The following is a 143,176-nucleotide window of genomic DNA, read 5'->3' as shown; positions in this document are numbered from 1 at the left end:
ATCGGGCATGGCCATAGGCTGCCTTGGAGTGGGGGCGAGCACAGCAAAGGCTGCATCAGAGTGGCCGCATGGCCAGCGGGCTACCTCATATTGGTTGTGCGTCCAGCGGGGTTGTTCACTCGATGAGGTGCTCTGCAGTTATGGCCAAATGTTCCGCAATCCAAGCATTCGGCCAGCAACCATTCATATTCAATGCTTATTGACCTTGAGACCCCTTTCAAAACCACCTCCGCAATCCTACATCTCGGTTGGTTCGTCTTAATCTCCAAACAAATTCTCGCAAACGAAACTATCTTTGCTTGGTCTGTTCGTTGATCCATATAAAGCGGCTTCCCCACGACACTTGCAATTGCACTCATCACCGGCAGAGTCCAACAATCAAGCGGTAGGTTTCTCAAGCGAATCCAAACCGGGATGGAGGACTGGTTTTCCTTCCTGAGGTCCATGAGGGGCTGCCATTGGTGAAGGATGAGGGGAACTCTAGCCATCGTAGTCGGTCCATCCTCAAGAATCTTCCTCCTAAAGATTGGGTCTGGAATGTTGAGAAAGAAGAAGCCCTGATCATTTGCAATGATCTCCTCTAGCTTTGGAGCCCCAAGCATTCTTCTGAAGAATTGTTCAAAAGGCCAAATGGGACTTTTCTCCTCCCCACCAAGTAGCCTACTAAGCATTGATGCCACTTCGGGTCAACGGATCGAGAGCTTCATCCGGCAAATTGACCACAAACCTTCCCATCTACAAACGTTGGAGGAATGTAGGATAAATCGGATCCCTTCACCGCGAGCCTAGCCACATTTGCCTAGGAACGTGGCTGGAGCATTATGATGGCCAGGCGGGCGATGCATGGGACGTTTAGAAGCAGATCGTACGCTCCGGCCCTTGGACTGGTGCGGGCGAGCTTGGTTCGTGCGGGGCTTACTTTACTTATTTTCATTTCTTGAGGGCCGAAAGAGGACGCCACGCCGATGGTATCTTTGTTTCGACAGTGAGCCAAGGCCAGAGGAGGGGTTGGGATGTCCTATTGAGGCAGCAACCATAGGCCATCCTTCACCAGCATCGTTTCCATCCCCCACAGCAATTGCAGACATTTTCACAAACACCTTGTCTACACCTTACTCACAGCAAACGAAAACACCATTGAGGGGAGAGGACTTACCCGGAATAACTTCAGCAACATCCCTAGGCCTAGTAAAAGACCAATTTCGTATAGCAGAACTAGCAGAAGACCAAAAGAAATCGATTCCAAAGCTTGCGGCGAAGTTCGTAGAAACTTGACTCGCAAAAAGCAAGTGGAAACGATGAAATCTGAAGAAGTAGGCCACGGAAGGAGACGCCGTTTGGAGGGCCGAATAAGGAGGCCTATACGACTTCCTTGTCCAAAAATGGGGCCAATCCACCGACTAGAACTACCGTAACCCACAACAACCTTAGCGAATAGACCGGGCGTTCGACTTACGGAAAGAGCGAGATCTCAAAATGTAGGGCATCCCGGCACAAATCCTTCGGTGGGGAGTTAGATGATAGTGAGAGGAGTCTATCCTCCAAAAATCATGCCATTTCAACCGTAAGAACTCACTGGGAAAGAAGAAAACCAGTCGAAAGCGCACGCATCTATTCGCACAATTACAGATGAATAAAAGGAAAGGCTTTCAAGGATGATAGCCGATTTGAATAATTATTGATGGGAGAGTGACAATATAATTGATCACATTCTTAAGGTCAACAAAAAAATACAAGAAATCATTTGGAACGGTTATCCTATGCCAGATTCTCAGATGGTGCAATTCTTCATGAATACTCTTCCACCATAATGGCAAGGAGTGTTGAATCGTCTATGGGTGGTCAAAGGATTTACTAAGTATAAGGAAACCAAGTAATGGCCTTTGTTGACGAATATCATCAGGTTGGAGCCACAAAGACTGCAACCCTAGGAATGACTTCAATTAGGCGAGGGATGAATGTGCGAAGGAGAAATCCTAAGGGATATTCATCAATTTTTCCGTGGCTGTCAAGAATGCTTGAAATTTTTACAGAAGAAAAGAAGAAGAAATTGAACCAAGAAGAAGCTTTCCATGTTCATATAATGACTTGGTTTTAGATGTTTCGAGTTTTTTTTCATTTGGTAGGCTTTATGGACATATTATGTTAATATTTTTCTATCTCGTTGATGTCAGTGTAACAACTGATGTGTTTAGTTACATAATATGGAGATTTTTTTCTTAAATCATTAATGGATGTTTAATATCATTTGCTTCTGTTATTTATTGTTGTAAATTAGTATGTTAATTTACAATTCGTTGTGGGAAGTTCAAGAATGTTTTAGTGACTTTGCTAAACTTATTTTGCATAGAAAATTACATTAATGATAATTTCAAGTTAGGATTTTTGGATGATGATTGGAAACTTAGTAACCTCTTGATTCTGAAACCTAATTTGAAAATATTCATTAATATGATGGTTTTATACAAAATAGATGCATAAATGATAGGCATTAATAAATCGTGCAAATATGTCTGATATGTTCAGATCGATGGCTTCAACAACTAAGAACATGATTGTTGATTTGAACAAAGAAGACAAATTGAACGGCGAAAATAGTGAAATATTGAATATAAAAATTCAATATGTGCTTGATAAGCAAGAAGCACTAAAAGCTCTTGACCATGATATGAAAGATCTTGAGAATGTTGTGCGTCATCTTGAGCTAGCAAAGGACCGCCTCAAGGCATTTGAGCGAAATACAAATATTTGTTGTGTTGCTTTCAGCTCAGAAGGGGCTTCGAGCTCTAAGCACAAGCGCATTGATTCGTTTAATATGTAGAAATGCAAAGAATCAAGTCATTCTTGTAAGAAACCAAGAATTAACCAATATAAGAGAGAAAAACGTCATCATGTGAAGAGAGGAAAACATCCTTGTGTTAAGACTATGTCAAGAGTGAAGTGTTTCAACTGTGACCAGAAGGATCACTATGCTCATGACTGTCGTGAGCCAAAGAATGTAAACACCCCCTTGTACTTTTGAGAACTTTGCTTATGTGTCAAGTTCTGTATTCTTAACTGAATCTAATCATTTGTAGACTGTAGATTCGGGAGCAACAGACCATGTAGCGAAGGATAGAGAATCCTTCGTAGAATTTCAATGAGTTCCGACTGGAACTAAGTGAATCTATGTAGGAAATAACTCCAGAGCTGAAGTTAAAGTGATTGACACTTGCCAATTGAATATGCGTGGTGGACACACTTTGTTCCTACATGTTGTATTATATGCTCCGGAGATTCATTGAAATTTAGTGTCTGTTTTAGTGTTGGTTAAGCTTGATTTTAGTATAAGCTTCCATAATAGTGGCGTGGATTTGTATTTAGATACAAACTACTATGGTTGTGGTTATTTTCTGAATGGTTTTATTGTATTAAATGTTGACTGTGGTAATGTCAATATTTGTTATTCCCTTTTCATGTCTTCTACTTCATATGATAATGATGTGAATTTGTGGCATGCTAGACTTGGTCATATTGGCCAACAACGTATGAATAGACTAGCCAAAGATGGCTTGTTGGGCAATATTAAAAAAATAGATTTGCCCATATGTGAGCATTGTCTAGTAGGGAAAACAACAAGAAAACAACAAGAAAACCATTTAGAAAAGGTAAAAGAGCTGAATTTCATTTGCATTTAATCCATTCTAACGTCTGTGGTCCAATAAATGTGAGAGGAAGGCATGGGGCTGTTTACTTCATCACACTTTTATGATGATTATACTCGATTCGAATATGTCTATTTGATTTCTCATAAATCTAAAACATTGAGTTGTTTCAAAAAGTTTATGAACTTGGTAGAAAATCAATTAGACAAGAAAATAAAAGTTTTGAGATTCGATTGAAGTCGAGAATATTTATCTGATGAGTTCAAAAATTTATGTGATGAAAAAGAAATAGAAAGACAGTTGTCTATTCCTTATATTCCTCGACAAAATGGTGTTGCGGAAAGAAAAAGCAAAACCCTTCTGGAGATGGTTAGGTCCATGATGGCACATGCTAACTTACCTATCACTTTTTGAAGTGATGTTTTATTAACTGTTGCCTATATACTTAACCGTGTACCTTCCAAATTAGTTACTTCCACTCCATATGAATTATGGACAGGTAGAAAACCGGACTTAAGTTTTCTTAAGCCATGGGATTGTGCTGCCTATACTCATGAGCCCTCTCACAAGTTTGGGAAATTTGGTCCTAGAGGAAAGAAGAGTATTTTCATAAAATACTTTGAACACTTGAAAGGATATGTGTTTATAGGTGAGCAAGAAAGTGGGAGTATAACTGAGTTTGAATCACGGGATGTCACATTCTTAGAGAATGATTTTCCTAAGAATGGTGAAATAGCTGAAGACTACTCTTTATTTAAAACCTTGGATCCAGATAATGAATTTACTGGAGTTCATCCAAGTGGAAGTAACATGAGAAGTGATGAATTTAATTCAACTCACTCTCAATTACAACCACATGATGAGACGATATCATCATTATCTAATTCGAGTGGGAGCATAATGGAGAATAATGTGCAAAGTGTACCATCTCCCGTACGGCGAACAAGTCGCAAAAGTATTCCCGTCAACATTTTGACATTAAAGGGGAAATTTTTATGGTTGCTCTACAAGATGAAGATGAGCCAATGAATATAAATGAGACTCTAAATTGCCCTAATAAGGAAAAATGGATGCATGCAATGGAAGAAGAGATTGAGTCAATGAAGTCAAACCATGTTTGGAAACTGGTTGATATTCCAAAAGGACGCAAGGCCATTGGGAACAAGTGGGTTCTCAAAATTAAGCGTAAAGCTGATGGCTCAATAAAAAGACATAAAACTCGTCTTGTGACGAAGGGTATAATCAATAGGAAGGAATTGATTATGAGAAAACATTTTCTCCTATCGTGAGATTTACCTCAATTCACATTATTCTGACAATAGTGGAAAATATGGATCTTGAGTTACATCAAATGGATGTAAAGACTGCTTTTCTCAATGGAGAATTAGAGGAAGAAATATATATGGAACAACCTGCTAGTTTCATTATAAAAGACCAAAAATAAAAGGTATGTCGACTTTTGAAATCGATATATGGCCTTAAACAGTCGTGAAGATAATGGTATATACGTTTTCATAATGCCATAATGGCATATGATTTTACAATGATTGATGAGGATCATTGTGTATATATCAAAAGGTCCAAAGATCAATTTGTGATCATATCATTATATGTTGATGATATACTGATTGCCGGAAGCAATAAAAAGTTTGTTAATATTGTCAAAAGTTGGCTATCTTCCAACTTTGAGATAAAAGATATGGGTCAGGCTGCATACATTCTTGGAGTTAAGATTTCAAGAAATCGTTTGAAGAGATTATTGTCTCTTTCGCAAGAAACATACATAAATATGGTTCTTGAACACTTTCGTATGCAAGATTGTAAACCCATAAATACTCCTATTGCAAAAGGTGAAGGATTGAACCACAGACTGTGTCCAAGGACTCCACAAGAGAATGAACAAATGCAACATAATCCTTATGCTAGTGCTATTGGGAGCTTGATGTACGCTTTGATGTGTACAAGACCTGACATATGTTTTGCAGTTGGAATGGTGAGTAGATACTAATCTAATCCAGGTCAAGTACATTGGAAAGCCGTTAAGAGAATACCGAGGTATCTAAAGGGAACTGCTGATTATACGCTAAGTTACCAAGGAAAGGATCTGCGACTCGAAGGCTATTCAGATGCTGATTGGGGAGGAGATTTAGATGAAATGAAATCTACCTTTGGAACATCAGGGGTCTTGGTAACCCGATCAAACAGACTGAGGTCCGCACCTTTGTCACCTCGAATAGTCTTTACTCCGTTGGGCTTTTGGAAACTAGAGTCTCGGAATCTCTATTCTCTACCATTTCCAACGGATTATTGCGAGATTGGTGCTAGATAGCGAATTACAGTTGCTCCTCCAAAGGGAGGATTTGGATTGGTTGGAACTCTACTGTTGTTAGTTTTGAAGCTTCTTCAATTAACGCTCAAGTGATTCATGGGAATCTTAGATGGTTGTTGTCTAGCGATGACTGTTGTATTTCGGTAGTCTATGCTGAGCACACATTTCCCTCCTGAAGACCATTATGGGAGGACCTCATCCATTCAAGTGTAGCAATGCAGAACTCACATTGGCTTGTGGCGGGTGACTTTAATGCTATAAAGGATCCGTCTAACAGACTAGGTGGTACAGATGTTTGGATCCTTTACTTTGACGAATTTGGTCAGTGCTTAGCTCAGGTAGAGTTGGATGATCTGAGGTATGTCAGTTTTATATTCACTTGGTCAGCTTCCTCTGGCTCTAGGCAAAAATTAAGAAAGATTGATAGGGTCTTGGTGAATTTGAGATGGAGTTTCGTTTTCTCCTATTCGGAGGCTACCTTCCTTGCCCCATGTATCTTGGATCATTCGCCGATGATAGTTAAGGTGTTGAACCCCGTCATGCGGAGGACCCCCGTCAAGTTCTTCGATTTTTTGATGAAGCACCCTGATTTCCATTCAATTGTCTCTCGAGTTTGGGAGGATCATGGAGTAGGTGTTCCCATGTTTAGACTAGTGTCTAAATTAAAATCCCTAAAAGACCGCCTCAAGCAGCTTAATAGGGACTCTTTCTCCAATATTTCTTCTAGGATAGCTGAGGCGCGATTTGAGCTTCGGGCTACCCAAACTGCCCTTCAGCAAGACCCTACCAATGCTGCTCTTGCTGAGTTGGAGAAGACACAACGGATGATGTCCGTGGACCTTCGTGGAAAGGAAGAGTCATTCTTCAGGCAAAAGTCCAGGATCATATGGCTCTCTAAAGGAGACCGAAATACAAAATTTTTCCATCACTATGTGAAGAACAAACAAATGAGGAATAGGATACTCTCTATCATGGATAGCTCTGGTAGTCTTATCATGGATCCTGTGCTGGTACAGTAGACCTTCGTCTCTTACTTCCAAGACCTCTTGGCACCGAGGGATGTGCAAGGAAGACCCTAGGCTTCAAAAATTCGGGAGTATATTTGGCATCCTTTAATAGTTGACTAGGTGAGCTTCCTCTCTTGCCCTGTCATTGATCTTGAGATTCGAGATACCCTGTTTTCCTTAGCTCATGGGAAGGCTCCTAGACCCGATGGATTCACTGTCGAATTCTTCAAATATAACTGGGAGATTGTAGGTCAGTTGGTCACTCATGCGGTGAATGATTTCTTTGCCACAGGGAAGTTGCTAAGAGAGATTAACAACATTATCTTGGTTTTAGTACCAAAAGTGCCTAATGCCACTTTAGTGACAGATTACAGGCCCATTGCCTTTTGTAACACTATATACAAATGCATCACCAAATTGTTGGCCAACCGGATATTTGCGGTTCTTCAAGATGTTATAAGCCCCTTCTAGAGCACTTTTGTGAAAGGTCAGCAAATCAAAGATCATATTCTTCTAACCCAGGAACTCTTTACTAGATTCCACATGGAACCATATACTCTTAAGTGCCTAATTAAAATAGATTTCCAGAAAGCCTATGACACAGTCAACTGGGATTTCCTTGAGCTTGTTCTCCTTGGCTTTGGTTTTCCTAAGTTTTTGGTTCGTCTCATCCTGATATGTGTTCACACCCCTAAATTCTCTGTTGCTTTAAATGAGGAGTTACATGGTTTCTTTACTAGCGGTAGAGGACTTCGGCAAGGTGACCCTATCTCCCCTTACCTTTTCACCTTGGTAATAGGGGTTTTCTTCGGAATCCTCTATAGACGCTCTTTAAGACCGGATTTCAAATTTTTCTGGAGTTGCAAAGCAATAAGCTTGTCACATTTATTCTTCGCAGATGACGTTTTCTTGTTTTGTCAAGCTAACCTACCCTCTGTTTGCATCCTAAAAGAAGGCCTGAACTTATTTTCTTCTTGGAGTGGTCTTCTCCCTAACCCAACAAAGAGCGAGGTCTTTTAGTAAGAGGTTCGACGGCTTCAAGGAGTGAAATTCTGCACTCACTAGGGTTTCATGAAGGAAGCCTGCCGGTTCGCTACTTGGGGGTGCCAATCATTACCAAGAGGCTAAGCAAGGTGGACTACCGCGTGCTTGTTGACCGTATTACAGTGAGGGTACAGTCTTGGACCCACTGATTTCTATCTTTCGCAAGCTGGCTACAACTGATTAGGTTGGTCCTTCATGCGATTCAAGCTTTTTTGGGCTAGTGTCTTCATTATTCCCATAGTTGTATTGGACCAAATTGAGAGAACCCTTAGGCAATTCCTCTGGAAAGGCCCCGCCCTAGGTAAAGGGGGTGCGAAAGTTGCTTGGGAGGATATGTGCCTCCCAAAAGAGGAGGGAGGGCTTGGCATTAGAAGGCTTCAGGATTGTAATAAGGCGGCTATGCTCAAGTTTATATGGAACCTTTTCACCGATAAGGAGTCCTTATGATGCAGGTGGATCCACTCCACCTTTTTAAAAAGGAAAAATTTCTGAGCTACAAGCAAACCGACTCACTGCTCGTGGGCTTGGAAGAAGATCCTCCAACTTAGGAGGCTTTACCAAAATTATTTCTACTGGAGTATAGGGGATGGTCGCTCGGTTTCCCTTTGGTTAGACTACTGGCATCCTAGGGGGTTGTTAAATCTAATTTTTTCAAACTCTCTAATCCACAACTCCGAGATTCCTTGGCAGCAAATTGTGGATCTTTATTCCCCCACCAATCAACCTTTAAAGGATGTTCTGGATTCGTGGCAGCATGCTCTCCCCATCCTCTCTCAGAATGCGGATTGGTTTCGATGGAAAGAGTGTCCGACTGGGATTTTCACTGTCGCTTCAGCTTGGGAGGCCATTAGGCGAAAGAAGGATCGTGTCTCCTGGCACACCTTCAATTGGAATTCTTCCATCTCACCCTGCTACCAGTTAAATCTCTGGCTTATCACCAAGTATAGACTCCCTACCCAATCTACAATGGGCTATGTCTCTACTTTCAAGTAAAGAATTCTTTAAATTCATTGCCCGTTTCTCCCTTGGAGCCCTCTGTCACATTATATGGAAGAATATGAATGACATTTTGTTTAGAGAGCTAACTCCTACGATCCCGGCCATGAAGAACCATCTCCTTAAGGTTGTTCGAGATAAGGCTCTAACTTTCAGGAATTTCGACAATACCGCGAGGAACAGGAGACTCCAACGTGCCTAGGGCATCGATCCGATTGTTTTCTCTACAAAGGATTATTGACTGAAGCCATGAAGCTATTTTCCATGTAGCTGCTATTTTAGAGGCTTTGATCTTTGGGAACCAAACAAAAGGCATGCTTGAACTGTGCCTTTTGTTTTTTTTTTGTGCTTCGAGTGATCTGGCTACGTCCGTTTTGATCCCTCTTTTGATTTTTGTTTTTAGCTTGGGTTGGCCATCTTGTGTGGCCAATACCATTTGTTGCTTGCTTTCGTCTCGGCACCCTTCCACTCGCCTTGACGTCTTGTCACTTTGGGTGCAAGTTATGGTGCTGAGATTTCCTCTTGTAAAGATGGTAAAGCTCAATACAACTACTTACTTTCACCCAAAAAAAAAAAAAAAGAACTCTTTGTAGTTTCATTATAAATCTAATCGGGAATATGCAGTGAAATGTGGAAAAGAGAATTGGTTAAATTCAAGTATTTCATTTATGCAGGTTGCTTTGAAGAGTCAATTTTTTGAAAAATATAATTTAGGATTGCGCATGCTGCTTCATCGTCTAACATGATGTACGAATCAAGCTAGTCAAATAATTTGTTAGTTCCTCTCTCCTCCGAGCTTGTAATTTAATCTTCCTGAAGACTTTTTTTTTTCTTGACGTTGCTTTACACTACGTAACCATTTGATTTGTTAGCGTCTTCTCCCTGCTAAGTGTAGGAAACAAACAAACTTGATTTTCGTACATCAGAGAGGTGGCGCCCACCACCCGCCTTTGTCAGACCGCCCTTGCTAACGGCCAATGGAGGAGCTGGCCCCCCTCTTCAGCCTTCACCATTGTCCTCTCTCTCTCTCTCTCTCTCTCTCTCTCTCTCTCTCATTAATGCAATTAATTTCTTGATTATGAAACGCGCTTTTGACATGGACCATTCCCTGTGTTGGAAAAAATCTACCGACTAAAGTCGAAAATCTTGTAATGGTCTTCATCCTTCATTGTCCCCATCTACTTAAATCTCGATCAACCACTTTTTTTTTTCTCCAGGCATTACCAAAATCCAACCATGACCTCCACAGGGGACGACTCATAAATCAACTTTCAAGACTATTGTTTCCTTTCCTTTATTGTCCTCATCTACTCCAACCTCTTTCAGCGGTCCTAGGACGATATTGTATTATAGTGGACCGGCGTTAGGCAAAAAAAAAAAAAGGTCTTATCACTGAAGTCAAGATCAATGTTTAATGTACAAGACACCAGCCTTATGGACGTGGTTGTGATGATTAACGTAAACAAATCATTAACAATTTGAGAGGAATGGAGAAGTTGACATTCGGTACAACAGATCATGCACAAGGGAAAGAACACCACAAGCATTGTAGCTTTTATACAATGTTCACCTAAGCATCGTTACTTTTCAATCAATAGGTTAACTATTGTAAATTGTAAGAATCGTGCACTACAAGTGTGGGAAATCCAACATGGCATGACACTTGTGGTAAACATTCTTTGAAAGTTATCGTACTCAAATGATTGATTGAAAAGTTATGGTATTCAAATAAATAAATAAAATTAAAGCACATGCTAAACTATAAATCTTTTTTAAATAATAATATATGCTTAAACTCGTTCTCACGTAGATTAATACACTTGCCCGTAAAACTCTATGGAAATTCAAAAATGATATTTAGGCTACCTTGATGGATCAAGTGTATAATGAACTTATTTTAATAGTGAATGTTGTTAGTTGATGTTACTATTGAAAGTTGATCTTGACCAAAATCGATACTTCACTTTTGGAACACCGCTTTGATTCGTTCAAGCACAAGTTTTTCAACATTAAGACGATTACCAAACGAGAACGGAAAGGCTAATGATAACACCCGTAAAACGTTTTTCCAAATTGTTGACAGTTGATGAGTTGGAAGGTTCTCTAAACTCTAGTCAATCGTTAAGAAAGAATAATGCTAGATGTACTTAGCAATCCAATAAATATTAGTGCAACTATTTTTTTGTACATTAAATACATTCACTGAACTGCCACATAAAAAAATATATTTAGAGAGAGATAATCTAAAAATATGTAAGTCAACTATATGTGTAATTTATCATAACTTTGACTCTATATATTAATAGATTTATGATTGAATTAACATCTATATATTAAGTTCATCCCTAACACGATTGCCTTTCACAGTAAACCATGTAAAGTATGGTTAACACCACTAGTCTTTTATGTAATACTAGCACCATAGGTAATGCAAGGATGGTGCACAAACTCATGATATATCATCGCGTGTTAGACAGCTTGCGAAAAATATTAAGTTTTAAATAATTGTTATGGATGTATGTAGGGGCTTCTCCTTTCTCATTTGATATTGGAAATATAAACTTTGAAATTATATAAATATTAAGTTTCTTGCATATTCGTTTGGCTGGCTTAAAGCTAATACTTGTTCAATCAAACCAGTAATAAAACAAACCGATAGCAAATTATGATTTTTCATCAAACATTCATATTGTTAGAATTTGAGTTCAAAATAGGGGTATTATCATGAAAAACCCTAGACTAATATATTTGCAACAAATTTACCAACCAAAAACCCTAAACTTGTACATTTGTGACAAATTTACCAACCAAAAACTCCAAATTAGTACATTTATGACAAATTTACATTTCGTTAGTTTCAGTTAATTAGAATTTATATCATGAAAAACCACAAATTCGTACGCTCGTTGACTATCACGTATTATCCTACTTAACAATTTAATGGTAAAATTCAACAGAAACTAATGGAAATTAAATTTTTCATGAGTGTACCATTATGAGGTTTTTTGTGATAAAAAAAATTAGTTTCGTGTAGATCTGTTACAAGTGTATCAATTTAGGGTTTTTCGTGGTATTAACCTTAGAAAATATACTTATATAATAGAATATGTTCTCCGTATTTACTTCTACCAAGATCATGTACCAAAGTCCACTTTCTACTTTTCTTTTAAATATTGCATTTTATTTAACGGGCACAAATTCGAATCATATTCCAACCCTCCAATCATTCATCGTAAACCATTGGGGGGTTCGCGCTTAGTGGCCACCCTTCCAACTTGAAAGGGAGGTTGGAGGTTCAAATCCCCACATTCTCGGGGAGATTGGGGTGGGGATTTCATTTCGTGGGTTTCAACTCCCACGCCCGCAAGGAGGTAAGGGCAAAGTCCGAGAGTGAGTGTTAGAGTAGGATTAGAGTAGGACCGACCAAAAAAAAAAAAAAAAAATCGTTCATCGTAAATATAAATTGGAAATTAAATTTATTGCAGAGAAAATTTATTATGGGATTGTTTGAAAGGGTTTTAAGACCAACATCATAGGCCCTAGTACTCAATTTTTATTTTTATTTTTAAAATGGCAAGACAAGTACTCTACGTTACGGATCATGAGATTAAAAAAAAATACAATCCTTTGTTTAGTCTTCCATACGATCATTCCTCTGTAATCATTAAAGTTTGTTAGGAGAGATTAGGGAGGAAGATAAAGTATTTTAAAATTATATATAATCTTATTTTAATGGACGGAAAGAGACACTGAAATTATTATAAGAGGTTAGAAGGGATTGAAAATGCCAATTTTATGTACATTTTAAAATTCTTCAAATCTCTCCAAATACGAAAGAATTTGTATATTGTTAAACAAATTTATTTTTCTTTCTTATTTAAACCCTAGTTTTACATCTATTTCTAAAAACACGACAAAGATATTTGGTTCATAATACATTCTTTTCCTCTCGTTTCCCTCAATAACATCAAACACCATATTAACTCAATCCATGGACATGGTTTATGTTCTTTCCTCTCATAATTATTTAGATCTCTTATTTCCTTTTGAATTAGTCCTAACAAAGTGAGATTATTCTTTCTCAGAGATACTCTTCCCTTTGTAGTTCAAGATGAAATAAGTGAGTCGCATCAGGCGACATAAATTTTGGGGTAAATGCCGTTGCTGGGAACATACACCACACAATGAACCCTCGACGAGCAACTTCACTGCGGATGCAATTATCATACCAGTACGCCACCTGGAAGTAAAGTCAATGGGAAAAGGAACTGTTGTTAGTCGAGTCAGCGAACAGAGATGAAGAAAAATAAACAAAAGCGGAAGCGTTTTTCTTCCTAGTGCACTTAATTCGGAGACGCGTCCCCCATAAGACGACCAATGTGCCTCAGCTACTTTTAATAGCGTAGAAGACTTGTCAAGTGGGACATGGGAGGAAGCCTCCCAGATGGCCAAAGTCTTGCAGACTGCCGGTGTTTGGGTTTGGGGGAAAAAAACAAAAATGCAAAAGGATAGACATGCGGAAGGAATATATCCCTGCTAATTCGTCGCAAGAGAGAAACAGAGAAAAATGCAAAAGGATTAAGAATTAATTTGTCTGAAAAGAGGAATAAATTGAGAGGAAAGCAAATATTTATATTTAAATGATATATTTGCCCTTGAGTAAGAGAATGTAATAGTGCAGTAAATGTTCTGGAAAAGTGCACCAAAATTTGTTAAACATGTCGCGGAAGTGTTACAATGTCCTAAAACTTTCAGGTAATTCAATTGGCTCCTGTAACTTGTAAGACCGATGCAATTAAGTTCCTCCCTTAGTACCATCCCATTTGATGGACAGAAAAATATGACGTGGCTTTATTTATTTATTTTTCTCTCCTACGTGGCGTTTATTTAACCATGTCATCTATGATAGATTAAAATGACGTCATTTCTTAACCTTTAACATTTCAAAATGGGGCCGTGTTGTAATTACATCTCCGAATAGGATGCCCAGATCATCTTCTTTGCACGAACCCTAACTAGAGAGAATCAACGTTAAGAGCCAAAAAAAAAAAAAATTTGAGGGCATTAGAGGGAACGAAGTTTCATTCACATAATGCGCATCAAGCGTTCACTCCATTGTCAATGCTGCATTTGGCTTGGAATCCAAAGGTACTGCATTTATGATTTTTTGAAAATGGACTGCACTTTTTCCACTCCTCTTTTAACTTAAACACTCCCTTTCATATTATTTTGACAATATTACCCCTTTGAGGCCTACCGTTTAGCATTCTTCAATAGTCGAAGTCATGTCCCTCCCTTTTTTTTTTCTTTTTCTTAAGATCCTATCTTCTTCTCTCTTGCAGGAAATTCTTTTCTTTCCACACTTTTGTGTCTACCAACAACAATGCTCTTGATGTCCAACTTACTAAATCAAGAAAAACTTAAGACAATTCATAACCTATTCTTCTATCAAAACCACATATTGATACTGATGACTTTTCCTGCAGTGATGAGGCGGCTTTTTGCTCCAGTGTAAATTAAGGTGAGGCAACCACAACACTACAAATCAATAATAGCAGTGACTCAGATTTAAACAGCAAAATATGATAACTCGGCATGCTTATGGCTAACTAACCCATGAAACCAAAAAGGATAAAATGAGAGAAGAAAAATTCGATCAAATGAATAACTCCAAAAATCAATAAGAATAGAAACGACCTAGTGGTGGCACATGTGGATTGAAGTTGGTAATAGAAAAAAAAATATGGGCCAGTGTTGTCTAGTCATGAGTGTCTCTTGTGTGTTTGCCCATAATTTCTTTTCTAACCGATAATATGTACTCTTGGTGAATTCTCTCCGTCGTCCTCTTGTGTGGGTCCCCATTGATCAACCTCTGAGCATATTTTTTGTGGCTCGTCCTTTACTATAAACATCTGAATAATGGTTTCCTATATTGCGCTACAATTGCCTTGCATTCCTCACTCATGACACCACAGGCTCCGATAACTTGGTTAACTTCAGTGATGATAGTTGGATACTCCCTGTTGGGGCAATGCTTAGTGAGGTCCTTGTATCTGCAATTGCTGAGCAAACACTCGCACAATATCCACTTTCTTGTACCATCATGAGAATATTTCCCATATCGTACTTCCAATACCCTTTTCAGGTCAAAAGATCAAACGTGTGTTTCTCTACATGGTGATTAGGTTCCACCCACTAAACATAATTTTATTTCCCTCTTCTTCCTTAGCATCATGAACACACCAAAATGAGAAAACCTTTAATCATCCTTTGATTGAGAATGCTATACCAAAAAGCATTGTTGTTAGTAGACATCAAAGGCATGAAAAGAAGAGGATCACTTGTGAGAAGAGAAGTGAGTAAGAATAAGGAAAGTGAGACTTGCAAATAAACAAAAAAAAAAAAAAAAGGGGAACACTTTCTTTTCTTTGGTAGAGTTCAATTGAAACCTGTTAAATGGTGGTCATAGAAGGGGTAATTTTGTCAAAACACTTGTGAAAGGGAGTGTTTTAGCCAATTGAGAACTAGAAAAAGCACAACCCTTCAAAAATTGGTGTCTTTGTATGGTTAGAACCTTCCATTTGTTGGGACCACTTGCCTTGTTTATTGCACATATTAAAAAAGGAATTGTCCAAAAAGACTAACATATTATACTTTTGTCGAATTCGATAAACATTTCAATTTTACCAATTGAATTTTAAACATTTTCATGTTTACGCCAAATTAGTCCATCAAGCCAATTTCAACCGAAAATTGCTAATGTGAACGTCAAGCATCCTATGTGGCACGGCAACACTAATTTGGACTTTTTTTAATAATATTTTAATATATCTTATAATATTTTATAAAATTCTTTTTTTCTTCTTTTCATTCTTTTCTTAACTTTTTTTTTTTTTTTTTTTTTTTTTGGTAATTTGGATTGAGGTAGGTGAGGGCTTGGTGGCCCTTGCCAGCCCTTAGCAAGGACATCACAGCCCTCATCATGTCTTGGTGAGGGCTCGCATGCCCTTGCTTTGGCCGATGAGGTGTTACAGCCCTTGCCCAAGCCCTTAACGGCCATCACGAGGGTGTCGTGGCCCTCACTAAGACATGAGGGCTTCCAAGCCCTCACTAGCAACCACGAGGACTGTGAACCCTTCCCTAGTGGCCAACGAGGGTGTTGTAGCCCTTGCCCAAGGCCAGTGAGGGCCACAACACCCTCTCCTAATGCCAGCAAGGGTCAACCGCCCTCAATCTAGAAACAAAAAAATGAAAAAATATTAAAATATTATTAAAAAAATGTCAATATCAATCACTAGCTATGCCATGCAGGACAGCCAATATCTATGTTAATAATTTCCAACCAAAATTGGTCAAATGGATTCAATTGGCAAAACATGAAAAATGTTTAGAATTCAATTGGCAAATTGAAAGTCTATGATTGAATTAAAAAAAGTGCAATATGTTCATGACTTTTATAGACAATTCTCCTTATTAAAAAGAGGTGCCCATCACATAGTTTGGTCCCTTGCAGGTCCAATGGGCGACAACAATGTCTCTATTATAGTTTTCTTTGGTTGTGTTTCTCGAGTTGGACGATCCTTTGAATGGGTAAGTGAATGAGACGATGTTATTGAAACAGACCGATATAAAGATTCGCTCTCTCGTATAACTGACACTACTGTGACTGGTTTGGTGTAGAATAGACATATTCTATTAGAAAGTTCCGGGAAATAATACTCTCAAAGATGTTTTTAGTTTTTTGAGGGATGTCTTTGCAGTGATTGATCTAATATATCATCATCTAGATTGTAAAATCATTGACCTATGCAACAGTATGGGTAAGATGACGAATTGACAAGTGTGGAGATTGGGGGAACTCAAATGAAATTAAAGGTCCATATAATGTTGATTTGGAAAGGGTTGAATATGTGGCTATTAATGTTGTTGTAAATGTGGTTGGGAATGCTGATGATGAAGTAGTCGGGTTGAGGTTGGTAATGGAGATTTAGATCATCCTATAGGTAATTTGGTGGATGTGGAATATGTGAGTAATAATGATGATCTTGAATCGATTGAAGCAAGGAGAAAGATGAAGGAATATTCAACGATATATAGTCTCAACACTGGGCTAAAACAAGATCAAGTGGGATCTTCCTATTGGAGGGTAACTCCCAAAGAGAGTTAGAAACTAACCCTCAGCTTATGGATGCTTCTAGGTGCCAAACAAAAGATTATGACTCAGATGAGAACGAAAAGTTTTCATTTAGGTTTAGATAATGAGAGTTAAGAAGTGGAAGATGTTGTTCTTTCAATTGGGAGAGCTAAGTTACTAACCAATCCTTGGCCTGTGGATGCTTTTGCATACCAAACAAAGTACCATGATTCAAATGTGGAAGAAAGTCTTCGTTCAAATGTAGATTATATGAAAATGGTCCATAAACTTTAATTGAATATACAATGTGATACCTGAACTCTTAATTTGTTCAATATGATACCTAACTTTTAATTTAATGTTCAATGTGAGCTATGAATTGTTGGTACATATTCAATATAATCCATTAAGTATATGATAATGTTTAATGTATTCCTTTCATTAATTTAAAATTAAGGATAATATTGAACATTTTCATGTAGTTCAGGGACTAAATTGAACATGTACCAAAATTCCAGAGACTATGAATAATTTAAAAGTTTAATGGCCACATTATACGTTAAGTTAAAGTTTAGGGACCACATTGTTCATTAGCCAAAGTTAGGGACCATTTGTATTATTTTCTTTTTCTATGGCCGCTGTAATCGCATATAGCAATGGTGCAGGATTACAAAGCTGGGGGCTAAACTAGTGGCACTGGTACTGAAAGTTTATAGAAAGTCTATCTGGGGCGAGAGTTGCCACCGCCTGCAAATTAATACATATTCGAAGAATGAATTGCTATTGCTTCCTGTAATTAATGAAGTATCTAAATATGGTCATTCGAAATTGTAGCGGCATTAATTCTCATGTCAGGAACCCGCGAGGGCTTTGTTGACTAACCATGCTAGTGGCAAGATGCAACATTATGTTGTGTTATGATTCAAATATATGATATTTTCTATCGTATCGGTTTCGATGGGTTGTTCTAATTCATGCACTTAAAAAAGGATCATAATGACTGAAATCCTCTCCAATGAATTAATTATATGATCCCGAGAGCAATGTATTTGGAACTTGCGCATGTGTTTTTGTGAATTCAAATGCTGGTTCAAAAGTAACCAACATATAATTGTTAAAATGCACATGTGAGTTGTGTTGAGAAATATTGTGGCGTATAGCAGTTAACATATCTTAACTAGCCCATAATTCATTGGTTTAAATTTTTAAATAAAGATGGATTTCATGACATGTTGACAGGTTCAAATTTTGGCACATGTTTTTATCTCCCCAATTGACTTTAGTGGTAACTAACCTAACAATGAGTCTATACGTAAGGGGGAGATTGTTAAAATGCACTTATAAAAATGCTACTAAAAATGTTGATAAGATCGGACTTGAACTCTCTTTTAAAGATATGTCAAAATAAAGATATCGGACTTTTAGTATGCACTCACGCCATAGGATTGTGGAGTAATTTCTTATTATGTCCTTTTCCAAGCCAAACAAACTAGTTCACATCTTTCGACTCAATTGAGGCGGCAGGTATTTCCATGGCCATCTAGAGGGGACTATCCACACAAAGTATCTCCTAATTTTTCATATAAATTATTTAAATACACGTTAGTTACGTAATGTTGCAATGATGTGCATTGATATGAAGTTGTCACTATAGGCAACAGTAACATCCAAAGTATTACTGCACATTATTTTAGATGGTGGGAAATGTGATTTCAATATGTATTTCGCCCGATACGAAAGAATATACAGGTAATATGTCTTTTACAAGAGCCCGTGAAGAAGAAGGTGCGAAAAGATGTGAATTATGGAAGAGGTTGAGGGTATTATGGCGATTGACAGAAATGGCTTACCAGTTTTTAACCTTTCCTTAATTTTGGGGTTGAACGATATCAGTGGGCTCGATCGATTTCTTTTCCACACCCGAATCATTACTTTAATTTTTTTAGACCCCCACAAACAAGGTAGTTTGACATCAATTTGTGGGACCCATTATCACAAGCTGACTATGATTGTGAAGGTACAGTTATCTTAGTATGTGACAGCACCTGGCTTTGCCTTTGGGGACCTTCATTGCTAGCTTCCATTCAGAATAAATTCATGCGCGTGGAATTTGATGCGGATAAAACTCCCTCCGACTTTCAACCATGTCGCTAATTGGTGAGATGCAAATGTCTACCTAATTTTTGGCCTAGCGATTGAAGACAATGAATAGTACTACACGATACATTAAAGTCACTTGTCCTTAAAAGTACCACATTGAATCCATATCAGCTTTATGTGTTACATTAGATATAATTTGGGATTTTAAGTATTACAAAAAAAAAAATCAAGCTAAATATATCGCAATTGGGCATAATTTGAGGCTTTTAGTAATTTTTTCTCTTTCTTTTTTTGAACGAAAAAAAAATCATTTTGAGTCGAAGCTGTTCTAAACTTCTGTTTCATATGCACAAGCTGAATTCCAAAGCGCTAAGCCAACGTCGTAGAAAGCACTAAGCCAACGTCGTGGGGCTTTATATTAAGAAAGTACTACATTTATTAAGACCGATTCCTATAATTAGATTATCGGATAATATGTGGGGTTGTCATTAATTTTTTAGTATGACCCAACTATTTACAGGGTTATTTAGTGTCTGATGTATCTCTTAGTAAATCCTTTTTTTTTTAATGATAATTTTAGTAAATCGAACTCTCTAGTGTAAGGTATTGGCTTGTTTTTCTTTTTCTTTTTTTTTTGGTCGGTAAGGTATTGGCTTGTTGACATATATTGCCTCTCCCTCTCTCTCTCTCTCTCTCTCTCTCTCTCTCTCTCTCTCTCTCGTTCATCTTCTTAGCCACAAGTGAATTTTACAACATAAACGCAAACCATAACCTCTGCAATATTTAGCGAGATCCGACAGTGCATCGAGCAAAAACCATCCAAAGCACCAAAAACAGCAAACCCTAATCTGTCTCACTCATCGTCCACTCTGTCTTTCCTCATTTCGCTGGCTGTTCTGATCCAAACCTACTCATCCCAGGCACAATTCTGCCTCAACACCACCGGAAACTTCACGTCGAGCAGCACCTACGCAACGAACCGTGAGGCCGTTCTGAGCTCTCTCTCCTCCAACGTGGCTGCAAATGATGGGTTCTATGCCACGAGCAAGGGCGAGGATCCAAACACTGTCTATGCCATCACTTACTGCCGAGGCGATACGTCGGCAGATGCTTCTGCAATCTGTGTGAGGTCCGCAGTCAAAGATTTGGTCTCGAAATTAGTGTGTTACATGTGTATTAATTCTACTGCACACTCACAATAGTAACATCGTGTAGTAATTTCTTGTTACATCTTTTTTTAGCCGAACAAACTTATTCACATCCTTTAACTCAATTGACCTTGCAAGTATTTCCATTGACATCTGCAAAGACTATCTGTATGAATCATCCGACAAATTTTCATTTAAATTGCTTAAATACACGTAAACGCAGTACATAATGTCATAGTGATGCGCATGGACGTGACATTGTCACTCTAGGCAACAGTAACATTAAAACTATTACTGCACATTATTTTAGATGGTGGGAAATGCGATTTCATTATGTATTTCGCCCGAGACAAGAGAAAATATAGGCAATGTCTTTTCCAGTAGGCCGTGAAGAAGAAGGTACAAAAAAGATGTGAATTATGGAATGGGTTGGGGGCCCTACGGGATTTGACTGAAGTCGCCCACCAATTCTTTACCTTTTCCTATTTTTGGGGCTGAACGAAATCAGTGGACTCGATCGATTTCTCTTCCACAGCCTAATTATTGCTTTAATTTTTTCTTGACCCCTACAAAGAAGGTAACTGAGAATCGACCGTTCGCACTAGTCAAAATGGTAGATATACATCAATTTGTGGGACCCATTTTCACGAGTTTGACTGTGATTGTGAACATACAATTATTCGAGCACGTGACATCACCTCGATTTTGCTTTGTGAAATCATTGTGGCTTACGATTTGAGAAGAAATTCATATGTGTGGAATTTGATGTCAATATTTTTCTTTTGGCCATGTTAGAAGAAACTCCCACCGACTTTCAACCATATCTCAAATTAATGAGTTTATAAATGTGGACATCACATAAATTTAATTTTAAATAAATATTTATGAGTAACTTTCATAATTTATAATAGACATTGGCTGAAGAAATCTTACTAGGGTTAGATGAAAATACTGTCTTTTTTTTCTTTTTTTCATTTTACATGAAAGGACTTCATCCTTATTTACGTCAAAATTAAATTTTTGATGTTCATCTTCAAAAATTCAAAAACACTTTGACATCAATCTTTCCTCGGAGTTGCAACCGGCCGTGAAAATATATTTTTGTCTGGATCATATTTAACTCCAAATCATCATTGTAAAGAAGAATTTATATAACTTACGCCATCATCTAACTAAGTACGTGGGCGAGAAGGAAAGCTCTATGGCTCTGAGTTTATACTTGAGCTGGTAAGGGTTAGAGTTAATAAAATAAAATATTTTAAAAATCCATCAATTACTTAGGATGATGGTTTTCTTACTCTCTCTCTCTCTCTTTTTGTAAGAAACTGGCTCTAGCATGATTAAACCAAGAATTTTCGCACTTTAATTATTTTACAGAATTATTGAATCCATGTCATGGGCCTGATTCACATATGTGCCCACTCCTTAATTATTAAACAAAAATATACCCAATTAATTAGAAAATTGACATTAATTGACATTTTTTCAACTGAAGATAATAAATGGAATTCCATCTTCTAATAATTGATTTGGCAAGCAAGGTACCTGGTCCAACTCCACTACCTAGAAGTCTCCCCAAGATATTTTAGGACGATTTTTTATTTTTATGTTACAGCAACGCAATCACATCAACAGGACAGAATGTCTTATCCCAACTCAACGCTGCACCACTCCTTTGACGTGATATGGAAATCCAATTTTGAGAACCGATCCTCCTTATTCGATTCGCGGTTTCATTTTGAAACCGGATCGGATTAGGAATCGATCCTAATCCCCACTAATTGAGAGTTTTGACTAGTCCACATATAAAACTTCTTTCTCGTCCATGTATTTTTCACTTCACCTTATCTGGTGCAAGTGAATTCCACCTCGTAAAGACGAACCACAACCTCTGCGATACATAGCCTAAAATTCTACGACTCTGCATCGAGCAAAGCCATTCGAAGCACCTACAACACCAACTCCAACACCAAACCATACCATGACTCGCTCATCATCCACTCTCTATTTCCTTATTTCGCTGGCTGTTCTGATCCAAACCTACTCATCCCGAGCACAATTCTGCTTCGACGCCACCGGAAACTTCACGTCGAACAGCACCTACGCAAAGAACCGTGAGGCCGTTCTGAGCTCTCTCTCCTCTAACGTGACTGCACATGATGGGTTCTATGCCACGAGCGAGGGCGAGGATCCAAACACTGTCTATGCCATCACTTACTGCCGAGGCGATACGTCGGCAGATACCTGTGCAATCTGTGTGAGGTCCGCAGTCGAAGATTTGGTCGTGAAATGCCCTAACCAGAAGGCGGCTTTCTCCTGGGGAACCGCAGACCCGCCATGCTTTATCCGATACTCGGACACTCCGATCTTCGGCGTACTGCAAACGCAACCTACCCTTCGGGTCCACAACGGCGCCAACATCACCATGAACCAGGACCAGTTCGATGCGATATGGAGGAACTTGACGCGAAGGCTAGCGAGTGAAGCCGGAGAGGGCTCTTCGAAGCTAAAATTCGCGAAGGGGCAGGTCAACTTGCCGGACAACAATACGATCTACGCATTGTTTCAGTGTAGTCCCGACTTGTCGCCGTCCGATTGTGGGGGTTGCTTGTTCCAAACCATCGATGATTTTGATATGTGTTGCCACGGAAGTAAAGGCGGCGTTGTTTATAAACCGAGCTGTATTTTCCGATGGGATTTGTTCCAATTTTGGGAGTCAAGCCCCAGTCCGCCATCGTCTTCTCCGCCACCTTCAGCTGCCCTGCGGGCTCATGGTGGAAATATTGCCAAAGGTACGTTGCGTTTAAGCTCGTGAAAATGCAATATCATTTCGTATATTGATTAGTTTTTTTAAAAAATTCTAGAGTGCTAGCATTTTTAACTTAAATTCTTAAAATCGGAATACCTACTAACTCTGAGGTAGTTTCGCTAAGAACCCCTAATTGTGAGTAGCTTTGAATTTTATCGGCACAATTACCAAAAAAGTTCTTAATTGCCAATTTGGTCTTAAACGCTTTTTTTCGCCAATTTAGAAATAAAAAATTTGCATTTATCTTGCCAATTCGAGTCTATCTGGCCAATTTAGCCGACCAGAGACCGACGGGGCACTTTTTGTTGCCTTGGACTTTTTAATAATATTTTTAATTTTTTTATAATTTAGGGTCACCAACTGACCATCAACAATAACAAGCGAGGGCTTGGTCTAATTTGGGCAAGGTCCCCCTCACCCAAGGCCCTAAGCATGTGGACAATTTTTATAATTTTTTAGAAAAATTTAACATTGTAATTTTATTTATATTTTTTTTCATTTTGGCCAATGAGGGCAAGGAAAGCCCTCTCAGATCTAGGCAAGGTTCATCTTGCCCTCAGCCAATAGGGCTATGAAGACCTTCCTGATTGTCGGCAAGGCCGCCACCTTCGCCAGTGCCCAACAAGGGCTTTGCTAGCCCTTGCCAATCAAAAAGAAAGAAATAATAAAAAGAAAATAAAATATATATATAAAAAATAATATATTATTAAATTGTCTAATTTAGCATTAATCCTATCACATAGAATGACTAGCGTTCACATAAATGATTTCTGGTTAAAATTGGCTTGATTGACTCGATTGACAAAAAATGAAAATATTTGAAACTAAATTGATATAATTGAAAAGAAGTATTGAATCTACACAATTATAATTGATTTAGAACCATTTGAATACTTTTTCCATCAATTTCTCAACACTGGATGTACATGTAAAAGGGACAGTTTTAGTAAAAGATCATAACAAATTCACCATAAAACAAATCGACTTGTAATAATGAGAGAAGGAAAAAGAAAATGTAAAAAGTGAATTGGGTGAGGGCGGAGAAGAGAAAGGGGCGCAAGCGATGATGATTTGTCGCCTCTTGACCCAGGGGAAGACGAGGGCATATCCCTTGGATTACATACTGGCAAAAATTTAATTTGTCGTTTGGCTTTTGATGTCAATCACCATACCGGTAAAAAAACCACAAACTAAAACAATGGTTTGGAAATAAAGCAAAAGGATCGACTACCTGAAAGATACGAAATATTCTACAATTTCCGTAATCTAGTAAGCTCTTGGATAAAGCATATGCTCCAAACATAGAATAATTTGCAGTGGCTCCTATGGCAGTGGATCTTGGGCTCAAGCACATTCGAAGCAGCCATGGCTGCCTGACCAGGAACTTGCAGCCATGGCTGCCATATCTCGAGCTTGCATCCACGGCAGAAAGAGGTCTCGCGACCATGGATGATTAAGCTCAAGCTCGCAGCTATGGCCACTAGATCCAAAGTATCGGATGCTAGAATCCAAAGTCTCATAGCTGGTGTGAATGCCAGGCTAGAGGTGGCAAGTGAGACCACTTTGAGCGGTGCGTTGTTGTCGGCAAGGCCAGGAAATTTTATTTTATTTTTTTAATTTTTTTTTCCATCTTTGAATTGACGACCATGGCCGCTTGAGGCGGCGAGTGGGTTGGAGACGACCAGTGTCTTTGTGTCAACGGCGCCACAATTGTTTTTTTCTATTTTTCCTGTCATTTATGAATTTTTAATTTGTTTTGACTTTTTTGACGAAAAGTCTACTCATATAGTCTACATGAAGCTTTTCCATTGCTAACTCATCTTTTCCAGTGGGGAACTCAGCTTTCCGATGGTCCATGCTTGCAATAATCGGGCAGAAAAATTTGAGATTTACCCATGTCACTTTTCATATAGTATACGAACGGTTTTGAAACCAAAAAAAAAAAAAAAAAGTAGAGGGGAGAGTTATAAATATTGAGGCAAAAAGTAAATGGATCACCGTTGATATTATCCCTTATTTAAAACATGTACTAGAGATTAGTGATTTCTTTATAGTGTTCCACCAGATAATAGGCTAACTTCTGTTATCAAAATCAAATCGATCTAGGCAGTATGTGAGTCCTATGAAAGAACTAATATAATTAACAATTCAAATGAAAGCACTTCCCGCCTAAGCTCACCCTAGAAACAAAAATTCAAACCTTATCAGCTCAATGTTTCTCGTAGTTTCTATTTATTTATGACTCACAAGCTCTGCATCAATGGAATATTGCCAACATGGCAGCAAATAAGGTCAAATACAAATCAAAAGTAAACTGTAATCGTCCAAATGTAATATATTATGTTCAATGTCAATAATTCAAACAGGGACAAATGAAAAGACAGGAGGCCAAGAATACGGAAGCGAAATATGAGAAGACGCTATTGCATCAAAAGAATACTACCATTCTAATAGAGCGATTCATCAACTTCTCAAATTGAATAATTGATCTAGTTTTGAATTACCTACTCTATTTCAAATTGCTAACATTTACTTGTCATTTTAACTTGCTAATTTTATGTTATTTAGTTACCAAATATTGTTTTTCATTGGTTAGCAATCCCACACATTTATTAACTCTCTTGCCAACCTAAATTAACTTGAATTGCCAACTTTTCTCTCATTAAGTTACTTGATTACTAATTCTTATTTGAGTTATTTATTGATATTTATTTGTTCTTTTTATTTGTTGTTGACACCTAAATTTTGGTGACCCTTTTAATTATTAGTTGCATTAAAAAATTAGGGATTAATTTTAAGCCCTAAAAAAATATTAGTTAATTAATTAATTGCATAGCATATAGTTTTAGGTGCATCCATTTTAATTTGCATTTACATTGGGCCGGTGACAAATGTGTTCAAATTGATGGTTCAGAATATTAATTTGACAATTGGACTAAGCCCACGAAGGGAGTAAATAGGCCCAAGCCCGTATCCTCGGAAAGATTTTACGGATTGATTTGTGTGAAATTTCAAATTTTGGAAGAATCCTTTGCAATCCTAAATCGTATCAAAAGCAAATATTGCATTTGGAAAAAGGAATTTTCGTGGATACGGATTTGGAAAAATTAAAACCCTAACCGTGGCTTATAAATAAATGCGTAGGGTTGGAGGAGGCCACGCATTTGAGACATTCGGTCATATCGAAGGGAACAAATTCAGAGAGAAAAGCACGAGAGAAGGGGGTCCTTTCCGTCGGTAAAAAAAAAAGCAAAGGGTGAAAAAGTGAGTGGAGAGAGGAAAAGTAGAAAAAAAGAGAAAAAAGAAAGAAAAGCCCCCTTGCGCGACTGTTCATCTTCCCCGCGGGGGGGCCTTCGCCGCCCCTGTCGCCGTCGAACCCCGCCGTCGCCGTCGTCGATCTCCGTCCGCGAGCGCTCGAGCCGCGAGCCCCGACGACCTGCGCCGCCCGACGCCGAGCCCCGAGCCTCGACGACACGCCGCCGCCTCCGGCCCGCGACCCGCCGCCTCCGCCTCACCTCACTGCGCCGCAACAGAAGCCCCGGACGCCGCGCCGCCCCCCGTTGCAACCCTCCTCTGCAGATCTGTCTCCGCCGTCATATCCCAAGCCACCGGTGACCTAGAGCCGCAAATGCGAGCCGAGATCCGGCCCGCCGGAGTCCCTCCGCCTCGCAAATCCGAGGTCCCCGACGACGAAGGCCCGAACCCAGCTCGAGGCTTCCCTTTCACCGGTGCCGAGCCTCGTTGAAGACCCACATCCGACGCCGCCCTTGCTCCTCGCCGCGACGCTCGCCCGATCCGGTTCTCTCACCGGACGCCGCGCCCAACAGCCCGGCCGTCCGGGCGCCGAGCTCCTCATCGCAGCCACCGAGGCCTCCCGCCGTCCCCTGCGGCGCCCCGCCGGGCCGGCCCGTGATCCGAGCGCCCGACGCAGCCCCGCGACGCAGCCCGTGCCGCCCCGACGCGCCTCCGCTTCGCCTCCGGCCCGAGCGGGCCGCGACGCTCCTGTCGCCTCGCCGCCGACACGCCGCTCCGGAGCCTCGCCAACCCTAGCCGGTGATCCCCCCTCGCCGGACCGGCCACGCTTTGTTTTCTTTTTCTTTTTAGAAAAAAAAAAAAAGAAAAACAAAAGAAAATTTAGGTATTTTCTTTATCTTATTTTTGTTTTATTATTTTTGCTATTTTATTTTATCTTTTAGTGTAATTATTCCTTTAATGTGAAATTGAAATTCCATGATATGAAATTGCAACTAGTGATTGTCGATCCGATTTTCAAGCTCGAAATCCGACTCGCAATTACTTTAAAAAATTGCCAATCCGATCTCCCGCTCGAGATCCGATTCGTGATTTATGTGAAATTGGCCAACCCGATCTCATGCGCGAGATATGGTTCGTCGATTTGGAAATCAATATGGCTTGATTTGCTGTGGTGTTACTTAAATTAGTTTTCTTTAAAAAAAAATCAAAAAATGTAGTTTTAGGGTTTGCATGTTCATAATAGGAATTTTATTTCGAATTTTCAAAAATAAAAAAATCAAATCAATTAATTTAGGTTGCTAGTTCTTTTTTTTAATTTGGATTGCATGTTTAATTATTTGGCAATTGTTAATTTCGAAATTTAAAAAAAGGGGAAAAAAAGGAAAAACACAAAAAATGTCATTATGCATATGTCATGTAGGATTAGGGCATTCTTTGCACGTCATTGCATGCTAAGATTGCATATTATAGGTTTAGATAATTTCTCCTAAATAGATTGCATGCTTATTAGGAAAATAAAAATCATGTGCACGTCATATAGAATTAGTTTCATACAATGCACGTCATTTAGTGATTTTTGTTAGATGCATTTAATTAGAAATTGCCTGTCATTAGAATTAGGTCATTAGATTAATTTAGATTGCATATTTAAATGTTGCATTTCTTTAATTTCGAATCTCATAGAAAATACAAAAAAATTATTTAGAATAAATCATCTCATGCTTATGATAGACTACATGCTTAGTTATGTCATATTGTTTAGGTCATATAGCTAAGTCATGTTGCCATGTCATATCATTTCATGTTAAATTAGTGGCATGCATTGCATAAAGCATGATTCTCATTAATTAAGTGAAAACAAAACAAAAATTGCGTGTTAATTAGAAACCATATCTAGGGTTGTTGATGTGGATTTTAATTTAACATTGCAGATGCTTTCGTTGCTTTGAGGTAAGTCCTGCAATTTATTTTCTGCTTTACTTGAGTGTTAAATTGGTGGTTTGCGCACTTTGCATGAACACCTCACATGTTAGGGAATTAGTTTAAAATCAATCCAAACTCCTTGCCAAACATTTTTCAAAATTAAAAGAATGGTACCGAAAGGGCATTAGAGAAATCTAGTGTAACCAAGTCCCCGTACCCATAATCTCGATTCGTAGAAGTAAAATAATTCTCCCATTACTTTACTTGGGTTTCTAATCGACCCACCAAAAATAGATTAGTGGCGACTCCTAAATAAAAAAATTGCATGTTAACAATTCAAACCTAAGTCGCGAATTGGTATGGGCTTGGAGAGCCCGAGTTAAGTCTAGGCTTAACAATCCATTAGCCAAACCCTAGGTGGTTCAAACCCGAAAAAATTAGGTCGCGACATTTGTCGACTTTTCTTGTTTGCAGACTTTTATATTATTTTCTAAGCAACATCTTGAAATTAAAAATTCTTTGTAAATGTTATCAACTTTCACTTGAGTGACTTAACATTTTTTTTTCATTAAGTTATCAACTAATTTTGAGTTACAAACTCTTACTTGAGTTACTTACGAAGTTTATTTTTCTTTTAATTACCAACTTTTCTTAAATTTTACCACCTTTTCTTAACTTCAAAGATTTGCCAACTATTATATGATATTAATAAGTTCAATTTAAGTGATTTATTAAATTTTTCAAGTTAATTTATCAATTAGTTTTGGGTTACCAACTTCTCATTTGAGTTAGAAGTTTTTTTTTTTTTTTTTTAAATTGCCACTAGTGGCTTACTCAATTGGAAAAAAATATAGAAAGTCATCCAAATAATGATTGGTAATTTCGCATAATAGCTAATGAGTTTAAAGCAAGTGTAAGAAAGGTAAATATGTAATGGCAAAAGTTAAGAGATTTTTTTGTCAGAGATAAGATAAGTTGGTCAAAAAATAAATGTTGGTAACTAACTAGGAGTTAGTAATGCAAAATTGATTGTAATTTAATCATAGAGAAAAGGGTTAGTACGCAAGACAAAAAAAAAAAAAGTGGTAACTCAATAAATTAGTTGATAACTAATTCAAATAAAAGCTGGTATCAAAGAAAAATTTGTAATCACGCTAATTAATTTGGTAATGTCTTTAAAAAAGTAGGTAAATTTAACTGGTTGGAAGATAAGGCAACTAAAAGTCACTAACTTGATAGAAAAGATTACAGATTAAAAAAAAAAAAAAAAAACAGAAATACACGATCGTAAGCAATTCAAATGGGAATTCGTAAATGAAAGCTAGCTACTAACCTAATGGGATGATATTCGGTAGGTCACACAAATAAAGATTCGCAGATTCCTATGAGAGTTTGATAAATTTAAAGCGTTTAAAAAAGATAAATTAAATTATTAAAAAGTTGATAAATCGAAACAAAACCAAATAAATGTTATTAAATAACACAATAAAAGCTAGTAAGCCATACTTGGTTGGCAAATTAATTAGAAAAAAGTCAGTCACTCATATAAGAAGTGGCGTTTGAGGCATTTGTAATAAAGGAAAATAAGAGTTGATTAAATATTAAAACGGTTGGTAATTTGCACATTGAAAAAAAAATTGTTAATTTCATAAAGCGTTAATGAGTTATCAACAAGTCAGCAGAAGGTTAGATACCTTGTAATTTTTCTAGTACCAACAGTTTCTTATATTTACCATCTCTCTCAAAAATTGCACCAACGAAAAATCTTGTTTTATCCATATTAGTAGTATCGTCCTATGTTTATGTGCTAATAATGGCAATATGTGCATTGCAATAGCAAATGTATGAGAACCTAAATTAAATTTTAAGAACGAGGGTCAAAAGCATATGTAAATCTTCATTAATTTATTCGAGTAGAGTAATAACTAATGGATTTTTTATTTTTATTTTTGGTCTGGCTAATGGATATTGTTAGAAAATGCCTTCAAGGCACTTGTTACCAAGCCATCTGAAGTACGTCTGAAGTTTTCCGTACACTATTTTATGTCTAATCAAAGTTTAGAAGATCGTAGCTTTCCTTATTAGGTATTATGGCGTTCACTCTTTCAGGATTGCAATTTAATTGATGGTTTTAGATATATGCTGAGAAAAAGAATCATCTGATCAGGTACCTTGGCTGCAATTATCGCTTCAGTCACCATTTTTGTAATGCTTCTCCTCATCGGTTCTCGTTACCTTTGGAGGGGAAGAGCAGAGAAGAAACATGAAGCGGTACAAGAAGAAAGGGGTACTGATAGTCAATTTACGAAAACAAAATAGCAAAAGATTGAAACTTTCAATGAGAAACAAAAAGATTTTGAAGCTATGACCGTAAGACATTAAAACAAGTATAAGTCTGAACGACTTTGTTGTTCACTCATGCAGATGTAAGCGAGATCACATCCTTCAAGTCCTTGCAATTCGATTGGGATAATTTGCGTGCAGCCACAAACGATTTTTCTCAAGAAAACAAGCTTGGGGAAGGTGGATTCGGGGAGGTTTACGAGGTACTTAAGTGATTATAAATATTATAAATACTTACAGCTCACCTAAATTGAAATGGATGTTAAATGGGTGATATCCCAAAAGCTTAAATTATTAGGTGGTGAGAGTTCACTTGTCAAGTGAAGTAGGACAAAATTTCAACACATTTTTTACGTGCAAGCCAAATTAAAAGCAATACGTAAAATTAGACTATTTTGTCTCTCTAGCTATAAGAATGACTTGTGATAAACATTAATAGAATAATTAAATATAAAAAAAAAAAAAAAAAACCATACCTTCATCTAATAACTTAAGCTTTTAAAATTGTTTACAGTAGTCCCGCCAAATCTCACATGGTATTAGAGCTAGAGATCCTAAATTCAAATCTTTTTAGCTCCCATTTGCCTCCCTACTTAAATTTCGATGCTTAATACTAAGCAAAATGAGCGGACTAAGCATGAGGGGTAATAGAATAATTAAATATCAAATCATACATTTATCTAATAGCTTAAACTTTAAGAACAGTTGATAGTGGTCCCACTAAATCTCATAATCATCTATTTATTATCATAAAAGGTATCCACAGCACTAATGGTGTGGAGGTTATGATAGCAAAACGACGTAGAAGAGCACCAAAATTTTTGGGGTCCTTGTTGATTCATAATATAGTTTAAGGATAAGAATGAAGAGTTCGTGAGGTCTTGTTAGCTTTCACATATTATTTCAGGGTAGGCTTCCCAATGGACAAGAAATAGCTGTGAAGAGGCTATCCCAAAGCTCAAGGCAAGGTGTCCAAGAGTTTATGAATGAGATTTTGTTGGTGGCAAAGCTTCAACACCGGAATCTAGTGAGATTGCTCGGATTTTGCTTGGAAGAAGAGGAAAAGCTACTCGTATACGAGTTTGTGCCCAACAAAAGTCTCAACTACTTCTTGTTTGGTTAGTTCCACTTCACTAGCTTTATATTCATCTTGTAGGTTAATGTACGATTTAGTTGAATGAGCAAATTATCAAATCTTGTTCACTAGATCAAATATAACCTTTTGAATCTAACTCCTAGGCTTCCTAGATAATATTAGCTCTCATTCAAATACTTAAATCACTATGTAGACTCCGAGAAAAGCAAACAATTGGACTGGCCAAGACGTTACAGGATAATATTAGGCATTGCTCGAGGGATGCTCTATCTTCATGAGGATTCTCGGCTTCGAGTCATTCACCGTGATTTAAAAGCTAGCAATGTCTTGTTGGACAATGATATGAACCCAAAGATTTCAGATTTTGGCATGGCAAGAATTTTCGGAGTCGATCAAACTAAAGCAAGCACCGGAAGAATCGTAGGAACCTAGTAAGTTTTGCGTTTTCAAAATTTAATGTTAGACGGCTTCTGGTTAAGAATTGACAATGGGATTTGTATAGATGCAAAGCATTTTAACACGTATGTTTCTGTTGGCTGTTTTCAGTGGTTACATGTCCCCCGAATATGCGATGCATGGGCGGTTCTCTCAAAAGTCCGATGTTTACAGCTTCGGTGTTCTCCTCCTTGAGATCATTTGTGGCAAGAGGAATGACTACTTCTACCAATCTGATGGAGGAGAAGATCTCGCAAGCTATGTAAGTTTTTTATATGATTTATTTGTTCTTTGCGGGTTTCAATCGGCAATATTGTTTAACAGTTCACTTGTGTTCAATTGAGCTGCTCTAGGCTTGGAAACATTGGAGAGACAATATGCCTTTGGAAATATTGGACGCAGCATTGGGAGAATCTTATTCAAGAAGCCAAGGTCTCAGATGCATACAGATCAGCTTACTATGTGTTCAGGAAGATCCGGTTAATAGACCGACCATGGCGAACATAGTTCTTGCGCTGAGCAGCGAAACTCTTACTCTGTCATTGCCACGAGAACCGGCCTTTTTCCTCCGAAGCTGGACAGGACCGCCGAGTACCATCATAGAAAATGACAAGGAACATGATCAATATACGAGCGGGTGCGAGCCTTTTTCAGTTAACGAAGTGTCGATTACTGAACTCGACCCTCGATGAAGCACGTGAACTTGATTTCATTTGCTTCTCAAGGATATTATGTGTATGCTGTGTACGGAAGAACTATTTGGTTTTACATGTACTGTTTGATAAGTGCGCTTGGTGCGCTTATGCAATAATAAACAGGTAGAAATGTGGTGGCTTCCGTCTGGCTTTGTACTAAAGGAGCATGCAATTCCGAGTTGGGTTGACTCCTAATTTTAACTTTCAATTAATAGTCATGAGATTTTGTGAGACCCGAGATATTGAGTATATGCTAATAGAAGAATACGTGATTTAATATTCAAATTGGACTTTGGCTTAAGCCTAAGACGTGGAAATTGTAAATTGGAAAGGCAAATAAGAGATTGGAAGATTTGAACTTAGGATCATTAACACCATGTGAAATTTTTGTAGACTTTTGACAACTGCTCTAAATGCGTAAATTGATAGATAAATATTTTAACAATCTTATCTATGAATGACAATGTGGGAGGATGAAAACAGCAAGGGGCATTTTGGAAATAAATATTATAGCCAAATTATTCCTCTCACAATGTTTGCTTGTGAAAATAAACTTATAATGTAGATCCATGTTGTAATAGCCATCATCAAAACCAAACTTAATGGTTTCCACGACATGAGTACGTCTCATTTCTCATTTTGCAATCTTTAAGTTGACTTTAGGCCCCAATTTCGTAACATTCCGAAGGCAATTTCGTAACATTCCGAAGGCAGCTTATGTTCCAAGCAGGTAGTACGTCGTAATCTGGATGCTTTCCATTGCAAGCCGCGTGGCCATAACAGTCATAATTAAAGACGGTGTCATGGCTGTAGTATGTTATCCAGAATCTACCTTACCAATACGTCAAGCTGGGAGAAGTCTGCGTACATAGTAATAGCAATCATCAGCTTCACTTTGTTTTTAAGGCGTGGCTCTCCCAATATGGCATGTACAATATTAGCCCAACACCGGTAGCCACAATTCTCTCGAAAGCAGCCATGGTCTCTACCTTTGTTTCTCTCTACTAATACGTCTCCAAGTTCAATGTTATTCAGATTAGTCAACAATTATAAGTTATGGCAAAAGAACACCCCGAGTGCCAAAACTTGGCATAAAATGACATTTAAGTACTAAAACTTACGAAAGTGACTTTTTTTTAATGAAAAATGGGACACTTGAATGCTACATCCGACGAACTCCACCGAAAATCTTATGTAGCAATTTTTTTTATTAATTTTCTCGCTTATATGGCTTGCCAAAATGCTGACTTAGCAAAACACACAAAAACGACGTCGTTTTGATATAATTTGAATTATAATACAAAAATTAATTAAACTAAATTTAAAACAATCTTTAAAAAAAAAAAAAAGGAGGAATGGAAGAGGGAGGCAGCCGGCGGCTAAGGGCTCGCCCGCGCTACCGTCACCTCCCTGCCATCACCGGAAAGGTGGGGGAGGGTCGGCCGGGCCGCCGAGCCCGACCGGGGCCGGCAACCCCAGCCAACCAACGGCAAGGACCTACATGCCCTTGCCTGGATCTAGGTGAGGATCGCAGCCCTCCCCCAAATCCAACGAGCCGTCGGCTGCCTCCCTCCTCCTTTTTATATTTGTTTTAAATTTAATCTAATTAATTTTTATATTAATTATTTACTACATCAGCACCAAAATGATATCGTTTTGGCATTGTTTAGCCACATCAGCATGCAAAATGATGTCATTTTGCACTAAACTCACCGAAAAATTGCCACGTTAACATTATTGCCGAATTTTCTCGCTTCTAGCACTTAATTGATCCATTTTGCTCCGATTTTGACACTTAAGTGTCACTTTTGTAAGTTTTGGCTTTCCTGGTATCCTTGTGTCTATAAGTTGTACAGAGATGTCCAAGTAATTCTAGAATACTAGGCTTGTATACAACATTAGTTCTATCCTCTAATTTATGTTTGTTTTTCTCACCTAATAATTACTGTTCATCCACTAAAGAAGTCATAAAAACTATCTTCCGCTAAAATAAGTCATAAAAGCTATCTCGTTGTACAACATTTTGTACTCATGATAAGACTAGAAAACCTTAAAATCACTCAAAGAATGCACAAATGGCATGAAGAAATCACATGGGACTTAGCATTGGATGCAACAGAAAGTTTGGATAATCATCTAATCCTAAGTCGGCATGCGAAATGTCATACAATTTAAATGATATGATGAGATGATCCATGATTCTTAACGATATACTTGGGAATCCTAAGTGTGATAAACACTTTTTGTGAGACAAATTTAATGTACGAGATGAAACTCAAATGATATGACCTAAACATGTATGCAAATCTTGCAACATGCGGTTCAACCATCAAGAATGCATGATCATAAGAAGCGATTCTTAGATGACTCAAATTAGTATGGAAATGTGCACATATGACAATGTTTCATTTCAGCATTAAGTTTACTGAACAAGCATGATTTCAGCCATTCTCAAGACATGCATAAATCCTACCAAAAATCTCACATATAGAGCATGCAATGATGATGATTTCTTGTTAAGAGATCGAAACTCAATTAAGATCACATGAGTCATGAAAAAAATGGCAAAACAGACCAATCTATATGTCCAGCACATATTGCTGCAGTACCTTTTACTCTAATGCATGCAATTGATTCACTTTACCAATGTAAAAACCTTACAAAGCATGCATCAATTGAACATATATATATCATGTATTTTAACTCTCGTGAAATATTTGAGTCCAAATAGGTGCATTATGGACTCAATTTCACCAAAACAAATCTCTGATTAATGCAGGATATACTGACCTATGTTCAGATCTAAGCAATTTTGACCCAACTAAACATGTCTAAAAATTTTGGAAAAAAAAAATACAAGACATGAACAACACCTATACGAACAAATTTCATGAAGGAAAGTTGTTCCAGAAATCAACAAAAAAAATCAACACAAAAATAGTAAAATCAGAACTCGATATGGAACAGATTGACCTAAGCCTAGATCTAAGTAGATTTGACCTAGTTCAACAGATCCAAAAATCATATAAAAAATTACAGAAAATGTATGAGATTATTTGGAACAAAACTCATGAAGACAATTTTATCGAAAAATGATCACGAAAGTTGGCACAAAAATAACAAAGCCAGAAGACAGAATAGAATCAAAACCGAAAAAGACCTAAACTACTGCAGAATTGTTAATCATCGGAGTTGTTTTTCGAGGATCAAACGATGCTCAATTGGGGCGTTCGACCTACCCTTTTGAAGCTCATGAAGTAACATCAAACTTCTGGTTCATAACTTCGTAAGATAACAACATTTAAGAGCTCAAAACTGGCCTAACAGAAACATGTTCATCCAAATTCGAAAATCACATAACCAAAAGATCTAAATATAATCAACTCTAGATCATTCAAGCTTTGATTCTAATCAGATTTGCAATGTATCCTGGCCCCGAACCTTCGTTGTCGATCATGTATTTCGACACGAGAAGCTCTCGCCACATCGGACGCTATTAAAAGGAGTTTCATCACGCTTACCTTGATTGAACCAGCGAAGAATTGACTTTCAAAGATGTCCACCTTTCAACGACAATGAAGCTGCTAGCTTCGATCTCACTTCAGGAATCGCTGGACGTGAAGAATATCGAGTTCAACTCCAGTACAAGAGCTATTCAATGCCGATCTTCAATCTTGCTGCTGTAATTTTTCTGGAAAACAGAACGCCAGCAACTTCTGATGGCTGAACAGCACGAGGAAAATCCTTCAAACTTGGAAACGGAACTTCAGAAATCTCCACGCGGAATAAGCGAGACAGAAAAAACTACTGGAATGTTGAAGAACTTAGGGAAAATCAAGAAATCAAGCTCGATTTTGTCTGCCGAGCCGTCATTCGATCAAATTAGGGATATGGATGAGAGAAATGGCCACCAGCTTCATCAATCTCCAATTGATATTCAACGTGTGAATCCATCAAGGAGAGAGAGTAAGTGGAGATATGAGGTGTTGGAGAGAGAATGAGTGGAATTCTCTCCTTTCGTCCTCTGTTGATCCGATCAAAGATGCATCGAAGAGAAGAAGAAAATCTGTGGAGTTCTTGCGCCAGAGAGAGAATCAGTGGGTGGTGGTGATTTTTTGCGGGAGAAAGAACAAGCGAAAATTTGCTTTCGAGAGAGAGTTCCTCCCCGCAATTTTGCTTCGCTTCCCCTTTTTTCAACCGCGTTTTCAGAGATGGATTGCGAGAGATATATAGAGAGAGACTTTTAGTAAGAGAAAGTAGATCTGAAAATGAGGCCCCCCAAAATTTGGAGGGAAAGTTGGTCATGTAGTCTTGGGCAAGATCAAATCTTAGCCCTAATCCAAAGGCTAAGATTTGGTCTTCTTAGCTAATTGATTTGTTAAATTTGTTGAGAGCATCCTAATTGAGCACATGCCCATTTCAATGGCCACAATGCATCCTTGATAAACAGTGATGATCAATTGTGAACTAATTGGGGTCTTTTTTGCAATTTTCATAACATGCGCGGTCGATTTGCGAATTTCATAAAATCCGTAACAAAATTGGAATTTTGAAAATAAAGGGCGTGGATGCATAGGCCATGAAGTGGGCCAGCAAATGGTGGTTTCCCGCCAAAAGATGGCCGGAAAAATTAGCCGGTCAACGAGGGTCAAATCTGGTCAACATATGTCAACGCTGGTCAACACCGGGTTGACAGGGTTGACTTTTTGTCCGAATTTTTTTCTATTTTTCCTGATTTTGCCCGATTTTAAAAAAAATCAAATATTTGTATATAAATCGGTTCAAATGAGATGCAATTAAGTTATCTCTGGTCGACTAATTGTGCAATAAATATTCAATTTCATTGAATTCCTATTAAAGTGAGGCCACAAGCTAAATTCATATTTTTAATTGAACCTCAATTGACCAAATTGAAGTTCAATTACTTCAATTGCACTCTAGTCTAAAATGAGCCAAGTCGAATTACGTAAATTGAAACACCTTAGTTGGGCTTTCTAACTTTGAACACGCCAAATCGACTAAATTAGAATGCATCCAAGCGATCCGAGCAAATCTCTCAAAATTGACCCCAAATTTGGACTCCTCTCTCTTAATGATGCGTCAACTAAAAATCAGGTGTCAATAATGTGCACTCAATTCCTAGATGGGTCACCCCAAAAGACGACCGACATGCCACGGCAACTACTTTAAATTTGCGTAGAAGACTCGTCAATTAGGACATGGGAGGAAGCCTCCCACATGAACAAAGTCTTGCAGTCTGTCGGCGTTTGGGTATGAAAAATAAAATAAAAATTCAAGAGGTAAGGAAATATAGAGCAGCAATAGAAATGTTGAAGGAATGTATTTATGCTAATTGCTTGCAAGAGGGAAACGGAAATAGGAAGAAACACATGAGAAGTGCCTTAACTTGTGTACGACACTCACTTTAGTACCATAACTTTTCGTCGGCTCACTTAAGTGTCATTTAAAAAAAATGATAAGTTAAGTGACAACCCCGATTTGAATTGCTGGAAATCTGACGTTGTAAATTAATTTCTTAATATTACGTAACTTATCGGTGTGCCTAGTTAGCATATAATCTCTAAACAATGTCATGTAATAAGTTAAAAAAAGTGATCACTTTAGTGCCAATCTTAATGAAAAAGTGATCACTTTTGTGCCTAAAAAACCCTAAATGATGTCGTATAACAAGTTAAGAAGTGATTACTTCAGTGCCAGTCATTGTAAAATATATATATATATATATATATATATATATGATCACTCTAATGCCAATTGTTGTTAAAAAGTGATCAATTCAGTGCTAATCTTAATAAAAAACTAATCGCTTCAGTGCGAAAAAAATGCCACATTAGATAAAAAATTTAATTATAAAAGACATGTAATTTCTCTAGTTGAAATTTGCACTTAAGTGATTGTTTTGCTCCAATTTTGGCCTTTAAGTGAGCCGACGAAAAGTTGTGACACTAAAGTGATCGTCATACACAAGTTAAGAAACTTCTAGTGTACTTTTCCTTAGAGAAATATGTGAAAGAATTAAGAATTACTTTGTTTGAAAGGAGGAATAAATTGAGAGGAAATCAAATATTTGTACGTAAATGATATATGTGCCCTTGAGTAAGAGAACGTAATGGTGCAATAAATATCTAGGAAAAATGCACCGAAATTAATAAAACTTATCACAAAAGTATAATTGTGTACTTGAATTTTTTAATATTGTAATACAATTCTAACACTTGTAATACCAGTGCAATTAAGTTCCTCCCTTATCCCCATCCAAATCGATGGACCAAAAAGGAAGACATAACATGGCTTTATTTATTATTATTTTTCTCTTTCACGTGGCTTTTTATTTAACCAGATTAAAACAATGTCGTTTCATCTCCTATGACATTTCAAAATGGCATCGTCTTATAATTACATCTCCAAGTAGGATGCCTGGATCATCTTCTTCGCACGAGCCCTACTTGCAGAGAATCGACATTTAGAGTAAAAAAATCGAGGGCATTGGACGGAACGAAGGTTCCTTCACATAATGCGCATCAAGCATTGACTTCATTGTCAATGCTACATTCGGCTTTAGAATCCAAAGGCACTGCATTTGGGGTCTTTCGAAAATTCGTCTTTTTTGTTTGGCCAAAATCTTCAATTTGTTGGGACCACTTGCTTTCTTTATGCAAATTATAAAAAGGTGCTAGTCACATAGTTTTGGTCCCTTGCAGGTCCAATGGCCGACCAGTACCACAATGTCTCTATTATAGTTTTCTTTGGCAGTAGCTTTCGAGCGGGACCATCCTTCGAATGCGGAAGTGAAAGAAATGATGTTATCGAAATAGACCTAGAATAGGGTTCACTCTTTCATGTTACGGAACCTATTGTGACTGAGGTTTGGCGTAAAATAGACAAACTCTGTTAGAGGGTTTCTCTCAAAGATGATCTTAGGTTGTTAAGAGATAATTTTGCAGTGATTGATCTCATATATCATCATCTACATTGTGAGATCAATGACCTAACCGACATTTCTGGTGATGATGATAAACAAATGTTGAGATTTTTGTTGGGGGGGAGGGGAAGGGGAGCTCAAACGAAAAGGAAGGTCTATATAATGTCAATATGGAAAGGGTTGCGTATGTGGCTAGTGATGTGGTTGTAAATGTGGCTGGGAATACGGATGATGATGGTAATCGGATTGAGGTTGGTAATGAAGATTTGGATCATGTTGCAGCTAATTTAGTGGATGTGGAATATGCAAGTAATAATGATGATCTTGAACTGATTGAAGCAAGGAGAATGATAAAGGAATATTCAAAGAGATACAGGCTCAACACTAGGCTAACGCAAGAAGAAAGTTAGAAATTGATCCTCGGCTTATGGATGCTTCTGAGTACAAAACATAGTAATATGATTGAGACAAGGAAAGAAAGTTTTCATTCAGATTTAAATAATGAGGAATAAGAAGAGGAAGATATTGTTCTTTCATTCAGGAAAAATAGGTTACCAACTAATCCTCGATCTGCCAAACAAAGCATCATGATTCAAACGAGGAAGAAAATCATTTTTTTTTTTTTTTTTTTTGGTGAAAAAAGAAAGTTGTTGTTCAAGTTTAGATAATATGAAAAAAATTTGTAGCCATTTGATTGGGCAAGATTACAAAGCTAGGGTGTAAATTAGTGGCACAGTTACCGAAAGTCCATAGAAAATCTAGTTTGGACTAGTGTTGTCACCACATACCCTGCAAATTACTGCATACTTGAAGTATGATTTGCTATTGTTTTCGGTAATAAATGACCCGAATAAATTTTGCCCTACACTTCATAGTATGGATGTTAAATAAATTGGTGCTTCCACATACATAGGTAACTTAACCATCACAAGAGATTCATGCCCATAAATTAAACCGGTGTTCTAATTCACAACCGTGATCTACAAATTACAATGCTCTTAGAAAAAAGGTCATGATAATTGTGAATTGCTCTACAATGAAGTAATTATATGTTCCAAAGAGCGGTGTATTGAAACTTGCACACATGTATTCGATACTAGTTCTTGAGTAACCAATACAATAATAATTGAAATGCAAGTGTGAGTTATCCTGAAAAGCCCCATATCCAAAAATTAGTGTGTTACATGTGTATTAATTCTACTGCACACTCACAGTAGTAACATCATGTAATAATTTCTCGTTACATCTTTTTCGAGCCGAACAAACTTATTCACATCCTTTAACTCAAGTGACCTTGCAAGTATTTCCATTGGCATCTACAAAGACTACTTGTATGAATCATCCGACAAATTTTCATATAAATTGCTTAAATACACGTAAATGCAGTACATAATGTCATAGTGATGCGCATGGACGTGACATTGTCACTCTAGGCAACAGTAACATTAAAACTATTACTGCACATTATTTTAGATGGTGGGAAATGCGATTTCATTATGTATTTCGGCCGATACAAAAGAAAATATAGGCAATGTTTTTTCCAATAGTAAGTGAAGAAGAAGGTACAAAAAGATGTGAATCACGGAAAGGGTTGGGGGCCCTACGGGAATTGACTGAAGTCGCCCACCAATTCTTTACCTTTTCCTATTTTGGGGCTGAACGAAATCAGTGGCCTCGATCGATTTCTCTTCCACAGCCTAATTATTGCTTTAATTTTTTCTTGACCCCTACAAAGAAGGTAACTGAGAATCGACCGTTCGCACTAGTCAAAATGGTAGATATACATCAATTTGTGGGACCCATTTTCACGAGTTTGACTGTGATTGTGAACATACAATTATTCGAGCACGTGACATCACCTCGATTTTGCTTTGTGAAATCATTGTGGCTTACGATTTGAGAAGAAATTCATATGTGTGGAATTTGATGTCAATATTTTTCTTTTGGCCATGTTAGAAGAAACTCCCACCAACTTTCAACCATATCTCAAATTAATGAGTTTATAAAAGTGGACATCACATAAATTTAATTTTGAATAAATATTTATGAGTAACTTTCATAATTTATAACCTACCAATTAGAAATGTGGCTGAAGAAGTCTTACTAGGGTTAGAGGAAAATATTGTCTTTTTTTTTTTTTCATTTTACATAAAAGGACTTCATCCTTATTTACGCATACTATATAATGTGTAAGGTCAAAATTAAATTTTTGATGTTCTTTCAAAAATTAAAAAACACTTTGACATCAATCTTTCCTCGAGCAACAACCGGCCGTGAAAATATAGTTTTGTCTGGATCATATTTAACTCCAAATCACCATTGTAAAGAAGAATTTATATAACGTATGGCATCATCTAACTAAGTACGTGGGCGAGAAGGAAAGCTCTATGGCTCTGAGTTTATACTTGAGCTGGTAAGGGTTAGAGTTAATAAAATAAAATCTTTTAAAAATCCACCAATTACTTAGGATGATGGTTCTCTCTCTCTCTTTCTCTCTCTCTGTAATAAACTGGCTCTAGCATGATCAAACCAAGAATTTTCGCACTTTAATTATTTTACAGAATTAGTGAATCCGTGTCATTGGGCTTGATTCACATATGTGCCCACTCCTTAATTATTAAACAAAAATATACCCAATTAATTAGAAAATTAACATTAATTGAAATTTTTTCAACCGAAGATAATAAATGGAATTCCATCTTCTAATAATTTATTTGGCGAGTAAGGGCGCGCATGGAAACACTTCTTTTTTTTTTGTTCCCGGAACAAATAAAAAAAAAGTGTTTACATTCCTGGAGAAGCTTGATTTTGAACAAAGAACGCGTTTGGTAGCGTAAAAAAAGCTGTTCTTGGAATAAAAAAGAACAAACACGTTTGGAATCGTAGTCAATTTCTGTTCCTAGAATAGAAAAAGAATAGAAACACGTTTGGTAAACGACAAAAAAATTTCTGTTTTAAATTTAAAAAAAAAACATTTTCTTTAATAAAGTTTGAACTTGATATTGAATTCTCATTCTTATGAAATGCTCATTAATTTTATTTTGTTCATGGTTAGTGAAGACAAACATTTTGAACATGATCATATGGCATATTTCGTAGAAAATTTTGTAATTAAAGTTTGTATCAAATTTTTTCAAGTACTTTTTTTATTTTTTAGTTTTAAAGCATATAAACTTGCTCATTAAATGCTTATCAATTTAATTTTGAAAATGGTGAGTGAAGAAAAATATTTTCAACATGGTCATATGTGCGCCTTTAAACGAAAATTCCATACATCTCAACATGAATCCTTCCATACATGACATCACAATAATGAAGTAATATAGTTCATTGTGAATAATCACCCATGATTTACTGGATCTGTATCGCTTCTCTCTATGTTATGTAGAACACTGTGTGTCAAACCCCATGAATTGCTCTTGTGGAACTCTTTGATCTCCAAACTTGTAAATAGCTTTCAAACGCTCTGTCGGTGTTATAGCTAAATGAAGACAAGTCGTGCTTGCATGTGTTTTGCTTCTTATAGAGCTCAAATAAGTCAAGCTGCATTTGTATGCATTATGCACATCAAATAAGCTCAGCTTTCAACTAAGATTTCACTAGGCATGCTCAAGCGTCGTGTCTACTCAGCAGCATATTTAATTTGTGCAAGAGCGAGCTTGGCTCAATTACAGCTAAAGACGTTCGAAGACACAGAAATCAGAACTACTTGCGTTGGGGTCAATGGCCAAAGACGCTGTTAAGGCTACTATTTGTTATTTTTCCACATCTTCGCAAGTTTGATAAGCACGTTTTTTCATCCATTAGTCACTTGCTAAGGTAGGAGAAACCCATACATTGTCAGGCTATTTGCGACTGAAAAGTGAGCCATGCGTGATCGACGGTTACTCAGTAACATAAACTGGTCGCTTTTATGACTTTCGGAGAACTTAAAAGAAGCTGAAAAAGGCATAAGGTCCGGCCATGTTAAACGAGTGGATTGTTGACAAGACGCCCTCGTTTTAATTTCTCTTCTACAAGTTCAAGAATAAAAGAGCCGATAGAGAAAGTGAATAAATGCTGCAAATAATCCCAACTCAGATAACCTAGACAGTTCTCAAAGCTCATCACCAAAAAAGGCCAGGAAGCAAACCCCGATGGAGCATGTTTAGGTAGTAAGCTCCATGATAGCACCAACAATGTTCCCATTGTGTGTCTTGAGAGCCTTCACGGCCTTGTTCCTTGAAACTCCAGCCTGGGTCATCACCAAGTCAATGTCGCGAGGCTCAACCCCAGTCTCATCGATCTCTTCCTCTTCTTCATTAGCCTGTGCTGCTGAGGCAGCGGCTGAAGTGTCTGTCCTGCCCATCACAGATCCCATGTCGGGCATCCTGAACAACTGGGCAGCTTGTGTCTGCAGTTGTGAGCTCAAGTCTTCGATCTTCGCCTCCCCAAATATGATATAAGTCTTAGAGTGAGGGCTCTTGAAGACATCAGGATTTGAGATGAAGAATAGGACCTGAAACACCAGGAATTTCTCAATAACATGCCATTGTTTATATATGCAAATCAATTTCAACTATAATGAACTAAGACACTCCATTTTTTCAGGTCAGCTATAAATGGATCTTCCAAAGCCACTAGACACCATTTAGTGCTCTATAATCAATGAGACCCACACAATTCAGAGTTGCTCTAACTTTTTGCTAAATTATATAAAGGATGAGGTATCAAATGCATGACAGAGATTTGAAAGAAAAAGCACTCACATTCTTGGTTCTTTTGATGGTGACCCTGCTTACACCGCTTACAGGTTTCATGCCAAGCTTCAACATAGCCTTGCGGCTCTTCTTCTCGCTTCTGCTCTACTTCGAACCCCCATTTGCACCTGCCCATTCATGTTGTTTGAGTTCTTAAATCCAAAAGTAGCAGCTGACAATATCAAATAGAAATATACTTTTGTTGGAATTTTCGAGAAGCTTCAGTAAAAAATCCTGCACAGCTCAAGCAGACTGCAAGTATATGCATTGCAGAGATCAAAAACTACACCAACAAACTTGAGCCAAAACATAAAATCCAATGATACTCCACACAAACAACTTCCTCATTCACATACTAAACCAAAAGGAACCAGCCTTCTGCCAACCCAAAAGGAATTCGAGACTTGTGATTGTATGTTTGCATACAGTGAACTAACCAAACCAATCCAAAAGCAAAAGTTTCAGATCATGAAATCCATCTGTGGTTTACTAAGTTGAGTTCTAACTAAAACAGAAACCTCTCTATCAACGGATTACACACTAAAACTACAAAATATCAAATGAAACAGACCATCACCACACCCAGTCTTTCCCACAACTTAAAGTAGCAAACATCCGCATATTCAGTTAAACAGATAAACGTAGCATCACAGTTATTGCTATCTGTTGAAAATGCAAAATTTGAATCAACATACGCAGCAGTGACACCCTTTTGGAGATGAAAGAATGACCAGGATTATCCTAAACCAAAAATGATTTCCGCGGACATAGCACTTCCATTACTCCACCTAAACTAGAGTAGACCATTGGGATTCAAGAACTTCATCTAAAAAATCAACTCTGCAACACAACCTCAACAAAAACTAAACACACTCCAAATGTCACACCTCGTAATTCCCCCGTACCATCCCATTTGCCCGTAAACAATCCCTCTTGGTTCAAATTAATCCTCCCAACGAAAAATAGCGAATGCACGTATACAAATTAGCAAACTTTCACACAACTACAAAAACCCAAAAACCGGGCGAAATCACACAACCAGCTTCCAAAATGTAAAGCGAAATAAATAAAAAAAGAAGAAGAAGAGAAAGACCCACCTTGAGCCCCATCTTCCTTATCGTCATCGTCCTCCTCGTCGTCATCCTCGTCGTCCTCCTCGTCGTCCTTGTTGTCGTCCTTCACGTCCTCCACAATGGGTTCATCGTCCTGCAACAAAAAGCAACGAACATTGAACGAACCGAACCCACCCCCCACCAACCCCCGAACTTTCGCACACACCCAGTAGACGGATGGAGCTTGGGCGTCATTCTGGTCGCTCGAGCGGTAGAGCAGCCTCTCTGCTAGCTCGAGCGACCAGAGCTGCTCTGCCGAGCGAACACAGCAGCTCGAGCTCGGCAGAGCAGCTCGAGCGAGCCGCCGTCGCCCAGATCTGCCACAGATCTAGGCGAGCGACGCGCACTTGAGCCTCCACTGAGCTGTCGCCGAAGCCCTCGTCGACCGGAGAAGGAGGAGCACCAGAAACGTACCTGGATTCGGAAGCTTCAGCCGGTGCGTCGGCGTCGTTCTTCGCCGGAGAGTTGGCCGAGTGAGGAGTCGCCGGAGAGTCAGCCGATTGGGAGCCGCCGGAGAGATGGGAGAGACGCCGGAAAAGGAAGAACGAAGCTTCGCCGACGAGAGGAGCGACGAGCACGCACGAAGGAAGAACGAAGCTTCGCCTCTTTGTTCCGATTTTGTTCTTTTGTTCCTTTGGTTTTTATTCTTTTGTTCCGTCGAAGAAGTGTTTCTTTTCAAAAGAAACGACTTTTTTTGTTTCTTTTTTTTCTGTTCTTATTTCGTTCCAGAAACAAAAATAAAAAACAGAAACACAACCAAACGCGTTTCTGTTCCTTTTTGTTCCCAAGCACACTTTCCGTACAGAAGTGTGCCGGAAACGTTTCTAAGAAACGTTTCCATGCACGCCCTAAGGTACCTGGTCCAACTCCACTACCTTGAAGTCTCCCCAAGATATTTTGGGACGATTTTTAATTTTTATGTTACAGAAGCGCAATCACATCAACAGGACAAAATTCTCTTATCCCAACTCAACTCGCACCACTCCTTTTACGTAATATGGAAATCCAATTTTTGGTTAAATCCAATTTTTGGGAACCAATCCTCCTGGTCCGGCCCCCCATTTTCATTTTGAAATTGGATCAGATTAGGAATCTATGATCCCCACCAGTTGAGAGTTTTGAATAGTCCACATATAAGACTTCTCTCTCATCCATGTATTTTCACTTCACTTTATCCGCTGCAAGTAAATTCCACCTCGTAAAGACGAACCACAACCTCTGCGATACATAGCCTAAAATTCTACGACTCTGCATCGAGCAAAGCCATTCGAAGCACCTACAACACCAACACCAAACCATACCATGACTCGCTCATCATCCACTCTCTATTTCCTTATTTCGCTGGCTGTTCTGATCCAAACCTACTCATCCCGAGCACAATTCTGCTTCGACACCACCGGAAACTTCACGTCGAACAGCACCTACGCAACGAACCGTGAGGCCGTTCTGAGCTCTCTCTCCTCCAACGTGGTTGCACATGATGGGTCGTATGCCACGAGCGAGGGCGAGGATCCAAACACTGTCTACGCCAGCACTTACTGCCGAGGCGATACGTCGGCGGATACCTGTTCAATCTGTGTGAGGTCCGCAGTCGCAGATTTGGTCGTGAAATGCCCAACCAGAAGGCGGCTTTCTCTTGGGGAACCGGAGACCCGCCATGCTTTATCCGATACTCGGACACTCCGATATTCGGCGTACTGCAAACGCAACCTACCCTTCGGGTCAAAAATGGCGCCAACATCACCATGAACCAAGACCAGTTCGATGCGATATGGAGGAACTTGACGCGAAGGCTAGCGAGTGAAGCCGGAGAGGGCTCTACGAAGCTCAAATTCGCGAAGGGGCAGGTCAACTTGCCGGACAACAATACGATCTACGCATTGTTTCAGTGTAGTCCCGACTTGTCGCCGTCCGATTGTGGGGGTTGCTTGTTCCAAACCATTGATGATTTTGATATGTGTTGCCACGGAAGTAAAGGCGGCGTTGTTTATAAACCGAGCTGCATTTTCCGATGGGATTTGTGGAAATTTTGGGAGTCAAGCCCCAGTCCGTAATCGTCTTCTCCGCAACCTTCAGCTGCCCCGCGGGGTCATGGTGGAAATATTGCCAAAGGTACGTTGCGTTTAAGCTCGTGAAAATGCAATATCATTTGGTATATTGTTTATTTTTTTAAAAAATTCGAGAGTGCTAGCATTCTTAACTTAAATTCTTTAAATCGGAATACCTACTAACTTTGAGTTAGTTTCGCTAAAAAAAAACCCCTGAATTGTGAGCAGCATTGAATTTTATTGGCACAAATACTAAAAAAGTTCTAAATTGCCAATTTGTTCTTAAACTCTTTTTTTTCCGTCAATTCAGAAATAAAACTTTTGCATCTATACCAGTTCAATCTATCCACCCTATTTAGTCAGCTGAGCATTGACATGACACTATTTGTCGCCTTAGACTTTTTAAAAATATATTTTGAATTTTTTAAATTCTTTAGGTTTTTTTCCTTCCACTTAGGGCCTGCAAGGGTCACCAACTAACCCATGGATTTTTTTTTTTTTTTTTGGTCTGGCTAATGGATATTGTTAGAAAATGCCTTCAAGGCACTTGTTACCAAGCCATCTGAAGTAAGTCTGAAGTTTTCCATACACTATTTTATGTCTAATCAAAGTTTTGAAGATCGTGGCTTTCCTTATTAGGTATTATGGCATTCACTCTTTCAGGATTGCAATTTAATTGATGGTTTTAGATACATGCTGAGAAAAGAATCATCTGATCAGGTACCTTGGCTGCAATTATCGCTTCAGTCACCATTTTTGTAATGCTTCTCTTCATCGGTTGTCGTTACCTTTGGAGGAGGCAAGCAGAGAAGAAACATGAAGCGGTACAAGAAGAAACGGGTACTGATAGTCAATTTAACGAAAACAAAATAGCAAAAGAATGAAACTTTCAATGAGAAACAAAAAGATTTTGAAGCTATGACCGTAAGACATTAAAACAAGTATAAGTCAGAACGACTTTGTTGTTCACTCATGCAGGTGTAAGCGAGATCACATCCTTAAAGTCCTTGCAATTCGATTATAAGATTGAAACTTTCAATGAGAAACAAAAAGATTTTGAAGCTATGACCGTAAGACATTAAAACAAGTATAAGTCTGAACGACTTTGTTGTTCACTCATGCAGGTGTAAGCGAGATCACATCCTTAAAGTCCTTGCAATTCGATTGGGATAATTTGTGTGCAGCCACAAACGATTTTTCTCAAGAAAACAAGCTTGGTGAAGGTGGATTCGGGGAGGTTTACGAGGTACTTAAGTGATTAAAAATATTATAAATACTTACAGCTCACCTAAATTGAAATGGATGCTAAATGAGTGATATCCCAAAAGCTTAAATTATTAGGTGGAGGAAGTTCATTTGTCAAGTGAAGTGGGACAAAATTTCAACACATTTCTTACATTCAAGGTGAATTAAAAGCAATACATGAAATTAGACTATTTTGTCTCTCTAGCTATAAGAATGACTTGTGATCAACATTAATAGAATAATTAAATATTAAATCATGTCTTCATCTAATAACTTAAGCTTTTAAAATAATTTACAGTAGTCCCGCCAAATCTCACAATCATCTATTTATTATCATAAAAGGTATCCAAAGGACTAATGATGTGGAGGTTATGATAGCATAACGACATAGAAGAGCACCTAAATTTTTGGGGTCCTCATTGATTCATAATATAGTTTAAGGATAAGAATGAAGAGTTCATGAGGTCTTGTTAGCTTTCACATATTATTTCAGGGTCGGCTTCCCAATGGACAAGAAATAGCTGTGAAGAGGCTATCTCAAAGCTCAAGGTAAGGTGTCCAAGAGTTTATGAACGAGATTTTGTTGGTGGCAAAGCTTCAACGCCGGAATCTAGTGAGATTGCTCGGATTTTGCTTGGAAGGACAGGAAAAGCTACTCGTGTACGAGTTTGTGCCCAACAAAAGTCTCGACTACTTCTTGTTCGGTTAGTTCCACTTCACTGGCTTTATATTCATCTTGTAGGTTAATGTACGATTTAGACAAATGAGCAAATTTTCATATCCCGTTCACTAGATCAAATATAACATTTTGAATCTAACTTCTAGGCTTCCTAGATAATATTAGCTCTCATTCAAATACTTAAATCACTATGTAGACTCCGAGAAAAGCAAACAATTAGACTGGCCAAGATGTTACAGGATAATATTAGGCATTGCTCAAGGGATGCTCTATCTTCATGAGGATTCTCGGCTTCGAGTCATTCACCGTGATTTAAAAGCTAGCAATGTCTTGTTGGACAATGATTTGAACCCAAAGATTTCGGATTTTGGCATGGCGAGGATTTTCGGAGTCGATCAAACTAAAGCAAGCACCGGAAGAATCGTGGGAACCTAGTTAGTTTCGTGTTTTTCGAAATTTAATGTTAGACAGCTTCTGGTTAAGAATTGATAAGGGGATTTGTATAGATGCAAAGCATCCCAACACGTACGTTTCTGGTGGCTGTTTTCAGCAGTTACATGTCCCCCGAATATGCGATGCACGGGCGGTTCTCTCAAAAGTCTTATGTTTACAGCTTCGGCGTTCTCCTCCTTGAGATCATTTGCAGCAAGAGGAATGACTACTTCTACCAATCTGATGGAGGAGAAGATCTCGCAAGCTATGTAAGTTTTTTATATGATTTATTTATTCTTTGCGGATTTCAATCAACAATATTGTTCCACGGTTCACTTGTGTTCAATTGAGCTGCTCTAGGCTTGGAAACATTGGAGAGACGACATGACTTTGGAAATATTGGACGCAGCATTGGGAGAATCTCATTCGAGAAGCCAAGTTCTCAGATGCATACAGATTAGCTTACTATGTGTTCAGGAAGATCCAGTTAATAGACCGACCATGGCGAACATAGTTCTTGCGCTGAGCAGCCAAACTCTTACTCTGCCATTGCCACGAGAACCGGCCTTTTTCCTCCGAAGCCAGACAGGACCGCCGAATACCATCATAGAGAATGACAAGGAACATGATCAATATACGAGTGGGTGCGAGCCTTCATCAGTCAATGAAGTGTCGATTACTGAAGTCGGCCCTCGATGAAGCACGTGAACCTGATTTCGTTTGCTTCTCAAGGATATTATGTGTATGCTGTGTACGGAATAACTGTTTGGTTTTACATGTACTGTTTGATAAGTGCGCTTGGTGCGCTTGTGCAAATAATATACAGGTAGAAATGTGGTGGTTTCTGTTTGGCTTTGTACTAAAGGAACAAGCAATTCTAAGTTGGGTTGACTCCTAATTTTAACTTTCAATTAATAGTCGTGAGATTTTGTGAGACCCAAGATATATGCTAATAGAGGAATACGTGATTTAATATTTAAGTTGGACTTTGGCTTAAGCCTAAGACGTGGAAATTGCAAATTGGAAACGTAGATAAGAGCTTGAAAGATTTGAACTCGGGATCTCCAATACCATGTGAAATTTTTGTGGACTTTTGACAACTGCTCTAAATGCGTAAATTGATAGATAAATATGTGATTTAACATTAAAATATTTTAACAATCTTATCTAAGAATGACAATGTGGGAGGATAAAAAGAGCAAGGGGCATTTTGGAAATAAACATTATAGCCAAACTACTTCCTCTCACAATGTTTGCTTGTGAAAGGAAATAAACTTAAAATGTAGATCCATGTTGTAATAGCCATCATCAAAACCAAACTTAATAATTTCCACGACATGAGTACGTCTCATTTCTCATTTTGCAATCTTTAATTTGACTTTAGGCCCCAATTTCGTAACATTCCGAAGGCAGCTTATGTTCCAAGCAGGTGGTACGTCGTAATCTGGATGCTCTCCATTGCAAGCCGCGTGGCCATAACAGTCATAATTAAAGACGGTGTCATGGCTGTAGTAGTTATCCAGAATCTACCTTACCGATACGTCAAGCTAGGAGAAGTCTGCGTACATAGTAATAGCAATCATCAGCTTCACTTTGTTTTTAAGGCGTGGCTCTCCCAATATGGCATGTACAATATTAGCCCAACTCCGGTAGCCACAATTCTCTCGAAAGCAGCCATGGTCTCTACCTTTGTTTCTCTCTACTAATACGTCTCCATGTTCAATGTTATTCAGATTAGCCAACAATTATAAGTTGTACAGAGATGTCCAACTACTTCTAGAATACTAGGCTTGTATACGACATTAGTTCTATCCTCTAATTTATGTTTGTTTTTCTCACCTAATAATTACTGTTAATCCGCCCACGATGATGCTTGAGTTTATTTCACATTGACCACTAAAATAATAAACTTGGAAAAAGGCCATCACAACTGTTATAATTTTCATATAGTGCTCACTTGAGTCCTTAATTTTTTTCAATCACTTAAGTATCATAACTTCTAAAAATTATTTGCTTGAGTGTCATAACTTTCAATCGATCACTTAAGTGCAAAAAAATTTAACGTTCACTCAAATGGCAAAAATCCGATGTGGCATAACAATTGTGGTGAATTTTTTAAGAAGTTATGGCACGTAAGTAATCGATTAACAAATTATATGATACCCAAGTGATAAAAAAAAAATTATAATACTCAAGTAAGCATTGCATAAAAGTTATAACATTTAAGTAAATACCGTATAAAAGTTGTGTCACTTATATTATCATTTTGTCCAAGAAAATCAAATGGATGCTGAGTAAACCTTTGACGCCCTCCAAGATGCTTTTGCTCGAGGTGAAAAGTTGTTTTGTAATATAAAGTAGCATAAGGTTCTTTCTTGTTATTCTTTTTTTTCATTTTCAGGAGGCACAAATACGAAGACTTGATTCGGGGGCTCGTGAAACTTAGCAAGGCCCGGGAAACAATTAAGTTTGGAGGTGAGAATGGTACGGTTTGTTGCAATTTTTGACGTCAAATCAAACCTCGTCATGTAAATATGGTTTGAAGAAAAATAATATCAAACTGAACTATACTGTAGTTAAGAGCCAAACCAAACAATTTTTTCATTTTCGTTCAGTTTGAAATCCAACCAAATTCTGACCAGAAAAGAAAAAAAAATCCCACCAAACCGGTTTTTCTTCTTTCATTTTTTTCTTTCATCTATTTTTGTAATTTCATGAGATTAAACTCACTAAATTAGCCTTTTAAGGAGCATTAATTTCACGGGAGAAACCAAAGTCTACACTCACAACATTCAGAACTTCAAACAAAATTAGAATGACACCTATTTCAAATTTAAAAAGAGTAGGCGATCTAATGCATAACCTGTAAAAATCTAAACGCTACACAAAAATGGGAAGCTCAAGAGGCGCTAGAAGAAAATAATTTAAGGCGACAAAAAAATGACTTGGCGCCTTAGGTTACCCGAAAACAACAAAGAAAGATTTTGTCACCTTATGATGAACGAAATGCAACAGATCGTTTATTTGGTTGCCTTAGGGTGAACCAGTCATACCCTAAGCAACAAAAACAAAGTTTGGTCGCCTTAAGTATTACTTAAGCGACAAAATTAGGACTTTATAGCCATTAACTCAATCAAAGATGGGACTTTTTTAACCGAAGGTGACAAAAAAGAATTTTTATCACTTTGGTTAGGACTAAGGCAACAAAAGTTTAGTCATAAGCAATGACTTAAGGTGAGAAAGATCGGCTTTTGTTGCCTTTGATTAGTCATAAGAATTTTTCTCATTTTTGGTATACTCTAAGACAAAGCAATGATTTTGTCGCTTAAGGAATACTACTAATTCTACCCCCTTTGGTTGGATTGGTGATGAAGACTTTCTTAGAAAATGGCAAAAAGTCAAATTTTAATATGTAGTTGTTATGTACAAGAACTGCTAAGTTATATATGAAAGTTGCCACTCTTGATGTCTAACATTAAATTTATTACATATATAACAAGTGAGTTATTTTTTAAAGAATTTAATTCCACAAATGCATAGTATTAAGGGTATTATAGTCTTCTAATTAATATCCTAAAAGAGCCCTCGCTTCTAGATTAATGTTGACGCCTGAATTTTCACATGTTAACATCTAAATTTTGGCGATTTAATCATTCATTTATTGTATAGAAAATTAGGGATTAATTTCTAACCCCTAAACAAAAAAAAAATAGAATTAAATTACATAGCATATAATTTTAAGAGTATTTATTATTCAAGTTATATTTTTCAAATAATTGCGTTAGCATTTATAAATTGAGCTTAAAATTTGATAAATTTAGCTCGCGAAAGGAGGGGAAATTCAGCTAAGTCTAGGAGAGTTAGTGGTCAAAATTCATAGGCTTGAAGGGCTTTAATTGGCCTAATATGAACTTAATTCAGCCCATTGAGAGTTTAATTAGGAGCAAGCCTTAGGTTATTAAAGCTCATCACACTAGAGAAGGCTTAAGTTAAGCTCATGATATTGAAGTTAACCTAGGTTTGCATTATATATAGAGCATTATGGTACGCAAATTAGAGGTCTGCAATTCATAATTGTTGACACCTAAATTTTGCCATTTTTAGTTAGAACTTAATCAAATAGAAAATTAGGGATTAGTTTTTTAAAAATAAAGTAAAATGTAAAGTAAATAATTTTAATTAAAATGTATTGGATATGGCCATTAGGAACATTTGCATTACTAGTATTAAAATTTAAAAAAAATAGAAAAATAATTAAAAACGGAGTCGGGCCGGGCTAGGGCCTGCCTTAGCCCAGCCCCTCCTCATTTTCTCTTTTCTTTTTCCCCGTTAGGCCCGGCCCAACCCACTTCTTCTTTTCCTTTTTCCCCGGCCCGGTCCTATCCTCTTCTCCTCTCCTTCTCTCCACTGTCTGTCGCCTCGATGACAATAGGGAAGCAAGGACAGAGGACATGCTACCGAACAGTGGCAGAGGAAACGGGGCGAGCGTCGAACCGAAGTTGGCAGTCGGGGTAGACCAGCAGCAACAGTTGACATCGCATGCGCGCCAAACGGCTTAAAAGGTGAGGGGAGGGCTCGCTTGGAGAGGGGAGGAGAGACACAGAGGGAGGCTTGGGTTCTAGAGACCAAAATCTGGGAGAGAGAGCTCGAGAGAAAGCTAGCTAGAGAAAGCGAGCCAGAGAGAGAGAGTGAGCTGGCGAGAGAAGGTTGCAGAGGAAGTGAGCGAACTTGAGGGTGAGGGTGAGCTCGGAAAAAGTGACTAGTCTTCTTCTTCCTCGGGGTTGGACGAAACAAGGCGGAGGGACCAAGAGGGCTGAAAACTACGAGCGAAAGAGTCCAGGCGAGGGGGAGAGCTTCGGCTGACGCTTCAGTCACACCCGAGCCTCGTTGACGACCTCTTCTGGTTGACGCCATCACGCCGAACTAGGTAAGTCTCTTTGTGCGTGCTCTGCTTCGGGCAGGCCGGGCTGGAGTTTGCGGTCGTGCGGTTCACGCGAAATTTGCCCCCGCCGGTGCCCCGTTAACATTGCCATGCGTCATAGTATGCTTGTTGTGTGTTCTAGTATGCCTGTCAGGAGTCTCGGCCTAGGCTTGAGTCATGGACGAGTCGGAAGTCCCTTATTTGTCTAGTGTACGCCAACTGTTCGTTGAATTGCTCCACTGGTGAGCCAAACTCAAGTCTCCAAACCAAAACCCTGATCTTTGATGTTTGTGTGACCTTTTGCCCCGACACTACTGTTGGTGTTTTTCTTGATTTTTTGTGGCATATCTCATGTCGCTTGAGTCCAGAGTAGATCCAACGACACTAGAAACCACCGGCCAACTAGTAGCCAGTGGTGACTAGCATCGGTCGTACCGAACAACCGGCGCCGGATGTGGCTTGGCGGCCCCCCAAGCGCCAGTGAGGGCTCGCCGTGGTGTTGGCTTTGGTTCGATGAAGATGGTGCAGAATGAGGAAGAAGTTTCGGGCAAGGAGGAGGCGTAGAGGAGAAGAAGACCGGAAGAGAAAAAGGGTAAAGAAAAAAAGGAAAAGAAAGAAAAATAAAAATTATTAATAATTTTTTAATTAAAAAAAAAAAGACAATAAAATATTCAAAAACTAGTTTTTAATCGATCGGGTGTGGTCGGGGACGAGCAGCTTCATGACCATTCATCTATGTTCATTCCCTAGCGGTCATCCGTGAGTAAGGCCATGTTTGTTTAAAATTGTTCATGTTCCTCGGAACACAAATTTTGTTCTTTTCTTCGATGAACGAAAAAAGAATGTAAACGCGTTTATTTATACTTTTGTTTCCTAACAAAATCTATTTTTTTGTTCCTGTGAACAAATTTGAAATAAAACAAAAAGTAAAAAAGCTTGTTTCTTATTCTCTGAACACTTCCGAAAAACACTTTTTTTTTTCTTCTTTTTTTCTTCTTCTTTTTTTCTTTCTTTTCTTCTTCTTTTATTCTTCTTCTTCTTCCTTTAGCCGCCACCGGCCGACGAGAGCCGGCGACCGACCGGACGAGGGCCGGCGACCTCGCCAGAGCGTCACCGGCCCCCGAGAGGCCGAGCCACGGTGAGGCTCATCGGCCCGAGCCTCATCGTGGCTCACCATGGCCGCGTGAGGCTCGACCTCCCCAGCCGACGTGAGGCTAGGGCAAGGCCAACCTCGCATTGCCCGGGCAAGGCCGAGCCTCGTCGGTGGCTGGAGAGGTTCGCCGGGCCGCCGGCCTCCGGAATGTGGCCCGCAACCGGCTAAAGAGAAAAAGAAAAATAAAAAAGGAAAAAGTAAAAAAAATATTAAAAAGTTAAAAAAAAAAAAAAAAATTATATAAGTTTATCAAACGTGTTTCTGTTCTTTTCTATTTCGAGAACAGAAATTATGTGCGATTACCAAACGCGTTCTTCCGTTAAAAAAATATTTCCTATTTTTGTTCCTTGGAACAATTTTTTAAAGAAAAAACGTTACCAAACACATCCTAAGAAACCTGGATGAGGAGTTGGAGCCCGATTATGTTTGATAGTTATAATAAAAAAAAATCAAGTCAACATTCTTCATTAACCGATTAGATAAATTTAACGGAAATACTCCATTGAACTTTATAAGTTTTAGAACTTAAAAATACCTTTTGCAATTTTTAGGATTGAATTGCACATTTTCATAACAAGTTTAGGGCTTCTAGTGCAATTATCCCAAAAGTTTGTGATTGAATTGATAGCCATACAATATGAAATTTATTCCTCTCTTAAGACCTTTTGAACTTGAACATTTTGCTTTGGGGAGTACTAAAGATAATTTGTATTTACATTTAAGTGAAATAGCTGATTTGATAAATTTACGTAGGTGGTTGGAAATTGTCAAATAAATTCTATCGATTGCTCTCATTTGACAATTAAGCGCGAGTAATGCGCGATATGTATATTCCTTCTTGCTCTAAAATTCTTGCTCTAAAATGGTATTTAGAGCCTTTCAATCATATGATTCCCCATTGTCGATAATTTATCTGCATGTGAATGCTTACTCATTTTATTCCATATGTTGTACAACTCCACATGCTTTCTTCGGACGATCTCAATCAATTTCTCACGAAAAAACGGGTGATAAAGTATTACGCTTCACTTCCTTACAAGGCCATTTGCTAAGCTTAGAGGCACCCACAATAATAATTGAAGTTAATATCTTAATCGGACCAAAAAACACCATCGACCGATCTTCTATTTGTGTAATTTATTAATGTTAAAATAATCAACGAGATGTGAAAAAATTCGTAAAATCCAAATAAAAAATCAGTCAAAACTTAATTAAGTGTGTTTGACTCCGGAGGACGACGCTCGAATAGTACAATAAGTTCATAATTCATCCAAAATTTTATAGTCCAAAATCATGGCCATCATTTAACATGAGATACACTGAATCTAGACAGAAAAAAGATATTATGCCACAATTTTCATAGGGCAACGCTTAAATATCATAACTTTATTTTTTCCAATTAATGTCACAATGTAATATTTCAATCAAATCACTTAAATATTATAACTTTTCAAAAACGTTCCATAAGTACTATGCCACATTAAATTTTGGCACATGGATGAACATTTGAAAAAAATTATGGCAATCCATTGAAAATTGTAATACTTATAGTATTCTTATCCTGGATCAATACCCTATTTTAGTTCATTGAACTTGGTCATGTACCTCCGTACCATTTGTAGTTTCATAAAACAATACAATAAAATAAAAATACAAGAAAACAGATTCGGACTCTCCGTCGAGTAGCCACATCTCAGGACCTGGACAACTGGTGTAAAACGAGTCGGAATAAAGCATTTGAAATTTCTGTGCCAAGTGGAACTTCGCTCTTCCACGTGTCAATTCCACGCCACCTTCCACGTGTCACTGAGCATCCCCAATCCGTCTCTCCCTGGTGGGGAACACGCGGGCGCTTCACGATGGAACGTGGGATTAGCGCTTCGCAAGTGGTCGTTTGACGCCGTCAGACGTCGAAAGGAATTGGTCCGACTGATGCATCGTTCAATTCAAAGTCACGTGCTTGTTCAGTTTTGACCATAGTTAATGAGGTTCTGTCCCGGGACTCAACGACATGGTGGTGTAATATCGTTTGTCCGATATTGTATCGGGTTTTATTTTCGTACTTTATATCACGCTATCATTATCGTATTTCTATTTATCGTGTCAATATGTTGTTTATGTGATTGATGTGTGCAATTCATTAATTAACATTGCATGGTCGCATAGAAGAACATACTTAGAGCCTCTAAAATGGGCAAGATCACATAAACAAATGCTTTTGATACAAAGATGAAAAAAAAATGAAATTTGTGCATTAAATAAATTTTAGTGTCATCAAGTCTTCAAGCCTAAATTTCAGGTTTGTACAAGTAAAACGTTATCCATGTTTTACTTAACCTCTAACTGACCTCTAACAGGTTAATGACAACTCTTATAGCAAAAACAAACTTTACGTAATAAATTGAATTGAAATGAATTCACAATTGGTAGGTTTGGGAGAACCTAAACCAAACATGAGTACTACCTCACAAGCTTGCTCGGTAATCCATCAAACCCCCTCAAAGATTCTCAAGAGGATCACAACATCCATATGGTCCAGATTATTTTCACCAAAGGCTATAGGCTCTATCAGAATCGTAGAACTTGTACTGAGCAACTGAAGACCCTAACATGCACATCATTAATAATAGCGCAATATCATCATTTGAAATTCAAATTTTACCTTCGGAATTGCTGGAAGGAGTTCAGGGAAGATGAAATAGCGTGAGGCCCAACGCTGTCACCACATGAACCACAAAAGTGGCCATTTTATTAGTGTTAGAGAATCAAACATCGCTCTCTTCATCACATTCGAGCTGCTCCCTCGGGGAATAGAATAGGATGATGTCAGATTCCTGAGGCAGCTGGAACCAAACCCTCTTCATCGAGCGCCCGTTTTCACCGTGCGTCATGTTACATGCTTCAGAAGGGCACTTGTCTAATCAATTTCTAAAGAGAAGGTAAGGATGAATTTGATGACTGCTGCGATTTTTCAATGTTCAAGTGATGGCAGTGTCTTAAGTGTTGGCGTTAGTGAGCTTTGATTTTGTTTTATGAATTTTTGTTGGCGTGGGGGATGTCATCAACTTTTGATCTCCCCCCTCCAACACTCCATGCATCTTTTGAAATTCGATTTTGATCATGTCCGTCTAATCTTGCTCTGACCCAAATCGCTACACCTGTTTGATGTCATCAGCTTGTGTATGTTTAATTGATTCTGTTTTCAGAGTGGAACTTGATTAGATCAGGTCCGAGTTAGCTTTTTTCGCTTCTGTTTTGTCAAAGAATGTAGAACCCATCTGTCGACTCACTGTGCTTTTCAAGGTGTTCTATGTATGCGTGTTCATCTCCTTCTGCATCAGCGATTTTGTGTTGCATACCAACTGTTCAATAAAATGATTGAGTCAAAGTGGGGACATTGCAACGACCTTGTTATCTTGGTTCCTTTTAATATTTTTGACGACAGAAAGGATCATTAGGTGCCTTTATGTACTTGAGTGCGTCTTGTCTTCAATGACTTATTTTAGGATGTCCATCATTTTTATAGAGAAGCCGATAATTATTGAGGAAAAAGGAAGAAGGTTTGTTGTAACGTGCAGAGATATTGAGGGTTTTGTGTCTCTAGAAGCATGATGTTAATATGATGTACCTGTTTGATATATGGACGATTCTCTATAATCATCAAGTCACTGCTTGTTTGGAGCTTTTCGTGTAGTCTTGTGTGATGGGCAATTGGATGCTGCAATTTTTTGATAGATGCTAGAGACTTGGGTTTTTCATTAACATCCATGTTCCATGTATGAACTCATTCTTTACCCTTTTATGTTAAACTCATAACATGCAATTTTAAACCTATTCTATTTTATGTTTTCTCCAACTAATTAATTGACATGTCAAGAGATAACGAGGATCAAGAAGAATATTCAACTATTGAATGATTCGAGAGATGTAGAGTTGCATCCTTAGGTCGTAAGGACGAGGAAGATAACTCTACTTGCTCTAAGCATTCAAGAAAATGCACTTCAATTGTATGGCCTGAATTTGAAAAGTTCACAAATGGTGATGGCATGAGGAAGGCTAAATGTAAGTGGTGCAAAGTAACTTACATGACTAGCCATGGGACAAAAAACTCGTTTCATCATTTAGATATTTGTCCCAACTGAGAGGCTAATATTGATGGTTCTGTAGTACAATTTGACCAAGGTGTGTTTAGAGATATGCTAGCAAGAGTGATAATCAAACACAATTATACATACTCTTTTATGAAGAATGAGGCTACTAGAGAGTTGTTTAGTTATCTCAACCTTAATGTGAAGCACATATCAAGGCATACAGTAAGAAGTAATGTGGTAAAAGTTTATGAGAAAGAGAAGGGAATTTTGAAATCCAAATTATTGTCTCTTTCGAGTTGAATATGTTTGACTTCTGACCTATGGACTTCTGTTACTACGGATCATTATATGACTGTCACTGCCCATTATATCAATGAGGATTGAGAATTGCATTCAAAAGTCTTGTGTTTCTCCTATGTGCCACCTCCTTATAGTGGTGCCATACTTTTAGAAAAATTGCTAACTTTGTTAAGAGAATAGGGCATTGAGAGAAAGATTTTCAGCATATTACTTTAAATAATGCATCATACAATGACATTATGGTTGATATTTAGAGAAATACACCTTGTAAGATCCTCTTTATAATGTAATGGATAGTTTTTTTGTGTGCGTTGTGGTACACATGTTTTGAATCTCATTGTACAGGAAGGTCTAAAGGTTATTGATGGATCATTATATAATATTAAAGAAGTTGTCTAGTATGTGAGGGCTATACAAGGGAGGAGAGTAAAATTTGCCGAATGTATATAGCAGTCGTGCGTAAAGACTAGTAAAAAGGTATGCCAAGATGTAGCTATTAGATGGAATTCTACATACCTAATGCTTGAGGGTGCCCTTTTCTTTGAATGTACATTTTTACATTTGAAGTTAATTGACTATAACTTTGTCACATGTCCATCTTCTGAAGATTGGGTTAGAGGAAAGAAAGTTACTTTCTTGTTGAAACCTGTCGCGACCTCTTCTTTTTTTTGGCGCCCGCAATCGGGTACGAGTGCCTAAGGAGGCTAATGGCTCGGCTGAATTTATTAAGCCCGGACTCTCCCAAGTCCACCAATTCACGACTTAATGGTCTGAGTTTTTAACCTGTAAATCAATTTTTAAATTGAAGTCGCCACTAATCGATTTGGGGTGGGTTGATTAGAAACCCAAGTGAAGTATTGGGAGAAATACTCACTCCGCGCAACTGAGAAATTAGGATCGGGGACTTGATTACACTAGTTAATCACTAATGCCCTTTCGGTACCTAATCTTGTTTAAACCCTGAAGTTTTTGGATGTGCGAGGGATTTTCCATGCATTTTTGGGAGGAAAAACATTTTTTAGTCATTTTCTAATTTTTTGGACACAAAATGGATTTTTTGGGGTTTTTTGGTATTTTTTTGGAAAATACAAGTCTTTTTGGCTTTTTTGGATTTTTGGCATTTTTTGGAAAATATGAAATATTTTTTATTTTTTTTATTTTTCGGAAAATAAAATATTTTTTGAATATTTTTTAATATTTTCGGAAAATAAATTATTTTTTGATTTTTTTGATTTTTCGAAAAATAAAATATTTATTATTTATTTATTTAAAATATTATTTTATATTAAAATAATATAAAACCGACCCGGGTCGGATCCGCGGGTTGGGTCCAACCCGGCCAACGATTCGAACGAGGACGGGCCCGACTGGATTTTTCGTCTTTTTCTTTTTCTTTTTTTTTATTTACCAAACGACGTCGTGGCCCGTCGTTTTGGAAGGATCCAGCCCGGCCCGACGACCCGGCCCGACAACCCGCCCCTCAACCCGACTCCCGTAAACCCTACCCGGATCCGACCCGAACACCCGACCCGACTCCCGCCGCCCACAGACCGCGAACCCTACCCGATTTTCCGGGTCCGGATCCGCTTTGCGACTGAAAATCGCAAACCCTAGGGTTTGCGACCGCGGCGCCGAGGAGCTCCAAAGTGACGACGACAAAATGAGACGGCGGCGACGGCGGAGATGACTGGCTATGCGGAGGGGGATGGCGACGGCAACGGCGACGGGGACAGCGATACCTCGCTTCGGTGACGGCGCGACGAGGGCAAAGACGGCGACGGCGCGACCCACGCGAATTCCTTCCCCTCCTCGTCTCTCTCTCTACTCTCCCTCCGGCGAGGCTCGATTTGAGGCCGCGAACCCTCGGCCCCCGAAGTCTCTCGGTGGGGTGTCCAAGGGCCGCGACTCGATCCGGCTCCGTCTCTCTCTCTCTCCAGATCTCCGTGCTCGGCCTCCACCCACTCGGATCTCTCCCCTCGTCTCCGGCCGCGAGTTCTCGGATCTCTCCCCTCGTCTCCGGCCGCGAGTTCTCGGATCTCGGCCTGCTCGTCCTCGGCCCCCGTCCGAAGTCTCTCGGGAGGTTTCGAGATCTGCAGCCTTCGATCCTTCTCGGCGTCCGTGTGTGTCCCTCCGTCGACGGTGGCTCCCCTCTATTTATAGGCGCGGGAGCGGCCGGTCGGCGAGGCTTCGACCCGCCGGTTGGACCGCCGTCCCATCCACCATCATCGCTGCCTCCGGTCACGTCCCGTCGACGCCACCTGCCCCTCTGCTCCGCACGCGACCGCCGTCCGCTCATGCTTCTCCGGCGTCGCACCTGCCCGTGCGTGCTCTCTAGTGACGCGAGGAAGAAGACGATGCGGAGGGGCCGGGCTTGAGGCGATGATGGGCCGAAGGCCCATGCGGGGGCTGCTTTTTTTGTTTTTTCTGTTTTTCTGTTTTTTATTTGTTTATTTATTATCCGAAAAAGATAAAATAAAATAAAGTAAAGTTAAATAAAGCTAAATAAAACCTAACTAATTTTAGGCGTCAACAAAACCCTTTTATGATATGCAAATTTGATGATCTCTTCTTGTTGTTTAGATGCTTATTCTCACGATGCTTTTGTTGGTAATAATCTTATTTAGTGCCCCCAAGAGCTAAGGATAGCCTTTAGCGTTGTCCCTTTGCGTTTAACGATCTTTACGGTCAATTTCATGCTTGTAAGTCCTTCGTTTGTCTTCCTTTGCTCGCTGTTTTCTCTTTTCGGCCATGAAATAGCAAGATTTTGGCCTCATTTGAGTGTTTCATTTATATAAGTTGACCATGTCTTAGTTTTGATTTCCCATCATTCTAGCAAGTCTTATGCTAAGTAGAACCGACACTAACATGCGACACATGATATGACATGACACGACACGCCGACACGCTGTTTCTAAAAAAACAGAGAATTTCGAGATGTTAGGACATGTTGTATATTAAATATATATTTTTATATATACATAATAAATTATCATTTTTATGATTATTTCAATCAAATTAATTTAAATCAAATTCATAAATAAATAAATAAATAAGCCTAGAATGAATATAAACTAAAAACATTAATCTGCCATTTATTAATATCATTTATTACTTCAATTTGACAAATTCAACTCTATTTCAATAATTCATAAAACTTGGAAAAAAAAAAACAAGCGATCTATATTCTGGACACGCATGTTAGATATGTTGGAAGAGAAGAAAAAAACTTAAGGGGTGAATTGTGTATCAATGGAAGTGGGAGTTAGAAGAGAAGAGAAGAGAAGACTAGGTTTTTCTTCTTTCTCCATTTAGTATTTTTATTATTGTGTTTTATTTTTCATATATATATATATATATGTATTGACCTCTTATTTATTGAATTTTTAAAATTGACCTCGCTATCGAAATCACGTGTTGGAAACTCGTATGTCAGAATTTCAACTCGAGTATCAAATAGTGTCGAGAAAGTTAACCAAATGTCGAATTCTCCGACACGTGTTGACCCAGTGTCGGAGAGTGTCCGACATATGTCGAAGTGTCCGACACGACACGACACAACACGAAGACTCTTGAAAAGTGTCGATGCTTCATAAGTCTTATGTCGCTTTTCCATGCATTACCAGGGTCGCATGCCTATGGACAGCGAGCATTCACCTTTTTTGGGCGTGACTCGACCATGCGCAAGCCTTGAACTGACCTTATGGTCCCTCATGGTTCGCAGATGCATTGGGATGGGTTTTAAGCATTTTAATGTCGTTCTCAAGTTTTAAAGACTAAGTTTTGTTGTGATTATATTAGTTTAATTCATGTTTTTTATTTGGTTTTTATACTAATGAAGTCACAATGAGATGAGGGGTAGAAACATTAGTAATCACATTGGGATACACCTGTGACCATCCGTGTCCCGTGAGCCCTCGCTGGCCATGTGTGAGGTCAGCGAGCCCTTTAGACCGAAAATGAGCACCAACTACCTGCTGTCCAGTGCCGTTATGTCGCTGAACAGCGGACTCCGGGACCATTACTGTCCATTTGAGGGCTCCAGACGGTCCTGGAGCATCCCTTTTACTTTAGTATGTATTTTTAAGGTAAAAAATAGCAGGAAAAGGCATGATAATTGGCATTTTAGAGATAAATAACGTGTTTAGGACTGTTTAAACTCATGCTCAGTTGCATGTTATTATAACTCAACTTATGATGCATCGGTATGTTTTAGTGTATGATAGGTGTTAGAAAAATAAAAGAATGGCAAAAATAATAATAGACGAGAGAGATAAATAAAAAAGGGAATTTGCATTTAGTGATGAATCTTTTCCTCTCTACCAATATTCTAATTCATGCTTAGTCGAACTTCGTGTTATTAGAATACCCCATTGTCATTGGTTGGCCTTAGTGAATTGCGTGTCTAGGGTTAGTTCAAATTATTATCTTAGTATATCTATCGTGGACTTTGTGTTGTTTATGTCATTGATAGGTGCAGTGTAATGATTAGCAATGCATAGTCACATAGATGAACGTACTTTGGATCTCTAAAATAGCAACGCACGAACAAATGTTTTCTAAACAAAGATAAAAGGTTCCAACATTTTATCTGGCCTCTAAAAGGTTAGTAGTGACACATAAATAAAAACAAACTTTTCATAAGGAATCGAGTTGCGATAGGTAGGGTTCGAGAGAACCTGAACCAAGTATGAGCGCCGCCTCGCAAGAGGAAGCATCTATACTTAATTGGTAATCTGTTAAATTTTATCTCGAGAGGGTTGCAACATCCGTATGATTCATGATTATTGTTACTAGACTATAAGATTGGTGGGGTGCTTCTAGCGCTAGAGGCTCTATGATAACTGAAGAATTTGTCCTGATCAATTGGAGATCCGAACTACACATCGAAAATAATAACGTAATAGCATGATTTGATGAATTTCAGATTCTCCTTTTGGAATTGCTGGAAAAGAGTCTAGGGGAGAAAAAGAACAAAGAGCAATTAGCATTATGCCCAACACCACCATCACATGAACTACAACCAACATAATGAATAAACAGAAAATGCTATTGTCATCCATGAAAATATTTAGATATAGATTGTCATTAGTAATGAAAACTTTCATTGACTTATTTTAAGTGATACAAATCATTATTTTTAAGATGATATATTCCAAATCTATTATTTCCAGTAAAACAAATGGAGAGTTATCGAATTGGGCATCGCTCTCTTCATTGCATTCTAGTCACTCCCTCGGAGAACAAATCAGGATGATATCAGATTCTTGAGGCAATCGAAACCGAACCCTCTTCCTCGAGCGTCCGTTTTCGTTGCGCCTCATGTCAATAACTTCAGAAGGGCACTTACCTTCGACCTCCATGTGCATATTCACCAGTCTCTCCATGGACAAACTGTCTCTCGCCTTTGAAGACAAGGTGGCATTGTCGATCGGTGCCAAGCAAGATGGGTGCAGCTTGCTTGGCTTAAGCACGCAGACTTCACCAACGTCAGTGTTGGCCAAAAAGACTTGATCTAAACTGGGAGAAGCTAGTAAGCGTTCCTCTAATGTCAGTGATTCCGCTTCGGGTAGTTTCTTACCTTGTGAGTGAAGTAATCTCTGCTTCTTCTTCTTCTTCTCAACTTTCATGCACTCAGGCCTGAGTAATTCGATGATGGAGCATTGTGGGGTTGGATCATCGTAGTTGAAAGTGCTTTCTTTTGCACCCATTGTTTGATGGGTCTCCTCCAAGTTTGGGGACGAATACTTTGTGGTAATGTCAAAATCAAGAAGATATCTATATATCGTATAAATATGTGTTCTTGACTAGGCCAGATTTGCATGCGCAGATGCATAGATTGGTGGGCGGAAAGAATAAGAAGATGATTATGGCAGTCCATTAGATTCTCCTGCTCATGGATTTCAATTCATTGATTTGAGTTCTCTTTCTTCTATGCCTCCCCACAATGGCCGGTTCGGAATTATAAGCAAGGTAGAACGCGTCAAGGAGATGATTCCCAAGGAGATTCGTGATGTTCATGGGATTTCAGACAAGACAACTGAGGTGAAACTTGCTTTTCTTGTCTTGTTTTCATCAAGCTCCAGAAGATCATACTGCTATGTTCCATTCTTGTCCTATTTCAGATTCCGAGTCTCTGTTTAGAATCTTGGCCCAAAGGCTGAGGTGTCTGTTCTCAGTCGATATATTCATAGAGGATTCTCAGCCTGTGGGAGTGAGAATTCATTAACCAATTGACGTGATAGGTCGGCATGAGACATGCTTCATTGCAAGCAACGCCTGAGGGATGCACTGAGGCTTATCATGTAAAAAATTTGTACAATAGCCTAGGCACTTATTAACTATGACATTGAGGGCAATTTTTTACATTCCAAACTAATAGCACGTAAAATGAAGATTTCTAGTTTCTTTTCTATATCTTTTTTAAGGATAAAAATTATATTTCTTCGAAGCAGTGTAGCCTTCTTTACAATGTTGACATTTGTACGTGTCCAATTACGAAAAATTGCCCACTTTGGCCCTCCTGTGAGGGAAGGTTTGAGCCTTTGCCGACAAACATCCATGAATCTCAATTAATGTGAGATTTATCTCCCATTTAAGACACGTCTCCCGATCAAAGATGGGTAGCTATGTATTTGTCAAGAGATCCGATAAAAACTCTCACGGACAACGCAATTTAATGATCCGATAAATGCGAAGCATAAGACGATCATAGTATTTCATGCGTTCGGCGTTGGCCCCGTAAAATAAGGTACGTTGCTGGTGGCATTCGAGTAGCTTCTTAGATCAGAGCAGTCATGGTAGCAAGTAGTTCTATCATCCAAATCGAATGATAGGCCCTTGGAATTTCCCTCTTTTGGGACAATGGTATCAAAGGGTTCGATTCACCGGGATTTTCAAAGTTCCGACATATCTATACATTCTCATCTCATCCTCCCCGATCACTGGCAGCTTTGACCTCGTTCAGCGATAACTTTAGATCGGATCGGAATGGTCCAGTAAAAACTCACTCAGATATAACCCTCTTCATCTTCGCTAGGCGTGTTAATTAAGAGAACGAGAGTTGCGGCTCACAGGTAATTGGCATGTTCGGCAGCTTTAACGAGGGGGGATAAAAAGGAGCGAGCGAGAGGAAAGTTACAACCAGTGCCCCCATGAAAAACCAAGCGTGCCGCGTGCCATCGAGAAAAGATAAAGAAATTATGTTATATCCAAGAAGAATTGGAGAATTAATTAAACCAAATGCCCCAATGTATTAAAAGCCACTAAAAAACCAATACCACTGCCGAAGCTTTAGCGTCTAATGCAGTTCAGTCTGTGGTAGAAGTTTTTTCTTTCTATTAGGGCCAACACATTCAAACAAGTGGCCACTGACTAGCCACAATGAATGAATAGTATTTACCTAAATTATGCCTCACCTCATTTCTGTGACCAAGTTCATTGCTTAACCATGACTAGTATTTACCTAAATTATGCCTCACCTCATTTCTGTGACCAAGTTCACTGCTTAATCAAGACTTCTCTAACCCAAAACTCCATTTAGATTCCAATAAAACGATTTGTAATCATCTAAAATATACTCGCTCTGCACATTCATCTCAGCTGTCATAGTACAAAAAGCAAATACGAGGGTGCAAACTCACCCAGTTTTTGAGCATCTCCAAACCATTTGCTCATCAAGTTTGATATCCTCACATTGATAAAAACAGCTCCAGACTCTATTGCTATAGCTTTGGCAAGCATTGGTCTTTCCAATACCAGGTGGTCCGTAGAGCAAAACACCTTTTTGGGGACTATCTTGCTTGATGTGAGTGAGATTTGAATTTCTTGCCATTAATGGCAGCTCCTGTCTATAATAGTGTTGAATTGATTAAGGAGTCTTATATGGAAGGTGGGACAGGAGTTGAGGGAGCAGTGCCGTCCTCCCGGTTGTAGTTCTCATTTTTTGCGCTAAGGTCCTCTCTGTATGATGATACCCTCCATTATCGTCTCATCTTTGTAAAGTGTTGTCACTATTGATGGTCTTGCGACATCTAGCATGTAGAAACCTTGCTTGAATGCCTGAACTTGTTGTCGAAGCTATTGGAAGTGCCTCATAAAGTTGTTGAAGAGTGTTGAAGGAGGGGTTTTGAACATGTAATAAGATTATGGTGAATGCCGATCAGATTCCTATCAAAATTATTTAGATTGGTTTTGACTAGTTTCTTAAATGATAATATGTTATGTGTATAGAGTGGGGCTGGGCGTGTTTTTGATTATCTTGTTGTTTGGTCAGTCATCATTCATCTCCCGGGTTACTTTGCAAGCTGCAGTCAATAGCTTGTTTTGAGTGTTCTTCTCTCATGACGGTTTCCAGAATTTCAAATGTAAATTTTGTATTTGTTCATTTTCTAATTTTTCTCCTCTACAATTTCAGGATGCGATAGCATGTGACGTCATAAATCCTGACCATATTGATGTGGAATTTGACTCTATTGGAGGATTGGAAGCCATTAAACAAGCTCTTTATGAACTGGTTATTCTTCGGCTTCGAAGACCTGATCTCTTCTCATATGGAAAACTTCTTGGTCCCCAAAAAGGTGTTTTGCTCTATGGACCACCTGGTATTGGAAAGACTAATGCTTGCCAAGGCTATAGCAATAGAGTCTGGAGCTGTTTTTATCAATGTGAGGATATCAAACTTGATGAGCAAATGGTCTGGAGATGCTCAAAAACTGGGTGAGTTTGCACACTTGTATTTGCTTTTTGTATTGGCAGAGCATAAACGAGCGCAGAGGGAGAAAATTTGAGATTCAAAATTTTGAAACCTTCAGGTGAAAGAAATGGAGAAGAATAGGCTTCTCTTTCCTTCGTTTGAGAAAGAAAGAGAAAAGTTCAAGCCGCAATAAAGGCACTGCACAAGAGAGAGAGCGTGCAGGCTAGGAGAGAATGGGAAGGAGGCTAGGAAGAGGAGAGAGAGGAAGAAGGCAGAACACACCAAGTGGGCCCACCCCTCCACATGGCACCTCGTGAGTGGCCGGGGACCATGCTGACTTGGCGCTCCGAGACCACCCAATATTTTCTCCAATCCGTCTCCCTGGTGGGGAACACGAGAATGTGGGATTAGCGCTTCGCAAATGGTGGTTTGACGCCGTCAATGTGCAAACATCGGAAGGAATTGGTCCGACCAATGCATTGTTCAATCCAAAGTCAAGTGCATGTTCAATTTTTACCATAGTTAATGGTGTTCTATCCGCAGACTTAACGACATGACAGTGTAATATCGTTTGTCCGATATCATATTGGGTTTTATTTCCGTACTTTATATCACGCTATCATTATCGTATTTCTATTTATCTTGTCAATATGTTGTTTACGTTATTGATGCGTGCAATTCATTAATTGGCAGTGCATGGTTGCATAAAAGAACATACTTAGAGCCTCTAAAATGGGCAAGATCACAATTTTTTTGATACAAAGATGAAAAAAAAATGAAATTTGTGCATTAAATAAATTTTAGCATCAAGTCTTCAGACCTAAATCTCGGTTTTGTACAAGTAAAACGGTATCCATGTTTTACTTGACTTCTGACTAATCACTAATAGATTAATGACAACCCTTATAGCAAAAACAAACTTTACGTAATAAATTGAATTGTAATGAATTCGCAATCGGTAGGTTTGGGAGAACCCAAACCAAACATGAGTAACTACCTCACAAGCTTGCTCGGTAATCCATCAAACCCCCTCAGGGATTCTCGCTTCAAGAGGATCACAACATATATATGGTCCAGATTATTTTCACCAAAGGCTATAGGCTCTATTAGAATTGTAGAACTTGTACTGAGCAACTGAAGGCCCTAACATGCACATTATTAATAATAGCGTAATATCATCATTTGAAATTCAAATTTTACCTTCGGAATTGCTGGAAGGAGTTCAGGGAAGATGAAATAGCGTGAGGCCCAACACTGTCACCACATGAACCACAAAAGTGGCCATTTTATTAGTGTTAGAGAATCAGGCATCGCTCTCTTCATCACATTCGAGCTGCTCCCTCGGGGAATAAAATAGGATGATGTCAGATTCTTGAGGCAGCCGGAACCGAACCCGCTTCATCGAGCGCCCGTTTTCACCGTGCGTCATGTTACATGCTTCAGAAGGGCACTTGTCTTCGACTTCTATGTGCATATTCACCCATCTCTCCAAGGGCAAAATGCCTCTCGCCCTCATGGACAAAGCTGCATCGTTGACTGGTCCCGAGCGAGACGGGTGGAACTTGCTTGACGAATCCTCAAACACACAAACTTCACCAACATCAATGGAGACCAAAAAGACTTGATCAAAACTAGGAGAAGCTAGTAAGTATTCCTCTAATGTCATCGTTTCGACTCTGGTTAGTTTCTTGCCTTGTGGGTGAAGTAATTTCACCTTCTTCTTCTTCTTATTGACTTTCAAGCACTCAGGCTTGAGCAATTTGGTGATGGAGGATTGTGGGGTTGGATCGCTGTGGTTGATAGGGCATGTGAGAGCTTTTGGATGCTTGAAACCGCTTACTTTTGCACCCATGGTTTGATGGTTCTCATCCAAGTTTGAGGAGGAGTACTTTGTGCTAATGTCAAAAGCAAAAGAAGATAATTATGAACATTGGAGGGCCTTAGTTAATAACGTGAAATTGCATGGAATAAGGAGATCTATGTTTTTTAAATTGTACTTTGAGTTCTTTGCATGCTGTTACTAATGAAGAGAAAAAAAAGGTCAGATTGCCGATGCTAGTGTTGGATCTTACCTAATTTTCCTTTGCAATCTCTACCTTCTTATGTTCTTGGATTTCATGGCCAGTGGTAATCAGAAGGGACATGGAACCAGTTATGGAGATGATTCCCAAGAAGATTCATGATGTTACATGGGATTATAGACGATGAGAAAAAACTTGTTTTTGTCTTTTCTCTCTGTTTTATACACATCAAACACCAAGAAGATCACCATCAGGTTCGATTCTTGTCCTATTTGGATTCGGAGTCCTTGTCTAGAATCTTTGTTGGCCAAAGGAATGACATGTCGGTTCTCAATCGATATATTCAAAGAGGATTCTCAGCTTTGCGGGAGTGAGAATCTATTAAACTAATTTGACATAATAGGTTGGCATGGCGTCTGCTTCATTACAAGCAACGCCCGAGGTATGCACGCTGGCTCATCATGTGAAAATTTGTCCACTAGCTTAGGAACTTATTAACCGTACATGGAGGGCAGTTTTACGATTCCAAATTGACACTGCATAAAGTGAAGTAAAACAGCTGTCCAGAAATATATTTCCTTAGGTGTTGTGGTCTTTTTTTCATGATGTCAAGATTTGTGCACGTCCCTTTGGCCCTCTTATTGAGAAAGGTTTAAATTAACCTTGGATTTCAACCAATGTGAGAATTATCTCTCCCTTAACACAACGCCCCTAGTCGAGGATGGATCTGAGCTGTGTTTTTTGTGTGGGACTCCGTATCGGACTCCCAGAGATGGGGCCATCCGATGATGCTAGAACTCACGCGCGGCATGTCGAAAGGAATTATCTGCTTTAACTCGTAGGCATCACGGCTTTATCCTTATAAAAGGGCAATTGTCAGGGTAGGGGTGAGCCCCTGCTTATAAGGCATAACCATATTTTCACCTCTCAATCGACATGGGACTCATCCCTCCCTTAACACAAGCACCCAGTCAAGGATGCGTGGGAAAAGTATTTTATGCAGGGAGTCTATTAGGATTCCCATAAGTGGTGCCTGAGCTGAAATTTTGTGTGTTCTATCACGAGATATTATTCACTTTAACCCGTGTCATATCCTCACAATCCTATCCTTATCGTAAGGGCCCTCATGAGTGAAGGGATGGACCCCGGCTTATAAGCCATAACCCTCCTTGAATCTCAATCATTGTGGAATTTCCTCCCTTAACACTTTTGAAGTTGTACATTTTGCTTTGGTGAATACTAGAGATAATTTGTATTTACATTTAGTTTGGAGGGCTAGTTAGTGTACATTAAGTTAGATAGTTGAATTGATAACCTAACTTAGATAGTCAGATATTGTCCTATGTATTCCATGCATTGCTCTTATTGGCCAATTAAGCGTGTGGAATGCACGATAGGTATTTCATTTCTTATTGTGAAATATGTTAGAGCCTTTCAATTCATAATTCCTCGTATTCGATAGTTCACATGCATGGGTATCCTTGCTCATTGTATTCCACATGTTGTTCAACTCCACATGCTTTCTTCGCACGATTTCAATCCAATTTGCTTGCGATAACGCGTGAACTAAAGTATTGCACATTGCTTCCATACTGAGACTCCAAGTAGTTTTTGAGAAACCAAGCTATTTAATAAGCTAAGAGGGGTAATCTTAATAACAATTTGAAGTCAAAATCTTCATCGGGCCAAAACATACCGTCGACTGATCTTCTCCATGTGCAGAATTTACCGATGGTGATGTCAAACTTAGATGTTGCTGACAATCTTGTCTATCTCACTGTCATGCAAGTGCACTATCTTTCAGAGTCTTCATTTTTAGTAATTTCTTTTGATTTGTTTTTGGGTTATTAAATGGGCAAGCGCCAATCTTGTGATTTTTTAATCAACTCCGATGATTGAGATTAAAAAAGTTGTTATTTTAGATCAGTGGTCGCGATCGCCTTTCGTCCGTAACCCTAATATAATAAATCTTCAAGTCTCTTTTGTCTTTGGGTTTCGGGCTCTTTTGTCGCCTTCTACCTTCCGACAACTCAAACTTCTATTTGGGATTAACATTTCGCAACTTTTAAAGCACCAACCACATGCATGATGATAGAAAAATCGGCCAGATGAAAAAAAAATATATTCGTTGGATTAAAAAGAGAAATATGTCATAACCTAAAATGCATTTGTTTCTCAAAAAATAAATGATGTGGTAAATGTTTGAAAAAAAATGATCACTTATATCATTGACATAAATGAACGAACGGGAAATAATTTTATCATTTATTAAAATGTTTAAATGTTAAATTATATTATTTTAAGATACAAGCAGTCATTTTTTAGAAATCTACTTTCTAAGTCATTCATTTTTCATGAAACAAATGGAGCCTTAGAATACACTTGTTCAAATAAAAATTACTTACGGAAAATTGTTTTCTAGCTTTCCGATGTTTGGATGACAGAAAGCTAATCAATCTAAGGAAAATGATTTTCCATGGACTAAAAACAATGAGCTTAGATTAGAGGAAGACAACTTCCTTTTCAAGGAGGAAACTGCCCCTAAACCACCAAACAAATGAAAACTAGTTGTTTTCCTCAAATGATTTCCATAAAAAATATTTTCCTTTATCATGGTTCAGTGAAATAAACACATCCTTAGGCTCTATTTATTTCGCTAAAAATGTGATATTTCTTTAAAATATTTTTTAGAAAATCATTTTTTCGGAAAATTTTAATAATTTTCTAGTATCTAGATGAAACCCAAAAATAAATTGAACAATATTTTTTTGTTTTTTGGTAAGGAAAATTTCATTTGATTTTGTAGACATACACTCGAGCACCGATGCCTTGCACCTGAGAAGAAGTCAAGGAACCGGGCATGAGCACCAGAGTCTCAAGCCTAGATCCCCGACTCCCAAGCATGAGCATGGGCACCGGTCCTGAGTCCACAGAATCTATGTCAAAAAACGTAGTGCCTGTGCTTAGCTCCTTATCACCCTAGCCCTAATCCACAAAGGTTGGGCATAAGACCCCAACGCCCATGCCTAGGTCCATCAAGGTTGGGCCCCAAACCTCGACAGGGCAAGCCCGATATTGATGGACCAAAGTGAAGCATTGGATCTAGTTTCCAAATGCTGAGGTCCTACCTTGATGGACCCAAAGTGGACATCAAGGACTTGAGCATGGGTGCCAAGGTCCTAAGTTTGACCTCAATGGATCTGAACTCAAATGTTGAGGACCCAATCTTGAGTGTCGGAGCTTCAAGCTTGGTCTCAATGGATGCAAACGTGGACGCTATGAGGACTTGTGCAAGGGCATTGCAATTCCTAGCCTAGGTCTCAAGCCCAAGCATCGAGGTTAAGGCCCTAGCCTTGATGGATTTAGGTCGTAGGCATCGAGGGCTTGAGCCCTGACCTTGATGAACCTAAGCCCAGCCTCAATGAACCCAAGTTTAAGCATCAGGATCTTGGGCACGGGCACAAGAGTCTTAGCCTTGGCCTCGATGGACCTCGATAGACCCAACCCCTATCAAGGGCCTGGGAATGAGTGTTGGGGTTCCTATGTCGATTCTCGGGTCCAAACACAAAGTTTCCAATTCAAGTCCCGAAATTTGATTATATATTTTGGAAAATGATTTTTAATTTTTTCAACAAATCATTTTCTTGAATTCAATGATGGATAACAAAACCTTTTACTCATTCTTTCAATTAATCCAGATATTCGCAAAACAAATCCAACCTAATAAGTGCATTCAGTGGTTAGGACGACACTCATTTAGTACAACCCAACCCAAAACGTCGGTAACCCAACCAAAAACATTATAAACCGAAATCCTAACCATCGTCGACAGCGACATACAATGAACCCGGACATCATTCCGGTTCGTTGAATCCGGTCGCGTTTCACGGGAGAACAGCAGAACCAAAAACGACAAGAGACCAGATTCAAGACTCTCCGTCGACTCGCCACATCTCGTGACGTGGCATCCGAACTGTCCTCCGCCACGTGGGACTCCTTTCTTCCACGTGTCCATTCCCTTGCCGTGTCCCACGTGCCGCTTGGAACACGTGAGCGCCTCACCTCACGGGGGGAGAACACGGGACTCGCGCTTGCCTTTCGCTAACGGTCGCGCGTGACGCCGTCAATGCCGAGACGTCATCGGTCGCGGACTGGACTGAGTCGGCGGGGGTTTGTACGGACGGCCTGGAAAAAAAGGGCTTTGGAAAATACAACCATGTTGACATGGGGGGGAAATGACTGAGAAAGTCTCCAAGCAATTGGAGATTCAGAAGCGATCTGAATTTGTGAATTAATATTCAGAATTAATTTTATAGATTTCGTATATTTTAAATCCCGGAGGGATTCGAAGTCGTATATATAATATACAGATTGATTCTCCTTTTCCACTTATATCCTTATTTTATATCTACTTTTAAATTGATAAAATTAAATCAAGCCATAAAAAAACCATCAAACAATACCCATTGTGATATATTGTCATAATTTTTTTTGTTAACACATTCAAATTATGCATAAGTTGACATATTTACTCTAAAAATTTCTTATGATATAATAAATATCAAACTTTATATTCATGTAACATATTCGGCATCTGTCAAGATTTCATCGAATGATTTTTAATCAAAATGACGTCATTTTTATTTTCCTTATCCTACACGAGTGCCAATGTCAACATTGTTTGTATCTTGTTGTCCATGTAAGTAGATTTTTTACTATGCTTGTTGACAAAAACCTTCACGAAGGTAATTTTATCATACAAATGCAAGTTTGGTAATTTTTTTTTTGTCACAAGAAAAAAGTTGGAGTACATATTGTGGACATAATAATATGCAATCCCTTTATTTTATCATGACGTAATTCTTTTTCCATTCTTTTATCCTCATTAATGTCCAAACAACATTATTATGCAATCCCTTCATATCTTTTCTCTTTCATTGTCATAATTTGTCAAATTTCTAATTTTCTTTCCTAATCAGTCTATCCAAACTTAAGCACAATTTATATCATCTCAAAGCACTCAAACAGAAAATTTTCAAAATGAGCACACATTGGCACCGCGATTCGCCCTTTTTAAATTTTTTTCAAAATCAAACCTAGCACGCCGCATCCATGACAAAAATCTATTCGATTAACCATTATCAGATCGCCCGTGGAAAAAAAGTGCAGCCGCCACAAATGGAAAAACTGTACACGCGATCCCAATTCACAGTGGGAAAAGGCTAAAAAAAAAAAAGGACAATTTTCCACGTAGGACCAAACGAAATCTCTCTCGTCTCCTCAAGCAAGCTCTCTAACGATAATAGGAAAAAATAACCCTTTGGAGTGACAAGCAAGTGCAAGCAAAAGTGGGGAACCTTGAAGCGATGTACTTGGCCGTCATTTCCCGACAGATTCTTTATCCCCTCGAAACTCCCCCCGTAATTGCGCCCACGTGCATCGTCCATTCCCCGTCCCGTACCGCCTTGACGCCGTTACCTGCCTCCCCCGACCCCCCGCCCCGATGCCCACGTTATATCTCCATCCTTACTCCATCCTCTCGCCATTTTCGTCTCGGTCGTCCTCGTCCTTTATGTGCACATCATTTCGCCATCTTCGTCCTTCGATCCTTCGTCCTCCTCCTCCTCTATAAATCCGACCCTCTTTCCTCCGCGAGTTCCCCTCACGAACCCTTCGACGGACGGCGACGGCGGCGGGGGCGAGAGAGATGGCGAGAGCTGCGGCGGTCAGGTTCGGGCGGTGGACGGCGGCGGCGGCCTTCGACGACGTGGGGTATGCAGGGGGGCGCGAGGGCGAGGGGGAGAGCCTCGCCGATCTGTCCGACCTCGTGGCGTCGTTCATCGAGAAGGAGGGAGCGATGAGAGGTGGAGGCGGAGGAGGAGGAGATGGAGGAGAGGAGGAGGAGATGGGGCTGGAGGAGTCGGAGAGCAGCTGCTGGTCCGACTCCGAGACGACCAAGGACAAGCTGCTCGGCTTGTTCCGTGGCTGCGGCGACGACGGCGACGGGGACGGCGTTTCGGACGACGCGAGGAGGAAGATCCGGACGGAGGTCGAAGCTGCGTGGGGGTTGATGAGGAACAATGGGTTCTCGGAGGGGATGAAGCGTCAACTGGTGATCAGCTTGCGTCTCAAGGGCTTCGATGCTGGTCAGTTTAGCTGCTTCTTTTTCGTTGTCTATCGGCAAGATTTGCTCAGCTCCGGTGTGAGTTACTGACCAGTTTGTAATCCTACAGGTCTCTGCAAATCAAGCTGGGACAGGACATCGAGGCATCCGGCCGGAGCCTACGAGTTTGTCGATGTCAATGTGGAAGGAACGCGCTACATCGTGGAGGTTTCTCTCGCCGGGCAGTTCGAAATTGCACGGCCCTCCGACCACTACACGTCGCTGGTCGATGTGTTCCCTCCGGTTTTTGTCGGCAGACCGGCGGAGCTAAAGCAGGCGATCAGGCTGATGTGCGGGGCGATGAAGCAATCCTTGCAAAGCACGGGGCTGCTCATCCCGCCGTGGAGGAGGAAGAGCTATATGAAGGCCAAGTGGTTCAGCAACTACAAGAGGACCACCCTCGACGAGGCTGCTGGCGTGAGAAGGCTACCTGTTAGGCACGAGAGTTTGGCTGAGATATCGTACCGCTGCAAGGACGACTTCACGAGCAAGACGACGCTGAGAGCAGGGTACTTAAGCAAGGTTTTTGGCGGCAACGGGAGGGGCGTGTGATCGCAGTCGCTGGATTCTTTTGTTTTTCAAAAGCTTTTTGCAATCAGTTCCATTCTTATATAGAGTAATCAATCCAATTTTGATCCAAAAGAATGGCCTGAAGTGAAGCTTCTTTCGCTTCAGCTTCGTGGTCGGTTTTCTGAATTTTCCAGACATGCCAGTTGATATAAGACTGTACAGATTTTGGCACCTCGTGTACAGAAGAATTGTTGACGAGTGAAGAATGAATTCCTTTTTCCATTATGATGGTAGATGATTTCTGTTCTGGGTATACTAAGAACACGAAGTAGCTATTAGTCCATGAGTTCATCTTTCTCAACTCCATAATGCAGGGTGCAAACCCAATATAAGCTTCTGTAAACCGGCTTATAGATCTACTAATTGTAGAATTGATTTCTAACCCTGAAAGCACGAGTAGAGCAGCTAATGCTTCCACATATAAACGATGCTCCTACAAAGCACAAGGCATAGCCTAATGATTAAGTATAATGACAAGACCTAACAAGCCTGCCAGTTGAAATTTCAACATGATTGTAGTAAAAAGAGCATTGAAGTAGTTACCACTTGGAGAACTCCTGTGGCCAGTTCCTCTGCAGCGTAGTTGGCCAAAACCAGGACGACTCTTTGAGCAAGAATGCATCCCCTGTCGTAATGCTCATCGATGAAGTGGATAGTTGGCCTGGACTATCTAACTATGCGTGCACGAAAGAAACTATGATTAACCAAAGAGAAGAATAAAGACAAACACGGCTCTACGGGCTCGATTCTGGAATGTACCTTGCCCCAGAAGCAATGACTAAATCATGCACTTTCATTCCATAGTAACCTTTTCCCCCAATAGCCAGAAGAAGAAAGGGATGAGTATTGATGATGGATTTTGGGGAAGACTCGATTAATTCGATCGGAATGAGAAAAACACACATTATCGAGCAACGACAGGATCTCTCTCCCCCTAGGTAGGATGGCTCAATCTCTCCGTACATAAAATAGAACAGACATGTATCATAGACAATGACATCTTATGCACATGCCCAGAACTTTACCCGGAATATTACAGATAGCTCAGGAACAACCATATCGCCACTTTTATGGAAGGATTAGACACAAGAAGCTGCTGTAGTTTAGGAAATTACTGTATCTCTTCAGGTGAACAGAGCATGTCTTGTTAGATAAAGAGGCAAAAACGTGACACCTCATGCTTTAAAGACTGACCTGAGAGCAACAACCAGGTCACTTGCAGACAGCGCATCGGGATCTTGTTTGGTTTGGGGAACAAAAGAACCAGGATGTCCGTGTCTCTAGCAAAGACTACACCTGCACAACCTGCCATACATAATGTTTATGAATGACAGGCGGCTGCTTAGGTATCAGGGTCACGGGGAGTTCTGGCTAATGACCGATCTAAATATCACATCGAATCATCACAGCATGAGGCAAACAGGATCAGGATGGACGCAGCAAAAGTGAGAAATGCAAGCCCGCTCAGACCAAGCGAAGGCACTGAGAATTGCTTGAAGAAAAGGGGAAAAGAAAGTACGACCCTTTAGGCATTCTCGATATTGGCATATGCTCTGAACTCTCAAATGCAGGTAAACCTGATAAGGTGTTATAGACTGTACAGTAAAAATCACTTAGTGAATGCTATCAGACACAATTGACACCTCCGAGAATCATTCTCCATGATATCTCCTCTTTCGCACCATAAAATAATAACCGATCGAAGGGCGACTTTCTTTTCCGCCCATGCTTCATTGACTACTCACAGATCTACTAATCGTTTCATATCATCACCTTTTTGAATACTAACATTTAACAGACCGACAGAATGTGCACACGCCTAACCTCGTTAAGCTACCACTTTGGATTCATCGTTCAAAGTGGAGCTGTCAGGACGGTATCACGCGGTCGTGCATCGAGACAAACTAAAGCCGCAAACACGTTCACGTAATGAAAAAGGTGATGAGAGTGTCAAGGCTGATAAGAAGGGACAAAACTTTACCACTCTTCTCAGTGACAACGACCCACGGATCAATCCCACCATGTTAACCTTGTAGATCGCCTGAAGATTCGACGCTCTTCCAGAAACGACAACAGCGAGCCGCTTCTCCTGCTGCTGCCGCCGCTTCACTCCACACTTCACATCCTCGCCATCAGGACTCGAACTCGCCACCATTTCTACACCGTCTATGCGTTCTAACCTCTTGGCTCGAGCAGGCCCCTCGAAGGCCCACCTGGTTTCTGGGTCTAAAACGACACCGCGATCGCGGGTTCGGAACATAGGCAAGGCCGGAAAGAACGAGCTCCGGGAAGGTCCCCGAATGCGGGCGAAAACCCGGCGCCGACGCCTTCATCTTGCAGATTGGCAATGCAGTCTGAACGTAGAAGTAGAAGCCGACGCGTTCCTTGCATGAAGTGCGTCGTCGGAGAACCTCGCTCGATGCCGCGAATAAATGTCACTGTGCTGTTGAGCGCGAAGCATGCACTTCGGATCACGGAGGAGGAGGAGGAGGAAGGAAGAAGGGGGAGGATTCTTGGGCCGCACTCAATCATTGGGCCTGCAAGTCCGTCCATTGGGTAGGCCCACCACGAGAATTGGTCTAGACACGTTTTGGGCCGAATTCCATCAGGCCCAGCCCAGCCCAATAGCCACTCCCCGAAGGTACTTCTTCTTCCCCCCGCCAACGGCGCGAGAGGTTTCCGGCCAGAGAAAGGAGAGAGGAAGCGAGGACGAGACGAAGCTCCGGCGGCGATAAAGTTCGAGTCTTTCGGTTGTTGACGCGGCTGCTTGCGCCGGAGCTGGTTCGCCGGAGCTTCCCGGGATCCGCCGGAGGTTTTCTTGATATTTACTGGTAAATCCTACGTCAAAGCTCGCGACTTTTTCTGTGTCGGCAAAACAGTTGATTGTTCGCTCCGCTGAACGTGTGTTTGATCGACGTCATGAGGTGGCATCGAGTTTGAATTGCTTGCCTTTTTATCTGGGCACGAAGGTTTTCGGATTCTTGTGCTGATGGCGTTGTTGGGTGTGGCCGGTTGTGCGTGACAGGTTCTTGCGCCGGCAGGTCGAGAGGTTGACGCCTCGAGATGTTCAAGAACACTTTCCAGTCGGGATTTCTGTCCATACTGTATAGCCTTGGGTAATTCCTCTCGGCTTTGGCGCTTTTGGTTTCTTGATCAAATTTTCCACCTTTTCTGCTGCTTCTGTGCTCAAAATGTGTGTGAACTTTTTGGGTTCTGCAGGAGCAAGCCCTTGCAGATCTGGGATAAAGAAGGTAAGTGGGTTTATGCTTTGGAAGGCGGATAGTGCGTTTGATGCTCTGCTTGTGATGTTCAATTTGTGCGTCGGCATGTTCTGTCTTGGGTGAGGGTAGATCATGGGTGATACTGTCATTGCATCATTTTCATGTGGATCTTTGTGCCTTCTGCTTATTCAGTTATGTCCTCTGGGGAATAGGGAATCCTTTAGAAGTCATTGTCATTAAGGTTAGGTATCATATGGCTACCTTAGCAATACTGACTGCCTGTTGGTTTTGTTGATAATGCTTGCATCAGTTGCATAGCCTTCCCAATATACTGGCCTTATAACTTTTGAATTTTGCAAAAATTGCATGTAGTGAGTCCTACGAAATATGACTAATTATCTGGTCTTTTCCAATTCCTTCCATTGAACATAAATTTGGTGATTATGTCTGAGTATAATGTTATTTTCCATGTTATTAACTTGCAGTGGTTAATGGTCATGTAAAACGTCCACAAGATGAAGACATTCAGTCAAATGTCCTTGAGGTTGTTGGCTCGAATGTTCAGTCCACGTACATCACATGCCCCGCAGATCCAGCTGCAACACTTGGCATAAAACTACCATTCTTGGTTATGATTGTAAAGAATCTGAAAAAGTATTTTACCTTTGAGATCCAAGTGCTGGACGACAAGAACGTGAGGCGTCGCTTCCGTGCTTCTAATTTTCAAGTGTGTAAGTTTGCCCGTATTGCTATATTGTTATTTTGGTTTGGACAAATTGTTACTAGATTTTGTTGGCCCTATAATTGGAATAAGTAGACAAATCATGCAATATGGCCATAGGTAGAAATTTCTAGCCTGTGGTGGTTCTTGGGCTTGAAATGAGATTTCATATCTTGCATTTAGAAATCAACGGATCTGCAGTTTAGTTGCTTAGACTACGCTGTAATCACAATGCTGGAGGAAAAGAGTCTTGCCAAAGGAAAACCATGGATCTCTCAATCCCACATTGTGTTATCAATAAAATGGCGAGGATGCTTTTAGTTATCAAGAGATTTGAACCACCTATCCAGGATCATGTTTCATGCAAACTCTGCAGCCTGCCATTGGCTTCCTGCCGATTGATTGCTTGTACCGAGATAATTGTCAGTGGAGATTGGCGGGACGACTTGTCATATATAGTTACTTTCTGAATCAGCTGGACAAGAAGCCCTTCATCCCTAATAAAATGGGAATTGTTAAAGTGTGCAATCCATTATATGACATGTTGTGTACAATTGGTTGCTTGCATGATAGTATGAGTTATGTGACATTTAAGAATTGGCATTGCATGTAATAACACCCTCTTCTCTATTAAGTTCTATATGAGTAATGTAACTAGAGGAATTGGCATTGCATGTAACCTTTCAGTCTTGCATTGCAGGCTGTGACTAGGGTAAAGCCATATATTTGCACCATGCCGTTGAAGCTGGATGAAGGATGGAATCAGATCCAGTTAAATCTCACTGATTTGACCAGGAGAGCATATGGAACTAACTATGTCGAGACATTGAGAGTGCAGGTACATGCAAACTGCCGCCTAAGAAGAATATATTTTTCAGACCGCCTTTACTCCGAAGAGGAACTTCCACCAGAATTTAAACTGTATCTACCCATGCAGGTGAGATTGTCTTCTTCAGGGAATAGTTGGTTTTTGAATGCCTTCTCTTTCAATGCTCTCTCTTGTTGGCTAACTCTCAGTACATTCTCTGTTGCAGAAAAGTTAGGAACTTTGGGAGAAAGGTCTCCAGATCAATTACTTGCGACACAAGCACGACCTATTGTATCATGTGATGTGTATGGTTATCTCGTCACGTGGTATATGGCTGTGAACTTGATGGACTGTGGTCAAAATCTTAAGCCTTTATAAGCTTATTGGCTGTTGTAGTTAGCTATGAATGTCTCTTCCTCCTGATATCTGTTATGATTATGGCCAGAAATAGCATATTGGAGCTAGTCATTTCACACCAATATCTAGATGGTATAAGTCTCCTACCAGACTCTGACCTGTGCTCTCAAATCTTATACTTACTCTCGAGTCTTGCCACTTTGCGCATTAGTCCGTACTCTTGCGTTCAAGGCTGAATTTAGGGCCTCTCAGTATTCATATATAAATCACTTGCTTTGATCATCTCTTAAACTTAATGCGGCTCCGTTGGTTGCCTCTTTAAGGAAACAAACAATGTGGCCGTGTTGCTCATGTCTCAGAAATGGGACATTTCCCTGGTTGATCGATTTGCTAACATATTGAAATTTTTAGAAATATAACATGTTAATGCAAATCGTCAGTCACAAGGTCACTGAACACTGGATTTCTAACTGCAAAGACTAAGAAGAATGGATTCTCATCCTACTTAATTGCTCTTCAGAGACCTCTTTTCAAGTATTTCACATGTCAGTAAAATAATAGGGCGTCATACTCAACACTAAGCAGCAGCACCGCACCTACCGGTATTTTAATACATGTCTTCACAAACTTGAGTTCAGAATCATAACGCGTTGCTCCATTTCCACTTATATGATTCGAAATTTGAATTACTTCGGTGTCTCAGACGCTTCACAGGATTGAAGTTCCTGAAGTTGCTTACTCCGCATGCTCTTCGAAATTAGCTTGAGGAACAATTGTGGACAGCCTGCTTTAACCAACAAAATTTGAGGCTAATGCACTTCCACTTGATTTTGTTATGCAATTATTTGTACCAACGGTCAGGCAAATTGCTACAAGGCAATCTGGAAGTGCACCAGGAGTAGTTTTCTTTTTCAAAAAGTTATTTCCTGGGAATTATATTTACAGTTCCCACCAAACTCAGCTAATTTCATTTGACTAGCCTCTGAAGATGGAAAGGCTGGATAAATTACAAAGTTGTTGTCAGCTACAAGAATATTGATGATGCCTATGCGTCGCAGCTGAAGTTTCCTACTACATTTCTCACACTTAAATGCTAAAAAGGCTCTTAACTCCTCGCCTAGTAAAACTGAAGATATATAACTCTGCAAAGTAGACCTCTTCCCTTGCACTCATCCTACTGTATCTAGATCAACTTCAGCATCTGTCTCTCCATCCACCGTTCCTGCTTCTGCTTCGGCATCCGCTTCCAACTGCCCTGGCTCTGGGCCTATTTCTGTGTCCGAGCCCTGCTTCAGATGTTCATCTGGCGGGGTACCACCTTGGGAATCATTGACAGCTGCAGCAGCCGTTGGGTCTGTGTCCATTGGTGTTGCTGTTGCTTCAAGATCCCCTCTTGTACCTTCATCATTCTCACTTGCCGGTGTAGCAATCTTCCCACATAGAACATAGAGAAGAGGCAATATGAGTACAAATAAAAGAATATAAAATAGCTAAGTAAATGTGAAGGTTCAACCATCTACATGCATGCCCATTCCTCATGTTTTTTTCTTCCTTTCTGAATTCTGAAGTATAAAATAAGTATATATCACAGCTTTACCACAATTTCTAAAACCACTAGAGAATCCAGCATTTATCAATTTAAAGCTGATTTGAGGTTATCAATCGAAAGCCATACCTAAACAGGATGCCATAATTTCTCTTTGGATAAACCTAAGATTGTCATAAACCACTGCCCTACGCAATCCCATTCACCAAGTGATGATGAGTATAACCACTTCAAGTACAAAATCACTGTGACCTTTCTCGAAAATTTAGCCACATGCCACAGGATGACTCCTCGTTATGCTTGGCAAAGCATATCATATCACATCTGAAGCTCTTGCTCCTTCCATCACATACCAACCAAAGTTCTAAAGAGACTCATGTCTTTCGGTAACAACAAAAGGGAACACATTTAGATTACTTTTGACTACAAGTCTTCTTTGCATGTGATTTAACAGGGGCTTAGTCTGAAAGTGACATCCAATATACAAGAAACACAAGCCATTGTGTACATGCCCTTCAAAAAAATTTGCTATCATTTCTTTTATGATCTAGTGTACCTGATTTTCTTCAGCTTGCTGAGGAGTAATCTTTGTTTCTTCCTTCTTAGCGCGTTTGGATCTCTCATTTGGCTTAGCTTGATACTTCGAGCGAACAGTGGTTGGCAAGAGTTCAAGGGGCACAACCCCTTCAATGCCATGGTCAGTGAACTACAAGGACATCCACAGGATACTTTTGTTACTGAGAGCATAATACAAATATATGACAAAGCTATTGTAAAGTTCAATCAGGTCATCATACTCGAGAAAACCCTTCCAAATCCTGCCGAGCCGAAAAACGAAGACCTTTCCAACAATATACCTGCATCAAGTTCAGCAAGTTTTCAATGATGAAATCATCAGAGGGACCTTGGAGAGCAAACAATGCACCAAAACGGGATCTTTCCACCCAAAAAGAGATGAAACGAAATTAAGGGATACAAGTTTTACCCGATTATTCTTGTGATGATAATCATCTTCTATTCCACTTGATTCATCCATCTGCATTCACATAAGGAAGCCCACATCTCGATAATTTACTACTTCAAACGAATGAAAATCTAAGGATCCGTTTGAAGAAAAACTACTTCCGGGAAATTGTCTTTCCATTTCCCGGTGTTTGGATGACCGAAAATTAATTGATGCATTAAACATGTTTTCCATAAATCGAAAACAACAAAGCTTAGATTGGGTGAAAATAACTTCCCCTTTTAGCAAGAAGGAATCACTTTCGCTAAACCACAAACAAATGAAAACTAACCATTTTCCTTGAAAATGATTTCGATGAAAAATTCCTTTATTGTGAAGTTTTTAGTTAAACAAATGCATCCTGAAGAAACATCTGTATGAAAATCTTTCCAGAGCTTAATAATAATGGAAGAAGATATAAATGCACCAACATATCCAGGACTTACATCTCCGGCCAAGGGTTTCCAGTACTCCATGACAGCAGGAGTTCGGACACGTTGAGGATCAGTCAATGCATTCTTGACAGGTCAAAAAGAAGAGTAGTTATTATTTGATAAGCAGGAAAGATAAATCTATTAAAATATGGCATTTTGTAATCCACGTCCTTTTGTAAGAATTTTCCATGATCAGAAGCTTATTTACATCATGGCACGGTATTGACTTGACATTGACACAATATTCAACAGTTTAGAATTTGTAGCTTTATAAGTCGATGCATGTCCGTTAAAATGGACAGTAGCTCACAGATGGTAGAGCCATGCCATTTCAGAATTTTATTCAAATTCCAAAAAGATGAAATCACTCACTTTCCAGATGCTGATACTAGATATATGGTAAATAATGATGCCACAGGAAACAGAACAAAGTAAAAAATAAATTGTAAGTTCCTGAATTAAGCACCAAAATCTCTCTTCAAAGAAATTGAAGGGAAAGACCACTGTATCTTCCATTAATAGTGCCTCTTTTGAAAATATAGGCCCATTTTGCATAGAGTAATTATGTCTTTTCACCAAAACCTTAGAGTGCTGGTAAGTCTTCAATTATAGTGTTTGAAAGGATTAAAAGCTACGTGACTACTGATATAACGATGTGCATCTTCATAAAATGATGTGCGTGTTAATAGTATCTCAAAACTTCATACTCCAGATTATGTTACACTTTAAGGTATGAGGATGTCAGGATACAAAATTCATAATAATTTCAGCATCTCTCAGTTAGCATCTGTGGGATCCTGGAGACTACCGTTTACATATAAAAGGAGGGTATCTGCACAGCACACACTAATATTCTTTCATCCTTGTTGCATAATGCATACTGGCAGATCTTCCTCACAAAGAATGTGACAATTTGTGCTTCATTTCATACTTCAATTATTCAATCTTTCAAAAATAAGGGAGATAACTTCTTTTGCTCTTAGACTTCATGAAAACCAATCTCATAAGCAGTGTTTTACACTCCAATTAGTGTTTCAACCAGTAACCAATTGACCCACTGAGTTAATCATTTATTTACAGACATTCATTTTCAAAATTGACCAAAGTCAGAGAGTTGGCTGGGTAGCATAAGTCATACTAAGCACAAATTTGGGAGGCCAGCAACCCAAGTTTGATGCAGAATAACAACTGACTCCAACATTCCAGTAAATGGCATGGCTCACATTTATGACCATTCACTATTTGATATAAACCAGACCAAACAATGTCCACTTCCCAGTACACCATTTTCATAGCAGGAAAACTAAATAACATTATAAAAAGGTGAAAAAATATTGCAGCAGAAGCTGTGATGAATGATATATCATGAAAAACAAGTTAACTTACGGCGTAAAAGAAATCTTAGAGATATTGAATATAACATACTGGATTCTGATCAGCCCACTTCCACAACTGCGACAGCTCCTTATTTCCTAGTCTCCACCTGGGTCTTCTGAAAGATTTGTAGGAAGCAAAATTCTTTAATAATATGACTTTGTAAACAAAATTATGGGTTTATACAGTAACAGTACTCGTAGGCACAATCATTGCACATGTATATCCAATGCAACAAGATGGAGAAACGAATGATTACATCCTTCGCTATTCTAACATAGCTCAATGAAGAACATGCACAATCCATACGATCTCCTTCCAAGGCATAATCAGTTATGCCTGAACAGCAGGACTGCTGTCCCAATTAGATACAGGCTAGCTGATAAGTAACAGAAGATTAGGAAGCAACTAAGTTTGGTACATCTAATAGAAGAGAAACCTTAAAAATATGTAAGTTTTAAGAAACTAAGTGATGATATTTTGGCAAGGTTATTGTGTTCACTTTCTTTGGTGTTCCCAATCTCATGCTGGTACAGCATTTCATGGCCTTTCTCTATAAAAAATAAAAAGATCTACACAGAGTCTATATTGAGTCATTGTATAGAAGTTACTGTACTCTCGTTTCTTCAAATTTGTTCCAAGAAGAAACAATTCTCACAATGCTAATTAACTAAGTTAGGTACATCCAATAGATGAGAAACCTTAAAAATATATAAGGGTTAAGAAACTAAATGATATTTCCCATGAGGTTATTATGTTTACTATCTTTGGTGTTCTAATCTCATGCTAGTAAAGCACCTCACGGCCTTTTCTCTATAAAAAATGAAAAGAGCTGCTCAAAGTCTATATTGACTCGTTGGTATAGGAGTTACTGTCTTCTTGTTTCTTCAACTGTGTTCCAAGAAGAAACAATTCACACAATGTTAATCAAGTGTGCTTAGTGTCTCTTTTTCTTTTTCTTTTTTTCTTTTTTCTTTTGGCTCTTCACAGGGATCAGCCCTGTGAACTATAATTACCAAACGCCCCCCACCCAAAGAAAGAAAAAAAGAACACCACACGGACCCTGAAGGTCTTCACTTCTTCTTTTTGCTTCCTGCAACTGAAACTTGAAGCAAGTATACAGAGCAAACTAATAAGTAATCAGGTCATCAGGTCAGTCTCCAAGGAATATTTCCTCTAGAACACTGGGAAAATCATGCAAAATGGCATACCTTTTTCTGGTACCATCTTGTATGGTCTTCTTCTCCATTGGTTGTTTCTCAAAAGGTGGGCAACCATCACGCTTCCACCAAACCTGAGAGCAGATATATATGGAACAACCAAGACACATAAAAGTCACAATACTTCGAAATAATACTACAAGCATACTCTGAGAGAGAGAGAGAGAGATGTGCTCACCCAGTTCTTTTCTCGTTCTAGTATATGCTCAATCTTTTTAAGAAAATCTTTGCCTCTCGGCGGAGTCATTTCTAGCAGATTCTTAACGCGATCCTCACAAGATTTTATTTCTTCTTTCTGGAAGGGGGAAGAGTTCAAGTCTTTCAAAGAGTTAGGCCTACATAATTCTGATAAAGAAAGTACAAAGGAGTTAAAGAATGCTATCTAAATTCTAAACCTATTATGGAGGAAAGCACTAACCATGCTTTCAGAGGGCAAATCCTTCTCATTCTTTCCAGGGGACTAAGCAATAAAAGTACAGTTAGCATGCTCCCTCAAATATATAGGTGAGTCACGAAAACAAAGCTTGAGGTGATCTTTACCCTTAGATAGTCAAACAAGATGAGGCACTGAACAAGAATATGGCGACGAAAACTTGGATCTTTTAACTGTAGCCAAAAAAGAGAGGACGTTAAGAGTGAATTCATTGAATTAAACTTTTGCATGTTAATGCAGGTTCACTTTGATACAACACTCACTTCCAGACCCATAAGTTTACTACTTGTTAGATACTTTATGCCAAAATTTGCTGCCTCTTCCTCCATATTAATGGCGTCTCCCTCCTCATCGCTTAATGGCTGAGCTTCAAAGGTACTGAAAACAACCTGAGAGAATGCAAGGAAGAACACGTATAATGAGGTAACTGACAAGTGGAATGGTAAATCCCATAATAAAAGGAAAGAAGTTTGATATTTAGATAGGTCTTTGTACACATCTCACCATTAGACTGGATGTGAATTTCTGCCACTTTGTAGGAGCATTAATTAATGAAGGAGGGTTGCAAAAACACTCCTACAAACAAAGTAGCACCATTGCTTTAGCACCAGAACAGAAAACCATGAATTAAGATGGAAACGATTCCTAATCCAAAAGCCAAGGTTGAAAACCGTTGGATAGAGAAGCCTGACAGGCGTACGAACTTCAACAAAACTCATGCTATGATAGTCATATAAAATTGTAACCTTATACATATAAAGCAACTCCATTTAAAAAGAATGCTGGCCCATCAAGGAAACTGGTACAAAAAAATCTAAAAGATGGTGGAGTATTAGACAGGTGAGACACAAAGTGCTACCAACATTCCATCAAACTTCAATCCATAAGAACTGCCCCCTTTTAGCTTAATAACAAATATAAGAAGTTCCAGAAACTATGCATCACACAATATTAAGTTAATAGGTGTAGATTACAGGCAAATGCACATGGTTCTAGCTTGTTCTCTCTTGGCAAATTACGAGCATATCTTAGAGGGGGATTGCCCTCACTAAGAGCATCATCCTATCTTGATATTCATTGAATTTTAAGTGAAGAGAAAAAGGAGTTTCTTGTTCTCATGTCAAGCTGCTGAACATAGCTTAGACAACCCTGTTCTACTAATTTTTGGACACATATTGTTATGCGTCACTTTGTGCATAATTTCAACTTCACTAGCTTCCTTTTGCTTACATTACTTCTCCCTATTTGGACACGAACCATATGTACACCCTGCAGACTAGGTTTTGTACCTACCTATGTCAACCCCTACTCCAATTCCATCCCTCCGTAAGTAAGTACATTGGAAAAGCCAAAAGGTTCTATATTCCTGCCTTAGTCATTATGCTTGCTTATGCAAATTGAAAACACTATTACAGTACATACCTGTAAACTCCAGAAGGTTTTATAGAAGTTGAAGTCAACGGATATGCCTGAAAACAAGAAATTTTGTTCAAATTCACCTGAAGGAGGATGCTTTTCCATTATTAATGAAAAATGGACAATTCGAAATTGATTTCAGTACCAGCAGGAGGATCTTTTTCATAGCTTGTTTCATTTGATGTGTTGAAAACTCCTTTGATATTTACAGCTGAAGACATTATTAGAAGCAACAGAAATCAAATGACTATCAACAGCAACAATCACGTCGAAAGCATTCGTCTTGAATAGGAAAGGGATAATACCTGAACGCTCCGAAAGTGGAAAGAAGTGAGCCAGAAACATGAGAATACGTCCACAAAAGACCACATCATTTGCCTTGATATCAAAGAATAGATGGATAAGTCAAAAAATTAAACAACCCTAATATAGAAAAATGTCTTAAGAACATTATTTGCTGACCACACTACACTTCTGATAAATCAAGAACCATACTCTCTCAGCATACATGACCATTTCTTCCCAGTAAATAAATTGAAAAGCTTTTTCCTACAGGGAAGAAATGGTCGAGTATGCTTTAACTATCGGCAATGTCCAAATTTTCGACCTTCACAGACTAATTGCTAATGAATGTTGAAAAGGCATGGTCGCTAGCTTCTACCCCATACAGTTTATACATAAGAATATCTTTCCCTTTCTAATAAGTTACTCAAAAATTTCACCACAGATCAAGGTAGCATCATGGATCTGCCCCATCAAGAAATGACAAAATAAAATAAATCCAGACTAGCAAAATTGTCATCACCTCTCCTACTATGAGGCAGACCTTTATATACAGTATTACGGATGTTTTCCATAGGAACACAGTCCCCATGGACAACAAGAAGTACCTCAACGAAATAGTCCTAAAAATATTATTGCAGCAGGTGCAGTTCCTTTATGGTAGCACAAGCTCAATGAACAACATAAATTTATCACCATATCTCTTAAAGGGCAAAAAGAAAGAAGATATAAGAACAAGAAAGCCATCATAAGAAGGATTAAAATGCAAGAGACGACAATTAGAATGGAGGAGGGACTCACTAGCATGACAAGAAATTGTTAACTTCTAAGTTTCCAACAAATAAGTGTCCAACTGTCACTATGTGCTCATACTTGAGACTATTTAGAGGACATGGAGAGTGAATCATGATACCTTTGATAGTCGACGAAGAAGTTGATTGCATGTTCTCAACATGACGAGTTTTCCACGAGCAAACAGCTCTTGCTGGATCATATTGAAATGATTGATCGTTAAAGAAGCAAAAAAGGTCAGAAGGTAATCCAAAGGTTAATTCAAGAAAAGAATACTTGCCTTCCCCAATATATCCTGTTTACTCTCAATATAACCAAAGATATCTTTGCAGTTCCTCATTGTGGACATTTCAGTCAAGTCTTCTAGCAGTTGAAATATCATGCCACCCTCAATATGCTCTTTCTCACAAAGATACAGCACAATGTCTAGCAAACACCGGAAAGACAGAGTCAAGAAAAGAACAAGCAAGAATTTGCCTCCAGTTCTGGCTGCATGGATGCACACCCAGACCAAGCTAGAAAATTGTGACACCAGAGCATTCTAAGAAAGACTAAGCTGTGGTTGCCCTGCTTAGAGGCTAGCAAGACTGAAATTGCCATGATCTAAACAACAAAAACAGACCAGAAGAAAGTGGGCTCTTCCCAAGCAATTCAAACAAAAGAACCCAGCATATAGTATTCAAAAGAGAATTTGCATCACAAAACAGTGGACCAACAACATATCTGGGAGAATATCATTTTCATCACCCTCATGGCTCCAACTGATCTTCCAATAATAATATTTGCACAGTAAACTCAAGCCCAATAGAAATATCCATCACAAGTGATGAGGGAAAATTTCCAACTTCTGGAAGAGCAAGCTTGCTTTTAAAATTTCTAATTATATGTCAGGAGATGACAAGAATTCCATTTCATTAACACAGTTAAAAGTCACCAAACAGCTTTTAAAGCTTTTTAAAATATTCAACTACAAGCCAACAGAGAAGGTACCACTGAAGAGTCAATACAACAGGATAAGGTTTGACCTTAGACTTCTTCATTATTCAACCAAAACTTCACTTGTGCTTGCAGCATATTAACCCCTCAAGCCTTGGTTTACTCAGCAATTCTTTTTAACATTTTCCTTTAATACAAGCCACTCAATTCACCTGATATTCCCATTTGACCATATTCTCTGTGTTACAGAATTCATGATTTCTCCAGCACAACAGAGACAAATCAATAACCCCACATAGATGACTGACCATCAGATTACAATATGCAAATATAAGTATGAAACTTAATTTAACAAGACTCAAAATTTATACAAAATTTTAGCACGAATTATCCTCCAAGTACCAAGAAGTCGGGGAACATGTCCTTGAGTTATTTCGCTCTCATCAACCGATTGGCCATGCTGCATTATTGGCTCTCCTGATTGTACAGCAGCTGCCTGTCAATTACACCAGAATAGATATTCTGTCATCCAAGAGTAAGTGGCATTGAAGAGCAGAAACTGGCAAACTGTCTCAACTACTTAGGTTGCGTGTAATGGCTTTAAAATTCCTTCCCAAACCTCTGGATACAAGCTATAGATGATAGCATGTGTTTGAAATAGTGTTGCAAAAGAAACCAACAAACAAGCAGCAGAAGTTTAACCATACCACCAGCTCCTGAAGCAATGCCCGAAGAATATTTTCGAGCAGCTGATTCTCATCTTGTGCCAATTTTGTTTGTTTCTGTCCACAAAATAATCAGGCTCAGAAACTGAGGGAAAAACAGATACTTGTTAAATGCAGGTGTAAAGTAAAATCAGAAAAAGGCATTCTACACTCAATCATATTAAATTCAAAGACATTAGTTACGTGCTAAAGTATCACTAGGCAATGGGCACGTTCGAGATATCAATAGGACCACAGGGTTTCATTCACTTGTGCTCAAAATACAGAACCACAGAACTCGTAAAGACAATCAAATGAAATGTAATAAACAGCAACGAAGCAACAAGCATGGCACCTCGTGGCATGTCTGCTGGTGAGATCATGAAGAAGGATAATCCAGCTCTAGATAAGTGAAATACCTGAGGTTTTATAACTTCTTGAACTGTCGAAAGAGCAAAATTCTCCGGTGGTCCAGGCTTAAGTATGGCCCTCCTGAACACTTCCTGGACAATCAAGACAACCCATTTCAAGATAAGCAAATCAACAAGCAAAACACTTTGAATTACGCCTCGACATGCCAAAGCTTGCACATTCATAAGAAATTTGCATCTAGCTCAATTCAATCGGTAAACTCCAGTGCAAAATAATCGATAGATATCATCTCCCCACCCATCGTCCCATTCAAATGCGAGCTTCTGCCAAGCTCCGACGCATCCGAATCACGACTTTTAGAATTCGAACCATTCAATATATAGCATTAGCTACTAATTTGATCTCAGTTTCGCAGTACGATAAAGAAACGACAAATCGAAATTCATTCATCCGATCGTGAACTTGGGAGTATCAACTATCAACCATTTCAGTCAATGTCACTGCCGCCGCCGCCGCCGCCGCCGCCGCCGCCGAATCTCCGCCGTTGGCCGGAGAGCGAGGCCGAGGTTGTGCGATGGACAAGGAAGGAGAGGCTTCTCCTGGTTCGCCTTTTGCCCTAACGGTGAACTGGAAGAGAGAGGGAGTGTCTCGTTCCTAGACCAGCCAGGAGGAAGGGTGGGGAAAGAAAAGGGGGAAATTGCAAATGCAGTCCCTGTATTATCGCCCAATTCGGTTTTGGTCCCTGTAGTATTCTCCTGTGACCAATTGAGGACGGATATGTTTTCTCCGACCCAAAGAAATTTCAAATTAATATGTCCACGCCACATTTTTCACAAATGAATCTTTCTATCTTAAAAATTTTCAAGCCAGTACGCCCATGATAAACCTATCAAAAGCTTAGGATGAAATTAAGGCAAAAATTAAGGATTTTAGCATATTTTCCGATCTCAATTCATTTTTCTTGAGATACATATTTTTCAAAACGACGTTATCGAGCAAACTCGTTTATGTTGAACTTTCACATTCGACCCACACCGGCCGTTGCAGCGTGGATGGTAGATCCTTTGTCCTCTACCGAGGAGGCCAAGGTTCGAAGCCCCTGCGAAACAGGGAGACTGAAGCGTTGTGTAGTAAGTTAAGCGTGGCGTCGGGGTGGTGGTTTCCCGCTAGCGACATCTGGGGGTTTTATGTGGCGGCTGTAGGCCAAAGCGGTTCCTCCAGCAACAAAAAAAAAATATGAAAAATAAGTTTTGCCACAGATGTATAAATTTGGGATCTTCTATTGCATGAAAATTAGTCTAAGATTAAAATATGGCATGAAAATACTATTTTAGAATTATTGACAACACTAAAACAAAGTGAGAGAATATACGAAGCATAGAGCGGAGAGCATCTCTATCTTGATAATCAGGTTAATTGTTGATAAGAATCACATACCATTTTTTCATACAATCTCAATTTCATCATATCATAACCTTCTATACTTTATTTTAAGTGACAATCATCTTTTGCCAGTTAATACTATATTATTATTTCAGTTCGCAACACCTAAAAATGAAATATATAGCAAAGACTCACGTATAGTGCTGGGGCCTTACGAGAAAAAATTGTAAATACTATTATGAATATTTTTAACAATCAATAGGTTAAACTTGTTATTATTAGACACGCCATATGTGGGAACTTACTTTTTTTCCCGGGGCCTTATGATAAAAAAATTATAAATATTTTTAACAATCAATAGGTTAAACTTATTTTTTAATGGAAATTACAAAATTAGACACACCATATGAGGGAACTTACTGTTTTTCCTAAAATGAGAAGTTACCGGAAACGGTAAGAAAATAGCTAACACAGTCGATATGCAACGACGATTCAAAAAAAGCATCAACGCGTCGCGTCTCGGTCAGCGATTTTGAAATCCGCCACCCAATCTACGGCCGCGATCTCCCAAGCGGGCGTAGCCGAGACAGTCAACCTCTTCTGCGGCCAGGATCCGATCTCCCGGCGCGCGCGCAGCCTAGGCGGCGCTCCACCGGATCCTCACTCCGCCTCTTCGAGGAGAAAGAGAAAACGAGAGACGCCATCCTCTGTAGAGAGAGAGAGAGAAGCAGCCGGAAAGAGACGAACCTCATTCGTCCGCGCACGGCGAGAGCACCCGCGATTCGCTGCACCGGAATCCGCCCCCGAACCTCCCGGATCGGGCCGCCGCCGCCGACGCCGACGCGGACCCGAACTCGATCCGCCAGCGCCGCCGCCGCCCGTCCATGGAGGGAGTCGGGGCGCGGCTGGGCCGGTCCTCCACGCGGTACGGCCCCGCCACGGTCTTCACCGGGCCCGTGAGGAAGTGGAAGAAGAAGTGGGTCCACGTCCCCGTCCGGCGCCTCCGCCTCCGCCGCCGCCGCCGCCGCCGCCGCGGCAGCCGCAGCCGCAGCCGCAGCCTCGAACGGCGCCGCGGCGGCCGGCGGCGGCAACGCCTCGCATCTGGTCCTGTATAAGTGGACGCCGATTACGCAGAGCGGCAATACCAACGGCGGCGGCGGGAACAGCAATAGCGTTAGCGGCAACGGTGTCGATAAGAGCTCGACGAACGGCGACGCTGCTGCTGCTGCGGAGGAGCCACCGCCGCGGCGTAAATTCAAGTACATTCCGGTATGGAGGCGACAGATCGCTGCACAACTGTAGTTTTGGTGTTCAGTGCTTTCGTTTGTTTGATTTTCCGCGAAAAGTTGGGAATTGATGGGAGAAAGAAAATTTTACAAGCTTTCGTATATGCTGCATTCTTAATGTCAATGGGTTTCGCATCAAAATCTCAAATGGGAATCGCGTGGTTATCTCTGTCAAAATTAGCTTGAAGTGAGAAATTTTATATATTTTCCGTGGGTAATCTGAAATTTTACCTGTTTCTTTTGGGATTTATGTCAATATTAATTGGGCAGTATTCCTTTGAGATTGTCCGAAAATGTCTATAGACTAGTTGGAACTGTGGATTTTGTTGTCTTGGTTTTGATTGTTGGAGTGGTTGGTTGACAGTAGTTGTAGTTTAAATTTTGCAATGAGGTTGGATCGTCATACTGGACACATAGGTGTAGACTAGTGATGGGTTAACAATGGACGAAATGCAAGTACATACTCACTTGATGTGTGGGAATTGATTGGTAAGGGTTTGGATTTAGAAACTGGCAAAGAAAGGTGACTTGAGCCTGTACCCTTGTTGTTTGTTCTGGGGGCCAAAGAAAAATGTCATGATATAAGCTAGACAAGGAAAGATCGAAGTATTGATGGAGCACATGTGACAATTTAGGCATCCAAAGTTAACCTTCAGTGTTTTAAAGAAACAGTTATACTAGTGATGTCAAAGCTTGATTTTAGGTATAGGTGATGTCAAAGAAAGCAGAGAAAGTTCCCCCTTTTTTTGTGGAGAAAGCAAGACAGTTGATTTATGCTGGAATATGCTATTCTTACTGTAATGACAACAATTTTTCAGTCATGAGCACATTATGTCTCATGTTTCTGCATTCGTGTTCATTTTTCGATTCTCTTGGAATGTTCAGGACAAATTACTTTGATGTCTGATTAAGCTTTATTTTCTCTATTTTTACTGGTAACATGATACTGCTGATTGTACTTGATTTGTAAAAGTTCTTTTCTTTTTTTTTTTTACCTATTTTGTGCTTATATGTGTGTGAAAGTAGGTGCTGTTGGATGAATGTTGTGCAATTATTGTAATCTTCAAGGGAACTCTATGTCTGGTAGTGAGTACATGGAAACAGGAGTTTTGGCCGACGGTTATGGTATGGAAACATCATGATTACAGAGAATGGTCCCTTTGGGGCTTTGCATCATCGCAAAAGGAAATGCCTCTGGCTTCTAGTTTATTTTGGGCAACTCTTAGCCATTGAAAGCATATACTGTTTGGACAAAAATGAAAAGCATAAAATAGACACTACTCACCAAAAGTGAAATTTTTAGTAGATAGGGATTTTAGCTTGAAGTATAGACACTCCTCACCTGAAATCAGAATTTCAGTAGATAGGGATCTCAGAAAGCTTCATTCCTCATTGGTTTTTTAATGGAGGTCGTAGGTGCTAGATCTTGTTGGAGAGAATGCTTCAAACCCTACAGATCTCTTTGAAGGATCTCAAGTTTTATGATGATGCATTCTAAAGGGAATTATGTGTGTTACTGGTTGCTACAAAATGACTGTAATGACCATATTGGACCAAATTATTTGAGCAGATACAAATAGGAACAAGTATGAGATTTTCTTGAAGAACTCTATGTATCAATCAAGAGTCTCTTCTAACATTCCCTTTGTGAGAAGCATCATCTGCAAGGATAGCTGATACCATTGAGGAAGTTCATAATACATACTTATGCCTAGAAGCTGTGCGAAATCGGTTAAATCAGTTAAATCCCGCAATTACGCCACTTATGGTGTGGAGCAGTCTGCAGCCTGAGACTTTAATTATTCAAGCATTGTTACTTTACAAGATTTTTGGTTGAGTAGATAAGATTACATGAATATACCTGAATTCATGTAGTCCATTTTGTTTTTCTTAGATGATAAAAGTAAACTGGGCAGTAGATCACCAGGGAAGCAAACAAGGACTCACCATTTTGTCAACAGAATTTTCTGCAGATAAATTAGTTGACCATCAATGCATGTGGCCAACCAACTTATTGTGACTATGCTGGTCGACTGCCAATCTCCCGCTAGTCAACCACATAGCTCCATATTGACTGAAAGTTTCTCCAATATTAGTCTAATTTTCTCAACCAACACCACTAAAACCCCATCCCACTTTTTGTCAGTTAAAATTTAAAATGCATTTGTGGGAATGTCAGACCTAATTTACCAAGTGAACGGAACAAAATATGAAGAGTCTGTCAACTAAGAAATGTAAAGTAAGAGGTCATAGGGAGAGAGCCATATTGTTGTAATGAGCAACGGTATCTTTGGGCTTTTTCCTTATAAGTTGGGGCTATAAATAGTCGTCAGTATTTTGAATTGGAAAGATAGAATCCAAGCTTTGATTGTGTCCCTTGTTTTGACTTTTGTTACCTGCGCTTAATATGCTGCTAGTCAAACTGAAGTTCCTCGTTTGATGAAATATAACTTTTGGCAACCAAGTTTAGATAGAATGAAATTTAGCGATCGATGTAAAATTAGGTGTTAAGTTGAGTGGCGAGAATGCATCTTATCCACTTTGTCTTATTTACCTTAACAACAGAAGTATATGTTAGAATGAAAAAGAGCTTTAGCTATTTCGCTTGTGAAGTTAGCTGTGCATAAGATTTTTAATGTGCCAGTTTTTGAAGATTCTTGACATCGAGTGCAGTGGCATAATAGAAGTCATCTGCAACCTCACTTGGCGGGATAAGGCTTGTTATCTTTTGTTGTTATTATTGTAGTTATTGTTTTTTGAGCAGGAAATGATTGATAAGTGTAACAAGGCATGAGATTTAATAAGAAGCTAGTGAGACCTCTGACTTGCTAGGCCCAAATTTACCATTTGAATGATTTTAGCTCATTACAAGGGATACTGATTTTGAACACCAATTTTCCATTTTCAAAGCTGAGCCTTTTCCAGGGCAATGGAGATGCTCTTTAATTTTTCCTGGTAAAGAATAGAGAGGCATCTTAGCACAATTCATTGTGCAAATCCATGCAGAAGCTGGTTTTAATCATTGTAATGGAGTTGGCTCTGTGAAGACCAATTTTTTGCAAATTATTTTATTGTGCTTGTGTTGTGGGTTTGCGTGTGGATGATTTTATTTTCTTTGTCAAGTCAGATTGCTTTACTGGAAGAAGAGAAAGATGAGGATGTAGAAATCAATGCTGCGGAAAATGTTGACGATGAAGGGAAGCCAAGTGAAGACGATCTTAGTTCAGTTGAACCAAACAACAAGAATGGTGGCTCTGATGAAAAACCAGACATCAATAACATACCAATGGAAGTGAGTGAGGTAACATGTTATGGCCATCTTGTGCTTGTTTCCTTTTTCTATCTTCTTGTTTTATCTTTTAAAGGAATAATTTAGGGAATGATAGACTTTACCTGGAAGCTTCAGGTCAGTTTGTAACTTGTATTTTTTGCTTGATCAAACAAGATTATTTGTTTCACCCATTTCTTTTGTAATCCTCCTAGGACTGAGTTCGTCAATGTGTGCAAAGAGAAAAAGAAAGAGTCGCATCAGTCAGTTTAGGCTTCCTTATCAGGTTCTTGGATACTCTGCAGTGACTTATAAACTTGTAAACATAGGCGTGGTCAGTTTTCCCTTCCTGTTGACACAACAGCCATCCCTGCTGATTAATACCACGTTTCTTGCTTTCTCTCGTAGATTCAAAAGTTTGCGTACCTATTTTGTGCAATATAAACATGTCTGTTTCCTTTTTCACTTTGTTCATACCTCTCAGGATGATAACAAAGGGGTACGGCAAGATCTGAATGAGAGCACTCTAGATTTGAGTTTGAGCTTCAAGGCAGGTGACGGGAACCATGATGTGGATTGAAAGTAAGATTGGCAGTTCAGGAAGATGTGATACGACATATCATCTCCAGTTTTCATTGGCGCAAAGAGAGAAAGCAGAGGTTTCCTTTCTTTGCGGACCCAAGCACGAGTCTACAGGACTTCCATTTTTATATGAGCTGTCAGTCTTCATCTCGGCTCTTTAACCCAACTTATCCTGAGTTCTTGATCATTCTGATCACTTCGGGCGGATGTTGTGTTTAATTTTAGTTGCTAAACATTGATTTGCATCTATTCTTTGAGTCTGGACTTGCTGGAGATGCTAACTTAAATATTAGTGGAACAAGATGCATAGTGAAACTCGACACAAAGATACCTTTGCAGCATGTATCTTTTCAAATGAAATTCGAGGATTTCATCTCAAATTTGCAGAACGAGTCGCATTTCTTTCTCTGAATATAGGGCAACGCCCACTCGCCATCACTTGTGATTTGCCTTGATCTTAGCTTTTGGAAACCTTTGAAACTTGTGCAGGTTTTCCCTTTTCCTCCTTTTCCCTTTTTGTAGTCTTGGGTTTTGTTTCCTTCTTCAAACCCCTACAGCTGCAGAAGCTTTTGAACAAAGCTTTAACGTTGTGGCTTTTCTATTGTAGTCCATTGAAGTTGATGTCACAGTTCGTACTCGGTGTTAATGAAGTGGACCCGCTTAAGTTTCCTGCCGGTGAAGGAATCCAATTCCATTTAGGGTCAATCGTGCATTGTGAATGACCAGTGGTCTTTATCAAGTTGGGCCCATTGGAGATTGTTTTATCCTTTAGAGCTACTCTATGATGGGGCCACGGATCCCAAGTTCGATTCCAACCATTTCCTTTTCTTCTCTCTCTGTCTCTCTTTCGTGTCTCAAATTTACTTGATAAGCGAGAGTACAATTTGCCAATCCATGCCAAATTATCGATCTTGCATCATTGCTATCTTCATCCTAAATCCGTGCTTGCTATTACGGTGGATTTAAGGTGTTTCATGCTCTTGGCTTTCTTGGCATCTCCTTGAGTTGCAATCCCAATTTTGGAATGGATGTGGCTTATGTATGGTTGGCCACTATATATGAAACGGTTGAAGAGAGAGAATCTACAATTTAAGAAAATAGGAAGATGTGACGTGCTCTTGTGGGGTATTGAGTAAGGCCAACTTGTTACAAATGTTCACTTTAATTAAGCCAAGAAAAAAATAATATATTGGTGATAACCATGATAACTTGGACCACCATTTATAAATCTCATTCATGCAATAACAAAAAATTCAATTATGAGATTAAAATAACACCGCAACATGATATCGCAACATGATACCTTAAGATTTAAATTCGAGAATTGAGATTCTATTATGCGAGTTATAGTCGTGTGTCATGATAGATGATCTTGAGAATCGAAACCTAAAGATAAGATACTTAAAAGGAAATCTCAAGTTCTCAACCCTAGGCCAAAGGAAAAGCTTGTTCCAACGTGGCCTAGAAAAGCGGGCAAGTCCCAGAGGGGAAGGGGAAAGAGGCTAAAACAAGCTACCCAACAAGCTAGAGAGACAGACATCGCAGGGGGAATCTTTGCCCTTTTAGCAAATGCTGTCCTCTGATCTGACCAGCCTCCTCTTCAATCCAGCAGAAACGGAGGACATGGACATTGGTACAGATGGGGACTGACCACTGGGGCTGCTGGTCCCGTCCCATCTCTCTGCCCCAATTCACCTAACCTGACCAGTGACCACACCTCTTCTTTCACTCACTACAACACACACACGGACACCACTGGTTTTTTTCATGCCCCCCTTCCAATCTCCTCCGTCCGAAAACCTGCGTACCATGTTTAGGATCTTTGTCCTGAACGATTTCTCAGGATTCGGGAGCGGGATGTGATCTTTTTGTCCTTGCCACCCATTACATATTTTAAAAATAATAGCACAAATGACCTCCAAAACTTTTGATATAATATGCAATTTCATTCTTGAACTTTGATACAATAGGCACTACCATTCATAAACATTTAACTTATTTAATATGGTCCATGAATTATTGTAAATGTTCAACATAATCTCTAGATAACATAAAAATATTTAAAAGTTCATGAATTATAATAAAAATATATTGATCATATTAAACAAGTTAAAAGCTCACAATCACATTGAACTTCATTGTGTAGTGGACCAAAGTTCAAGAATCCATTGTGTCATTTCCCCTAATTTTACATGTTAAATACTCTATAACATTATTTGCAAAGATCTAGCGATGGCCGAGGCCGAGATGCAATAGCTTGTGCATACTCGATGTGTGCAATCGAATTTTTCCACTATTTTTGCATTTACTAAGATGTCAGATTTCCAACATAAACAAAACTAACATGAATACATTGCCGAAGTAGCATATTTCTTACATGGATAAAAAGGGAAAACAAAAAACATTTAAAAAAATTCTCTGCCTATGTAATCCATCTTATGTGATATTAGGAAAACATCTCTTTCCATATGGAATTTTGCAGCTGTGCGGTTGTTGAGTGTTCGGACATAATTGAGTTTGACGTTCCTAAGATTCCCGCCTTAAAAATAATATTTGAAGCGTAACATATATAATAAAAATAAGTCGAGTCCGAACGCTTGCTATGTCCATAACACTAAAAAAGGGCAATATTTATTATCGAAAACACACAATCTAAAACTTTAAAATAAAATAAAAATCATTGTTTTATGGATTTCGAAACATATTTTTTTTTTTTATGTATTTAGTCAAAATTATGCTTTGCATCCATAAGTGAAAAGTACACTTACATTCTGCTTTTTTAGTGGAAAATAAATAATTTAAAAAATATTTTTCTAAAAATAATATTTTGTATCGCATACAAAAACAAATGAACGATAAATATTTTCATAGATATAAATTATTATAGATAATAAAAAATTTATTATTTAATAATTATTTTCAGTGATACAAATAATTATTTTTAAAAATTATTTTTTAAATTATCCATTTTTGTCAAATTAACAAATTTACTTATAACATTTATGTATTTTTGCCACGAGGAGGGGTTTGGTGCCTTGTCACCGTTGAGGGCGCCTTCAAAGCTTGATATACTTTTAATGGTGCAAGGTGGCATTTGCAGACCAAAGTTGACTAGGAGAGGACTTTAATGTTAGCAATGGAACATAAATCGAGAGACATAACAGTGGGCGTGTTTACATGGACAAGGTGGCAAGTGACGACCAAAGTTGACTTGGGAAAGGACTTCAATGTAGCAAAAGGACATGAATTGAGAGGGAGAGTGTGTGTGGTCACATATCTGAGGTACAAGAATGATCATAAAGGGAATCGCCTCGAGCAAGGATTGTGTTCTCTTTCAACAAATCATTAGTGAAAATTATACTCATTAAAATAGATTATAAACCCATTTCTTATTTTATATTTAATGGGTTGGATTGTTATACGAATTAGTCATGTTCAATATATAATCAACAATGAGTTTAAAAGGTAGTGTACATTTTTTTTTTTGAAAAATAACATGAGTGTTAAATAGATTAACGACTTATATAGACTAAACTCACTTCTATAATTATTTCTTCACTATTTTACCCTTATTCGATCTTACAATTGCTCATTCTATACTCTCACCTTAATTTAGGTATGAATTTTCCTGAATTAAATTAAATATATAAGTATTTTAGTAATATGCATCATATCAAGTATGACTTAAGTTGGGTATATAAGAATTTTAGTAATATGGATCGGATCAAGTATGACTTAAGTTGGGTATAAGTCATTCAATTTATATTATATGAAAATAGGTTAATTTGGATCGGAACATATTTTACTTGACCTGACTTATTTGTTTGACAAGTCTAGCGGAAACTCTGCTCTTGGTCAACATATGTGATTTGCAAAATTTTCTAAAAATTTTGAAATAAAAATGACCATTGGCCTCACAAATTGAAAACAAGAACTAACTACTCTTTCTCTCTCTCGCCATCGTTTGTAGTAGTGGCAACAACGTAGTCAAATGGTAAGAGCAGTAGTAGATGGCAGCCATGTGTTGGGAATGGGACGATAGTACCATGATGACAAGTACAAAGGCAGAAAAAAAGAGAGAGAAAAGACAATTAGGTGGCAATAATGTGACTCTGGTTGGCAAAAGCAAGAAATTTAGATTGAAAAAGATTCGCGAGGAGGGCTGAGTTCAATGCATATAATTTAGACGTAATGATGTAAAATATGAACTATAATTTAATATATAATTTGATCTCTTAATTTTTAATTTATTCAATACAATCCATGAATTTTAGCTCATCATGCAATGTGATCCATAAACTTCTAATTTATTCAATATAACTTTTGAACTTTTAGTATACATTTGATACGGTCTTTACGTTATATGAAAATATTCAATATAATCCGTAGTCTTTAATAATTATGAAATGATTATATTGAATATTTTCATACAGTTTAAGAATTCTATTGAACATATACCAATAGTTTAAGGACTATATTAAATAAATTAAAAGTTCAGAGATGATGCTGTACATTGATCTAAAGTTCATGAACCATATCAAATAATTTAAAAGTTAATGAACCAAATTACATATTGGACCAGAGTTCATGATTATTTGAAGCAATTTCCCTAAAATTTATGGGTTCTTGGTTTACATTTTCTTCCATTTCCTCGGTTATGTTTTTGGGCTATATTTTATCATTGGGATTTTTAGTCATGATAGAATCGGACGTGATAAAATATAAAAATCATGAAATTTTGTTATATTCCATTCACTGTATAAAACCATATGTTTTATATCTTATTGTGTTCATTGGTCAGTAGCAACCACGTATAAGTAGAGATGTTAAAGAATTTTTTTGCAATTCACTGCTAAAGAAAGCACGCAAATGGAGACAACCTTCGAGATCTAAACCTTAAACCCCAAATGAGCTTATAGTAGCATTCTAGAGACATGAATTCAGCCATGACAAAAGATGTAAATGTGCAACAATAGCGTTATTGGTGATATAGATTAGCCAACAAATACCAAATCTAGTATGAGAGAGAAAAGTGATTGTTATTTTGAAAGGTACAGTGCTTCGACTCTTTTGCTACTCACGTGAAGTTTCAACATGGATAGAGAGCTAGGTGAAGGAGTATTGACTTTCTCGTCATTGTTGAGGTATTTCAACGTGAACTAAAGAGCTACAAAGAGTTGTGAAGCTCAAGGTGAACCAAAGCTAAGGAGAAGGGCTAGTGTTCTTTTATAAATCTCCTTGCCTTTTATTCTTCAAGAATTAAAAAGATCATTTTCAAGTTTGAATTTGTTTATTTAAAATATGAGATCTTCATTTTTATTTACTTATTTTAAAATAATTCTCCCCCTCTATTTTATTTATTTATTTTATCCCCTTCCATCTTTCCTTGATTAAAATTTAATTAAATAATAAACTATACTAATATACCCAACACATGTAATAAATAGTAAGCACCACATATATGTATTACTATTATAGAATATAGAGGATTTCAATTATATAAATACAATAGAGATAAATTAATAAAAATAATTTTTTTTCTTTATTTTTGTTTGTTAAATTTTTTTATATTACAATTAAATACTATTCATATCTACAATTTTATTGATTTAAGATATTTTTTATTTGAGAAAAATAAATTTTATACTATAGATATAATAAATCCTATCCATTTTTTTTCATCAATCACAATGGTTTTTATCACATCTTATATTTATCCTGATTGCCAAATGTAACTTTAATTAGTTGGTGACAATAGATGATTATCACTTACATGTAGAATTAACTAGAACTAAATATTAGTGGTATTTGTATATTTATAACCTATCAATCAAAAGAGCAGTTAAGGAAAAAAAAACATCAATTCTATCGAGGATAAAGGAAATATGAGTCTAAATGCAATTCATGTTAAAATTTCATGTGGATTTCATTAAACATGCAACTCAACAACTTCAACTTCGTGGAGAGAGGGCTTCTTTTAAAAATATATTAGGAGCAAAACATATGATAAAAATAATGAAAGCAAAATGAAGAAGACAAAACCGAGATCATCATGGGGTGACACGTAACCCTTGGAACCACTAATCCAAAGTATACTTTATTTCATCAGCATCAAATATAGCTATGTGCATGATATAAAATAACCTAACTCCAAATTAATAATAAAAAAAAAGTCCATGACTCTCTCTCTCTCTCACTCTTTCTCTCTGTTCTGTGTAAATTTCGAGACGATAAAAGCAAGAAATCCTCGTTCATCAACCTTTCAAAGTCCAAAAAGATCAAAGAGCAGCATCCCTCTTGAGTCTTGAATAGCAGATAAGACCTTCACCTCCTCCTCTACTTTCTCCCATCTTCACCATCACAAACCTTCATCACCATGAAGAAGCTCTACCGCAGATCAGTCACCGTCCACCCCTCCCCGCCGCCGCAGCAGCCGCCGCCGGCCTCCGACCACAACCACCTCCTCTCCCTCCTCCCCGCCGCCATCCTCGCCCTCGCCGCCGCCCTCTCCCCTCAGGACAGGGAGGTCCTGGCCTACCTCATCTCCAACAACAACAACAACCACGGCCACTTCAACGACCGCAACGGCCGCCGCGGCAACGGCAAGAACAAGACCGGCAACTGCGACCACCCGCCTTGCTTCACCTGCGACTGCTTCCGGTGCTACATGAGCTACTGGGTCCGGTGGGACTCGTCCCCGAACGGCCAGCTCATCCACGAGATAATCGATGCCTTCGAGGACGGGCTGGAGCTCAAGAGCAAGAACAAGAACAAGAACAACAGTCCCAAGAGCACGAGGGGCAAGAACGGCAGGGACAGGAGGAAGAGATCGGGGCCCGCCGCCGAGCCGGCCGAGCCGAACCGGCCCGAGCCGAGCGCGTCCAAGAACGAGCCCGGCGACAAGAAAGAAGAGGCCAACTCCAGCGGCGTCGGCGGCGGAGGCGAGGTTGGTAGCGGCGGAGAGGAAGAGATGGACAAAGGGTCGGTGAGGAAGCTGGTGAGCTTCATCGGGGAGAGGATTTGGGGCGCTTGGAATTGATCTGTGGAGAAAACTGACGAGCTTTTTGCTCGAAGTTTTTGCCTTTTTTCCGCTCGCTACAAGCCCAAGTAGCTAGCGAGCGTTTCTTCTTCTGGTTTGCTCCTCCCTCCTTTTCCTTTTCTGGTCTGAATTCTGTACATATCATCTTTTGCTTCTTGCTATGTAAAAGAGAATGGAGAAGAGCAGCTACTCTTATTTATAAACTAAATCTCTCCCCCCGGGGAAGCTGGTTTGCCTTTTCTAGTTTCTTCTCGGTGGTCCTTTTCCCTCAGAAACGAAGTTGCAGAATCTGTATAGGTCTTGCTATCTATTTTTTGATGATTCAAGATCTGGGGTCGTCCTTACTTAGGATTTCCCTGTTTTCCTTCTTTTCTCGATAATTCAAGATCTTGGGTCGTCTTTATTTAGGCCGCTTACGGCGGCGGTGGGGAGCCGGTCACCCCCATCTCCCCCGCATTCGAGTAGGGTCGGGGCATTGTCACTGAGAAGATTTGAACTCAGCACCGCCTGCCATAGCTCGGACAGGATTTTGCGTCCCTTTTCCGAGGCCACCGAAGGGAGTGTTATATTTTTTTCTCCCCCGGTTGAGGGTTAGCAAGTTTAAGGATGATGGGCAGTGGCTACCATTTTTTTTTTTTTTGGTCTTTGCCTTAACTTTTAATTTTGGCAAGCAGGTTTAGCTGCAAGATTAAGGGTTAATCCAACCTAGATCGAGACTTTTAGCAGCATTTAATAAACCAGCAAAAGTCCTAAGCAGCCGATTCTTAGTGGGGTTTCATTTCTGCGGCAGCTGTAGTTTAAGCGGCTACTAAACGGCGCCGTTTTAAGTGGGCTTCGAATCTCGAGGCTGTCCTGTCGAAAGACGGGTGGGGCCCGCTTCCGGGTTTGTTGTCATGTGAGCTAAAACGCCGTGCCGTTTTGTGTCTGCGGACGAGCGACCGTTTCTCGGTACTTGAAGTTGGGAATTCATGACCAAAAAAAAAAAAAGTGAATTATGAAATATAGATATTTGAGTGTGCTTGAGATATTTGCTATAGTATGCTTTACATATTAATTAATATTTTTTTTCTGAAATGTTAGTTATGCGTTGAGGGGATCTTAGTGGTAAGCACACTCTTCTAATTAAAAGGGTTTTGTTTGTCTCCTTTTTATTTATTTATTCATTATTGACTTCGATTAAAGCAAAGTATGTTTTTGAAAAGGAGGGTAGTGGTCCAATCCAAACTTTAAGCTCCTTTCCGTTGTTCCCCAAGAGCATCTTATTCTAGCATTCTTGCCCAGTTTATAATTATAACTGCCACATCTATTAAAGCCTCTCAGATCGCTTATTCGTGAAATTTTTAATGAATCTTTGTTTAGCGTCTCTTACTTGATCACTCTAAGCTTTTTGCATTCGATTTCTCAATATGATATGAGAGTTGGATTCCACCTTGAATTTTGTTGCATTTTTTAATTATTTTGTTGCATTTTTTAATAACATGGATTATTCGTTTCTCTAATTTTGGTGAATGGAATGATTGAATAGAAAAAAAAAGGATCTCCTACTTTATTTATTTTTCCCAAATTAAGTAAATCGGTCAGGTAGTAATTTTTTTGGCGCGAATGAAGTAACAAGTACTCAAAAGAAGAAGGAACAATGATGACATGGATTTTCGTTGTTAAATAGACAAAAGAAAAAGCAAGATTCATTCTTGTTAGATAAACAAATTTCTACATAAGATAATAATTTGTCCTCAAACTTTTTTTTTTTCCAATATTTTGAAAAGAGATTAGTTAATTAATTAGTGCCAAGAGGGAACCGAAAACAATCGCCTTTTCACGAAATTTCGCACTCTTTTGTCTTGTCACCTTCTCTTTCCTCTCCTCTCTTCATCACTCCCCATAAAAAAGGAAGGAATGTCTAATCTAAAAAGATCACGAGCATCTTGGAATTGCGCGATTAGGGTTTTGCTTTCTGTTGGCCTCCATTCAATCGAGCTCATTGAATATCCCATCAATAATTGCGTGTACTAGCTGCGGGGACAAATGGCGGAAGTCTCGGAGAGAGAACAATCAAGGAGATACTAATAATTTTAAAAGTAATTTCGTGGATAAATATCCTGGACAAGGACTCTCCGTGATGAATGTCTTGAAGCTTGTCCTTGTGCTTCTCATTCAATGCAATTTGATGAGGGGTAGAATGGGTCTTGATAGTAGTTTTGGAAATGGAATTTCCATTAGAGTTTGATTGTTGATTGTTGAATCAATGCTCCAGATGGTCACTTGATATGTGGAATAAGACATGATGGTTTCAACATCGCAAATTCATGAGTGGTATGGGGCCAAAACAGATAAAAAAAAAAAAAAAGTTAGTGCAAAAGAGTTAACAGGGCAATTTTGTATGATTTTTAAAAAACTGATGGAATAATAAGATTTTACGTTAATCAATCCACACTGGAAATAGCTTTCCAAGATTGTAGTTTTCGATTGTGTAACAACCATATTGAATTCACATGCACAATCCAGTCAAAGATAAGCCATCCATGTTCCAAATGAGGAGTGCAAAATTACTTTCTTGTGACTTGACCTAGAAAGTTGCGCCGCGTGGTGTAGGTAGGTACCAACCATGATTTTTACAATAAAAGTTCTCAATATCTTACCATGCAACCAAATTGGGAAAATTATTAAAAAAAAATTATAAACTTATTACACAGATGTTAATTCAGTTTTAAATTTTTAAATTTGACTTTTTTTAATTTGACAAATTTAGTTATAAAATTTTTAAGGATTTTTCAATGTAATTATTTTGACTGAAAATCATTTATGTGAATGTTGGACAACTGTCTTACATGATATTACTGTGATGCTGATGTATTCAATTTTTGTAATATTTTTTCTTATTTTCCTTCATTGGTTTGCAACCTCAATGGTGGTTGGTAGAAGTCATTGGCCATAGTCAAGGGCATTATGAACCTCGTCAAATTCAAGAAAGGGGTTGTGAGCCCTCACTACAGTGGGCTTTAGGCTTCGGGTCATATTGCCCTCACCCAATGTCAGCAAGGGTTACTACCCCATGGCCCAAAAAAAAAAAAAGTACAAGGAAATAAAACAAAAAGGAAGAAATTTAGGAAAAAGATTTAGAAAAACTGTAAAAATTATCCATATTAGCGTCAATCATTTGATGTCCATGTGGATGGAAGAACTACATTGATAAATTATCAAAATATTTAAGATTAAGTTGACAAAATAGAAATATATATATGTGATTAAATTGACACTTGTACAATAAATTTGAGACTAATTTTTTTTCTTTGGTAATTATCCCCCATCAAATTCACACAGGAGAAATTGTTAGCAAATAGGGAAAAGGCAAATCAAATACCAAAGCTTCACTACCCACTTTTGAGTGTGCAAAACTTTTGATCCCCCCTTTCTTGAGAGACTCATTAATGTCCTAACATGGTGTGCTACAATATAAAGTGCTTCATCATTGCCATTATTACTGCATTTGAGGTTGAATCATGAGGGCATTAAAGAATCAATTCACCTTTAATGAAATACAAAGGTCAATGGCATCATCATCGTTTTTCCCCATCTAATGAAGATTCAGACGTGGAAATTTTTATTTAGAGAATCATCATGCAATATACATTTGAATCCTGATGAATTATGTTAGAGAATTTTCCATAAATTGAAGAAAAAAAATGTGAATTAGGAATATATAATGCTTCCATTTTATTTTATTTTATGGGTGGGGGGAATTACTTCTTAATTCAATAACATTTTCTTTAAAAATGTGAAACTTTTATTATTTTGGCAAAAAAAAAAAAAAAAAATGCTCACTTCTATAAAACTCTCATTTCTAGCAAAGGATTGATAATAAGAAAAATCTCAAATTAGTATATTGTAACAAATTTATCCAAAATTAATTTTTTGACCACAACAACTTCAAATTTATATATTTATGAAAAATTTAACCCAAAGTAATTTTTTGACCACTAAAAACCTCAAATTAGTACACTTGTGATATATATACCTTAAATTAGTTTTCGTTAAACTGGATTAATATCATGAAAAATCACAAAATCAGTATATCTATGACAAATTAAGGTAAAAATCCAAATTAGTTCATTCATCAATTATCACGTGTCATTCAACTAGGCGATTTAACTGTAAAATTTAATAAAAATTAAAGGAGATTAATTTGTTATAAATGTAATAGTTTTGGGTTTTATGGTATTAATCCAAACACTAAATAGTTTGTGCAATTTAAGAATTAAACCTTTCAAAGATTAGTACATAGAACAACATAAATACAATTATCAATCTCCTAAAGCTTTTGTGGTGATCAAATATATGGCGTGACAACAGTAATAGAGCTAGTCAAAATTATTTGCATATTGTGTTCCATCAATATATTGGAGAGAGCTCGATTCAGAAGCTTAGCCTAAACCGTTTTTCGCAAGCAAAATAATATACCTAAGATCGGTGTCTCGGTAAGTTATCTAAATGTAATTTCTAAATAACCCATTTGGCATTTTCTTTCGAACATAGAAAATGATCGGCAGACTGACTTCATTTCCGAATTCGCTCGCGACAAGTCCTAGCATCAGTAAAGGGCGATCCGTCTTGATGATGATGATATACAGTTTCGCAAGGAAAAATGTACCTAACCCTAGAATTATCTATTCGGAACTTCCTCTCTTCTGTTGCCGCAGTGGGAATTGACCTCGTCACGAGCTAAGGTTACGACTCCGTTCTAGCTGCGAACCATGTCGAAAGTCAACAAACATAAACAAAAGCAACATGGAAATCGAGCTGGGAACGTCGTACTTCTTTGTAGCTTCATTTGCTTGTTTCGTTCTGGTTAACGTCACGATCTGCGAAAGGGACTCTGAACTTTCTCGAGCACCGTATCGAGGTCGTCTTGACTGAGTCTCGAGCACTGTGCTTGGGAAACCCACCATGCGTTTTCCAAGATTATGACGTATCGTGACATTGTCCCTCAGCTTGAAAGCAACATCTCATTTGGAGTTGCTGGGTCAATAAGATTTTGCTAGATGCTGATCACATCACACACATAAAGACCTGAGAATCACCGTAAAATATTGGTACATAAATTCCCTGAACATGTTACTCGGGTCTACTAGACGAACGGGTCGCCGACAGAGACATTAGAAATTAGTCCCGAGCTCATTTGAATGAGTCCTTCATCCTATCGAAGTCGTTTGCGGCGGGTTTTACTAGATTCCAATGACCATTGTGATCATCGACCGTGCTGACGTGCATGATGGATGACCCACTTTTTTACAAGGATTGATATTGTTGCGTAAAGAAAATTACTGTAATAATATACTAAAATTGCCAAATCCTCATCTTTTTCTTGTGCTCACTAATCGTGCCTTTGGCTAAGTTATTCTGCCGTGTTACCCAATGTCAACTATACAGCCATATCTATAATATATATTATTGTTTTTCGTCTTCTATCAGCCCGCACCAAGGTACAGTGGTAGCTAAGTGAAGATGTTTATATTTATTCGACCTCAATAGCATGAATTGATGTTTCCAGGAAACCAAGATGAAATTTGACAATGGGCTCTTAATCACTCAAAGTGCATGGAAAATATTCTTATCCTGGTACTTGATGTCACATCAATGTAAGTGGAGGTAGGAGTGGACCAACATGATTTGGTCTTTGATAGTTAGGCTACCAGCTAACAACACGTCTCCATACTTCGTGACAGATATTTGATGTTCGCATCATGTGATATCTTGGGTCCCTTTTCATTTGCTAGGCCTCATGCATTATTGTAGTCCGATCGATTGTCAGTCATTCATATCGAGATTACAAGATCTTGAGACAAGCAATAGATCTCTTGCGACATTTTTCTAATTGGTCTCACTAAGCGTGAATTGAATCTCACGTGTCATGATTCTTGAAGTGCAAAATCTCGGCTGTCTTGTCAACTCGACTAGTTCATTGCCATAACCAAGTAAAGATGGTGCTTTTTTGGCTGCTCCTTTTGGAGTGCGGTATGGTCCTGAATTAGTTTGAGTGGATGCTAAACTGGACGCTGACTTTTTTGCGACCTACCATATAGATAAACCATCACTGGCTCGTTTGCCCCTTTAGAGGTGGCTCAATTCGTCCTCATTACCTCTGGCTCAAAGCATTCTGATTAAGCTTGTAGTTAGGTAAAGATGTCAAGGCGTGCCGAGCAAATTTAATTACTAAGTTTGACCAAGTTTCTAGCACAAGAAGCATTCAAACTCTCTCTCTCTCTCTCTCTCTAATCGGAAGAGAAGTCAAAACTGCAGAGGTGATTCATTGGAGGAGAGCGTATGCCACACCATAATAGGCACCCTTTGACTATACCCATCGTTAGATACTGGAGAATTTTTTTTTGTTAGTGAATGAAGTAACAAGGAGTGACAAGAAAGAAATGGGGTAGGTTTTGTACGATCAAGTCAGAGTCAACACTGGTCGGTATTTAAGTTTGACCAGTCACACTAACTAGGCAGAGGTTCTCCTATTTATATTATCTGGCATTGTCTGACTGCTTCTTGTCGTTTGAAATCCAGAATCTCGGGAGGTTAACTAGACAGTAATTACATCGCCCTGTCAACGATCCTCGGTTCAAGCCAATCTCAAGTTCGCTCGATTTATGATTTTCTACTCACGTTGGCTTCAAGCACTGAATTTGGCAGACCCACGCAATTGGGAATTCTAATGTAAAAAAGCATGTTGCTTCATGTGAAGTTCCATGAGATCCTGTGGGGAAAAAGGTAAAAGAAAACGCAGCAAAGCTTCGGAATCGCATGACCACTTGATGTTTGAATTGGTATCTTGCATCTAAAAAGGATGAATGACCCCACAAATCTTGCCCTTCACACGTTTCCAATAGTTAAAAAAACGCACTCCCATCTTTATGGAAATTTAAATGCTATATACTTCAAGCTACCTGGCATCTTCTTTCCAATAGTCAAACAAATGCACTTCCATCTGTATGCAAATTTAAATGCTAGATACTTCACGCTACCTGGCATTTTCTGCAATTGCACATCATGTGACATTCTATGCTTTAGAAGTACAGGCAGGTACAAGACGACGGCTGCATCAACTCATTATTGCTGGTTTTATTCTGCCATACATATGACGGTCTTGGGGGTCAGACAAGCTACAATAACAGAATGGAAGAGAGAAACTAATTGTTGCAGAAACTGTTGGAATGAACTAAAGTCGAGAGGGCATTCCTCCAGCGACCACCAAGGTTTCTCCTGTTATATAAGAAGCGTCGCCAGATGCCAAAAAGGCGGTTGCTGCAGCCATGTCCTCTGTTGTCCCAAGCCGCTTGACTAGCGTTGTCTCCTCGATAGAATTTCTCTACAATGCATTACAGTCCAAAATGAGCCTATGACCAGTCATACTTCAAGTATCTATGGGGAGAGAGAATGGGAAAACATATACTTACGATGGTATCACTTTTTACTAGGAAGTCAGCAAAGTGCGTAGGCACGAAACCGGGAGCCACACAGTTAACACGGGTATTTGGTGCCATCTCTGTTGCTAGGGCCTATGAAGAACTTGAAAGAGTAAGCAGATAAGCAAGTTGAAACTTAAAACTATTTTTAAGAAAAGGCTGCTTGAGATGCAATACAAAAGCAATTGCTAACAAAGTTGTTGCACCAGCCAACCTCAATGTCTTCTTTTAAGAGAATATAAGCTTGTGATAAGATGCATGTTCCTTTTATGTTGAGCATAGAAAATCTTCTATTGTAGTCCCAAGTTTTGCATGAGACTACAGACAAGTTGCTTCCAGAAATGTAGCACATACGTAAGATTCTTAAAGCTAGCTTATAGGACAAGAAAGAACAAGATCAACATCCCATTGTACCGACCTTGGTTAGCCCAAGCAGGGCTGTTTTAGTCACTCCATACATACCCATGGAAGGTTGTGGCTGGTATCCAGCAATTGAAGAGATAAAAACTATAGATGAACCCTTCTGCAAATGAGGTGCTGCATCCTGTTTCAACACGAACTAATTATTAAATTTGCAGATGCAGACAGCCACACAATTAATGAAACTACCTACTGTTTTGACAAATTTAATGCTCCCACGAAAGAAGTCCAACTACAATGTTCTTGGTACTGAGACCATAAAAGGTTCTTAACAGGTTCAGTAATTGGATAATTCTTTAGATGTCCAGAGATAGTCTTCTATAAATTACTAAAGACTAACAATACGGCCAAAGACATTCTCAACAGGCTGACTTCGGTCAGATCAGTGTCATAGACTGGCTACCAGCCCAACTCGGTAACATCACAAATGCCACATGTAGGTGCAATGCTTTGAAGTGATTATAAAATGGAAATGTCTATTCAGCAGTAGTATAAATGCTTGGGCACAACATTGTCACCTTTAGGAGTAGAATAGATGCTTTGACATTTATTTCCCACAACTTGTCGAGAACAGAGTCTTGGATTTCTAAAATGGGATCAACAGATGGATTAGCAGCGGCATTTGATACCACCACATCAATTTTCCCGTATTTCTGCAACCAAAGCATCGGATAATCAATCAGGACCTAAGAACATACTTCATAAAATTTATCTTGGCAAGCAATATCTTATATTTTTCCTTCACTGGAACCGAGTGGAAAAAAGAACCAAAAAAGCATATAATAAGAACGTCGAGGGAAAAAACCGAGGCAAAAAAGTAACCTGAAAATAATCTGACCTTTCTGTTTAATCTGAACAAATTAACATACCACAAGATCATTTCCAAGTTGCCCTAGTTTTTGTCTTGAACACTTAGCCCACTAGCAAGGACATTATTATTCTGAACTTTTATCTCTCCTCAGTCACCCATAGAGTTCTACGGCAATATCTTTAACAGATCATATCAATAATTGATCATTATATTCTTAGGGATAGAGAGCATCCAAACCAGGGAGAAATTGTTATCTACCATCATGATTTGAGTGCTAGTCTTCATCAAAGCTTCCAATCCTATATTTTCAAAGATAGAGCTCAACCATATCTAAGAGTGCGTTTGTTTTATGGAAAATGAATGATTTGAAAACATTTTTCTAAAAAATGAATGCTTGTATCGATTACAAAATGACTCGATGAAAAATATTTTCATCGTTTGTAAAAATATATAGACATAAATTGTTGTCAATAATGTGAACATTTTATATTGACTAATAATTTCAATCAATACAAGCGTTTTTAGGAAAATGTTTTCTAAATTATTCATTTTTTACGAAACAAATGAAGCCTAAACTTAGTATAGCAATGCCAAAAGTAAGAGGCATCCAAATATACTATCTATGTAATCACAGAACATATTAATGCCCAAAAAAGGGGCAACACACAAGGGCTACAGAGGAAATTGACTACAGCAAAGTTCATTACAGATGGTGTACGTTACAATTATACAATGCTCAAGATACTTCAACAACTTCTCCAAAAAGTATTAAGTAAACAATCACAAAAAAAGAATCAAAAGCTGCAGCATCATTTCTTAGCCTAACTAGTTGTCATTGTACCAGTAGCTATTTGGGATTGTATAAAAACCTTATAGAGAGGATAATTCGAGACGATTCAAGTACATGGTGGTGAGATCACGTATAAAAGACAGCCACCTGAGAGAAGAATTACTCACCTGAACAGTCTTGTCTATCAGGGATTTCCTCTGCTGTGCATTGGAAACATGGCAAACCAAGCCCAAAACCTCTATACCCTTTGCCCTGAGCTTTTCAGCAGCCTCATCCACATTTTTCTGATTACGAATTTAACCAATCACTTCCAGTCCACTGAATAAGTAATCGATAAGAAAAAAGCTATAGATGATTCCCTGAGTTGTTTCGAGAGAAGAACAATGGCACTAAAAGGACAGTGACTTCAAATGGATATAAAACTCAAATTTTTAAACACCCGCTACAGAAAACCTAAGCTTACTGCACCAAGGACCGAATTCCATCGATAAGATACTTGTTACGAACAGAATCTGACGTGATGATGTACACAACCGTAATTCACTATGACACTTAGAAAGTCACCAGCTAAATAATGACACGCACAGGAAATTATCAACACCCAGCTCCATTTCCTCAGAAAAAGAAGTCGAATTCAACCCATTCTAAGCACATCTGCTAAAAAATAGCTAACGAAAAAATCAACTCAGCTCAGGCCTATCACTACAATCAACTCAGCTCAGCTCCACTCAGGCGCATCACCACGATCGACCAAGCTCATCCTGGCTTATCACTAGACATCACAGACGAACCAAATCCGCTAAAAACATCACAAAAATCGCCGCAATTCAAGCTCGCGCACCACGCATCCATCGCTCGACGTGTCACTCTAATCAACTCACCTCAGTTTCACTCAGGCCTCATCACTACAATCAACTCCGCTCAGCTCATTCAGGCGCATCACTACACTCAGACATCACAGGCAAACCAAATCCGCCCAAAAACACACCGTAGAAATCGCCGCACCACGCATCCATCACCGGACGCGTCACTACAATCAACTCAGCTCAGCTCCACTCAGGCGTCATCACCGCGATCACCTCAGCTCATTCAGGCGCATCGCTATCCTCAGACATCACAGGCAAACCGAATCCGCCAAAAACACATCGTCGAAATCGCCGCACCGCGCATCCACCGCGACTACCTCGCGAGAAGCGAAACATCGAAGGCGAAGAAGAAGGAGGAGGAATGGAGTTTCTACCTGCTTGCGAGAGGAGATGACGACGGCGGCGCCTTCGAGGCCGAGGCGCTCGGCGATGGCGAGGCCGATGCCCTGCGTGGAGGCGGTGACGATGGCGACCTTGCCCTCGAACCTCCTCCCGATCTTCGCGTCGCTCGCCGCCATCTTCCGCCGCGGGGAGCGGAGGCTTTCCGGGGTCGTTTTCGGGTGGTGCCGATCGATCGGAGGGATTTGCGGTGGCGGAAGGCGGAGGAGAGCGGGAGTAAATGAACGTGTCCCGGACGGTTGGGATGTACCCACTATAGAAGATTGAGAATACGGATTTAAAGGAATGGGCCCCCTAACCCCCCAAAAAAAAAAAAAGAAAAGAGAGAGAGAAAAAAAAATAAGTAAATGACCTAAATGGTCTATGGATTCGGCCTAACAGTTAATGTGATCCACAAAACTTTAAATTTGTTTTATTGCTTTTGAATTTTAATCCATTATGCAATGTTGCCATTGGATTTTTGTCATGCGGTCCGAGAGCTAAGCTGGACAAGTACCAAAAGTTTAAAGATTATATTAAATAATTGAAAAATTCATAGACAACTTTGCATACCAAGCTACAATTCATGGACTACGTTGAATAGATTTCAAGTTTAATGATCATATTATACCAAAGTTTAAGGATCATTTGCATCATTTAAAAAAAAAAAGAGAGAGTCAAATATCGAAAAGATGATACCGAAGCTGTTATAACTTTATCATTTTACTTACTCAAGCGTTTTCAAATAAACATTCGAGTAACATCACTTTCATATGATGCTCATTTAGGTATCATACCTTTTCAATTGATCATCGAGAATGTTGTAACTTTCTCATGGCATCCACTCGAGTGTTTTCAATGAATTACTTGAGCAGCATAACTTTCGTATCACACTCATTTATGTGTTGTATTTTCAATCTATCATTTTGATGTTATAGCTCTTAGAAAATGTTAACAATTGTTGGAAACTCAAAGATTACACTTGAGGCAATTTTCTTTTTTAATTACAGCACTCAATTTACCAATTAAAACATACGACATCCAAGTGAAACAGTTATGTCAATAAAATGAAAAGTTATGATTTCGAAATGGGCGTCATATGAAAATTACAACACCTATGGATGCCCTTGTTTTTCAAATATCTATAGAAAAGTCCGGCAAAAGAACGCTTCAAGTGCCATAATCTTTGCCAAGGACACTTAAGTCTTGCCATAACTTACGAAAGGTACACTTAAGTGCCAAATTCGAAAAACGGATCACTTGAGTGCCACTCCGGCCAAAGTCCGGCCAAAACGCCAACGTGGCGTATTTCCGGTGAAGCGCCCAAAACGACACCGTTTTGCACACCGACGTGGCCAAAACGGCGTCGTTTTGGGCCGACGTGGCAAAAAGAAAATTAAAAAATTAATTAAATTAATTTTAAAATTAAATTTAGTTAAAATATTTAAAAATAATAATTTTAAAATTAAATTTATTTAAAATGTTTTAAAAAACTTTAAAAACCTTTAAAAATATTTTTAAAAATTAAAAAATTAAAAATTAAAAAAAAAAAAAAAAGGGAATGGGGAGGCGGGCGGGGATCAGCCCTCGGCCGTCAGCCCCGCCGCCGCCGGAAGGGCCGGCGACGGCGGGAGGGTCGGCCGGGTCGCCAGGGCCACGGCCGAGGGCGGCGACCCCGGCCGATCACGCAGCGAGGGCTCGCGAGCCCTCGCCCGATCTCGGGGCGAGGGTCACGGCCCTCGCCCCCGATCCGGCAGTCGCGGCCCTCGCCGGATGGGCAGAGGGCCGCGCGCCCCCAGATCTAGCGGCGAGGCTCGCGGCCCTCGCCCCGATCCAGCGGCGAGGCTCGCGACCCTCGCCCCGAGATCCCGAGGGCTCGCGAGCCCTCGCCCGATCTCCGGCGGCGAGGGCTCGCGGCCCTCGCCTAGATCTAGCGGTGAGGGCTCGCGAGCCCGCGCCCCGTCGCCGGTGAGGGCCACGAGCCCTCGCCCGGATCCGGCCGGCGAGGGCCGCGAGCCTCGCCCGAGATCCCGGCGGCGAGGGCGCGAGCCCTCGCCATCCGCGTGAGGGCTCGCGGCCCTCGCCCCGATCCCGGCGACGAGGCTCGCGAGCCCTCGCCGCCGGTCGGCCCAGTCGCCGGCCCTTGGCCGGGGCCCGCGACCCGGCCGACCCTCCCCGCCGTCGCCGCTCTTCCGGCGGCGGGCGGCGGGGGCCGGGGCGATCCCTCGGCCGCCTCCCCCTTCCTTTTTTTTTTAATTTTTTTAATTTTTTTAAAGTTTTTTAAATTTTAAATATTATTTTTAAAATATTTTAACTAAATTTAATTTTAAATTAAATTAAATTATTTATTTATTTATTTTGTTCCACATCAGTCGAAATGACGCCATTTTGGCCACGTCAACGTGCAAAACGGCGCCGTTTTGGCCGCGCTTCGCCGGAAAAACGCCACGTTGGCGTTTTGGCCGGATTTTGGCCGGATTGGCACTCAAGTGATCTCTTTTACTCCGATTTTGGCACTTAAGTGTACCTTTCGTAAGTTATGGCACTTAAGTGTCCCTTGGGCAAAGTTAAGGCACTTGAGGGGTCCGCACGTCGAAGAAGTCCTTAAATTTTCTTTCATATTCTACACTTTTTTAAACGTAACATCGTACTATTTCGATTCCTCTTTGGTTCGACGTGTAGTCCCGACAAGAGGAAAAGATTTGTGATGCGACAAATGTATGTGCCGGCCTTTATGAGTCGATAATTTCGATTCTTGTACAACACAAATATTGAAGGCACATGCCATAGCCGACCCTCGATTTCTCCAAGATTAGACTTCCAACGTCAAATTAGGAGCCCCTGCATGAGCATTGACTTCTAAAACTTTTTTAATGACTTCATTCTAACAGTTTTCTTTTAAATATTGAATTAAAGTTCATTATTTATATTATTTTCTAAATAAAAGAATCAAATATCAAGAAAAGGACATCAAAATTGTTGTAACTTTCTCATGTTGTTTATCCAAGTTTTTCCAATGACACACTTGAGCGACATCACTTTCATATGGTGCTCATTAATGTGTCATAGTTTTCAATCGATCGCTTTGGTGGCACCGGAAATGTTATAATTTTCCCGTGGCATAATTTCGTACTTCACTCACTTTATGTGTTGCATTTTTTCAATCTATCACTTTAGTGCTATAGCTCTTAAAAATTGTTAACAAGCTGGAAAATTGGATATGACACTTGTGAGTTACAGCACTCAATTGGCCGATTGAAAAGTATGACAGCCAAGTGGAATGATTATGTCAATCAAATGAAAAATTAAAATTTTGAAATAGACATCATACGAAGGTTATAATACTCATGAGGTACCTCTCATTGTAGGATTGTTCATGAATCTAATTGATATTTCGACGGCATAAATTTTGTTTCATATTTTATACTTATTTAGATGTAACATCATGCCATCTATGTTTATAAAATTTCAGTTCGTATTGGGTTTGACGGATAGTCCCAACAAGAGGGAAAATTTGTGATGCGACAAATGAGATGCGCCGGCCTTTATGAGTTTGATGATTCCGATCCTAGTACGACAGGAACATTGAAGGCATTTGCCCTAGCCCTAGCCTAGTTACAGTCGATTTCTCCAAGATTAGACTTCCAATGTCAAACTAGGAGCCAACGGTTCAGCATTGATTTCTAATAAATTTGTTAAATGACTTCATCTTGGTCGTCACCGCCAACGCAAGGAATCTCCCGACGGCCCAGAGAGGCCGTTCAGATGCGGCCGGCAGTGACGACCGCCTGGGTAGGTGTGAAATCCACGAGAGTTCACTGTAGGGTGGCAACTCTAGAAAGCCGCAACCCTGCAAGAGTTTAAGGTGTAGTTATTATAGTCTAATGAATTAACGAAAGTGAGCAAAATGAGATATATCTCTTCGGTCCGTGTATCTCTTAAGTTCATAAATCACTTCAGCTAATGTATTTTTGTAGTTCATATGCCTCTTCAATTTATGTATCTCTTCGGTTCATATTCAATAAAACTTTATAAATGGAAATGAACTAATTCTCCATTCTGAAGAAGAAGAGAAGAAGAAAAGGAATAAGAAGGCATCTCCTCTTTTTAAGTTTTTTCTCTAAGTATGTTGGTTCAAGAAAAGGTCCGATTGAAGTTTGTTTGTATAGTGGGTTCAAGGTATTGTATTGTTTGTAAATCTGCATAATACCGTTGGGAATGAAGTAATTGCCTTTAAGAGGTTTGGTAATTTGTACTTCACCTCCTGTTTTATTTTGACAGTCCGTTCGGTTTTTCCCACACGATGCGAGGCCGACTGCCAAGCCAATGCCTGTGGCGGCCAGCTGTGGTCAGGGCGACATCACGTCTATTTGCAACACAAGGCCCTCTGATCTGATCCCGGAACGCAGTGGCAACCGTCATCCTCCTCCTCCTCCGGCGGCAGCCACCCGTCTTGGGGCGATATTCTTCCTTACCAGAAAAGGGTGTCCAAATAACGGTGGCAGGCCTTGCCGCCAGGCTCATCGCGTACTTTGGAGTGGAGGGCGAGCTCTCTACTTTCAGGTGGCCGGCGGTTTTTTGCCGCCACAGGCATTTCGCGGAGGTTGGTGCGAGGAAACAAAATGAACTATCACTTTTCTATTTCCTTTCTATGTTACTTCTCTCTTTGCCGTGCCCTGACATAATCACAGTAAGTTGGCTCTCGTCTCCGGATTAGGACCGCCGCTCTAGTCCGATTACAACCAAGCTACTCATCAAAGCATGCGATTTTCAAGAAAAATCACTTTCTTTCGATACGGGCCCGAGTTCTGCCGGATTTGAATTGAACAAGAAGCCTCGTGCTGTCAAGGTGCAAAAATCATCGGCCTGTGAACTCAGACTATTCCTTATGGTTTGTATTCGACCGTTTTTCGCTGACTATCAATGGTCACGGTTCGCGCTTCATGCATCATAAGTCTTATCAAGGTCAATAAGTATCAAGCACGAACGAGCCGGTTGAGTAAAAGTACAACTGGGAAATTCATCCTCACATTCTTTAGACTGATATGACATGATTCTATTGTTTTCCTGCCGAAGGACATGAAAAGGAAGAATGCACCTAAGGTTCTGACCAGTGCAATTATATTCATCGGTCCTCTATGGTTTCCTTTCGTGCCAGCACTAAGATCGCAGCTTGTCAGCCTGGATAAGTCGGCGGAATCTCGTGAATAACTGTTTCCTGCTTGAAAACACACGGCAGTATGTCTGCAGAAGATTGAGCGGACCAATGTCATGAACTAGAATAGGGCAGATATTGATATCTCGAGGGTGTATTTGATCAAGTTCCAAGATAGTATGATAAACTTAGTCTTCTGAAACAAGTTTCGAATTGGTTGCATAAAGCTTATAATACTAATTCAAGATATGCTACCTTGAATAGGTAAGAGGGGACTCCCTCCTTCGTGGGGCTATCTGAGTAATTGGTCGGAATCGAGAGCACAGTTTGGAAGTTGGACGAGGCATTCTCTTTTTCTTCCTTTATGCTGTTGAACCTCTCGGTGTAGCCTTCTCCTGAATTTGGATCAGTCTCGTCCCAGTCACCGAACACTGGTACATGCGTTGCGCCGAGATGCTGCCACTTGAAAGAAAGATAACACTTAATAAGCATCATTTGGTCACTGAACAATATAGTTTCATGGAAGGCAAATGCAGAAAGGAGAAGAATTGAAGTGAGAGATCTATGTCATGTTATAATCAATCTTGGAAATGTTTTCTCCAAAAAGTGGGGCTGATGCAACACAAACGGGGCAGTACTTACAGAATTATCTGCTGGTCGACCTCTGTTCCTCTGTCCTGAGGGTCCTGAGCTTCTTTGCACTGATGGCGAGAAGCCTTTTTTTGCGCTGAAGCTCTTTCTCTTTAGTTCATTGGAAAAGCTCCTCCTGTGAGAACCGGCACTGCGAGCCCCATGTTGTTTCTGGGACGAACTTGATTTGGCTGAATTCAAACAGAAGAAACTACAAGTCCCTCCTGTCCTAGGTGAAAAGGCACCTGGATTCTCCTCAGGGTCGTTTGGAATCATCTTTTTGCTGGTTTTGTCTCGGCGTGCGCTCCCAGAACATGCTGCCCGTGGAATTCTAACATTGGCCAAGTTTCCATGTTTTGGAGCACGCAAGTGTTTCTGTGGCCAATTCAATTCTAAGGTTGATTGCAGGAAACTTGAGAGCACAAATTGAGAAACAAAGCATATGCATATGCAAGAAACAAATCTAACATATGCATCTATTTTAAGTGATCTTTTCTAGATATGGTGAAACCGCAAATCATGCAAGGACAAAACCAGGACATCACTTCACGAGAACGTGATGTTATCTGTGCAACATATAATTGATCCCTCAATTCATATCTGGGTCCTGGATGTTAAGGAAATAATGCTGTTCTGAAAACCAGTATCAGTTTTCTTCTGATGATGCACTGAATTTAGGAGGAGATGTCAATCAACGCACTTATAAGTGATGGAGCTTCTTCCTGTTTGCACCGAGACATTAACAAATCTCCATTTTTTTGCCCCTTTCGCCTATAGAAATGATGGTCTGGACCGTTCTTAAAAATAGAAGGCAATGTACAATCAAGTTGGAGAGTGATCAATAGAAGAACTCCAGCAAGGCAACGCAATTTACAGTTTAAAAGAATTGGCTTATTAGGAATTTCCTTGCGTAGATTGAAGTTAATCAGCCCTTTGAACTTTCCTCTTTCATATTCTTGATGATTTCACTGGAAGAATGTAGATTTCATCATCAAGACCTTTCACAGTGTTAACTATTAAACCGTGTTAGAGATCATAAACTTAGAACCTTGCATTCCCTACAGATTCAATTCCCTCCACGTTCTGATTTCTTTCTAAGGCAGACGCTTATCAATATGCCAAAAGAATACTTTGTTATTTGCTGTAGAGATAGCTTCTGAATCATGAAGTAACTTACAGGATGATCACATGGATTGGTTGCATCCCTTTCTCTTCGGTACCTCCTACCTCTTTGCATTGATGAAGACGAGCCAGTAGTGTAACCTGCTTTTGGTTGATCGGAAAGGCTTCTTCTATGAGCACTGGCGCGCTTACCTGGCTGCCTTGTCTTTTCGTGGATGAAATGGCTTGGACTGAATTGAAAATCTTTTCCATGTCACAGATGGGTCCAGGCATGAAGGCCTCTGGATTCTCCTCAGGGTCATTAGGATTTATCCTGACTCCGGCTTTCTCTTGGCGTGCATTATCAAAGTAGGCCGTGTATCGAACTTCGTCCTTGCCCCTGTCCCAGCTGCCGAATTTGGGGACGTGGGAGCGATGCTGAGGCTGAATTTATGGAGATGGTTATTCAATACAAGGAATGTGCACAATAACATTAGTCTAATAGAAGAACGCACTCTACAAATTATAATTGAATATTCTTTTCGAGCAGAAGTCACTGTGTGGTCGAGCTAGGAGTCAATCAAAATGTGAACAAGCTAGTGCAAGATTCATGAGCACAAGTTCATACATAAGTTAGTTTTAAGCTTACTGGTGTTGTCTAGGTGCAAAAACCTGGTGTTTCCTTGTCACTGCCAGGTAAAAAATGCACGCAAATCCTACCCACCTATCACAAATAAACCATTCTGCTGATGTCATATGTAAAAGTTTCGACCTTGAAAATGACCTCAAACACATAAGTTGGATTTGGAATGTTCTGTTGACGTTTGTATGAGGTTTCCCATGATAAATTACTGCACTTCATAATAGAAGTTACGACTGTTAAATGTCGTGTTATGTTCTTGGTTCAGTTAGGGAATTCAAGGACATGCTCCATATACTGGGGTTCCGACGGCTTTCAATTTGTTGTAAATTGGGATTGAAAAACTTTTCAGATGGGATCCAAATAGGCATATGCAAGTTCAATTGTGTTAATGTTCATGTCCTTGAACTGGCTCTAAATGACCACAATGTTATGATCATCTGGCTACTCAGTGAGCAATACAGGCAGAAGAAATCAGAATCAACATGGCAGATCTAATTCAGGGAAATAACAGACAGATGCAGAACGATAATGGTAAGAGGACCGTACACTTTGCATTGCTAGGACAGTTTTTGAATGAAAGAACAAAGAAACAGTCTAATATCTGATCTCAGAACACTGGAAAAAAAAGATGCCGATTGACTTGAGAGTACTTACAGACATGGTGGAAGTCGTCTGTGGTTCCTGACTTCCTCAGGGAAGGTACACTCTTTATGAGAATGGAATTTAGATGTTCTGGACTAGATTCAACTTTGTCTATATCAGACAATGAATTCTTTGATGTTTCCAATGTTTCTAGGAGCCAAACCTTTCCAGAAGCCCCACTGATGATGTCCTTGTCCCCAAATTGCATATTCCTTGTGACATCAGGTTAACCATAGTGCATTTCCATTTACATGCCTTCTTGTTCTTGTATAACCAGTAAAGACAGTAACAAGCCAAAATGGGCAAAAAAAAAAAAAAAAAAAATACTATTAAAGACAGCAAATGAAGGTTTTGTCTGTCTGTTTCTGTCGAATTCTCAATAGATAGCTGGAGTCTTAATCGAAGAAGAGGAAATAGTAAAGAAAAATGCTTCATGACTTATTGGACAGTAACTACTATTTGTAGTCTGAATGCTGATTTTTGTTTGCTCCATATTCTCTTTTCTACAGTTCTTTTATCTTCCATGGTGTGGCGAATGGTACTGGTTGGTCTAACAATCTTCGAATCAATTTGTGCAGTCCCGATGTGATGCAAAGCATTTGGTCCATTTGTTTATGGAGGCCTTCCCAGGTGACTCCATTAGTAAATAATGTGGCATTAGCAATGTGTCCCCTCTTTGTCTGCTTTGCCTTTGTTTTTGTCATGTCCGAGAGACTTTTCGTGAATGTTCTTTAAGCAACTGATGTTATCTAAGCTCCATGACGATTCAAGCAGCTAGAATGATGCTTTTCATGAATCTGATTCTTCAGGTACAACCAACACATAATTATTTAGATCCAATGAGCATGGTTAGAAGATACTTGTATTCCTTTTCTGTTATTCCATTTGGCAGCGCCAAATACCACAGGTATTTCAAGAGCAAAGCAAGTTCTGTGACCCAAAATACACCCGTGAATGATGCTAAAGCCGGAACATAGTCATGTCTGTTTCAATTTGTTCATCGGATGACATGTGGGATGTTCAGTGCTTTGATCACTGTCATTCGGTTCTCATGACTGCAGATTATCAGTAACTTTCACTTCAAATTGAAGTCTCAGAGCTACCCTGTGACTCATTTTCTTTAGCTATACACACAGGTCCTGTGCTAAAGAGGAAGTTCACATGAAGTTCAAGGAAAGTGTTAATCCACCATGAGTCTTGTGACCTTGGAGAGTGGTCCTACTTATGTTGGCCCTACCCATGAATCTGATCACAATGGAAGTCAACGCAGACAGATCATCAATCTACATACAGGTGGACTTTCTTCATACAGATTGATGAAATCTCTTCCTGAGCCAACTCTTGAACCCGAGAACAACCGGAGTCGGCTAGTGAGTCTAATAATGCGCTATACATATCAAAATAAGTTATATATGGAAAGAGAAGTAACTTTACGCAGAATGGCATTATGCCTTTTTCTTCAAATTGCATTACCCAACGAGTGTTGTGGTGCGAAAGAGAATTGACTTTACCTTCTACAGAAACAGTGCATTCATAAGAACTCTCATGACCCTGTACAGTGTACACTACACATCCCAGACCTGACCGAAATACAGAACGTGGATTGAGTGCGACTGTAACATTCTCCGACTCCTTTGTTTTCCGGCGAGATTACGAAATTCCGATCGTCTTGTTCAGCAGCCATAGGAAAAGAGCGAATTCAATCCCGAATATGGTGTGAAGATAAGTCCTGTCCAGCATAAAGCCATAAACTGTAATTCCTGCTTTGTTGTGCTCTAGGTATGTCACTGCAAATAATGTCACTCAACTTCATTATGGCTATTCTTATGAATTAGACTAGGAGTAAAGAAAAAAAAATCTCTTCCATAGTTTTCCTTCTCACCTAAAGCTTGCCTCTTGTGGAACGAGATGGTGTGTGCGTAAATTGGCATTATTTTGGCATTGTTGAGATCATCGTCACCGTCTCCTTCTTCTTCTTCTTCGGACTCCCACTCTGCATCTGCGGGGAAAACATGGGTGGAAGCGACCTCAATTCTGGGCGTCTCACCATCGTTATCGTCAAATGAGTTAATCGTAGCACAGATGTGCCACTTCGCTGCAAGTCCGGTGATGGACTGGGCTTTGTGCGAGACCTTCGTCGCGCTTCGCAGGCATATGAAGAGGCCCGTGAGCAGGCTGACGGAACATAGCTGTGACACAGAAAATAACAATGTTGTGCTGTCAACAGACTGGTACTTAGTCCCAAATCAAAGACAAAATCGGCGTTTTGGTGAGAAAGAGAGATTACTGAAAGCTCCCCGGCTTTGAAGATATTGGCATTAGCGCCGGAACGGGTGAGCAAGAGCACGAAAGTGAACTGGCTCGCCGTGACCAATATGAGACACAAGAGAAGGAATGATCGGAAGCGGTGGCTTATGATCCTGAGAGTCCTCCTGAACCGGAGATGCTCCTTCAAGATCGACACCACCTCAGTTTCCTTCTCGAAGACATGCGCAAAGTCCTCCAGTCTGAGGATGTGCAGGTAGCAAATCAGGCCGGTAGAGGACGCACACGAGGATGAACATCGAGGTCCGGTAGAGCCACGAAAGCAGCTCCAACGCACAGAGGATCGTGTCGCTCACGTAGAGATTCCCATAGTAAGGAATGTTGGTGGATCCGTCGATGAACCACCAGAGCTTGTATGCCGTCTCGACAGCAAAACACGGGAGAACGAACCAAGTCCACAGCTTGACTGATCTCTGCAAACATCAAGAATGCTCAACTATATCCAAATTGCGCCTCTTATTAGCATCATTGAAGCTTGTTCAGTCATTAATTCAGAGTTTACATTAGCTTACTGCAATTCCTAGATCAGCAATATGAATGCATGCAACAGAACACTTAAAAATTCTCTGACTTTGATGATGAATTGCCAATCAATTAAAACTGCTGGATCATCAAGAACAGAACGGCAATCAAAGTCGAAACCGAACGTACCTGAAGCTGCTGCGAGTATCCGCGACGAACATTATCGCTCGAGTCGCACAACTTATCTAGAAACAAGAACTTCCTGATCCCGTACTTACGGGACCACCGCGACAGGCAGACGAAAGATATCGCGGCGAACACGGAGAGCGATATCTGCACCGGTATGTGGTAAGGCCGCTGGAGGTTGGCGTCGCAGCTCGAGCACTGGAGCAAGAAATGCGAGGCCAACGGGACGGCGACGGCGAAGAGGAAGAAGACGGACCAGGACAGCCCGGTCAGCCACAGGCTGGACTGGTCGACGCACACCCACTTGAAGCAGGACGTGAAGCTGTTCAGCTCGACGGGCTCGGACGGCAGCACCGGCGACGACAGGTAGCTGGAGATGGGCTTCCTCCGCAGCACGAACGCTCTTGCTTCATCTTCCATGGTGGGGAAGACTTCATGAGAGTGGTGGAATGGAGGGTTCTTGGCCTATGGTCGATCCGAGGATGTCCGTGATGCTGAGACGACGATGGACTGAAATCATTTAGAGCCGGATCAGAGGAGGAGGGTGGCGGGGGTGGTGATCCATGTGAAGCAGGTAAAAGCTAGAGCTGAAGAGGCGATCCAAGCCTGTGATTGCCACTTGTCGTTTGCTCATACATAAAGCGATCTCTCTCTCTTTCTCTTCCGTGAAGTCTGCATTTGTTTATTGGGTTTTTGCTTTCATATTCGAAAGCTACGGGGTTAAACGGACGGTGGGTGAGTTGCTGGAGTCGCTGTCGGAAGGGGAGCTGAGGCAACATCGAAGATAGCTGTTGCCATTGCAGACTTTATTGCTCGTCATTTGAATGAGATGTCTTCCAGCGTCTGAAAGGAGTTTTTTAACGTCCCCCTCACGACAAGGCACGGCTCCAGCGTAGAATTGAAAATTTGAGAATTGCACTGGTTCTTGATTCTAGATTTTCTTTTAGATATATAAGGTAGATTCCAGTTTCAAAAATTGGGAAACTCGTTTTGATATATAGATTTCAAGTTCTAGCGAAATAAGATTTTTGTGCTTTTTTTCTATGTTTTCGTACAATCTTATAACATTTTACGGCATTTAATGATGTGTGTAATTTGAAACTATTTTGAGTTTTCATTTGCGAGGATATTTATAACTGATAATTACTTTGTTAATATTTCATAATTTTTGGTATATGTAAATATGACTTATGATCAATGATTCATAAATAAGTATGATAATTTATTGCAATCATTTAATTAACACTACATATAGAACTTGGTAAACCATGAAACCAACTCTTAAACATGTAACATGATAAATTATAGATTAAATAATTAGGGAACTTGTTTTGATGGATAGCCCTAGAACTTGTATGGAACCTAAATGGAATTTGTATCTCTAATATAAATTCTATATGCCTTATCATATGATAACAATATTTTCTTGTTGCATCGATGCAAGTCACATCAATCTTGAAGATGTGATTGGAATATAGATCGTATAACATTTGAAATGATGCCTTAATTTTGATATTTTGCAGAGAAACTCTTTAAAGAAATCCACCTCAATGGTCCACATGAGCTATCAAAAGTTATAACTTTGATCAGTTCGAGGTAAGGGAAATCTCAACGCGAAAAGTTGCGAAATGACTGCCACAAATGGTGACCACTCGATGGCGATGGAGTAGGCATGAAGGAGGAACATGGTAGGTCCTTGATTCACGCCGGTCCGAGCATGTGTGCGTTTTCGCCGTAATGAAAAATTATTAGGACAAGTGTAATTTGATGTCTGACAAATTATGACGAAAAAGTTGAAAATAGTCGGGCTAATTCGCCCACTAAACTGCTTCCCTGGCGGTCAACTCGAGGCGTGACACTTGTCCAAACGATGGTGAAGTAAAATAGAAGGCCCGACGATCAAGGTTTTGTGTCCACAGATTCCGCCGCAGGTGGCAGTGGACGACGAGTTTTCTATTAAGAGCTTTTGTCTTGTTCGATTTGATGAAGCGTGTTCATGTTGTAGAGCTTAGGTCTTTTCTCAATCTCGTCGTTCTATAGCTGCAGGTAAGCTTCTGGACTCTGAGTTGGAACCCACCTCGTATCGACTAGACATTGAAACACACGTATGAATTATATTAGGAAATTTTTTATTTTGGATAATTAATGTGTTTTGTTTTACGGTAATTAATATATCTCAATTATAATTAACTTATAACTCATTAATTGAAAGGGAGTCTAATTTTTTGATCGGTCCTATGTATTTCTACTTTCACTTTCACTTTCAAACTTTTGCTACGACTCATTATAAGGCATAAGAGTTAAAATTCACATATGAAATTAAATCGTTCTCAAAGGTGGTGATTCGAACCTTTTATCTTCCTTGGTCACTTGGACAAATCTTAGTGGTTGAAAGTGAATCTAATTTGATATATTGAAAGATTTATATTTGGATTATCTCTTGGCAATTTCCTATATGAATGTATCAAACTTTTATCATGTGTTCTCAACAAATGGTATCAAAGTCGATTGTCAATTGATGGTTCACTTCTAATACATATTGACGTTTTGGTGAAGATGTTAAGGAATGTATCTCATGATCAAAGTGGTTTTTGGGCAACTTTTGTGATTCGGTTTGGTGAAGGAGACTTGAGTGAAGGTGAGCATTGTCATGTAGTAATGCAATCAATCATAGTCTTTAGGGTTTGGTCTTGACAAAGAGACTAGGGATAAAAGTGCTGTTGTCGTTCCTGCAATCCTCAAAAGGAATAAAGTTGAGATGTGTTGATGTAAAATAATACTTGAATTAAATGGAGTAGATGCAACATTAACGTCAAGTCAAATGTGAGGGGAAATTGTTGAGATGTACAAGTGAGTTGTCTTAGAAAAAAATGCAACACTGGAGAATCAATATAGCACGGATTAATTAATACTACTGGTTAGCTCTAACTTTGGCTTCACAACCAGATGTGAATTTCACTCCTTGGGTTTGTTCGGCTGGAGTCTAACCCTTGCAATAACAAATCATGTTTGCAAATAGCCATTTTTGCCCTTTTTGCAATAAAATTACATCTTAATTTTTTACGTCAATGTTATATCAACAATTTCCGGCGTTGGTCAGTTGGACTACCTTGGTAAATTATCTATAAATTTATGACTGAATTAATCAAATTAAAGGTTTGTAATTCAATTGACATAGTTATAATAAGCTTAGTATTTTCTCAAGAATTTCTTCCTCGTCCCACATGAGGGCTCTCGCCTAATCGAGCTGGAGACCTAGGCATGGGCCCGACACCCAATGGGTCGTGCCGAGCGCACCCACATTTCCGCCTGGCCCATCGCCACCGGGCCGGTGCGTGCCCGGCTCGGTGGTCAAGCCTGGACCACGGGTTATTAACAACTTCGTGTAGCCTTCTTTCATGGTACGCGAAAGAAGAAAAGTACAAAACAAGCATCCAAAATCGCCGCCTTCTTCTCGAAATATCAAACGGTGGGCAGGCCACGACACGTAGGGAATATGAGCCTAAACAACGACGACAAGTCCCGTTCCGCTTTTTCGTTCGTGCTTCGTTCGGACCAATCGCCGACTCGCAGAGCTGAGAGAGGGACTCATGGCATCGGCTCTCTCCTCGTCGGTGTTCGCCGCGCCGGCGTCGTCGCTGAGGACGCGGGCCCGCCGGAATCCCCCGCCGCTCGGCGCGCGGGCTCCTTCGAATTTCAATCCTCTCCCGGCGCGCGCTGGTTCCGAGGTAATCCGCTCTCATCTCCGTTGATCGCCCTTCGGGGAGGAGGATCAGCTTCGTGCGGCCTTTGTGTTGTCCTCCTGCTGCGATTGTTTTTGCTCCTTCTGTATGTTCCTCGTTCGTGATGAGAAGAGGATGGGAGCGATTCATGTGGGTTTTCGTCGTTTTCTTTCTTTTCTTTTTTGCGTTTTTATGTTTGTGGTGGGGCTTCTTTGAAATCACCTCAAAGATTGATCTGAGTCTGAATGTCCTTCTTTGGCTGTTGGTTTTGACTATGCGCCTGGAATGTGGAATGGCTATGAGGGAATTCCTGCTTTTTTCTTGTTTGGGTTCTGATCTTTAGGCATTGAAGATGGTTTCTTGACAGCTTGAACGCTTGTGGGGGTAATCAAGCATTTTGACACCTTCGTGTGTGAAATTGCCCATATGATCTCTCATCCGAATTAGCGAAGGGTTTTGCCAATTTGTGGCCGTGTAATTCTGTGCGGCTTATACAATTGAATTTGTTATCACAATAGCAGTGTGTTGCAAAAACTTTATACTGGTGAATCTGACCATGCAAGATAATTGAGTGGTCTTTTCTCTTAGCTTTTGATTTCCAATTTTTTGGAAGCATGTGGATTGGACGATCCAGTAGACTATGTTAACAGTGCTGAGGATCTAATTTAAGCCGAAGAAGTGCTAAATATTCTCTAAGTAGCTCCTCTGTACTGAGGCATCGAATACCACAGAGTAATGATACTAGGCATTGTTTTCTACATGTATGGTGTCCAGTGACAGAGGAAATAACCACGTTTGTCAATTTGCACGGTGGATGCTAGGCCAAGCATACCGAAAAAGAAATGTTCATCATGGCAAGGAAAAGCATGCATTAGCACATGACAATGTTGCATTGCCAAATGCTAAAGCATACAGACATATATCATCATGATCGTTATTGTGGACGCCAAACCGATTATGTATAAAGTGGCCTAGCATTTTGTTGGTACACGACGAGGTTGCTCCACTGAACGCCTGGTGGAGCTTGTGGCAAAAAATCAATCATCATGGCATGCCAAATGCGCCTACACTATCACCTGTATTTACAGTTATTAGGGTTAGTTTTAGATAGATGATTGATTCTTTTTCTTCATCTGAGAGATTTCTTATATATTTTTCTCATGATTCCCTAGAAAATGCTGTACTGTAAGATCGGCGCTTTTGCAAGACAATGAGGAAAAAGTAGTTGTTGAGGAGTCATTTGAATCAAAGAGCATCTTTGATAAGGAGAGGAGTAGAAGCAGTGATGGAGCATCTGAGGGTTCTTCCACCAGTGACCTAGAAAGATGGACTATTAAGGTCGAGCAATCTGTCAACATCTTTCTCACAGTAAGGGCCCCATCCTCCTCTGTAGACGAGGGAGCAAATTGATATGATGCACTATCGATCAGAAATAGTTAGCTTTGGTGGTAAACAAAAAGGTTTCCATTGTTAGAAGGAGAAGATATAAATGGAATTTTCGGTCTTGTAGTTATATCAACTGGCATCATGCCTTAATTAGTACTTTAGGGATTGAAGGCATTGTGATTTTTCATTTCACGGATGTTATACTAATATTTGTAGCTCATAACCTTTTCCAGGACTCGGTGATTAAGATTCTGGATGCTCTGTACAGTGAACGGCACTATGCAAGGTTCTTTGTACTGGAAACCATTGCAAGAGTTCCTTATTTTGGTGAGTCGTCAAGCTTATAAAAAGAAGATCATGGCTTTTCATTCCATCATATGCTGTATGCTCATGAGGGTTCAAGTCCCTCTATCCCCAAAAAAGTAATTACTAGTTGATCGTTAACAGAGCCAAACCCATTTTTTTTATCACAAAAATGTTGCGGAGATGGGATTTGAAGCTGTGACCTCAAGGTTATGAGCCTTGCGAGCTACCAAGCTGCTCTACCCGGTGATGAAGTATATTTCTGAAAAGTCAAAAACTAAATGATAAATGTTTTGTGAAATTTTCTAAGATGTTAATGGGTAAAAAGATTGGAGTTGGTTGAATGTATTTATGGAAACAATATTATCTCTGGTGCCATGTTGCATAGTGGTTGAGGCAAGCACAAAGTTATCAGAATAGGGACTGGAGTAATCATGCTTTTCATGTTAAAGGAAATAAACTCATATGGCAATTTCAAATGACAATGTTAAGAAGTGCAAAGTTTTCTTGTGTATGTTCCATGGGAATAATGATTAATGTCATTTTTTTATTCTTTTTGCAGCCTTTATGTCAATTCTACATATGTATGAGAGTTTTGGTTGGTGGAGGAGGGCTGACTATTTGAAAGTCCATTTTGCTGAAAGCTGGAATGAGATGCACCATTTGCTTATCATGGAAGTAATGTCTTTTTATATGCTTTTTGAATGTATATATTTAGATATCCACTTTCTGACAAGAGTTCTGCTAAGTGAACTATATTTTTTTTTGTAAGTTGGTTCAGTTTGTTGATAAGGTAGAGGATTTTATTACAGGAATTAGGGGGGAATGCTTGGTGGTTCGACCGCTTTCTTGCCCAACACATTGCCATCTTTTACTACTTGATGACAGTCTTCATGTATGCTTTAAGCCCAAGAATGGCATGTAAGTTTGCAAATGTCTTCTATAGAACTGTCATGCCTTAGTTTCTGCAGATTAATGATTGCTCAAAGCTGTTGGCCGCTGGATCATTACTTATTTAGGTTAAGCTTTGTCATCATATTCATGGAGCTCGCAAGTAACTGCTTCTCTAAGCATATCTTTTGTCCAGACAAAGTCTTCTCCTGGAACTGGCAGATTTTAATTGGGAGGAGGGGGGAGTTGGGGGTTGTTTATGTTGCACGTTATCATTTTTCAACAGGTTATAATAATTATGTATTTGGAATTTCTATTCTCCAGATCACTTTTCAGAATGCGTAGAGAGCCATGCGTTTTCAACTTATGACAAATTTCTCAAGGCCCAGGGAGGTGAGATCAGAAGCTCTTGCAATTTGTTCTTTTATTCAATTCTGATGCAGTTATACATGGATGCACACAGGGTGGATTTACCTATCTTATAGAAGTCATGTGACTGAGGGTTCCTCATTGGAATTCAAAAAAGGAAGAAAGGAAGAGGGACGTTTTTATGTGGTTGTTTGAGACTGCATGTGATGGGTTAGCAATAAGAGTGTTGCATGATAAAATTTAAATTGCTGAAAATTCGCTCCGATGGCATGACAGGGAACTGCATTATCTCATTCTTGCCTGACATCAGCTTGGAGGTTTCCTGCAATCTTTAGATCATTTTATGTCGGTCTTGTGGGTGACACCAATCATGTTTTTGCATGAAAAGCCATCCTTAAGAGTAAATTTTAGCCAATATATGCACAATAGATCTGGTTTTGCCTACAGTATTTTGACCGGCAGTTCCATTGCAGAGGAATTGAAAAAGTTGCCTGCACCTGAGGTCGCCATTAAATACTACACTGGGGATGACTTGTACCTCTTTGGTAAGTTCGTTTCACATTTGTTGTTTTTTTCCTGTATGGCCAATTTTCTTTGTTTCGTAATTTGTCATGATAACTATTAACATCTTTCATCAATTTGTTCAGATGAATTTCAAACTTCCAGACCACCTGAGTCTCGAAGGCCAAAAATAGGTAAGTGATAGCTGGCTGCATGTCTGAGCCTGAAATTTTGCCTATGTAGCTCCTATGAGGAACATATTTGCTCATAATAAGTCGATACAAAGTGTCACATTATATGTAGTTATAAGAATGTTGAAGAGCTTGTCTGGTGCACTGTAGGCCGTAGCTTGTTTTTCACATGAATAGTGTTCATGGGGTTAGCAATACTGTCTATGATGGTGTGTCTGTTATAACTAGTAATAGTCAGAGGCTACAGGAGCTTGCTTGTGTTTTGGTTGTCTTAACTATTTTTTGCTTTAAATCTTTCTAAAGAGCATTGAGGATCAATTATGATGTATCAGCTAAACTTGGTTTTTTCCTGTATTATTACTCTTTCTCAGAGAACTTGTACGATGTTTTCCTTAACATAAGAGATGATGAAGCTGAACACTGTAAGACGATGAAGGCATGTCAGACGCATGGGACGCTTCAGTCACCTCATTCAAACCCAGAGTATGCTTTTGAAGATGACTTGGGTTGCATACTTCCTGAGGCAGATTGTGAGGGTATTGTTGATTGTATAAAGAAGTCTGTCACTTCTTCACAAAACTAAGGCTAAAAAGGGGAGCGACAATCTACAATTTTAAGGTTTTGTATAGTTATTGTATAAAGAGATGATATAGTGAAATCGTTACAGATGTCATAGTTAAGAATAATGAATGTCTTTGCAACCCTTTTCCATTATTTTGCACTGTATCTTTGTGAAATTCTGGGTCTTCATTTTTGTCAAAGATACGGTTAGTGCTCCCGGATTCTTGTAAGCCCGCATGCATTACTCTTCAAACTCTTTCCATTCTCCTCGAGTAATCCAGTAATCCAATTCTAGGTTGAACTGATTGAAGGGTGAAAAGGTTTCTTGGTGATTTTCGATTGTCTCGCACTCTTTGATGATGCAATCAATCCTTCCCTTCGGATGCACTGTCAAAAGCATTGAGTTTCTGTATCTGATAATTTTGAATGCGAATGACAAGGTAAGAGAGAATGTGTTCGAGGAGCAATTGGTGAAGTTTTGAAGAACTTTATATTTGGAATTTCTTTCCCTTCACTTATCTGGGATTTATTTTCATGTTAGCACAAGTTCTTCCAACGGGAGATGTAGAATTGTATTAGGCTCTAGATTCATTTCACCTCCCACGGTTTTCACGTTTTTGTTCTAAGGTTGGATATACTCTGTTGAATTGAACAGGTCAAGATATGGTGCATAAAACTGGAAGCAAGTCTTCTTGGCATTTACAGGAAAGCAAATATTTGTTCTGTCGAGTACCATCCTGTATCTAGCACTCAATGTTGTGTGTATCTGCTTTTCTCACTCTATGAATTGACCAATGGATTCCCCTTTGGGACATGAAATTATGGACAGATCAACCAGCCCAGTGCATGTTTGAGCTAAGCTCGTTTACCTGTCTTGACATTTACCTTAAAACATGCTCAATACAGTATCTTGATCTTTAATGCAACTGAGAAGTCTGACATTTGGAAGCTCCACTGGTTGGACATATGCGTCATCATCGTAGATCATCCGTGATATGGGCGATGGCTCATCTCTTATCGACATATCATTGGTGTTTCTACACAGGCCATTGTCAATCCTGTTGCTCGGCATCGGTTTACTTTTCTTGACGGGAATGAGACCGATGAGGATGCAAGTTCGAATTTTATTTGTGACGGCATTGGAAGAACGATACCCCAGCCGCAGGCAGTCAAAGGAAAGATCGAGGTACTCGTCCCTGCGGCCTGAATGGTCAGGTTAACGAAGAAAATAATAGGATTTAATCATGAGGGTTGCGCATCTGCATGTTATGCTGAGCTGTTAGGCATTAGGTAACGCTAGAATGTGATTTTAATGTTAAGTCTCTAATTTCTATTATGAAGAGAGGAAAATTGCTCCTAGCTTCCCAAAAATGTTCAGTCAATCATCATCGTAAGCGAAGCGATAGGCTCGACTATCCCATGGGGCCTGCAGTACTACCTTGTTTGTGGTCTCCATTTGTGACTTCGGGGTATTTGCCCTGTGAATCCGATTTCGTGGTCGCGACCCTACTCGATCCCTAAAATTTCGCTGAGGCTTCCCGCGTCAGGAACCGTGTCCGGATGGAACTCTTGTGGGAAAGGCAAAGGGCCCTTCTGGAAAATGGGTCCACCGTGCAACTTGTGATTCTCGCCTTTTTTTTTTCTTAGAAGAGGGGCGAGATGCATGTATCACGGTCAAGAGGTTCCTATGGCTAGAGACCGTGCATTTTCGAGGAGGACCTCCTGAGATTTCTTGCAAGAGAGCTTCCGGAATGTTCCAGGATGGGCGATACAGTAATTGAGCCAAGGTCTAGAACTCTCTTGCCATTAGTTTTGGTAGTTGTTAGGTTGGGCGGTATGATCTCGTCCGCCAGATGAAATATCGATTAATGGTTATAATTTGAGGGCCTTAAGTATAAAAGGTGTGTCCTCCCCTCATTTGTATCCATTCAACAATTCAGTAATAAAAAAATCATTTTTTTCTCTAGAAACCTTCTCTCTCTACAATCTAGATGAGCGAGTGAGTGAGCGATTAATCCGAGTAAGGCTTGGCTTAGGCGAAAATTGGATTATTTAATTGCGAAACATAATTTTTTTTTAATTCGATCAATACTTCCAATTTAATGAGTATTAGTAAAGGATCCATGGATAAATATAGAAAAGCGTATTTCTAATCGAAACTAAATCTTCCATTTTTTCAAGATTGGAGCAAAATAGCTATAAATTAATCAAATTAAAGGATGATTTTAGTTTACTAGAAGCATTGACATATTATATTTTTTTAGCTTGGTGGAAACAAAATACTTTTCCTAAAGATTGTCTCAAATAGAAATAGAGAACGAAGTAACTAGGAATATTGTTAGAATACCCTATTCCCTATTCTAGACCCACGGCCGAACCAAGAGAAGAGAAGTCTCAATGGATGCCGTAGCCGCACTTGATGAGAAATTCACGAAGGTAAGGAGTGCCATGGCCGAGTTCATGGAGGGATTCGACGATGTAAGAAGCTGCATCAGGTTGAGGTCTCACTCTGACTTCACAAACGGCATCGACCAAGCTATGGCCCCCTACACGACAAGGATTAAGCCCTTGAAGTGGATCGATGTACTGAGAGAACGAGTCCAACCATATTCTTGCTTCGTGACCACTGGTGGAGTTTCTGACTTGTCCGGCCATTAGCTTACTTGGTCGTAGAGTTTGCATGGAAGTGAGTAGTGGGACTAAGACTCTCAGCTGGTACAATTTACATACCAATGAAGTCGAACAGTTTCAATTAAATGGCATGCTAAGCTCTTTTGTAGCAGCAACTTGTTTGCAATTTATATAGAACTACTGAGATGATGGGGTAAGTACTTTTCACTAGTTCTCTCGCGTTGGACTGTCTCAGATTCTTTGTAGACAAACCTTTAATAACCTGATTAGCATAGTGAATTTTGCTTCCTCCCTCTTGCATGTTTGTGAAAATGTGAAGTGAAAGAAACTTTTTTTCACGGCTTTTGGGATGGAACGAGGAAACTGATGTGAACACGATGAATATCCTACTTTTTAGAGGAAGAAGAGTTGTTCCATTGATGCAATCCTCTCTCTTTTTGTGGACGAGATAATTTTTGGGAAGTTGAGAAGACTAATAAAGTGGTTTTGCGATCTAATTAATTTGAAAATATGGACAAAGAATGAAGGAGATGATTGAGGAATAAGTGGAACTAATATGGGAATTGGGAACATGGAATTGAAGATTACATGCCAAATTATGTTTCACAAACATAGTTTTATCCATATTTTTACTGATGAGAGAAAGAATAAAGCTGTTTGAAAGGAGAATCCCTGCTATGAAAGAGGAGTTTATGCATAATGCTTATGAGGAGAACACATTCACTAAGGTTTCTGTGGAAACAATAGGTTAGAGAACATCTATTTAAGAGCTAAAACAGCCAAAAAAGAAAAAGAAAAAAGAAAACATTTTTCATTGCTTTAATTCGTAGCGTACCAATAAATAGAATAGAATTGCTGGGCAATGGGTAACCGTGCGTGCGATCCTGGCTCTAGCAGCTGAAGAATCTCCGTATTGATTCTAATCTCTTGTATGAGACGTCATTTGCTATTTGGAAACTTATATATAGAATAGAATTGTTGGGCAAGGGAAGATATCTACATCTGGTTTGAAGGTGTCTGCTGAGTGTAGCCATCATGTGGCGTTATGCTAGGAAGATTGCTTTTGATACAGTTGAATACTAATGTAACGCACCTGAAAGTTGCTGCTGTCATTTTGTATGATAGTGCCTGGAATACTATTAGACCTTAGCATTTATCATGGCTCGGCCACGTTTGATCTAGTTCAGCACAAATGCATGTGAAGCATTGTTTTATAACAAGCTCTACTACACAGTCCCTAGCCAATGGGTTAAACACACTCCGATTGCAATGTCATGCTAAGTTGCTGATCAATGGGAGAGTCTCTTCTGACAAATTGGGAGCCAGTTGTTCTCCAAGGAAAGAGTTCCCTTATGACCTCAACTTTTGGAGGATCTTTCTTCTGTTGCCGGTTGAACCACAAAGCTTGTTTTCCAAGTGATGCTTCCGAGCCATTGTCCGCCTAAGCGAACAGTATATCACTTAAGATTAGAGCTTCATATGGACAGATTGAAGATCGACGTTGAATACTTGTACATTTTTTTCTTGATTTTTGTTCATCATTCTATCGGCGAGTTGAATAGTCTTCACAGCTGTCTACCAAAAAACTTTCCTCAGGACTTTACCTGAGTTGAGTTACTCTTTGGGCCATCTAGCAAAAGCCTAAGGAGCCGGCCTTGATTCAAGTTGGAAGAGAGAAAGTGTTGATATGATCAATCCAACCACTTCCACCTTGGGCTAGCTGAGCTTGCAATTTGTCTTTTTCTCAATGGAAGATATGAAGAAAAAAGGTGGTATCAGCTGAAATAATTCAATGAGAAGAATAATAGGCAGCGCTGTGATGCCAAAATCACACCATCTCTTTGCTAACAAGTCCGTCCATTTAAGCAAAACTAGTCAATCTCATAGAAGAGATTGCGCAACATAAACTGAACCCAATTCAGGTAGATGATGACCGCACTCACTTTTTCGCCCTTCCATTTCCTTATGTTCATGTGTATCACTTGGCAATAGTTACAAAGATATCATCTTTGTTTACGTTAGCTTGCCCTCTAACTTTCAATCTAACACTTTGTACAATGAAAAATGGTTGAAACCCAAAGTTTATAATTAGAACTCAAAGTAGGAGGAGCGCTCGCATAGAACCAGATGCATGCACACTTACTATTGAAATTCACGGCCGGTCTCAAAAGAGAAGAGGGTCACATAGCCTAACTTAAAGAGTCGAGCTTTATTATTTCCCTTCATATATTTGGTATTTATTTGCTGATTAGCACTGTTACTTGCGACGGGAGATGTGAAAAAGGTATTATTAAGGTCTAAATTCATCTCACTTCCCAACGCTATCACAGTTATGGTCGAGGGTCATATCTAATCTGTTGAATTGAACGGATCAAGAGATGGTGCATCAAGCAGGAAGCAAGCGTTTTTAACATTCACTTGCAAGCAAATATTTTGTTCTGTCGAAGTACAATCCCGCATCTAGCATTCATGCTGCTGTGCGTATCTGCTTTTCTCAGTCTATGATTTAACCAATGGATTTTTCACTTCAGGACAAGAAATTCTGGACAGATCAACAAGTCTTGTGCACTTTCGAGTTAAGTTGAGCTTGTTAACCTGACTTGACGTTTACCTTCAAACCGGGAAGTCTGACATTCGGAAGTTCCACGGGTTACACATAGGCGTCATCATTGCAGATCGTCAGATATATTAGTGATGGCACATCTCTCATAGACATATTATCGGTGTTTCTACACAGGCCATTGCCGATCCTGCTACTGGGCATCGGCTGTCTTCTTCTGACAGGAATGAGACCGACGGGGATGCAAGTTCGTATTTTATTTATGATGGCATTGGAAGAACGATAGCCCAGCCGCGAGCAGTCAAAGGAATGATTGGGGTACCCGTCATTCCAGCTTGAATGGTCAGCTTAACGAAAAAATAATAGGATTCAATCATGAAGATTGCGCCTCTGCATGTTACGCTGAACTGTTTGGCATCAGATAATGCTAAAATGTGATTTTAACGTCAAGTCTCTAACTTTTATTTTGAAGAGAGGAGAATTGTTCCTAGCTTTCCAAAATTGTTTAGTTAATCATCATCGTAAGCGAAGCGATAGGCTCAACTATGGGCCGGGCTGGGCCGAAATTCGACGGGGCCTGCAGTCCTTCATTGTTTGTTGTCTCCCTTTGTGACTTTGTGGTATTTTCGCTTTCAATCCAATCGCGCAATGCATTAGCAGTTTGATTCGGGAAGATGAAGAAAGCAAACAGTAGCATAAAAGTCCCATTGAGTCACCAATTCTCCCTTGCTCGAGACTGTCGTCTCCCATCAAGAATTCTATCATACAATCTCGACTCTACCCAATTCCTAAAAATTCTCCGGTACTCCGGGCCTCACGAGCCGTATCCGTACCATTTTTTTCGGGCGTATCTGGACAGAACTCATGTGGGAAATGCAAAGGACCCTTTTGGGAAATCGGTCGACCGGGCAACTTGTGATTCACGCTTCTTTCAGGGAAAATGATAAT

The 143,176-nt window shown here is 39.4% G+C and overlaps 12 protein-coding genes and 1 pseudogene across 13 annotated transcripts; 7 read left to right on the top strand and 6 right to left on the bottom strand.

Moving 5' to 3' along the window:
• The first annotated feature begins 22,928 nt into the window (after window positions 1-22,928).
• On the top strand, window positions 22,929-32,955 carry LOC104456480 (putative cysteine-rich receptor-like protein kinase 35). Its single transcript, XM_039314000.1, has 7 exons — window positions 22,929-23,194; window positions 30,557-30,676; window positions 30,814-30,935; window positions 31,640-31,850; window positions 32,022-32,259; window positions 32,375-32,525; window positions 32,617-32,955. The coding sequence occupies exons 1-7, from the start codon at window positions 23,038-23,040 to the stop codon at window positions 32,953-32,955; spliced, it is 1,338 nt and encodes a 445-aa protein (XP_039169934.1). The 5' UTR covers window positions 22,929-23,037.
• A 10,838-nt stretch (window positions 32,956-43,793) lies between these two features.
• Window positions 43,794-45,947, bottom strand: LOC104446307 (nascent polypeptide-associated complex subunit alpha-like protein 2). The gene is given in 4 exon segments (XM_039313999.1): window positions 43,794-44,399; window positions 44,650-44,768; window positions 45,738-45,846; window positions 45,888-45,947. Coding segments are annotated over 4 exon segments (639 nt in total). The 3' UTR covers window positions 43,794-44,048.
• A 1,415-nt stretch (window positions 45,948-47,362) lies between these two features.
• LOC120294091 lies at window positions 47,363-50,855 on the top strand (annotated as a pseudogene).
• A 26,047-nt stretch (window positions 50,856-76,902) lies between these two features.
• LOC104447549 lies at window positions 76,903-78,287 on the top strand. The gene is made up of 2 exons (XM_010061272.3): window positions 76,903-77,480; window positions 77,568-78,287. The coding sequence occupies exons 1-2, from the start codon at window positions 77,042-77,044 to the stop codon at window positions 78,047-78,049; spliced, it is 921 nt and encodes a 306-aa protein (XP_010059574.2). The 5' UTR covers window positions 76,903-77,041; the 3' UTR covers window positions 78,050-78,287.
• Window positions 78,288-80,743: 2,456 nt separating this feature from the next.
• LOC104445650 (cilia- and flagella-associated protein 20) lies at window positions 80,744-83,384 on the top strand. The gene is made up of 6 exons (XM_010059557.3): window positions 80,744-80,898; window positions 81,093-81,183; window positions 81,287-81,318; window positions 81,774-82,015; window positions 82,710-82,946; window positions 83,044-83,384. The coding sequence occupies exons 2-6, from the start codon at window positions 81,131-81,133 to the stop codon at window positions 83,050-83,052; spliced, it is 573 nt and encodes a 190-aa protein (XP_010057859.1). The 5' UTR covers window positions 80,744-80,898; window positions 81,093-81,130; the 3' UTR covers window positions 83,053-83,384.
• A 712-nt stretch (window positions 83,385-84,096) lies between these two features.
• On the bottom strand, window positions 84,097-94,337 carry LOC104445651 (THO complex subunit 1). The gene is made up of 21 exons (XM_010059558.3): window positions 94,170-94,337; window positions 93,734-93,817; window positions 93,318-93,392; window positions 93,013-93,106; window positions 91,955-92,100; window positions 91,796-91,867; window positions 90,906-90,978; window positions 90,746-90,811; window positions 90,607-90,653; window positions 89,689-89,760; window positions 89,448-89,573; window positions 89,292-89,357; window positions 89,170-89,211; window positions 88,930-89,046; window positions 88,743-88,825; window positions 87,583-87,649; window positions 86,170-86,241; window positions 85,706-85,756; window positions 85,518-85,577; window positions 85,277-85,426; window positions 84,097-84,604 (listed from the first exon to the last, which is right to left on the bottom strand). Exons 1-21 carry the CDS (start codon window positions 94,170-94,172, stop codon window positions 84,344-84,346), a joined length of 1,827 nt encoding a protein of 608 aa, XP_010057860.1. The 5' UTR covers window positions 94,173-94,337; the 3' UTR covers window positions 84,097-84,343.
• A 1,431-nt stretch (window positions 94,338-95,768) lies between these two features.
• On the top strand, window positions 95,769-100,594 carry LOC104445652. The gene is given in 4 exon segments (XM_010059559.3): window positions 95,769-96,061; window positions 96,063-96,338; window positions 99,483-99,656; window positions 100,108-100,594. Coding segments are annotated over 4 exon segments (654 nt in total). The 5' UTR covers window positions 95,769-95,953; the 3' UTR covers window positions 100,204-100,594.
• Window positions 100,595-106,392: 5,798 nt separating this feature from the next.
• Window positions 106,393-107,492, top strand: LOC104445653. Its single transcript, XM_010059561.3, has one exon. It carries the CDS (start codon window positions 106,582-106,584, stop codon window positions 107,242-107,244), a length of 663 nt encoding a protein of 220 aa, XP_010057863.2. The 5' UTR covers window positions 106,393-106,581; the 3' UTR covers window positions 107,245-107,492.
• A 6,657-nt stretch (window positions 107,493-114,149) lies between these two features.
• LOC104445655 (tropinone reductase-like 3) lies at window positions 114,150-118,249 on the bottom strand. The gene is made up of 6 exons (XM_010059562.3): window positions 117,966-118,249; window positions 116,893-117,009; window positions 115,643-115,777; window positions 115,123-115,248; window positions 114,696-114,797; window positions 114,150-114,607 (listed from the first exon to the last, which is right to left on the bottom strand). The coding sequence occupies exons 1-6, from the start codon at window positions 118,107-118,109 to the stop codon at window positions 114,458-114,460; spliced, it is 774 nt and encodes a 257-aa protein (XP_010057864.1). The 5' UTR covers window positions 118,110-118,249; the 3' UTR covers window positions 114,150-114,457.
• A 5,013-nt stretch (window positions 118,250-123,262) lies between these two features.
• LOC120293088 (RPM1-interacting protein 4-like) lies at window positions 123,263-124,700 on the bottom strand. Of its 2 annotated transcripts, none has more exons than XM_039311825.1 (2): window positions 123,767-124,700; window positions 123,263-123,586 (listed from the first exon to the last, which is right to left on the bottom strand). In XM_039311825.1, the coding sequence occupies exons 1-2, from the start codon at window positions 124,028-124,030 to the stop codon at window positions 123,353-123,355; spliced, it is 498 nt and encodes a 165-aa protein (XP_039167759.1). In that variant the 5' UTR covers window positions 124,031-124,700; the 3' UTR covers window positions 123,263-123,352. The 2 variants fall into 2 exon arrangements, with proteins under 2 accessions (XP_039167759.1, XP_039167760.1); XM_039311826.1 differs by having other exon boundaries at window positions 123,263-123,580; window positions 123,767-124,693.
• Window positions 124,701-124,834: 134 nt separating this feature from the next.
• On the bottom strand, window positions 124,835-127,190 carry LOC104445656. The gene is made up of 2 exons (XM_010059563.3): window positions 126,153-127,190; window positions 124,835-125,299 (listed from the first exon to the last, which is right to left on the bottom strand). The coding sequence occupies exons 1-2, from the start codon at window positions 126,156-126,158 to the stop codon at window positions 124,928-124,930; spliced, it is 378 nt and encodes a 125-aa protein (XP_010057865.2). The 5' UTR covers window positions 126,159-127,190; the 3' UTR covers window positions 124,835-124,927.
• A 348-nt stretch (window positions 127,191-127,538) lies between these two features.
• LOC104445657 lies at window positions 127,539-129,984 on the bottom strand. The gene is given in 5 exon segments (XM_010059566.3): window positions 127,539-127,927; window positions 128,023-128,329; window positions 128,428-128,670; window positions 128,672-128,878; window positions 129,117-129,984. Coding segments are annotated over 5 exon segments (1,311 nt in total). The 5' UTR covers window positions 129,534-129,984; the 3' UTR covers window positions 127,539-127,790.
• Window positions 129,985-132,597: 2,613 nt separating this feature from the next.
• LOC104445658 (ubiquinol oxidase 4, chloroplastic/chromoplastic) lies at window positions 132,598-137,258 on the top strand. The gene is made up of 9 exons (XM_010059567.3): window positions 132,598-132,841; window positions 134,008-134,203; window positions 134,455-134,548; window positions 135,087-135,202; window positions 135,337-135,445; window positions 135,740-135,808; window positions 136,258-136,329; window positions 136,432-136,479; window positions 136,848-137,258. The coding sequence occupies exons 4-9, from the start codon at window positions 135,092-135,094 to the stop codon at window positions 137,057-137,059; spliced, it is 621 nt and encodes a 206-aa protein (XP_010057869.2). The 5' UTR covers window positions 132,598-132,841; window positions 134,008-134,203; window positions 134,455-134,548; window positions 135,087-135,091; the 3' UTR covers window positions 137,060-137,258.
• The last annotated feature ends 5,918 nt before the right edge of the window (window positions 137,259-143,176 follow it).

The sequence above is a fragment of the Eucalyptus grandis genome, chromosome 5 (genome assembly GCF_016545825.1).
Source record: "Eucalyptus grandis isolate ANBG69807.140 chromosome 5, ASM1654582v1, whole genome shotgun sequence".
NCBI classification, from domain to species: Eukaryota; Viridiplantae; Streptophyta; class Magnoliopsida; order Myrtales; family Myrtaceae; genus Eucalyptus; species Eucalyptus grandis.
The sequence above is the reverse complement of the archived record's forward strand: the minus strand, read 5'-3'. Positions and strand labels throughout refer to the sequence as shown.

Excerpts from the sequence above, each read along its gene's own strand:
- LOC104456480 (XM_039314000.1), top strand. The coding sequence starts at position 23,038 with ATGTGTTGCCACGGAAGTAAAGGCGGCGTTGTTTATAAACCGAGCTGT. Across the intron at positions 23,195-30,556 it reads TGGTGGAAATATTGCCAAAG|GTACCTTGGCTGCAATTATC; the intron begins GTACGTTGCGTT and ends TCATCTGATCAG. Across the intron at positions 32,260-32,374 it reads GGAAGAATCGTAGGAACCTA|TGGTTACATGTCCCCCGAAT; the intron begins GTAAGTTTTGCG and ends GGCTGTTTTCAG.
- LOC104447549 (XM_010061272.3), top strand. The coding sequence starts at position 77,042 with ATGGCGAGAGCTGCGGCGGTCAGGTTCGGGCGGTGGACGGCGGCGGCG. Across the intron at positions 77,481-77,567 it reads TCTCAAGGGCTTCGATGCTG|GTCTCTGCAAATCAAGCTGG; the intron begins GTCAGTTTAGCT and ends GTAATCCTACAG.
- LOC104445650 (XM_010059557.3), top strand. The coding sequence starts at position 81,131 with ATGTTCAAGAACACTTTCCAGTCGGGATTTCTGTCCATACTGTATAGC. Across the intron at positions 81,184-81,286 it reads TCCATACTGTATAGCCTTGG|GAGCAAGCCCTTGCAGATCT; the intron begins GTAATTCCTCTC and ends TGGGTTCTGCAG. Across the intron at positions 81,319-81,773 it reads GCAGATCTGGGATAAAGAAG|TGGTTAATGGTCATGTAAAA; the intron begins GTAAGTGGGTTT and ends ATTAACTTGCAG.
- LOC104445651 (XM_010059558.3), bottom strand. Across the intron at positions 89,574-89,688 it reads AATTCACATCCAGTCTAATG|GTTGTTTTCAGTACCTTTGA; the intron begins GTGAGATGTGTA and ends GCATTCTCTCAG. Across the intron at positions 88,826-88,929 it reads TAGAACGAGAAAAGAACTGG|GTTTGGTGGAAGCGTGATGG; the intron begins GTGAGCACATCT and ends ATCTGCTCTCAG.
- LOC104445653 (XM_010059561.3), top strand. The coding sequence starts at position 106,582 with ATGAAGAAGCTCTACCGCAGATCAGTCACCGTCCACCCCTCCCCGCCG.
- LOC104445655 (XM_010059562.3), bottom strand. The coding sequence starts at position 118,109 with ATGGCGGCGAGCGACGCGAAGATCGGGAGGAGGTTCGAGGGCAAGGTC. Across the intron at positions 117,010-117,965 it reads TCATCTCCTCTCGCAAGCAG|AAAAATGTGGATGAGGCTGC; the intron begins GTAGAAACTCCA and ends ATTCGTAATCAG. Across the intron at positions 114,608-114,695 it reads TAGTAAAAAGTGATACCATC|AGAAATTCTATCGAGGAGAC; the intron begins GTAAGTATATGT and ends AATGCATTGTAG.
- LOC120293088 (XM_039311825.1), bottom strand. The coding sequence starts at position 124,030 with ATGATTCCAAACGACCCTGAGGAGAATCCAGGTGCCTTTTCACCTAGG. Across the intron at positions 123,587-123,766 it reads GTCGACCAGCAGATAATTCT|TGGCAGCATCTCGGCGCAAC; the intron begins GTAAGTACTGCC and ends CTTTCTTTCAAG.
- LOC104445658 (XM_010059567.3), top strand. The coding sequence starts at position 135,092 with ATGTCAATTCTACATATGTATGAGAGTTTTGGTTGGTGGAGGAGGGCT. Across the intron at positions 136,330-136,431 it reads GGATGACTTGTACCTCTTTG|ATGAATTTCAAACTTCCAGA; the intron begins GTAAGTTCGTTT and ends CAATTTGTTCAG. Across the intron at positions 136,480-136,847 it reads GTCTCGAAGGCCAAAAATAG|AGAACTTGTACGATGTTTTC; the intron begins GTAAGTGATAGC and ends ACTCTTTCTCAG.